The 134,725-nt window shown below is 68.5% G+C and overlaps 4 protein-coding genes across 4 annotated transcripts; 3 read left to right on the top strand and 1 right to left on the bottom strand.

The window, feature by feature from the left end:
• Positions 1–6,663: 6,663 nt before the first annotated feature.
• On the bottom strand, positions 6,664–32,430 carry LOC138844265 (uncharacterized). Its single transcript, XM_089307567.1, has 4 exons — positions 32,386–32,430; positions 20,744–28,863; positions 9,297–9,428; positions 6,664–9,161 (listed from the first exon to the last, which is right to left on the bottom strand). Exons 1-2 carry the CDS (start codon positions 32,428–32,430, stop codon positions 27,910–27,912), a joined length of 999 nt encoding a protein of 332 aa, XP_089163693.1. The 3' UTR covers positions 6,664–9,161; positions 9,297–9,428; positions 20,744–27,909.
• Positions 32,431–57,493: 25,063 nt separating this feature from the next.
• On the top strand, positions 57,494–59,763 carry LOC138844264 (uncharacterized). Its single transcript, XM_089306929.1, has 2 exons — positions 57,494–57,740; positions 57,924–59,763. Exon 2 carries the CDS (start codon positions 58,691–58,693, stop codon positions 59,168–59,170), a length of 480 nt encoding a protein of 159 aa, XP_089163055.1. The 5' UTR covers positions 57,494–57,740; positions 57,924–58,690; the 3' UTR covers positions 59,171–59,763.
• A 9,411-nt stretch (positions 59,764–69,174) lies between these two features.
• SLCO4A1 (solute carrier organic anion transporter family member 4A1) lies at positions 69,175–88,625 on the top strand. The gene is made up of 12 exons (XM_089306928.1): positions 69,175–69,320; positions 77,224–78,063; positions 78,997–79,087; positions 80,095–80,216; positions 81,849–81,960; positions 84,079–84,233; positions 84,944–85,139; positions 85,247–85,412; positions 85,506–85,678; positions 85,787–85,851; positions 86,064–86,212; positions 88,145–88,625. Exons 2-12 carry the CDS (start codon positions 77,271–77,273, stop codon positions 88,379–88,381), a joined length of 2,259 nt encoding a protein of 752 aa, XP_089163054.1. The 5' UTR covers positions 69,175–69,320; positions 77,224–77,270; the 3' UTR covers positions 88,382–88,625.
• Positions 88,626–99,975: 11,350 nt separating this feature from the next.
• Positions 99,976–128,983, top strand: NTSR1 (neurotensin receptor 1). Its single transcript, XM_051829424.3, has 4 exons — positions 99,976–101,035; positions 123,772–123,973; positions 125,196–125,286; positions 126,029–128,983. Exons 1-4 carry the CDS (start codon positions 100,331–100,333, stop codon positions 126,276–126,278), a joined length of 1,248 nt encoding a protein of 415 aa, XP_051685384.3. The 5' UTR covers positions 99,976–100,330; the 3' UTR covers positions 126,279–128,983.
• The last annotated feature ends 5,742 nt before the right edge of the window (positions 128,984–134,725 follow it).

Below are 134,725 nucleotides of genomic sequence, written 5' to 3'. Positions count from 1 at the left end.
AGCGGCTGACCCAGCCCGCGCCCCCCGCCGTGGCGACCCTGGCGCTCCAGCTGGTGTGGCCATCTCGTCTGGTGTCTTTGCTGCGGCCGGGAGGCCCAGGGCTGGAGAGGAATTCCCAGGTCCTGCCGGGAAAGACACCATCCCTCTGTGACATCGCTGCTTCCGAGCCGGCAGCTTGGGTGGGAGGTGGTCCGGGGGCCAGAGGTCGCACAGGGAGTGGTGGGTGGGCTGTGGGTGCAGGGGGCTTCCAGGATGAGGCTCCCCACCCCAGGACCCCCGCCAGGCGGTGTGGGAGCTGGGATGTGGTTCGCGTCCCAGTGTCCGGTCCCCGTTCTGAGGCTGGGGAGGGAAGGAGGCCAGGGTCTGCCGGGGACTCTGGGTCCAGAGGCCCAGTCTGGGCCTGACCTTTCCCGTGCCTCAGTTTCCCTGCCCCTTGAGCTCTGTGGTGTGGCTGGTGGGGTGGGCGTCGCCATCCCCGTAACCAGGGCCTGGGGAGGCCGGCGGGCGGTGGGGGGACAGCCAGGGCCTCTGTGGGGTGCAGGGACACTACACCTGGCTCTGTTAGGTTAAAAAATGCTTGGTGATGTCGCGAGGAAAATGGAGATAATGGCACGGCACAGCCACCCAGCTCCGGCCTCGCCACAGCCCTCGGCAGGCCCCAGCCCCCTCCCTCTGGGCTCCGGCCCCCCGCCCTCTCCATGGTGCTGGTGTAGGCGTGGGGCCGTCCCCTTGGCCGGCAGGTGTGGAGAGCATTGTGTCCCCTGTCCTCACCGAGAGCAGAGGGGCCCCTACCCCAGGCAGTGGGGGGTGGGGGGTCACTTCTTCCTGACCCTGCAGGGTCCTGAACACAGACGCCTAGGACCGGGCAGTGGCTCTTGTCCCAGAGGCCGGCTTGGGGTGTGTGTGGTGGGGGGAGCACCGAGACGCCCCGGCCGCCCCCCCACTGTGTGGGAGCAGTCCTCTGGGCGGGCCTGGGGCGGGGACAGCACCTTCCCTCACAGAGTGGGTGTCAAGGCCCCAGCTCGGGGGGGCCCGTGACGACCCCGTGCCCAGCTCCGGCATTTGCTCAGCGCGGCTGGGGCCGGGGACTGAGCAGCGGCCGGGCCGGACCAGGGGCCTGAGGCTGCGTTGCCTTGCTGGGTTGTCACGCGCGGCCAGCGCCCGGTGGACTTGAGTCTGTGCATTTGCCCCTGGGGACCCCATGCAGGAGGGTCCCACTCAACCTAAAACTTCTATTTTAAAATATTTTAATTTATTTATTTCAGAGAGACAGCAAGCCCCCGTTCGCTGGTTCAATCCCCGTGACAGCCTGTGCTGGGCTAGGCTGAGGCCAGGAGCTGCGAGCCCCCCGCCGTGGGTGCAGGCGCCCACCTGTGCCAGTCTGTGTCAGCAGGAAGTCTGAGTCGGGAGCCAGAGCCAGGGACTGAACCCGGACGCGCCCGTGTCGGCAGGGGGCGCTGAACCGCCAGGCTGAATGCCTGCCCCCAAAGCTGGGATTTGTTTTTCTTTTTTCTTTCTTTTTTTAAAGATTTATTTATTTATTTGAAAGTCAGAGTTACACAGAGAGAAGGAGAGGCAGAGAGAGAGAGAGAGAGAGAGAGAGAGGTCTTCCATCCGCTGGTTCACTCCCCAGTTGGCTGCAATGGCCAGAGCTGCGCCGATCTGAAGCCAGGAGCCAGGAGCTTCTTCCAGGTCTCCCACGCGGGTACAGGGCCCAAGGACTTGGGCATCCTCCACTGCTTTCCCAGGCCACAGCAGAGAGCTGGATCGGAAGTGGGGCAGCTGGGTCTCGAACCGGCGCCCGTGTGGGATGCCAGCACTGCAGGCGGCGCCTTCACCCGCTGCGCCACAGCGCCGGCCCCTGGGGTTTGTCTTTCTCACCGCACTCCCGGCGGGGTGGACGCGGCACAGGCCTCCGGGCCTCACGGACACCGCTTCAAGCTGGAGCCAGTGCTCGCAGAGAGGCGGGGGCTGACGACCCCCGGGGAGACAGGCGGAGGCTTCCTGCCCAGCAGGCAGCTCTGGACCCACCCTGGTCTCGGACCCCTGCTGGGGGCGGAGCAAGCTTTGGGATCTGGGTCGTGTGGGCTGGGCAGCGGCCGTGTAACCCGATTTCCCTGGGGCCCTTGGCCTCTTGCCAGCCCCTCACTGTTGGGCTGGACTTGGGCTGTGTCCTGGGCACCGGTGTGGGGACGTTGTGCCTAGGAAGCCCCTCTGTGCCCCAGGGGCTGCAGTTCCCTGTGTGGGCTTTGGGGCTTGCCTTTCCTTTCTGGAAGGGTCCGTGTGCACAGGGCCAGAGGGGCTCAGGCCAAGCCAGGCAGCTGCGGGGTGTGCAGGCCCCTAAGGCCCCAGAGCAGAGAGCAGAGCGGGCACTAGCGGGGCCAGTGACAGCGGCCAGCCCAGCCCCGCCCTTCCGTGGCTCCTGCAGCGGGGAGAAGTCTGAGGGCTCGTCCCTGGTGACGGCACTGACCAGCGTTTGTCTCCTCGTCCTGCAGGGACCCCCTCTGTCCAGGCCACTTTGTCCCCAGGCTGGACCCAAGGCTGGTGAGCAGGGCGGGAGGGGGCTCACAGCTGCCTCCAATCCCCTACGGTGGCCGGACATGGGCCCGCATCACACACCGTGGACGGCCCAGGGCCGTGGGGTGTGAGCGCTGAGGCTCAAGGGGGCAGTGCGGCCTGTGGGGCTGGGGCCGGGCAGCTGCCCACCGGGGACCAGGGCCTCTCGGGGCCCTGGGGCGTCAGAGACTTGAACGCGCGCGTCTAGGACAACTTCTGGCCCCCAGCTCAGGTCCGGGCTCGTCACACGGAGGCTCCCCACAGCGGTGGGGGATGGAGGCAGGAACGAGTGGGTGGGGGCAGCGCGAGCCTGGAAGTCAGCCGCCCTGACAGGTGCTGGGCCTCTGACCAGGGCCTGCTGACCAGGGCCTGTCCCCGCAGGGGCGCGCGCAGCAGGCCTGACAGGTGCCCGACAGCTGACCATCCTACGGGGGTGGGGAAGAGTGTGGTCCCCCTCCCCCGTGGAGGTGCCCTGGCACCCTGGCCCCACGGGGCCTAGCGGTTTCTTGAGGGGGCGGGGCCAGGTTGTCCCGGTCGGGTCCCTCAAGTGAACTACGGCCCCGGTGACCGCCAGCCATGACCACAAGCCTGATCTTTAGGGGTGGGGTCCCCAGGCCCTTCCTCCCCCACCCCCAAACAGAGCCCTGGGGAGGGCTCCTGCCCACCCCCCCTTGATGGTGTCCTGCCGTGGAGAGCGAGACCCTGTCCCAGCTCCGCAATCCCACTCTGACCCTGCCCGGTCACAAGGGCCCCTCCCCCCACACTGCTTGCACACTTGCGCCCCCTCAGGGCTGCCCTGCTGCCTGCCACGCCCTGTAGAGCAGAGGCCCAGATGTTCACAGCTCCCTGGGCCCCCGGCCAGCGAGGTCTCAGGACTGTGAGATGTGGGTGTCCTGCAGGGCCACCCCAGCCTGGCACAGGAAGCCGGGCCAGGGCAGCTGTTGGCCCAGCTGTCAGGAAGAGGACTTTGTGGCCTGCCCTCACGGCTCTGTCCCCTCTTCCCTCGAGGCCCGCCAACGCCAGGGCAGGAGCTGCCTCCACTGCGGTGCCCCAAGGTGGTCCCCCAGTGGTACCATGGGGCCCACGTGTCCGTGCCCGGCTCTGAGCATGGCCCACGCTCCCACGCTACAAGCCTCTGGGGAGGGCAGAGCTGCCTCGGGCTCTCCCACTCCACTGGGCTGGCGGGGTAGCCCGTCCTGTGTCCCATGTCCCCTGCCCACTCGAGGGACCGTGTGTTATCTCTGTTCCTGGTGGCCCTGGGTGACATCAAACCTCCAAGAGTAATTGTGGATGACGCCCTGGGTGGGGAGAGGGAGCCTTGGGCGGCAGGGCAGGGGCACACGATGCCCAGAGTCCCTCCAGAGCCTGGGTGAGCGTCCAGGCGTCCAGGACTGGGTCACACCCAGGGGTTCTCCAAATCCACTCTAGTCCGGGCACAGGAGCAGAGGGAGGAGGCGTGCTGGCCCCCGTCCCTCTCTGGGGACAGAGCAGGCACCCGCACTCAGGACAGGATGCTCTGGCCTCGGCTTCGGCCACCGGTCCCTTCCCAGAGCCTACTGGACGCGCTGGGTGCCTGCCCTGGGGCAGACCCACCCTGCGGGACCACGGGGCTCGGGCACCGTTCTGGGCGGGGCTGCTGTGGTTCAGGCGCGGCCAAGCTGGGAGCCTGGAGCTGAGGGGGGTCGGGGAGAGGCTGTTGGGGAGCTGCCCAGGCGCCACCTGCCGCAGCAGCTCAAGGGTCCTGCGAGAGCCGCTCTGGTCCATGCCCGGCAGGTGCCGGCGGGGGCGGGGGGGGGGTGCTGAATCACTGACGGGAGTGTGGCTGCTGGCCCTCCACCCGCCTTGTGTGGTGTGTGCGGCCCAAGCTCGGGACACTCCTGGGTGACCAGCCTGGGTCCTTCACTCACTCATCCACCTGACGAATCCCCAGAGGGCACCTGCCCCGAGCAGGTGCTGCTGGTCTCCCGGGAGACCATGGTAAGAAAATCCTGCCCCTTTGCAGCCCACCGGGGCCACAGGACCACGCAGATGAACACGGCCAGGCGAGCCCCAGGGCACTAAAGGACCCTCAGAGGAGGAAGTGGCCGAGTCTGGGCCAGGAGGCTTCCTGGAGGAAGAGACTGGCCCCCCGAGCTCCTGGCCCCTGCCCCTCGGGGAGCCTCCGTCGGGGGTCTTTGGTTTGTGGGCAGTCCCCGTCCAGCTATGAAGCTGGGATGGCCCACGCGCCCCCTCCCCATGACCGTACGTGCTGGCTTCTGGGCCTGGACGCCGGCTCGGGAGTGGCCACCGATGGGCCTGCTGTGGACACAGTCCCAGAGGCGTGAGCCCATGAGCCAGTGCTCTTGGGGCTGGAAGGGGCGGTGCCGAGATTCCGGGGCACAAAACCCCAGCCATGCCCGGGGTGCCTGCTGCCCAGCCCCTGGTGTCCATGACAGCCACAGAGCCTGCGCTGTGGCCGCCCCGGCCCTGGTGGACACGAGGAAGGCCCCAGCTGTGGCCGAGGTGGGCGTTTCCAGGGACTCCCAGTCCTTCCTCCCTGAGCTTGGAGGAAGAGGAGGGGGAGGGCAGGGGTCCCCAGCTCCTTCTAGGACGGAGGCCCCGGAGCTTAGGGGCTTGCCTGGGGGCGCCTGCTCCTCCGGGACGCCCTGGAGCCGGGGAGGCCTCACCACTGCTTCCCCGGGCACTCGTGGTGCTGAGCGGGTGGAGCACAGTTCCCTGGGGGCCCGGCCGAGGCTTGGCCTCTCTGGGGCCTTGTTGGGGGCCGGGCTGGGCACTCGCACGGGCGGGGGTCTCTCTGCAGCCCAAGGCCAGCCCCACCCTGGGAACTCTGCCTGCTCCACGGCCTCGCCTCTGCTCACCACGCCGACCAGCCCCAGGCAGCTGGTTCTGCGTGTGCCAGCGGCACCGTGCTCCGAGCTGCCAGGGGGGGCTGGAGGGGCGGCGCTACGCCAGCCCTGGCCCCCGCAGCCCCTCCCACAGCCCACCTGGATGCTGAGCATCGGGCAGCCCCCCGGGGCGGGGGGGGGGTCTTTCCTCCCCCTCTCTGGCCTGCAAACCTGTGCCCACTTGACAGCAGAATGTGGTGGCGGTGGTGGGGGTGGGTTTGGGGGTGGGGGTGTGGGTGGGGGTGGCGGCAGCGGCGGCGGCGGAGGGGGGTGTGGGGGTGGGATTTTCTGATTTTCAGGTCATAGTAGGCTCTAGCTTCTAAAAAGATTTGTTTATTTACTAGAAACTCAGAGAGATCGAGAGGAGTGTGAGCCAACGCCCGGCCGTGGGGGCCCTCAGGGATGGACCGGTCACCACACATGGTCATTGTCGCAAGGCCAGGCTCTCCTGGGTCACTCGGTGCTGCCGACTCAGGCGCAGCGACCCTCGCGTGTGCCCACAGGGCGTCCCCCACGACAGTTCCAAGGCCTCAAAACCCCTGCGCCCCGCCCGCCTCTCCCCCTCCCTCCCCACGCTCACCCCCGCCCCGCACAACCTTTCCCCTGCTGAGCGATGTCCCCCGTCCGTCCGTCCGTCTGTCCCCCACCTGCTGAAGGGCACCGTGGGGGGGGGCAGGGGCTGGACTGCAGGGCCCTGCTGCTCGGCCGAGTCCTGGGGACACCTGCGCCCAGACAGCGGGAACGGCCTCGCGGTCCACCGGGCAGCGCAGGCCTCGCTGGCGGGGACTTGGGCTCCTGAAGCCCCTCCTGGACCCTTTCCCTGGGTGCCCGGATGAAAAATGCCGCTCTGAGTCCCACGGGACCCCCACCCACCCACCCGAGGCCGAGCTGGGAGGGGGGCTGCTCCAGGGCCGCCCAGGGAGAGAGGTAGGGGCCCTCCTGTGCCTGCCCGCACCCCCCACTGCCTCTGTCCCCCCCCTCCTCCCCGCTGGGCCGTGCTGCCCTTCAGGTCCGGCCGAGCCTGCGGCCGGAGAGCTGGGCAGCTGGGCAGGCGGTTCCTTTCAGCCACGAAGTGACCAAAGCTTGCTGTGAGCAGCTGTGGACCCCTCTCTCCTTGGTGAGGCCGAGATCCCAAAACAGGACACAGCCCCCCCCCCCAGGAGCCTTCCTGCTCCTCGGTGAGTTATTTCGTCATCACTTAGAGCGTGCCATTAAAAACAGCTCAGATTTTTTTTTTATTTTTTGACAGGCAGAGTGGACAGTGAGAGAGAGAGAGAGAAAGGTCTTCCTTTTGCTGTTGGTTCACCCTCCAATGGCCGCCATGGCCAGTGCACCGCGCTGATCCGATGGGAGAAGCCAGGTGCTTCTCCTGGTCTCCCATGGGGTGCAGGGCCCAAGCACTTGGGCATCCTCCACTGCACTCCCGGGCCACAGCAGAGAGCTGGCCCGGAAGAGGGGCAACCAGGACAGAATCCGGTGCCCCGACCAGGACTAGAACTCGGTGTGCCAGTGCCGCAGGCAGAGGATTAGCCTATTGAGCCGCGGCACCGACCAACAGCTCGGAGATTTTAAAGAGTATTAGAAATGGCTTCTGCTGTCCGCACACGGGAGCCACCACACCGCGCCCAGCCGCCCCTCCCCCAGGCTCGCCCCAGGGGGAGGGGCTTCCTAGGGTTCTCGGCCCAGGGCAGAGGGGAGGAGCGATCTGCAGCCTCCGTGTGGCTTTACTTTCGGTGAGACGCGGCTCCCTGCTCGGTGGCCGAGAGGCGGTTACACCAGAACTGGGCGGAGACGTGGGATCAGGTGAAGCTTCCACGTGGCGGCCCCCATCCCAGATGTGGGGACCCGACGGGGATCTCCTCCGGCAACAGAGGCTCCTTACTGGACACCGCCGTGGCCACTGCTCCCTCAGGACGCTGCAGGACCAGGAAGCGGGCAAGGCTCAGCTTCGGCGGTGACCGGTGTCCCGCCGGGGCCAGGGAAGGGTCAGCTCCAGCAATGACCGGTGTCCCGCCGGGGCCGGGGAAGGCTCAGCTTCGGGGGTGACCGGTGTCCCGCCAGGGCAGAGGAAGGCTCAGCTTCGGCAGCGACCGGTGTCCCGCCGGGGCCGGGGAAGGCTCAGCTTTGGCGGCGACCGGTGTCCCGCCGGGGCCAGGGAAGGCTCAGCTTCGGCGGTGACCGGTGTCCCGCGGGGCCGGGGAAGGGTCAGCTCCGGCAATGACCGGTGTCCCGCCGGGGCCGGGGAAGGCTCAGCTTCGGCGGTGACCGGTGTCCCACGGGGCCGGGGAAGGGTCAGCTCCGGCAATGACCGGTGTCCCGCCGGGGCCGGGGAAGGCTCAGCTTGGCCGGTCTCCTGCCAGGGCCGGGATGGCCCCATCTTGTAGGTGGAGCAGGGACCCCAGACAAGAGCCCACCGAGCCACGATTGCATGAAAACAGAGAGGTGTGTGTCCTCTTAACTAGGGTCAGGCCCTGGCGGTGCCCAGGCAGCCCCCAGCCTCCCCTCCAGAGCCCCTAACCCACAGCGCAGCCCCATCCTCACGTGGGGCACTTGGGGCTGCCTTGCTGCCCGCCCTCAGCCACACAGGGGCCTGCTGGGGGGAGGACACCAGGTTGTTCGGGGAACTTGGGGCAGGGGTGGGTGCCGGGTGCCTCCACCTGCAGGCCCCCCGCCCTCTGCGGGGAAGTCTTGAGTCTCACTGGTGCCCCCGCGAGCCTGGCCAGCCCGGCCTCTCCTGCTCCCGGCTGCTTTCCTGCGCTTCGGGCAGGGGGCGCAGGGCCCGAGGGAAGGGACAGCCCCAGCAGCCCTGCCCCGGCCGGACGGCACAGGAAGCAGGTCGGACCCTGACGCCCAGGCCGGGCGGGCGCTGGCACCGGTCAGAGCCTTGACCCCAGCGGCTTCTCTGCAGCCCCTCCCCCGCTGCAGCGCTGTCCCCGCCCGGGCTGCCCGGAAGCCAGCGTCAGGTGAGAAGGTGAGACAGCCCTGGGCCTGTTTTGGAGCAATTTTAGATTAATAGCAGAGTTACCCGTGTGCCTCCAATAAACTTAAAACAATAACAACAACGAAGAAAAAACTCAAACAGCCCGTTTTGTAGCAGTCTCAGAAAAGCTGAGCAGAGGCGCAGAGACGGGACGTGGGACCTGTTGGCGGGCCGCCCCCAGGGTGGTGCCCCGGCCACAGCCGACGAGCCTGCACCGTCACCGCGTGCACCGTGGACACGGGGTCGCCCTTGCCGTTCATCCTGGGGGGCCGTGTCCGGTCACAGCGTCCCACCAGCAGCCTCACCAGCTGAAGTCCCGGTGCTGCACCTGTGTGCCCCCAGGCAGCCGCGGCTTCCCGTCTCGGGAGCTCGACCTCTTCCAGGATGGCGCTGGGTCAGAGTGGGGAGGCTCTCACCGGTCCCCTCCTGGCGCGCTGGCTCCTCCCCCTGTAGCCCTGAGCTGTGTCCCACGTCTGGACCGCCGAGGCTCCTGTGTCCACTCCCCCCTGAAGGGCACCTGGGTGCTGCTGGGGCAGCGGCTGCAAGCCGGCCAGCATGTGGCCGTGACTTTGCCATAGCGATGCCGGGCTCCAACCTCACGTTGCAGCTCTGGCTCCTGCGGTGCCGTCCTCACCCCAGAACCTCGGGGTGGGGGGGCTTCACTGGAGACGGGGTCCCTGCCGACACCGTCAGGACGAGGTTGAGCTGGAGCAGGAGGGCTCTGACCAGGGGCCGGGGTCCTGTGGAAAGGGGAGATTGTGGCACAGGCACGCACACGGGAGCGACCACGTGAAGACCGAGGCGGAAGTCGGGGCGGCCTCTGCACCCCCAGGGACGCCAGGAGCGGGGAGGGGCCGGGCACCAGACACCTTTACCTCCGCCTTCCGACCACGGCGTGTGCTGTTTGAGCCGCCCAGGCCAGCTGCTCCCACGGAGGTCCCAGGACATCACCCCCGCCCTGGCACCTGTTGGAGCCACACTGGCCGCCGCCACCAGCCCCGAGCGCCCTGGAGGGAAGCCCCGGTGTGAGCCGGTTTGCAGCCAAGGACCTGGCAGAGCCGCCTCCCGGGGCCGTCACCCAGCACCCGCTCGGCACGGGCTCCCGAGGGGCTCCCCGGGGTCTGGAGCTGCCGCGCCCCAGCCTTGCTGCCTGTGGGTGCTTCTGCAGGGAAAGTGATATCGGAACATTGGGGCACCACTTATGCCACTGTGTGTTCATTAATAAGTCCCCAATATCAATGAGCCCCTGTGGGTTCTTGCCCAATATTCAGAGCAGAATTCTGAGTACCGGCGCAAACAAACAGGGCAGCGTGAGGAGCGTCAAGCTTTTTACTCAGTGAGAGATGCACAGGGCGCTCGCCCTGCCTAAGGGAGGGAAGTGTGGATTCTCTCCGAGCGCCGGGAGCCCCGGGAGGAGCGCGCAGGCCGGGAGGCCCGGAGCCGGCGGCCCGGAGGCCTCGCATCCTGCAGGCCCGGGCAGCTCAGAGCTCAGGCCTGCCAGGGTAAAAGGCAAAAAAAAGAAGAAAGCGGGGGCTGGGCCCACTGTGTCCCAGGCCTTTAATCCACTTCCACAGGGGAGTGGCTAATAGTCTGATTGGCAGGTGGGCACAGGCGTGGCCAGGTAGGGGCCCGAGGCCTCCCAGCTCACAGACCTGATCCTGTCTCTCCCTACAGCAAAGGCAGCTCCCACCCCTGTGCCTCCAACCAGCCGCGTCTCCAAGCCCCGTCCGCCCCGCGCGCCCCCGCGGCCGCAGCCCCTCCTGGGGTGACCTTGGCCCTGGGAAATCCCTTTGTGACATGAAAACGAATTACGTCTCCGAGCAGGGTCAGGCCCCAGTGCGTTGGAGATGCTGGACAGGCGCTCCGCCCACCTCGGCACTCCTGGGGGATGGGGGTCTAGAGCCCAGGGACAGGGACGGGACTCTCTGGGGGTCACCTGGGGCCTGCAGTTCCTGCCCAGGCCTCAGTCAGGTGGGAAGCAGGTGGCCAGGTGGCCACAGCCCCGAGGGTCGCGGGGCCCCAACCCCAGCCTCCCCCAGCCTCATCTCCATCCCCGCCCCACCCAGGCCACCACGAAGCCCCTGGTTCCTGTCTGTGTCACTCTTCCCTCTGGAAACTTCCGGGGGGTCCCTGGAGGGGTCTCTGGCCAGCCTGCAGCCCATGTGATGCCCGGGCCACGGGCCGGCCCTGGGGCCTCCGGAGGGAGGCGGGCAGGCCTGGGCCTGGGCCCACCTTGGGGTGAGGGAGGGGAGGATTCGGAGCACCCCCAGGGAGGCCGCGGCCCCGCACACCGGAGGAGTGGCACCACTGGAGATGTCCGCGGTGCGTCTCCTCTTTGCGTCCCCGCTTGATGGAACCAACCCGCAGCGTGCTCTCGGGCTCGGCCCACGGGAGCCCACCTGTCCCACAGGCACCTGAGTGTGCAGGCGAGGGAACTGGGGGGGGCATCGTGCTCCGGGAGCCGCTGTGAGAAGGGGGCAGGGCTGGCTCCAGGGCCGGCATCCTGGCTCGGGGGGGGCCTGGACCCCGAGGAGGAAAGACCCCAGGTGCCAGGCTCCATCCTGCTGGCCCCCATGGAGCGCTGGGGACACCCCATCGCCCCCTTCCTCCCTGCTCGCCCTCTGGCCCCAGGGCCCAGCCCCCGCTCTGGGAGGCGCCCACGCCAGAGGCCACCTGCTGCTGAAAGACCTGAATCCAGTTAGCCTGCAGCTGCGGCCGCTCCAGGCTTCACCGACAGCTGGGCCGTGTGGTCAGTGCCAAGCTTTCTGCCCGCTGCTCTGGGGGCGTGGGAGGGGCACACAGCAAGCGCTCAATACGTGCTGGCTGTATGGAGGGCGCTGTCGCCACCGTCCCCAGCATCACTCAGGGCGGTCAAGTGCACGGGGTGGGGCAGGGCCCCCCGGGGCTGGCTCGAGCCCTCTGTGGCCGGGGCTTGTCCCACAGCCGGGCCTCAGCTCTGCGCCGGGGCCTGGGCCCTCTCCTGCCCATTCTCCTCCCAGAACCCTCTGCCCCCACCAAGGAGACACAGGGGCACAGAGGTAGTAGGAGCACAAAGGCCCCTCGCCCCTGAGCTCACGACCCTGCCTGCTGCGGCTGCGCCCTGTGGTGGGGGCACAGGGGCATTCTGGAAAGTTCCCCGGGGGGGCTTCAGGTCAGAACAGCCACCCGGGCCACCCCTTCCCCAGGCGGCAGGCGCCGGAAGATGGGGAGAGACACGCCCCCGACTGCGGGAGGCCGCGCCCCCAGCCACAGCCCACAGCCCCCAGTCTCAGGCTGCTCACAAGGCACAGGGTCCCTGACCTGGGAGCCACTCCCCTAGGCCCCCTGACTGTGGGAGGCCGCGCCCCCAGCCACAGCCCACAGCCCCCAGTCCCAGGCTGCTCACAAGGCACAGGTGCCCGTCCCGGGGGCTGCTCCCCGAGGCCATGGCAGGGAGGCTGATTCTGCCACAGCCGACCCCGACCTCTGCTGCCCGCGCCCCAGCTCTGCTGCCTAGCGAGGGCCGGGACAGCACCACGAGCTTGGGGGCCCGAGCAGCTCACACCCAGGCGCTTCAACCTGCCAGCCACACCCACTTCCCACCCACCCCGCCCCCAGGCGGGGATGGGCGCCCCAAGCCACATGGTCAGTAGCCCGGGCAGCCTCCCGGGCCTGGCAGCAGCTCCTGGGCTCCAGGCCTCAGTGTTCACGGCGCAGGACCAGCCGGGGCCCTTCTGTCTTGGAGTTGAAACCACTGGGGCTGGGAGCCAGCGGCAAGGGTGCCTGCTCCTCCTCACCTGGTCACCCGGCAGGTGTGCTCTCCCTCCACCCGGCAGGTGTGCTCTCCCTCCACCCGGCAGGTGTGCTCTCCCTCCACCCGGCACAGTGTGCTCTCCCACCACCCGGCACAGTGTGCTCTTCCACCACCCGGCAGGTGTGCTCTCCCTCCACCCGGCACAGTGTGCTCTCCCTCCACCCGGCACAGTGTGCTCTCCCTCCACCCGGCACAGTGTGCTCTCCCACCACCCGGCACAGTGTGCTCTCCCTCCACCCGGCACAGTGTGCTCTCCCTCCACCCGGCACAGTGTGCTCTCCCACCACCCGGCACAGTGTGCTCTCCCACCACCCGGCACAGTGTGCTCTCCCTCCACCCGGCACAGTGTGCTCTCCCTCCACCCGGCACAGTGTGCTCTCCCTCCACCCGGCACAGTGTGCTCTCCCACCTCCCGGCACAGTGTGCTCTCCCACCACCCGGCACAGTGTGCTCTCCCTCCACCCGGCACAGTGTGCTCTCCCACCACCCGGCACAGTGTGCTCTCCCTCCACCCGGCACAGTGTGCTCTCCCACCACCCGGCACAGTGTGCTCTCCCTCCACCCGGCACCGTGTGCTCTCCCACCACCCGGCACCAGAGTGCTCTTCCACCACCCGGCACAGGTGTGGACACCTGTCTCCTGTCACAGGGTGGGGTACCTGTCTCCTGTCACGGGTGTGGGCACCTGTCTCCTGTCACAGGTGTGGGGTACCTGTCTCCTGGTCACAGGTGTGGTGTACTTGTCTCCTGGTCACAGGTGTGGGGTACCTGTCTCCTGGTCACGGGTGTGGGGTACCTGTCTCCTGGTCACAGGTGTGGTGTACTTGTCTCCTGGTAACAGGTGTGGGGTACCTGTCTCTGGTCACGGGTGTGGTGTACCTGTCTCCTGGTCACAGGTGTGGTGTACCTGTCCCTGGTCACAGGTGTGGTATATTTGTCTCCTGGTCACGGGTGTGGGGTACCTGTCTCCTGGTCACAGGTGTGGTGTACTTGTCTCCTGGTAACAGGTGTGGGGTACCTGTCTCTGGTCACGGGTGTGGTGTACCTGTCTCCTGGTCACAGGTGTGGTGTACCTGTCCCTGGTCACAGGTGTGGTATATTTGTCTCCTGGTCACCGGGTGTGGGTGTACCTGTCTCCTGGTCACAGGTGTGGTGTACCTGTCTCCTGGTCACAGGTGTGGTGTACCTGTCTCCGGTCACAGGTGTGGTGTACCTGTCTCCTGTCACAGGTATGGTATACCTGTCCCTGGTCACAGGTGTGGTATATTTGTCATCTGGTCACCGGGTGTGGGTGTACCTGTCTCCTGGTCACAGGTGTGGTGGACTTGTCTCCTGTCACAGGTGTGGTCACAGGTGTGGTGTACCTGTCTCCTGGTCACAGGTGTGGTGTACCTGTCTCCTGGTCACAGGTGTGGTGGACTTGTCTCCTGTCACAGGTGTGGTGTACCTGTCTCCTGGTCACAGGTGTGGTGTACCTGTCCCTGGTCACAGGTGTGGTATATTTGTCATCTGGTCACCGGGTGTGGGTGTACCTGTCTCCTGGTCACAGGTGTGGTGGACTTGTCTCCTGTCACAGGTGTGGTCACAGGTGTGGTGTACCTGTCTCTTGGTTACAGGGCACAGGTGTGTTCTAAGGGCTGCTTCAGATGGGTTTGTTCCTAGGTCCAATGAAAAAGCCCTACTTGATGGTGGGTGTTGGGGGCTGGGGGCTTGGACACCTGGGAGGGGTCAGGCTTGGTTGGTGTGGGGCAGGGGTGGGAGGGGAGACCCGGGCCCACTTGATGCAGATGCAGGAAGACACCATGGGGGTAGGCATGGGGGTATGGTGGGTGGGTATGGGGGCGGGTATGGGGGCAGGTATCGTGGGCTGGTATGGGGGTGGGTATGGGGGGTGGGTATGGTAGGCGGGCATGGTGGGCGGATATGGTGGGTGGGTATGGGGGGTGGATATGGTAGGCGGGCATGGGGGGTGGGTATGGTGGGTGGGCATGAGGGGCAGGTATGGGGGGTGGGTATGGTGGGCGGGTATGAGGGTGGGTATGGTGGGTGGGTATGGGGGCGGGTATGGGGGCGGGTGTCATGGGCAGGTATGGGGGCGGGTATGGTGGGCTAGCATGGGGGGGTGGGTATGGGGGGTGGGTATGGGGGGTGGGTATGGTGGGCTAACATGGGGGGTGGGTATGGGGGGTGGGCATGGGGGCGGCCTTGGGGGGAGGCCATGGGGGGTGGGTATGGGGGGTGGGTATGGTGGGCTAACATGGGGGGTGGGTATGGGGGGTGGGTATGGTGGGCTAACATGGGGGGTGGGTATGGGGGGGCGGGGAGGGACAAGGCTCTTTTTTCTGCTTCTAGAACCTGTGAGTTTCTCCTTAGGGATCTCTGGGAGGTGGGGCTGGGCCTTGGGGGCTACGGGGGCCGCAGCTGGCACTTGGGTGACTTGGTTTCTCTCCTGCCCCCTCCTCAGGGAGCGGCCCCCAGGGAGGACTTGAGGGAGCAGGGGTCCGGCCTGGGAAAGCAGACAGGCAGGGAAGGAAGAGCCGGGGCCCCAGGAGCCAAGGTGCCCCCCCCCAGTACTGCGCAGGCCCTGGGGTCTGACAGCTCAGTGCGGTTCAGTGGGGGAGAGGAGGGGCAGGGGTCTCCTGAAGCTTGTCTTCTGGACCCTCGTGCCGGGCCACCCCTCCCCACTGGAGGGGGTCGCTGGGCTCAGCTGCTCAGACGGAGGTCAGGGCCGTGAGCACCCTCTTTCCTAAAAGGGAGAGTGACCCCGCTGGGCCTGGGCCCTGACCAGCTCCCTGGAAGGGCCATTCTGGGCCAGCTCGACAGGTGCCCAGCGTGGGGAGTGAGTCCCCGCTGAGGTCAACCTCCCAAAGCGTCCTGGCTGGGCCTCGGGGCCACCTCCACCCCCAGCTGTGCCGGAGGAGCCGGGGGCTGGCCACTGACCAGTGTTGGGCTGGCCGAGGGCTGCGCGGATCCCGGCGCCGATCTCACCCAGGCAGTGGGGGTGGCCGAGAGCCCTCCCCTGCTTTCCCAGGAAACCTGGCTCTGACACGGAGGAGGAGGGTGCCGTCACCTCCAGGGGGCCCTCTGCCCTCCTGGCTCTCACCTCGTCCCCGGGGACTGCTGCTTCCAAGCTGGGGAGCAGCAGGCAGTGTGGGCCGGCGCCCGGGTCCCGCAGGCCAGGCCCGGCCGCGAGCCCTCCCCTGGTGCCCGGCGTGGCCTCAGCAAGAGCACAGAGGTGCAGGCAGCCAGGACCTGTCCCAGAGGGGCTGCGGCGGCCTCAGCCCAGGGCCACTCCCCCTCCCCCGCTTCCCCAGGGCCACGGGCGGCTTCCCCAGCCCCGAGCCCCCCAGACCCCAGCCACACGCCTCCGCCTTCCCCACCTGTGTGGGTGGAGCCCTTGGGCCTGGGGGCGGCCCTGGTGCAGCGCCAGGTCCCCCAGTCAACAGAAGCCCCGGGCAGGCCGCAGGACGAGGCCTGCGCCAGTCTTGGGGTCAGCAGTGGACAGAGGAGACGCGGCTTCTGGCGCACGGTGGCCTCTGCAATGACGTCACCAGGCTTCCACTGACCGGACGGTAACACAGCTCAGCACCGCGAGTGCCAAGTGCCGCGGCCCAGCGGCCTCACAGGCCTGGCCAAGGTCACTCCAGGAGCTCAGAGGAGCCGCTGGGCTGAGCCAGGCCCAGCGGTCCCTGGAGGGGGGTCGCTCTGGGGCCTGGGCACAGGGCGGGGGACAGGCGGCTGCCTGGCTCTGGGAATGCGGCCTCACCAGGCAGTGGTCCCTGTGTGGGTCAGCTGAGTGACAGTCGCATCCCCAAGGCCAGGTGAGCTCAGCTCAGGGTGGTGTGGGGGGGCCTGAGGGGGAGGGGCGGGGGGGGGCGTTCCACAGGCTTCCCGGGGCTTTTAGTGTCCAAAATGGGAGGGGAAAAAGAGGGCCACAGGCGTGCCTGGGGGGAGCTGCCCCGGCAGGGGTCAGGGGCAGGGCAGGAAGGCACTTGGGCTCTCCCCATGGGGGCGGGAGGTGGGAGGGAGCCCCTGACTGGGTGACCCTCAGACCAGGCCTTCCAGGCACGGCCACGCCCCCCCCTCCCCGCTCACCACCAAGGGACACCTCCAACCAGAGGGCCCGGTGCAGGCTCGGAATCCGCCTCAGCCTGGAGCCCAGGGGCCAGGAGGAGGCTGGAGGGTGCAGGACGTGAGTGACCCCGGCGTCCCTGGGGCAGATTCGCGGCCTCACCGGGCCGGGGCTCGGCACAGTCTCGCCGGGCTGACGTCACGGCATCGGCCGAGGTCGGCGTCCTCTGCTCCGGTGCTCGCTGGACTGTGGTCCCTGCTTCCCGGGGCTGGGCGCTGGGCCGGCTCCCCCAGCCTTGTTCCCTCTGATCAGGTCTGGGGGTGCTGCCCCCACCGCTGGGGAGGGGCTGCACAGGGCATGTGCTCCAGGGCCAGGGGCTGGGGGCTCTGCTCTTCCCAGGCTACTAAAGGAAGCTTGGAAAGCCCATGGGAGGGGCCCCCGAGACGCCCGGGTGGAGGTGGACCGGGGAGGTTCCCAGGCGGCCACTGCACCCCCGGTGGCTTCGCTGTCTTTGAGGTGGGGGTGGCCGCTGTGCCCTCTGGGTGCAGCAGCTGCTCCGGCCCCAGACGGCAGCCCTCGGCGGCAGCGTTCCCAGCCCAAGCTCCTGGCAAAGGCGTCCCTGGCCGAGCCTGGGCCCTCAGCAAGCCCCAGACCCAGGGACGGCGCCAGCAGCGAGGTGCAGACACCTGCCAGGCCCACGGTTCCTGGGGGCCCCTGACCTCCTCCCAGGGCGACGCTGGCTTCAGGCAGGGGGGGCTGTCAATCAAGCAGCTCGGAGCCGGGGCGGTCAGGGGCTCCGCCGTCTGGGACGCAGGCTGGATGGAGGCCCTGCCTCCTGGGCCCAGCCAGTGACCCCCGGAGCGCTCCAGGTCCGCACAGGGGGCCTTTCCCAGCGTGGGCTCTGGGTGCTCCGGGGTTGGACGTTGGCTGGAGTCCCAGCTGCTCTGATTCTGACCCAGCTCCCTGGCAACGCGCCGGAAGGCAGCAGGCCCCCGCCACTCACACGGGAGACCCAGATGGAGCTCCAGGCTCCTGGCCTCAGCCTGGCCCTGTCCTGGCTGTTGTGGCCAACTGGGGGATGAACCAGTGGCTAGATCTCCCTCTCTCTCCCCCCCGCCCCGCTCCCCTACACGTCCCTGGTCCCTCACCAGATCAGAGCAGGGGTTAAGGAGACAGTGAGGTGGGCACTCTGTGGGTTGCAGCCCTGGAGGACTTCCTGGACGGAGTGGCCCTGCTGGAGGACACAACCTAAGCAGAGGCCTGGAGGCAGAAGAGAGTGAACCACGGTGGGGTGAGCGGGAGCAGGCAGGTCTGGATGCGGGAGCCATGGGGGCTCAGCTGAGCTGGGACTCAGCAGGGGGCTGTGGGGGTGGGGTGGGCTATGGTGCCGCAGGGCAGCTGCAAGGGGCACCAGGGACATGGACGGTGACAAAGTGTCCCCACTGAGCAGCTTTGCGGAGGGTGCGGCTGTGGCCTGGGAGGGAGGGCAGAGGGGCAGGGGGGCGACCCCCACGGGCGTCTGTGTCATCGACGCAGGAGGGGCTAGGCATCCTGAGCCCGGCCCGCCCCCCGCTGGCCCTGGCTGTGCTGCCCAAGGCCACCTCTTTCCCACTGAGCCCCAAGCTCTGGGCGTGCAGCGTGCAGCCCCGGGCCGGCTGGAAAGTGACCTCGAGGGGCTCCCGCCTGCACCCCCACCCCCACCGCGTGTCCTGGGGGCCGCCTCCCCCGGGCCAGCAGCGCCTCCCACTGCAATGCGGTTTTACACGCGCAGCACATTTCTTAAAACCCAGCCTGAGCCTCGGGCCACGCGGATCCCGCCCCCTGCCCTGCCCAGCCCTGCGGGAGGCCAACCGTGCCCAGGGCCGGGGCCCGGGTTTCTTCCTTCCTGGAGCGGGGTCCACGCCTCCTCCACCTGCCCACGTGCTTCTGCAGGGGCTGGCAGACCTGGGGAGGCCCTGTCTGCTCCCTATCCTGCCGTTGTGCCCTCGTCCCCCGCAGGGCCAGCCGTGGAGGGTGTGGTCCCCAGATGGCCGTGGGGGGTCCCCACTAACTCACAGGACCGTGGGAGGTCCCGTGGTCCCTGCTCCTTCACTGACTCCCCAGAATGGGGCTGAAAGGGGACGCCCCGCCCTGGGCAGCCCCCCGAGCCCAGGGCGCGCTCACAGCAGGCTGGGCTGTGAACAGGCGGGTGCTGACTCAAGCTACCGGGTAGCCTGGGCTGGGGGCTGCAGGTGGGGCTGGGGACGAGGCCCCCAGGGAGACACCTGCCAGGCCAGCCATCTGCAAAGCTGTCCCCGGTCTGGAAAGCAAACTTGTCTCTGCTGACCTCGTGGCTGGGCAGAGCGTCTTCTGCGTGAGCTGTCGGTGTCCCCGCACGGCCAGGGCTCCGTGGCGGCAGAGGCTGAGGTCTGGCAGCTCACAGGGTCGTGGTCAGCCCTCTCGTGGTGGGCGTGGCTGGTGCCCATGGGCGTTTCACACAAGCCCCGCCCCCTGGGATGCAGCACAGGCTGGTGGGGTGGGCAGGCCGCAGGCCCTGCTGGACCTCGCGGTGCAGTCTGCTGGACACGGGGACTTCGCTTGGAGGAGCAGCCTCGGGTCTGCGGCCGGCCGGGAGGAGGAGAATCCGGGCCACGACCTGCGTTTGGTGCTGGGCGGAGCCCTGGAGGCGTCAGTAGCAGCTGGCGGGCGGTTCACGGCCACACGCTGCGCTCCTGGCTGGGGTCTAGGCCCCTGCTCCGCCCTGCCTGAGGACCCAATGCCCTCTGCCCCACCCAGGCCAGGCCGGCAGAGGGGCAGCCGGGGCACAGCCACTGGAAGCTGGGCCCAGGGTGTCCTCCTGTGGCCCCAAGCCCTTCCAAGCCCTTCACCCCATCCCCAGCTCAGCTCTCCCCAGGGGTGGCTACTCAGAGATGGACAGCTCGGGAGAGGCGCCTGCCTGCCCCGGCTCTGCCCCACACAGCTGGGCCCTAAAGGCACTGGGGTTCTGGAAGTCGGGAGTCAGAAGCCCAGAGGTGGGCAGTCGGGTTTCCTCGGCTTTTCCAGTCCCGGGGTGGCCGCAGCCCTGGGCTCACGGCCCCTCCCTCTGTGCCTGGCCCTCCCGCCTGCCCCGCCCCGCACCTCTCCAGGCAGCCCCATGTCTGAGCCCCATCTGCGAAGGCCCTGGTGCGTGGACGCGACAGCAGCCCACGTGCTGGGGGTGCGGGGAGGCCACCCCCGCCCACCACACAGGGAACGTTCGGGCAGCAGGGGGCCTGGGGTGGACTTGGGGGCCCTGGAAGGCGGTGAGGCCGGACTCCGAGGCAGAGGGAGGTGAAGCTATGCGGACACCGCCTGGCTCCCCGTGCTCCCATCCCCCGGCGCGGGGCCGCCCCCACCCGAGACCCTCATCTGTCTCCCGATGTTTCAGGTGGGCCGAGCCCTGCCGCACATGGTCATCCCTGTCCGGCTTCCGCCCGCAGGGCCCGCGGTCTCCGTGCCTCACGTCCGGCCCGCGTGGTCTGCGGTGGCCCCGTCCCGACCCGCCCGTCCCACAGAGCTGGCCCCGCCCTGACTGCGCCCACCTCCCTGGCTTGGAGCAGGACCACAGCCTCATCCGCAGCCTGAAGCTGAACGCGCATCGGCAAGGCTCCCGCCCCACCCCCGCCACACCGGCGGTCGGCGGCCAGCGGATGGCTCGGTCGGTTGCCTGTTGGCTCGGGCGACTCAGCAGTCCGTCCCCCAGGGGCTCCTCTGGGCAGCAGAGACAGTGAGACCTGGAGGGCTATGGCCAGGTCCCCCGTGGGGCCCTCCCCTGATGGCCAACGCAGCCCCACAGGCAGCCGCTCTGAGAGCCCACGGACCGCCGGCCAGCAGCCCAGGCCCTCGGCGCCGCTTCACCACGGAGGCCCTGGAGCCCAGGGCTCTGCCTCCACCGGACTGACGCCCCCAGGGCAGCCTTGTGACAAAGCCCCCTCCCCGTGGGGCTCCATCGCAGACCCCTGGCTGAGGCTTCCCTCAGGGACCCAGACCCTCGACTGACCCCCATCAGAAGTGTCAGAGAGCAGTGGCCTCTGTGGAGGGAGGTGACCTTTGGTGGCCATGGGCGGCCTGCATGTGCTGCTGTGGCCCAGAGGGAGGCCGGGACCAGGAGCAGGGTCCTCCCAGACCCCAGGACGCGGCGCCCCACGGCCGGAGCCTCTGGAAGCCCCCTCCCCTCTTGCTGTCTCCTCGCACTCTCGCTCTGCGACAGAAGCCCTCGGCGTACAGGGCCACGGGGCCTGCCCTGCTCGGCTCCTGCCAGCACCGTACTGTGATCCCCAACCCCCCCCCCCCTTCCAAGCTCCCCTTGGACCCCGCTCAGCCGCTCCAGGGAGAGCCCAGCTCCAGGTGGGGACAGGACGAGGGTTCCGGCCCTCCACCTGCCACCGTCTGGGTCTGCGCCGGGAGTGACTACAGCGCGCTAAGCCTCAGCTTGCTCACCTGCAAAATGGGTCTGCGAGGACTCCCCGGCCTCCACACCACGTCCAGGGCCTCCGTGCCACGTCCCTGCGCTGCTCTGCCTGGAGAAGCCAGGGTCCTGCCCCCAGGCGTCCACCCTACTGGCGCTTCTTCCCCTCTCGGCCCCATCTGCTGTGCCGGAGAACCCAGAGCAGACGCTCCCCCCACCGCCACCTCCCTGCCCCGGGCCTCCCCCACGCAGCCCTGCCCTCCCCTCAGGGCCACGGGGATTCTGCCACGCCTGGCTCAGCTCCCTTACCCGCCTGCAGCCCAGCCCCGGGCCATCCGTCCACCTTGCTGTCCCCACCCCTGCTGCCTATGCTCTGCCCTCCCCAGGCCTGGGCCCCCTCACCCCAGCTCCCCTGGGCCCCGGCCCTCACCCTCCCCGACCAGCGCCCGCCTGCACTGTCCCTCCTCCACACGTGGCCCCCAAGACTGAAGTTAATTAAAGTTAAGTTGAAGGCTCAGGTGTGTGTGAGGACACCCTTGGGTGGGCCGGGCTGTCCCATGGGGCGAGTGGTGGCGCAGCCACGCTGTGGGGGCTTGCTCCTCCCACACATCACCTGCCAGGTGTCACCTGGATGGGGATGGGGGGAGGGGCTGGGCCTGGTCCACACCACCCCAACCCCTGGAGTCTCCCTCAGGCAGGGGCGGTGCTTAGCCACCAGGGCCAGGAAGGGGAGGCAGGGCTGCCCGCCCCACCGTGGCCCAGGCAGCTCTGGGACGCAGCCCCGGTCCCCGTGAGCGCCTGGGAGCCCCAGTCCCCTCCCCCCCAGGCAGGGCCCGCGCAGACCCACCTCTCGGGGCGGCGCTGGGCTCACAGAAGCCTGTGGGATGCCGGGCACACCTGTGACTGGCTTCATCCTGGGACCCTGGGGCCCCGGGGACCCCACCCTCACCTGTGCCCCTTGACTGCTGGCGGGCGACTGACCCAGGCATCTGCATCGTCACTGCCTGGCACCCCGTCCCCTCCTCCTTGGCTGCCGGTCCCCGGGCTGTGATCGGCGGGACCCTCTGTCGCCGGGACCCCCACAGAGCCAGCCCTGCGTCCCCGTCCCCACCTCACCTCCTGGGAGGTGGGTGTGGCTTGCTCACAGGGGTCCCCTAGAGAGAGGCACGGGCGAGCCCCCCGTTTCCCGTCCTGGCTGTGAGGGAGGTGGGAGGTTGTTAGGGAGGTGATTTTTAGACAGGAGCCCCCACACCTGCTCCTGGTCCTGTGGGAGGTGCCCCCTCTATCCCTGCAACCTCACACCCCCTAGCACTGGGTGCGGACCCCCGAGAGGACGAGCTGTGGGGTCGGTGGGGTGACCCCAGGGCCCCACACTCAGTCCTCGGAGGACTGTTCGCTGTCAGGCCGTGCCCCGTCATTGAGGTGTGAGCAGGCGGGGGACCCAGGGTCTCCCCGCCACACACGCAGAGCTACAGGGCCTTGCCCACCATCCAAGGTCACCTGAGGGTCGGCTTGGGGGGCTCAGGAAACCCAGTCCACCTGGTCACCACCTGACCTGGCTCCAGATTCTGGACAGGCCGTGGAGGGGGCTGGGTGGCCGGGCCAGGCCCCGTCCCCTGGAGGCGGCAGGCGTCCCCTCCCTCTGGCCCGCACCCTGGAGCTGCTCGGTCTCCCCAGGGCACCCCCAGGATCCGGCCGGCTGGCGGGGCTCAGAGGCCGCTCTCTGTGCTGGGCTGGGCTAAAAATAGCGGGGGATCACAGGGCAGGGACAGCCGGCGCGGGGCTGTCGGAGCAGCCGGCCGGCCGCCCGTCAATGGCGCTGGCGCTCCCATGCGCGCGGTGGCCGGGCCAGGGCGGCCCAGCTGACAGGCTATTTTTTCTCCTGCTTGACTAAATATGGTCAGGGAGCACGGCCCGAGGGGGGCCACTTGGCCAGGCCGCGTGTTTGGGATGCTTGGCCGAGTATATAAGACGCGGCAAAGGTGAGGCGCTCCTGATCCGAGGGGGCCCCACGCCCGCCCGCTCGCCGGGCCTCCCCTCCCCTCCCCCGCCGGCCTGCGCGCGGCTCGCGCGGCACCGGTCTCCGGCCGCGTCCTGTGGGAGCCGCGCGCCCGCCCCGGGGGCTTCCCTTTTGTTCCACGCTGACCTCTACCTGGTGCCGACCGGCAGGGGTGCAGGAGCTCGAGGGGTGCCCGGGGCTGCCTCTCGCAACTCTGCATCGGCACCTCCTGGCGCTCGCTCGCTCTCCCTCGCTCGCTCTCTCCTCCCTCCCTCTCCCTCCCTCCCTCTCCCTCCTGCTAGGTCTGCACTGCTGCTGGAGGGCTGGGGGAAGGGCAGGGGTGCGGAGAGGGGGGGCTGGTGTCTTCTCTCTCCTGCACCCCCGTGCAGCTGCATTGGGAGCTCCGGCCTGCCCCCCCGCCACCCCACCCCCCTGCATTTGCGATTGGCTCTGGGAGGAGGTGGCTGGCGCTGCCGCTGCTGCAGCATCTCCCGGGAGCCCCGACCCTGCGCCCGCCACCGCCACTGCTGTCACCAGCCCAGCCCGAGGGGCGCGGTGAGCCCGCTCCGCCCGCCCGCTCCGCCCGCCCCGGACGGCCCCTGCACACTTGCCCTGCGCTGCGGCGGGGGTGTGCCCGCCAGCCAGGTGGGTGCTCTGGGTGCCGGCGCCGCGTGGCTCCAGCGGGGGGTGCCTTGGAGTTGGCTCCTGGCTCGCGCCGGCATCGTCCACATTTGAAAAGCTGCAGCGCCAGCAGCCAGCAGGGCCGGCAGGCGCGTCCGGCTGGGCTGCGGAAACTTTGTCGTGCAGGCATCTTGCGAGGAAGCGGCCTCCCCGGGATGCTCGGCTGGAACAGGGTGGGCGGGGGCCGCAGGCCGGTGGGGGCGCGGGGGCTGGGGGAGGGCTGGGTGCACCTGCTCAGGGCAGCTGAACTTACCGCGGAACTTGCAGCTCTGAGCACTGCGGTGCTGGCCAGGCAGAGCGTCCTGAGCCGGGCGGGACCCTAGACGTCTGCAGGCTCTCAGCCCCTGTTATGGTGGGGAGGGGGCCTGGGGGGCACACGTGGGCGGAGGCTAGGGGCTTCCTGGGAGAGAAGCTCCGTGGTCTGGCTTTGTGCGGGTCCCAGGGAGAGTGTGACTCCCACACGGCTTCTCCTCTGGGCTGGCACTGGGGTGCCCGGGTGGCACCGGTCATGTCCAAGGAGCCCCCAGACGAGGCCCAGGGCACCGGCGCCAGCTCTGCTCTCCCAGGGCGCTGCTGGGAGGGGCTTGGGGCCGGGTTTCCATCCGGATGGGAAACTTTGGAAAGTGATCATGATTCCTTCGTGACGGGGCAGAGCTCACACGGGCTCGAGCAGGGTCTGGGGGGGACTCTCCCGCCCCCATGGCCCCCGCTCTCCCCTTCATCCCCATGTGAGTGTCTGGGGGCAGGGGCTTGAGGGTCCCAGCCACTGAGGTCCCACGTCAGGGGCCGGAGGTTACCCCTCTGCCCTCCAGGCTCTCGGGGACTTGTTCCCAGGGCAGACGGGAGCTGGGAGGGGTTGGGGGCTGGGTGCCGTGTCCCCTCCTGAGTGACAGCAGCCAGAGGCCCCGGCGCCGAGACCCCTCACAGCCAGGGGCCCTCTGCAGAGGGGGCCTCCCAGAGCCCTGATCCCTGCCTCCCCCGAAACTTCAGCCCAGACCCAGCCCAGGCAGGACGGATGAGCTCAGCGCTGTGGGAACGCAGCCCTGCCAGGGACGGGCGTCGGGACACCCTCTGGGCTGCTCCCTCTCGGGGACCGGCTGGCTGCCCGCGAGGAGGGCAGCGGGGTCATTCGGGCCTCGTCCTGCTGACGAGGGAGAACTGGAAGTCCTGTCAGGTCCCGGGCCTGCCCTCCGGCCCCGTGCCAGCATCGGCTCCCAGCCATGGCAGCGCCAGGGCCCGGCTGACCTGGCGCTCAGCAGGCCCTCGGGGTGCGTGGCTCTCTGGCTCCTGGGCACCAGCAATGATGCCTCCTTGCAGACTGCAGCACCGCACCTGCCGGTCTCACGCTGGGCGACGGCGCGGCCTACGTCCCCTGCGGCCGAGGGGGCCGTGCCCTCGCTGTCCTGTTGCCCGGCACCCTTTCTCCCTGCACCCCCTGGCTTCTCAGCGGGCAGTCGAAGTTGGGGGGAGGAAGGCACCCCCGTTCCTCCGGGCACAGCTGGACTCTAGGTGCAGTGTAGCATGGCGCATCCGGCCGGGATCCTGAGCCTTGGCCCAGGCGCTCGTTAGGGGCCGGCGAGCGCCGGGCAGGTCGCCACCAGGGAGCAGCCCCCTCTGCCTGCACATTCGTATTGAGCAGGGGTCGGTGCGAGCGTGAAAGGCCTGGCTGCCCGGGTGCCAGAGCTGAGCGTTCACCCCTGGGTGCCCGCCCAGGCCCTGTCTCCCGCTCCTACCTCCGTAGAGGCACCGAGCCCTCCCCTGACTCCCGATCTGGGAGGCAGAATTGAGCAGGGGCCTGCCCCGGAAGCCGTCACCCGCCCAGGTAAGCACCCCCGCTGGCTTCCGAGGTCTCTTGGCCCCACCTGCCCCGGCAGGGAGCAGGGGTCCCCCAGCTCTCGGGGAGAAGAGGCGGCTGCCCCTGCTGGGGTGTGACGCCCCGGTGGGCCGCGGCCTGTGTCACCCCCGCTGAGCTGGGACAGAGGGACAGTGTGGACGAGGCTCGGACGCTGCTCCTGGCCGTCTGGGATTTGGGTGGAGGGCACATCGCTCAGCTGGGGGGAGGGGTCCTACATGGCTTCGTCTTTGCCTTGAGACTTTCCGGAGCACACCATCTGCTCCTGCCTCCTCGCTGGGCTGTGGGGAGACTCAGAGAGGGACGCCGAGGCCAGCGGGACCTGGGGTCCCCAGGGTAGACCAGGCAGGCTGAGGGGAGGAGGGAAGGCAGCCCGGGGACGTGGGGAGGGCTCCAGGGTGGAGGCCGGGCTGGGGATGCCGCTGACTCTGAGCTGCCTCCTGGGCTCGGGGGCCGGGTGCTCAGAGCGCGCACTGAACCCCTGCTTGGGAAACATACTTCTTTATATGCCCATATGGACCTGGTACGCTATGGAATGTAAAGAAGTATGTATTCCAGGCCGGGCACTCTCTCGCCGGACTGAGGGGCGTCTGCGCCGTGGGGGCCGCGGGGGCACGGGCAGACGGGCTGAGCCGGGCGAGGCCGGGGCCGCCGTGTCCCTGCTGGCATTGTCTGACTCTGCCTGTGTCAGCAGGTGGAAGTGCTCATCAGACATTAAATATTCAGCGTGCTGACTGCGGCAGAGGGCGCGGCCCTCCAGCAGGCGTGGGGTCCCACCCGGGGCGGGGGGCCAGGGCCCTCACTTCCTGCCACCTAGCAGAGGTCGGCAGCGGCAGAGAGGGCCGTGCCCGGTGCAGACTGGGAGAGCGGCAGCTCCGTGCGCCCTGTGTGCCAGGGGCCCTGCCGGGGGAAGGCAGGGGAGAGTGCCCGGCTGGCCCGGGCTCTGCTCCTCACTGGGGCACCACTAGCCTAGGGGCTGCCTCTGCCCCTCCCCCGAAGCCCTCAGCGCCTCGGCCCCTGCCCGACTCCCGCGCTGTGCCACCACCCTGGCACAGCGTTCCTCTCCCTCGCACTGAATCTGCCTCTCGTGTGTTCGGCACGCGGGCAGCCGGGTTAGGTGACCAGGACCCCCGCGTCTGTCCTTGGCTGGGCTGCCGTCCCCCAGCCCTGAGGACAAAGTCTGAGTCTCTTCTTCGCCGCTGGTCTTTTGTGGGACAAAATGTGTGTGTGTGGGGGGGGGGTCTGGGGGCCGCTAGCAGGGGCTGGGCCGCCCTGGAGGGGTCAGCCTGGCTGCGGCTTTGCCTCTGGTCTCAGAGTGGAGGCTGATTGCCCAGGGGCCGGCTTTGTCCCCGAGGGTCATCTCTGCGTTGGCTGTGGTCCCTGGTCCTGCTGCTCTTCCCACCCTCGCCCTGACCTTCGGTGGAGTGGGGGTGGGGCAGAGAGGACCCCCCTCAGCCGCCTCAAGCTCTGGGTGGATGTCCCTGGGCAGGCTGGGGCGCCGGTCTGCACCCCGGGTGTGAGTTGAGAACAAGGGGCAGGGCGCACTGAGCTGGGAGCCGACTTCTCCAAGCTCTGGCCCCGCCCCCCCGCGGCGGGCGTGGCAGCTGGGGAGGCGCTGCGTTGTCGTCGTTGGGCTGCGCTCTCCTTTCAGCCCCGAGCCCAGAGGGGTCAGAGCCCCCCCTCCCCAAGGTCATCCCGCTCTGCTCACTGCCAGCTCCGGCCACAGGGAGGGAAGTCGCGGGCCGGCGGTGGCGCCGAGTTTCCCCAGCTGGTCTGGGGCGCATTAGCGCGTTATTGCAGGATGTGGTGTTTGCATAAAAGCATCAGTGGCACCGGGTCTGAGCAAGACCACGCGTCCACAGCGAGCGCGCCCATCACCCGGCCGCCCAGCTCTGAACCGAGCCCGAGGGCCCCCCGGGGCGCCTGCTGCCTCCAGGGCACTGGGACCGGGCCTGGCCTCCTGTGCTGTCTGCAGGGAGCACCGGGAAGGGCTCAGAGCCGCCGTGCGCGGCTTCCCCGACTTCCTTCTGTGGGGTCTTGGGCCTGGGGTGCTGACTGCGCCGCCCCTGATGCTGCACGGGGCTGGTGACTCTTAGGGGGCAGGGGCTGGGCTTGGGGCTGAGAGGAGGCAGCCAGGACCCTTGCTCTGAGCTCTGGAGGAGGGGCGGCTGCTGGGTTCCCCGAACGCCCTGGACACTTGGGGTCCTGCGGTGGGTTCCATGGTGCCCGAGACTCAGCGGCCCTAGTGTCTGGCTCCCAATGGGGCTTCTGCCTGTGGGTGAGACCCCCGCTGAGGGAGGCGTGGGGCTGGCAGGAGCAGAAGGGGTCCTCGCTGAGGGTCAGGAGGCTCGCAAACAGCGCCCTCACTGCAGCGCCGCCTGGGGATTCTGGCGTAGCGGGCGGTGTGTCAGCCATCTCGTTTAAAAGCCTTGACCCTGGCCTTGAAGGATGGACCGCGGTTGGCCAGCAGGGCAGGGAGCTCACTTGCATTGCAAATCCCCCGCCCCCAAATGCCCCAAATCTGAGGGGACCTGAGCAATCTTTAGGGCTGGGGCAGGGAAGGGCTTGCTGAGTGGGCGGGGCCATGTTCGTGTAAAGGGGAACCCGGCACTCACAGCCTCTGCTGACTCAGCAGTGCCAGCACGGCCGGGTGCGGGGCCTGGTGCTCACCGTGGCGCTGCTCCCGCCTCTGATGCCCGCGGGCAGGGCGCTGCTCCTGGGGGCGGCCGGGGGCTCTGAGATGGACTCAGTGGCTTTGCAAGGGGCCCCAGCCTCTCCCCTCTGTCCGGAGCCCGGATGCATCGCACCTGGGGGGAGGCCGGCGTGATCTTCCAGAAGAGAAGCTCCCCCAGCCCCGTCTGCTCCTCCCCGGAGCCCAGGGCCCAGCTGGCCAGAGAGTGGGCCTCTGGGAGGGCCCTGGAGGGGAGGCCTCGGGTGCTGGGAGGGCCTGGGGAGGGAGGGGCGGCGGTGCAGAGCTGTGTGTGCTGCAGTGCAGCGGCCGATGCAGCCTGTGCGGGGCCGCGTCCCAAGGGCAGGGACGGAGGCTGGCAGGGCTGGGCTCCCGCACAGTGGCCGCCGCCGGGTGCAAGCGCAGGTTTTCCAAGGCACCGCGGAGTCGCGGGCGGGTCTGCTCCGCAGGGTGGGCTGCCCAGCTGGGGGAGGGGCGGGTGCCCCTGATGGGGAGGGGCCTCCCAGGCCTCCTTCGCGACCCGGTGAGGGACGAAGGGCAGCACGCCCCTCTGCAGGAGCACAGAGAGGCCAGTGCCCCGGGCCAGGGCGTGGCTCCCCCAGAGTCTGAGGCCCCCTCCCCAGGGACCCCAACCCCTGGCTTGGGCGGGGAGCGGCCGCTCCTCAGCCGGGCGGGGTTGGCGTGCATGCGCACGCGTGAGGTCGGCTTCGGGGACAAGCAGGACAAGGACCAGAGTATTTTTAACAGCGGGGAGTGGAGAAGGCAGCTGTCCCCGAGCCTGTCCTGCGGGGGCTCGGAGGGGACCTGGCAAGGCTGAAGGGCACCCAGGACAGATGTGCGCGCGGGGCCTCGTCCCCGGCAGGCCCGGGTGCCCTCGCCATGCCCAGATATGGCCAGGGGGCTGCCCGCTGGCCTCGCGGTATAAATAGTTCTGTGCTCAGCTGCCCCACGGAGGACTGAGCTCCGATGACTCCGGGGCAGGAGGCCCAGGAGCCACCCTCAGATCTGCCCGCCGTGGGGCTCGGGGCCCAGTCGCCACATGTCCCCGTCTCGCCCCTTCCCGGGCGGCCAGCAAGTGGGATCCGGCCACAGGCGTCGTCCCCTCCCAAGGGCAAGGCAGGGCCTTTGCCGCTGAGGGGGCAAGAGAGGCCCAAGACGCCAAGCCCAGGGCGCCCGACTCGGGGCTCAGCCCCACTGCAGGCCGAGGCTGGCCCGAGACAGCCCTGCCTCCTCTGTCCCCGGCCACGGCTGCCGGCACCGCGCAGGGGCCTCTCGGCACCCAGAGCCACGTTGCGTCAGTCCCTCCTGGAGGCCCAAGAAGTGAATCTCTCGTGGTGGCACGCGGGCTGTGGAGTGCGGGTCCCTAAGAGAGGGCACACAGGCCCGTCCAAGGCCACTCCCCCAGGCCGAAGGCGGACAGCAAGCTCCCCGCGACGCCTGAGCCCGGGGAGCCCTCCCCAAGCCGGAGAGGCCCCAAGCTGCACGCACGGCCACCCCGGCCTCCCCCCCCCCGCTTCCTCTGGTGCCTTCCTGAGCCCTGGGCCCCTCTGCAGGTGGCCGGGGTGCAGGGGCAGCAGGGAGGGGCTCCCCCAGACCCGCGGGCAGCCCCCGGGGCCGTGGGCCGGCCCTCGCCCTAGCTGAGGGGTCTCAGCAGAGCAGCTTCCTTTCTGGGAATAGCGAAGGAAGCCACCTCTGCCAGGCCCCGCCTGGAGAGCGAGACCCGGAAATCTCCCGCAGAGAAGGGCCAAGCAAGCGTGCCCCGCCCCGGCACCCGCCCCGGCCCCCGGCCCGGCCCCGTGGAGGCGACTTCTCCCCCGGGGGCTCCGTCAGGCCCCAGGCTCTTCTGTCGACAAGTTTACTAGAAACACCTTTTCCGGGGAAGGGGGAAAAGTTGTGGACCTGAGCCGGTGGGCCCCGCTCGCCGCACGCGGGGGTGGGGGTCGTTCCCCAGTGAGGCCCCCAGGAGGCGCCCGCGAGGCGGCCCCAAGGGGCTGCTGACGCCCACTGGCAAACGGTCTTCTGTGCCATCTCCTTTAAAAGTTAACCAAAATCTGGATAAAAACAAACTGCGTGGAGCCCGAGCGCTGACGGTGACGGTGACGCTGTTGCATGGAGACACGTCAGGGCGCTGGTGTTTCCGTCGTAAATGCCCCAGCACAACTGACAGCTGGGCTGCGCTGGTGGCGCCCCGGGGCAGCGGGGGGCACTGCCCCTGCCGCCCCTCCTCCCAGCTGTGTTCGCGAGGGCGGGGTGGGGGGCCCGGCCAGCTCGGCGAGAACCGTGGTATGGGTGTGGCTGTGCCCTGCGTGCTGTCCTTGAGCCCAAGGTGTTCACTGCTGCGTTTCTCGGGGGACACCGGTCACAGCGTCCACTGTGCTGGGGCCGGGGACGCCTCCCCTTGGCGGGGTCTGTGCGTCCTGGGAGGGGCTGAGGGCGTGAATGGGGAGGTGCTGCCCTGCAGGGGGCCGGACCGAGGTCCCCAGCCGAGCCGTGCTGAGTCAGGCAGTGTCGGTGACCGATGCCACCCGCACTTCTTGCAGGAGGGACCAAGGCTCATCCCGGCGTGGTGTGCAGTGCTCGGGAGCCCAAGGTCACCACACGAAGGTCAGACCTGGGCCACTGGGAGCACCCTGGGTCCACGGCTTGTCCACCGTTCCCAAAATCCAGGCGACTGTGCTGCCTCCACGCCAGGGTCCAGCCCGGGACCCTGAGGCTCTGACCAAACAGGAGGGCTTCTCGGATGAGGCCCCGTGCTCCCCCTAGTGGGCCCTTCGGGGCAAGGCTGGGGGCGGGCCCTGAGCTGCCCGCAGCAGGTGGGTCTGGGGCGGGGCTTCCCTGGCGCTAACTAATTGGACGCACCCTGCGATTCCATAGCGGCTCATTTCCTATCGATCCTGGCGGTGTTCTCGTGTTCTCGGCAGTGAGTGCCCGCGCCCAGCACCGGCTGCTGGCGAAAGTGCTGAGCGCACTCCCGGTGGGGCGACTCCGTCGGCAGCTGCTTTCAAGCCCCTCTGATTGTTTGGTTCATAAAACGCGCCGACAGGAGCAGCTGCAGCCCCGTGCTCTTTAGCACCCTGGTAAAAAGGGCGGCACAAGGAACCCGGGGGTTCTCCGGGAAGCCGCGCCTGGGTGCAGCCGGACACGCGGTGAGTTCGGCAGTGCGCTCGCCCCCTCCCCGCCTCCCAGGCCCTGCACCAGGGCCCTGGGGCACCGGGAGAGCAGCCGGCCTCCCTCCCTGCCTGACGGCACATGTCCCCAAATGGGGGTGGGGGATGGGGCAGGCATTTCTCTCTCTGTGCTGAGCCCAGGTAGGGGCTGGACAGGGGAGGCCTTGCTGGCTCCCGAGTGAGCCCCTGGTGACCCTGGGGCTCAGGTGACACATGACTGGGCAGCGGTGTTGAGGGGCGGCTGGGCCCGTGCTGGGAGGTGAGGTAGGGTGGGCTGTGCATCGTGGTTTGCAAGGAGGTGAGTGCCAGGGTCTGCAGATCCAGCGGGGGTCTCCAGAGGGTGGGCTCCACAAAGCACCGGCCTCTGAGCCCTGGGTCACAGGGTGGGATGCCGCATCTCAGCCTTTGTCTGGGAGAGCAGGAATGCTGGGAGACACCCAGGAGCCTCTGGGACCACACGGGGAGGCCTAGTGGGACTGGGGGAGGGGCACAGAAGTGCCTGCCATGTGGAGGGGACCAGACAGGGGGCTGGAGCTGCCCAGTGTCAGGGCCTGGCTTGCGTGGGCTGAGCCGTGGATGTGGCCCCTGGCACCTCAAACATCGGCCACACAGCCAGGGACGCCGGGGGACTGTCTGGAGGCCAGCAGGACGGCAGAGGTTGGCTGCACAGGCAAAGATCGGTGCGTTTGGGGGAAATTCCTGCAGACGCCCCCCCCCCCCCCGCATTTACATGACAGGCAGGCAGCACACCAGGGGACGGGACCACGTCCTGGGCAGGACGAAGTTGCTGCTCTGAGGCCGGGCCGGGGGTGCCACGCTGAGGGACAGTGCCGGGGCTGGAGCAGAGGGCTCGGGGCCAACCCAGTGCTGTCAGACTCCCTGCCCCGTCACAGAGAGCGTGGCGGCCGTGCCTGGGTGACCAGGGGCCTGGGGTGGGGGAGCTGTCCCGGGACGCAGGGCTGGGCAGCGTGGCGCCGGCCTCTGTGGCTCCCGGAGGGCCCAGGGTGCCCTGCAGCGCAGCACAGATCCTTCTAGAAGGCCAGGTCACAGGGGTGTGGGGCTCAGCAGCTCCCAGAGGCGCCTGGGTGTGGGCACAGGCCTGAGGGCCTGTGCTGCCGTGCCTGGGAGGTTGGGGACAGGCCCGGGGCTGCACACATAGTGACCCCCATGCACCCAGGCTGTGGAGCGCCCCCCCCCCCCCCCGGCTCCTGCTCCCAGAGAGCCAGCGGCCTGGGAAGGAACTCGCCTGTCCACGTCACGAGGCGTCAGAGCGAGCGGGGTCACACCTGGGCCAGGCCGTGCGGGTCCCCCGTCTCACCGCCCCCTACCATGGCAAGTGGGGGTCGCTGGGACAATCTGGCCCCTGCCCTCCCAGAGGCACCCACACAGCAGCGGGGCCACCACCTGCCAAGGCCACGGCTGGTGGACAGGGCAGGGCCCACGGCTGTGCTGCCTGGCCGAGGGGTGAGTGAGGGCTAAGCCTGCAGGGCTCACTGAGGCCCCAGGGTCTTGGCTGTACCCCAGGCCCCAGGCCCGCGACAGGGCAGAGGCAATGGTGTGCAGGGGTGGGGTCTTGGGATTGCAGGAGACAGAGCAGGGGCGCTAGTGGCCGGGCAGCACCCCAGACGCCTGGAGGTCCCTGCACCGGCGCGTGCCTGGGTGTGTGGGGCTGTGTGTGACAGGTGTGCGTCCTGGCCTGGTGACTCCCCGAGAGCCCCACACGGGGCGGAGCCGCTGCTCCGCGGACGTCGCCACCCCGTGGACCAGGAGCCAAATGCTTTGCTGAAGCTGGTAAAATGGAACCAAATCGACTCTGCAATGGATTTGGTCCCCTTCAACCAGCTGTAGCTGTGCATTGACTGCACCGCGGCCTGGCTGGAACACGCAGCGAGGACCCAGGAGGCGGCGCCGCGACACTGGACACGGCCGGAGGTGGTGGCAGAGCTGTGCTCCTGCCCCGTCCCCCCCGTCCCCCCCCCGCCAGCTTTCCGTGAAAATAAACGACTTCTTCACGCCAGAGCTTCGACTGACCGAGTGTTCCCTGGGGCCGCCCACGCCCTCCTCTGAGCCCCAGGCCAAGGACGGGGCCGGGGCCTGCGGCTGGGGTGCGCGTCACGTCTCACTAGTGCTCTGAGGCACATCACGGCGTTGGCACTGGGCAAGGCTGGGGCTGGGCCTCTCTCTAGACCACGTGGCACGGGCTGGGCGGGTGGGGGGACCCCGCTGGGCTGTGGCTGGGAGGACTGTGGGGCCTTTCTGGTGAAGGCCGGGACCCCAGAAGCCAGGCCACCGTGGGCAGGCTGCCGTGGGCGCACCGCGGGCTGGGGAGCGGGACCCTGATGAGACCCCTTCCTGGGCAGGGCCTGGCATCGAGGGGCTCAGGGCAGCTGGTGGGCAGAGCTCTGGCCCGGTGGGTCCACCGGGTGACTGCCAGCCGGGGGGGCGGGTATCAGCGCTGGAGTGAGCCCTGACTTTTGCCCATAGCAGCAGATAGGGGGCGCCTCAGCTCAAGGCCGGGTCCAGGGGCGGGGGAAGAAGCCAGGCGGGCAGTGGGCACCTCTGTAGATGGACACAGCGGCCCCCGCCTCCGAGCCCTGGGCTCTGCCTGATTCCAACACAGGGCTAGCATCGCCGAGCACGGGTGGGCACAGGAGGCCAGAGGCTGCAGGGGTCCCCCGAGGCCGGGCGGGGAGAGGTGCCCTCCAGCCACAGGTTCCCCGGCCGGGCTCAGCTGCCCCCTCCACTCACCCCTCTCCGTGTGGAGGGCAGGACGGCCTGCCCTTGGGGTTCTGGCCTCTTGGGGGCCCCTCTGCAGAGTCAGCCATGTGTGTCCCACCACGTCTGGCAGAAGCAACACAGACTCTGTCCCCACCCCCAGGTCGTCCACAGGCAACACCTTTCCAGGGTGTGTGGGGTGCGGGAAGGGAGGGCCCCTCCCGGAGGGGAGACTTTGGGAACCCTTCCACGACTGAGGGTGTGTCGAGGCCAGGGTTGCCAGGTCTGGCCCTCCCACGGCCAACTTGGGCGAGGAGCCCCCCGACCTGGGCGAGGAGCCCCAAGACCCAGGGGGCCTCCCCCGCCCCCGTCTGTAGGAACCCGACCTCCTCACGTGACCTCTGCCCCCAACGGAGGCGCTGGCTCCTACCCCTGAGCAGTTGGTCAATCGGCTCCTCCGTGGAGTGGCAGCTCACACCCTGCCCAAACGGTAGCAACAGGCAGCCCGGGAAAGCCAGGGCGGTGGCGGGAAGCTGCCCCTCCTCCCCCGGGCCCTGAGCCCCGCGTGTGCCTCACGGCCTGTGTGACGCTGGCGGGCAGGCCCAAGCCCAGCAGATGCCCCAGGCTGGCCCGGGGAGCCCAGTGTGCGAGTGGCCCAGGCCAGGCTCTGCCCACGGTGGGGCTCTCCCTGCCCTGGGCCTCCAGGCTCCCTGTAAATCAGAGGCCCCCTTGGGGGGACATCAGCTCCCGTGTGGGGTCCCTGGAGAGAACCCCTCTGCAGGCCTTGCCAGCCCCAGGAGGGGCCACGTCCAGCCCCCTGTAGTGACATGGGTGAACTGTGCACACCGGGCAGGCACGGGGCGGGCACTGGGCGGGCACGGGGCGGGCACTGGGCGGGCAGCAGCTGGAGGGCTGCCCCCGGCTGTGGAGAGGCCTCATTGTTGGGCCGGGAGGGTCCAGGACGACTTTGTCCACAGACACTGGAATTTGAATTCCGTGGAACTTCCCCAGGCGGGAGCGGGAGACGCCCTCCTCCTTTCCGGGTTTCCGTGATGGCTGCAGGGGCAGCCCCGCCCTCCTCTCCCCGGGAGCCGGAACACAGACTCGGGGTCAGGCCTGGGGCTGCAGCCGGCGCCCTGGTGGACCAGCAGGTGACAGGCGCCTCCCTATCCCTGGGGCTCCTCCAAGAGGCGGCCAGGCCCGGAGCCCCTTCCGTGGCCTGGAGGCCTGCGGCCGCCCCGACCTGGAGCCCCTTCCGTGGCCTGGAGGCCTGCGGCCGCCCCGGCCTGGCCAGCCCAGCTGGGGACTGTCTGGCCGCTGTTCTTGGGGCTACAGGTTTGCTGTGCACTGAGCCACATGGCCCCCCCCCGGTTACATCAGGGGGCTCCTGGGGGGAGGGGCCGTCAGGAGCAGGGCCGTGCTGGGGCAGAGCCTTGGTCCAGGGGTTCTGGCCCTGTCTTCTCGCCGAGGGCGGTGGGGGTCCGAGTGGCCACTGCCATGGGGCTGCGGGTCACAGCCTCGTGCAGAGGTGGCTGCTGGGACGGAGCTGCGGGTCCCGGGCAGCGTAAGGCGGGGCTGGTGAGGACGCAGAGCCCCGGTGCGGGGCCTGGGAACATGGGTCCTCCCTCACCCAGCACTCGGGGAGCCCCGGGAGCAGTGATGCTGAGCTGCACCCCTCCAGCCTGTGGGGCCCCCAGCCGCCGCACACCCTGCCCCCTGGTGCACCTTGCTCACACCCCCAGAGCAAACCCAGGTGAGGACCCCCCTCCGAGGCTCCCCGGGCCCACAGTCGCTGTCGCCTCCTCCTCCATGCTCTCGGCTGCAGCGCTCAGGGGTGACCAGGGTCCTTGCGGAATCTCCCGCCTCCCCTGGCCTTGGCGGGGTGGGAGTGTGTGGGGGGCTGGAGCAGGGGGCAGAGCTGTGCGCACCTCGCCGGCTGCAGGAGGCCGCGCTCCGCACAAAGGGGCACAAACCAGGTCAGGGCCACCCTGGGAGGCCAGAGCCCTGCAGTTTGGAGTCTCCCCTCCTCCTTCGTTCCTCCTCCCACCGCAGAGCCTGCAGGCAGGGGGCCCTTCCTGGGTCAGGAGCCGCTGCTCCCCGCCCCCGTCCTGGGTGCCCCCGGGCTGGGCCCTCGAGCAACATCCTCCAAGGGCCGAGGGCGGGCGGTCCTGAGACCTGTGGGGGACACCCCCAGCCGGCCACTCTGCCGCACCTGCCCCTCCCCCTGAGGGCCCCTTGCTCAGGTCCCTGTGCCTGCGCCCCCTCGGGCCCCCGACTCCTGTCCTCAGCCTCTCGTTGGCCGCCGTATGCTGGGCTGTGGGTCACCCCTCACCCCGTGTGCCTGGCCAGGGAGGAGTCCAGGGGACCCAGGGCCAGGTGGCCAGGCCTCTGCAAGCCTCACAGGGGCTGTGGAGAAGGCAGAGCGTCCGCATCAGGACTTCACCCCTGCCCTGCGATTCCCCAGCGGGCAGCTCCGCGCCCCCGCCTCCTCCCTCCCGCACCCACCTTCCTCGGGCGGGGGCTCCGGCCCCGCCTCCCTGGCCCTTCTTTCCCACCTGTGAAGTGGGAAGTGCTCGAGACCCCCGTGTTAGCGAAAAGGAGAGGCTTCCTCTCCCCTTCCCCGCTGTCCTCGCAGTCAGCCGGTGCTGACCTGGGGGGGGGGGGGCGGCGCCGGGATGGCGGATGGGCCCGGGCTCCCGGCTCCTGAGGTTTAACCCCCAGGGCCCTGGGCCCCTCCCCCAGACACAGAGGAGCTGCCCCCCCCTTCACGCCCACGGGGCATCCTCACCCCCCCCACTTGTGCTGCGGGGTGGGGGGGCAGCTCATCAGGCTTCATCCCAGCTCCCGGCACTGCAGGCGGGGAGAACACGCACACATGGTGCACACGCAGCAGTCCTCACACGGGCACGCGTGTGCACAGTGCATGGTGCACACACACACATGAACACATGCACACGATGCACACACAGCAGTCCTCACATGGGAACGCGTGTGCACAGTGCATGGTGCACACACACACATGAACACATGCACATGGTGCACACACAGCAGTCCTCACACGGGCACGTGTGTGTACAGTGAATGGTGCACACACACATGAACAGATGCAAAGGATGCACACGCAGCAGTCCTCACACGGGCACGCGTGTGTGCAATGCACAGTGCACACGCGGACACCATGCCGCAGGTCTAGGTCACCCCCCTGTAGGATGTCTGCCCAATTCACGCTCAGTGCAAGGTGGAACAGCGATGCCCCTCGGCTGTCCCCGCTGGAGACGGATTGGGGGCCGCGTGGGGGCTTCTGGGTGAAGTTTCCTCGTCTCCCGCACCCACGGGTGGTCCGCACAACTACATGAGTGATCTACACCTCCACGGCGAGAGCTCTGCCGACCCGTGGGCCGATCCGCCGCCTCTTCGTGCTGGCCACGGCCCCGTCACGCACAGAAACACCAAGTCAGTAGCCAGCTGCGCTCTCAGAACGAGCGCGGAGCAGCTCCCGGACTTTCGCTTCTCCTGACCTCTGTGGGCTGGAGGTCCCGGGCTGGCTGGGGCAGAGTCTGGGGAGCCCCCAGCCCACTCCTCGCCCCTCAGGGGGGCCGCTCCCCTCCAGCCTGGCTGTGCTGGCTGCCTTCGCCCTCGCCCGCTGTCCGCCTTGGTCCTCGTTTGGCCCCTGCCCTGCGGTGAGGCCAGCTCCGTCTCAGAGGGTCCGGGCCGAGCCCCAGGCACGCGGCCTCCCCGGCTGCCTTGGACAAGGCTCACCCCACCAACAGCAGCTCCCCTGGGACAAGGTCTCAGAGCAGCCCCTTCCTGGGCCATGCTTCCAGCTCCCCTTTTCCACACCCCGCCTGCCGCTCAGGGCGTCCTGGGGAGTGGCCGTGGCGTGGGGGCGGAACACGCTGGAAGACTCCCCCTTGGGTCAGACACGAGGAGCTGGGTGGAGGTCAAGGCGGGGCCGTTCACGGCTGAGGGGCTGGCAGGGGCTGGGGTCCCCTCAGAACGGGCTCTGGCGAGGTCGCCAAGGACACAGAAGTGTCTTGAGGACCCCAGGAGAGGGTGGCAGGACAGGCAGTGCATTTGTGTCCCCTGTGGCGCACGAGGGCTGGTGGTGACACCACACTTTGTCCCCAAGCACAACAGCACTGTGCCCTGACCCGGCGCTCACCGGGGGAGCTACTTGGGAGCGGCCCCAGGAGCAGGGGCTGCCAGGGACCCCAGGGCTGTGCGCCTCCCACGTGACTCATGCCCAGACCTGCACACGCTGCACACCCACCCTCAGGGCTCAGCTGAGGTGAAAGACAAAACCAGACTTCCTTGGGACCGCACCCCGGGGAGAAGCCGCCAAGGCACAGGCTCCCGGCCTGTCTGTACCACTCCGTGGGCCTCCGAGGCGGCGGCTCCTCTGCTGTGAACCGGCCAAGGGGAGCCCAGGAGCCAGGATGAGCTCCTGCAGTGGGGGTGGGGCTTCCGCCCGCGGTCCTCCCAGCCCAGGAACTGCAAGGCCCAGGCAGCCGAGCCCGAGCGGGGCCTGGCGGTTCTGCGGGTGGCCTCTGTCAGGACAGCCGCATCACTCACGCTGGCGGCTGTGCTCCTGGCTGCGAAGGGGACTCAGGAAATGCAAATGGAGGCCACGTGCCGCAGCCCGCCGGCCGCCAGGACGCCCGGTCTGTGTCCCCAAGCGTGACTTGGCAACTCTGTGCTGCCCAAACGCTTGCAGGAAATCGGCTGTCGAGGGCACGTGTGGTCAGCCCTCGGGGAGCTGACCGCTACCAGGAGGAGATTTGCCGTCTGCAGTCCCAGGTCCACGGGGGCGGGAGGGTGTTCGCAGTGTTAGTGGGGATGAGGCTCTGCCAAGTCCCTCCTGGAGCCACGAGCTCAGCCCGCAGGGGCCCCCGGGAGCCAGGCTGCCCATCTCTGGCCACACAGCTCTCAGGGCTCGGTGGGACCAAGCGTTCTGGGGACACGCTCTGCACAGAGCAGCTGCAACCAGGCTTTCTCCCAGGACAGCTGGGTTTGGGCGCCACTGGCCTGGCCAGCAGCACCGAGGGGCTGAGCCAGACAGCGGAGGTGGGTCCCCGTGTCTCAGCCGGCCGTGCACACCGCACTCTCACAGCCCGGGGCGTCTCTGGGCTGTCTGTGGGGACCGAGGCAGGATGTCCGCAGACAGCCTGCCTGCTTTCAGCACCAGGGACAGCGGCTGGTCTCGGACTGGGGTCTGGGCTGGCTGGGGCAGGGCACAGCTGCTTCCAAGAGGAGCGGAGCTTTCTGCCTCTCTCCTGCCGACGAGGGGGTGGTGTAACCCCTGGAGGGGTCCACATTCTCCTGGATTTGCCACAGCTCCAGGGGCTTTGGGCCAAGTTTCCCGACAAGAATGACCAAAGCAGATCCAGCTTTGGGGCCTTCTCTGGGCACTCCCTGCTCCCCGTGGGCAGCAGCGTGGGGCTCTAGCACGGCCACGGCTGGCGAGGGCCGCTCGGTGCTGGAGCTGGGGAGCAGCCGCCTGAGGACACGGCTCTCAGCCGTGAGGCCACCGCGGAGCATCCAGGCCGCTCCGCGACCGCAGCCCAGGTGCCGAGAGCACTCGCGGAAGCCTCAAAGCCCAGGCCCTGGCCCTGCGTCTCAGGGGTTGGATCCGCTTCAGTGTCCGGCACTGGGCTCGCGGGGTGTCAGGCCCGGTGACCACGGAGCTGCTGGAGGGGCAGGGAGGGGGCAGTCACCCTGTGAGGGGCAGGGAGGGGGCGGTCGCCCTGTGAGGGGCAGGGAGGGGGCGGTCGCCCTGTGAGGGGCAGGGAGGGGGCGGTCGCCCTGTGAGGGGCAGGGAGGGGGCGGTCACCCTGTGAGGGGCAGGGAGGGGGCGGTCACCCTGTGTGGGGCAGGGAGGGGGCGGTCACTCTGTGTGGGGCAGGGAGGGGGCGGTCACCCTGTGAGGGGCAGGGAGGGGGCGGTCACCCTGTGTGGGGCAGGGAGGGGGCGGTCGCCCTGTGAGGGGCAGGGAGGGGGCAGTCGCCCTGTGAGGGGCAGGGAGGGGGCAGTCGCCCTGTGAGGGGCAGGGAGGGGGCAGTCACACTGTGTGGGGCAGGGAGGGGGCAGTCACTCTGTGAGGGGCAGGGAGGGGGCAGTCACTCTGTGTGGGGCAGGGAGGGGGCAGTCACTCTGTGAGGGGCAGGGAGGGGGCAGTCACTCTGTGTGGGGCAGGGAGGGGGCGGTCACTCTGTGAGGGGCAGGGAGGGGGCGGTCACTCTGTGAGGGGCAGGGAGGGGGCGGTCGCCCTGTGAGGGGCAGGGAGGGGGCGGTCGCCCTGTGTGGGGCAGGGAGGGGGCGGTCGCCCTGTGTGGGGCAGGGAGGGGGCGGTCGCCCTGTGTGGGGCAGGGAGGGGGCGGTCACTCTGTGAGGGGCAGGGAGGGGGCGGTCACTCTGTGAGGGGCAGGGAGGGGGCGGTCACTCTGTGAGGGGCAGGGAGGGGGCGGTCGCCCTGTGAGGGGCAGGGAGGGGGCGGTCGCCCTGTGAGGGGCAGGGAGGGGGCGGTCGCCCTGTGAGGGGCAGGGAGGGGGCGGTCGCCCTGTGAGGGGCAGGGAGGGGGCGGTCGCTCTGTGAGGGGCAGGGAGGGGGCGGTCGCTCTGTGAGGGGCAGGGAGGGGGCGGTCGCTCTGTGAGGGGCAGGGAGGGGGCGGTCGCCCTGTGAGGGGCAGGGAGGGGGCGGTCGCCCTGTGAGGGGCAGGGAGGGGGCGGTCGCCCTGTGAGGGGCAGGGAGGGGGCGGTCGCCCTGTGAGGGGCAGGGAGGGGGCGGTCGCCCTGTGAGGGGCAGGGAGGGGGCGGTCGCCCTGTGAGGGGCAGGGAGGGGGCGGTCGCCCTGTGAGGGGCAGGGAGGGGGCGGTCGCCCTGTGAGGGGCAGGGAGGGGGCGGTCGCTCTGTGAGGGGCAGGGAGGGGGGGGTCGCCCTGTGTGGGGCAGGGAGGGGGCGGTCACTCTGTGAGGGGCAGGGAGGGGGCGGTCGCCCTGTGAGGGGCAGGGAGGGGGCGGTCGCTCTGTGAGGGGCAGGGAGGGGGCGGTCGCCCTGTGAGGGGCAGGGAGGGGGCAGTTGCTCTGTGAGGGGCAGGGAGGGGGCGGTCGCTCTGTGAGGGGCAGGGAGGGGGCGGTCGCCCTGTGAGGGGCAGGGAGGGGGCAGTCGCTCTGTGAGGGGCAGGGAGGGGGCGGTCACTCTGTGTGGGGCAGGGAGGGGGCGGTCGCTCTGTGAGGGGCAGGGAGGGGGCAGTCGCCCTGTGAGGGGCAGGGAGGGGGCAGTTGCTCTGTGTGGGGCAGGGAGGGGGCAGTCGCCCTGTGAGGGCAGGGAGGGGGCGGTCACTCTGTGAGGGGCAGGGAGGGGCTCGGCTACATCTGGCACCTGCTCCCTGGGGCACGGGGGGTGGACAAAGGAGAGGGCTGGGTGTCAGGGGTGTCCGGGTCTCCGTGCCTGCAGTGGCCCCCAGACCACACGCCACGTGCCCTGGCTGGGGTCGCCCAAGGCCCCTTCCCCGTGAAGATGGCCGAGCCGCCACTTCTGCTGGACAGCGCCCAGCTCTCGGCTCCGGCTGCCTGTGCTGTGCACCCCCTCACCAGGGCCTGGGGTCTGCTTCTGTTGTGAAGAGGCCCCAAGCCCCTCAAATGTCCAGTGCCCCCTCCCATCCTCACCACAGTCCAGAGCGGGGGGCTGGGGGACTGGGGGCCCCTCGCTGAAGCCCAGGTGGTGCCGAGGACTGAGACAGGTTGGGCAGCCGGGGCCGAGCTGGGCTTTGGGTCCAGCATGGAGTGGCCTCTCCAGGTCAAGGAGCTCCGGTGGGGTCACCAGGGCTGCTGGGTTCAGAGCTGAGAGCAGGCGGGGCCCCAGGACAGGGGGTGGGGCATCATCACCCTGCCCCCTGGGGAGGCTCGGACCCTGCTCCTCCCAGGGCACAGAGGAGGAGGCAGGGGAGGCGGAGCGGGTCACCCTGCAGGGAAGCGAGGGCCGGGGTTCACGCCTGGCCCCAGGCTCCAGTCCACGCTGGGGTCTGCTCACCACAGCCACTTCTGCCAGCAGCGAGGGCCCAGAGCACCGCCGGTGCCAGGGTTCTGGGGCCAGTGGGACCTTGGTGCAGTCTCCCAACCCTGTCCCTCAGGTGTGGACCACGGGGACCGGCTCCCCTGGACGCCCACCTGAGACCACTGGGCACTGAGAGGGCCTGGCAGCTGGGTAGCGGGCAGTGCCCCGGGGCAGTCTGAGGGCAGGGAGGGAGGCCTCGGACAGGGAACACACGCCACCCGGAGCTGAGTGCCGGGGAGAGCCAGCCGGGCGAGAGCACAGCCAGGACCGGGCGTGCCCACGTGCCAGGCCCCCCTGTGCAGGAGCCACAGCAGAGCCGCTGGCCCTGAACCCGACCCTGGCCCTGAGCTCTTCCCGCAGCCCGGGCCTGGAGAGTGCCCTCTCCATGTGGGAGGAGAGCCCGCAGCTGCCCAGGGGACCAGACGGCAGGTGGGCAGCGCCCCAGCCACAGTGGAGGCGCCCAGAGGCAGGGGAGCGCGGAGCTCAGGGAGGCAGACCCCAGACCTGGGCGCCCCTCACAGCACGGAGGGGCTCAGCCTCACCTGGCTCAGCGTCTGCACGGAGCCCCTCCCCCATGTGTCCGCGGGACCCTCCTGCCAGTGGCCCGCATCCGGGAGGGGCCGGCTCCCCGGGGGATGAGGGGCTAAGTGGGGGGACAAGCAGGGGGAGGCGAGGCATCCATCTGAGGTCTTGGGGGGGTGGCCCTGTGCCGTGGCCACTGGGCAGGCAGGCACACTACCTTTTTAACACAATATTTTATTTATTATTTTTGAAATAACAAGTTTTTAAACATTTATTTATTTATTTGAAAGGCAGAAAGAGAGAGAGAGAGAGAGAGCGATCCTCCATCCACTGGTTCACTCCCGACGGCAGCGATGGCCAGGGCTGGGCCAGGCGCCGCCTCCAGGCCTCCCCGTGGGTGCCGGGGCCGCAGCCCTTGACCTGTGCTGGCGGGAGCTGGAGGGGAGCAGAACAGCTGCGTTTTGAACCCCGAGTTCTGGCAGGAGATGCTGGCGCCGCCGTGGCCGCTTCACCAGGGCCCCGCCCAGCCCCCGCAGCTGGCCCCAAACTTCGGGGGAGTGGGCTGCTCAGCAGACCCAAGTCCGAGGGTCCGGGCCGTGTGGGGAGGGCCCTCTTACTCGTCCCCCGGAGTGCTTGGGCTGGCGCAGGCCTGGGGGTGGGGGTCCTCCTCTCGGCAGGAGCCGGCACCAGAAGCCCGCAGGGACCCAGCTCAGGGCAGGGGGCTCTGGGTGAACAAGCCCGAGAGGACACGGGAAGAAACACCCAGGCCGAGGCTGGGGGCAAGGAGGCTGACCCAGGCCCACAGCCCCCGGAAGCAAACCAGCCAAAGCCCGATCCTGGCCTCCAGCGCGCCCTGGCGTAAAACACGGCCATGCAGCACACGCACACACACGTGTGGACACGGCACACGGCTCACCTATGTGCACCTGCAGACACACGCGCCCCAGAGCGAACCCGCAACTGTCTTTTCCAGGCCCCTGGGCGGTGCTGTCTGATAAAGCTGAAACCAAGCCGACAGCGGAGCCCGCCATACCCTGGCTCTCTGCTGCCTGTCGGCCTCTGCCGGCTCACGGTGGAGTTTGGGGATCGACACGGGACTGGATGGAGCCAGGCACAGCCAGGACACAGTGCACGTGGCGGCACTGAGCCGGCCCAAGAACAGCAGGCAGCAGTGGGCAGGAGGCGGCTTTGGGGGCCGGAGGCGGAGCCGGCTCTGCAGCCTGGTGATCTAAGGGCACCGGTGGGCCGGGCCTCTGTCCAGGACACCGCTCACCCCGCCTGTCCTGCCAGGGCTGGCCCTGTGCGGCCCAGTGAATCATTCGGCCAGACAGGCGGTGAGCGGGCGGCCCCAGGCCAAGGGCACCCAGGACACAGTGGAGGCAGCCAAGGCAGGAGCATCCAGGTTCTTCCCCAGGCTCCCCCAGGAGTGGAGGGGTCTGCTGCCTCCTGAGCCCCCGCTTGCTCCCCGCGAGTCCTGGCTCTGGGGCATCAGACACCACACAAGCCCCTCGGCAGCCCCCAGCCCCACCCTGGAGCCGGAGCCAGGGCGGGGGCTGGGGCGGTGCTGAAGCGTGAAATGGGACTCCGGGTTCCCGGGATCTCCAAGCTCCCAGCGCCCTCAGGTGAAGCCAGGTTTGGCTGAGGGAGACCCTCTGGGGTGGGGGTGGGGCACAGCCCTGCGGACAGGGTCTCCCGCGGCCGCACAGGCAGGCTCTTTCCTCTTCAGGCAACTGAGATGTTGGGGGTGAGGGCGCCCTGGGGACGGGCGACTCCTCATGCCCCTCGTGCTCCTGGCCAGCACGCAGCAGGATAGCCCTGTGCAGCGGCGGTGGGGCTCGAGGCCAGCCCAGCTGGAGTAGCGCCCCCAGAAGCCCCGCTCTGTGGCCCGAGGACAGGGAGTATTGGAAGCCATAAGCTGAGAGCCTCAGGGGACGCTGGCTGCCGTCGGGGGCCAGCGAGGTCCGGGGACAGTGCTGCCCGCACTTGAGCCGTGTCCTGGGGAGCCTGGACAGCACCCTAAGCATGTGTGGCCTCAAAGGCGCCCTTGGCACCCATGCAGCTGGCTGCGCTGGGGCCACCTGCACTGACCCGGCCAGCACCGGCCTTCCCCGGGTGCAACTGTCCGGGTCATGGGGCACCTGTTGCCTGGAAACTGTGGTCCGTGGGTCTCGTGTGTGGTCTCTGGAGAGGACCCCAGGCCCCTGCACAGCCGAGACTCAGGGTCCTGTCCTGGGGTGAGGGGAGCTCCTGACCGAGGCCTGCGGCACTGTCCTTGTCCTTCCTGCTGGCGTCACCGGGACACCGTCGGGGCACCATCAGGCTCCATTGCACTGGGCCGGGGGACGCTGCCAGCCAGGAGCAGGTGGAGGCGTTGCTGGGCTTCCGTGTCCGACCCCGATCCCCGGGTGCTCAGGGCCCCAGGCTGGGCCGGACTGACCTGGACGTGCGGGGTGGAGCCTACCTGGGCGGGGGTACAGACGAGGGCTGGGCCCTGAAACAGGCTCAGGTCACGCCTCAGGGCTCGCGCCGAAGCGTGGGGCCCACGGAGACCCCAGGAACAGGGAGAGGGGCCAGCCCCGCCCCGCTGGGGAGCCCAGGGCCTGCGCTGGGCCCGTTCCGCACTCCAGCTCCAGCAGGGAGCCAGGGGACGTGCACGGAGCCCGGGGCCAGCAGTGAAGGTCAAGGCAGGACGCAGACGGGAACAAGTCAGGTCAGAAGATGAAGCAGAACCTTCCGCCTCCGAGACGCTGTTCTGAGGCCGGCGCTGGGCGCAGCCGGCTGAGCCACGGCTGGTGAGGCCAGCGTCCCGTCTCAGAGCACCAGTTCCAGTCCCGGCTGCTCCACTTCCCACCCAGCTCCCTGCTGGCAGCCTGGGAGGCCATGGGAGGTGGCCCCAGTGCCTGGGAGACCTGGAGGGAGTTCCTGGCTCCTGGCTTCGGCCTGGCCCAGCCCCAGCCATTGCACACTTGGAATGAACCTGCGGCTGGGGGATCCTTGTCTCTCCCATTCTCTCCGTCACTCTTTCAAGTTAATACAGTTGATCTTAATGAGAAGATGCCGCCCCACTGCCCCCGCCTCTGCCCCTGACGGGCAGCCTGCGGCCATCGGCGCCATTTTCGAGTCTGAAATGCGTTGTTTTCCTTAGCTGCTTCCAAAGCGCTTCCTTCGGATTCCTGCGTTTCTAGGCCGTTCCCGTTCTCTGCGCTTCTGGGAGGTTCGAATCTTCCTCTCCCCAGACCTGGGACGCCTCCCGACGCCTTTTCTGCCACAGCCTCTGCTGTCTCTGGAGCCCAGTGCGCTGGACGGACAGACGGCGTTGCCCGGCCTGGTCGCGGGGCTGCTCCTGCTCCTCTGGCCGTCTGGTCTGCAGCCCCTGCTCTCTGCGGCCGTCGCGAGTTCCCCACTCTCCCTCTCAAACTCTTCGCTACTGACATTTGTCCGCAACGTTCTTAGGCCAGATGTTGTATTTTCAGGTCTGAAACATGCGTTTGCTCATTTCTTGCACTTCCTCCGTCTCCTCTGTATTTCCAGCGGGTGTGCACACGTGCGTTTCCAGCGGGTGTGCACACGTGTGTGTATTTCCAGCGGGTGTGCACACGTGCGTGTGTTTCCAGCAGGTGTGCACACGTGCGTGTGTTTGCAGCAGGTGTGCACACGTGTGTGCATTCCAGCGGGTTGCGTGTGTGTGCATTGGCAGCAGGTGTGCGCACGTGTGTATTTGCAACAAGTGTGTGCAGTGAGTGTGCAAGCGTGTGCATTTCCAGCGAGTGTGCACGCGTGTGCATTTCACAGATGGCGGCTGTGGGAGCGCCTGGCCCCGGCCCGCACGAGGGCACCGCCTGTCCCTGGAACGGCCGCGCCTGCGCACTCTGTTGGTCTCGCTCAGCCTGAGCGCTGTGCAGGGAGGACCCCGGGCTGTGCTCCGTTCTCGCAGGGGCGTCACCTTGCTCAGCCCTTGCGGTGGCCCAGTCGGTCCTCCAGGCCTTGAGGGGTGGAGCCTGGCCCGCGGGCGGGCCCTGTGCACGGAGTCACGCGCGCACACTCGGGTGGTCCCTAGGCCGCTCTCTGCACCCAGGCTGTGGCCTGGAGGACCCCTCCCCTGGGAGTCCCCGTCAGCGGCACAGCCCCGGGGAAATACCAGAACCGGAACCAGAGCGCTGGTGCCCCGCATTCTCCGGGTGTCCGCGTGCTGCGCCAGCTGCTTACCTGCCCGCCTGGTCAGGTCTGGGTCTCCTCTGCCGGTCGGGCGGGGCCATCGCGGCTTCTGCTGCTGAGCATGCGCGGTGCCAGGGTTCTGGGGCGCGCACCGCCTCCCCGGTCCCCGGGAGGGTTTCCCGGCAGAGACCCCGAGGACTCACAGGGTGGTGGGGCCGCCGGGCCTTGTCGCAGGCAGCTGGGCAGTGGGCAGCTCCCTGGGGTCCCTGCCCAGCCCTGTCCTCTGTGTGGCAGGGGAGACGGACGCGTGTGCCAGGCCATGGACCGATGCCACCTCCTCCTTCCTGGTGCGGGTGGCGCTGACATCTGCGGACTCAGCCACCAAGGGAGCCGCTGCCCCCACCCCCGGGGCCTGGAGCAGAGGGGTGGTGGGAGGACCCCAGGCCACAGCGTCCACCTGCCGTCCTGCGAGGTGCACCTGCCTTCGACACAGGGGAGAGGGAGCAGAGTGGGCGCCTGCGGCCGTCCGGCTGCCCGGGCTGGCAGAGTCCTCGGCCCTCGGCGGGGAGGGGGCTGAGTGACGGCTGGGAGGATGAGCTCAGAGGCGGCGGCGGGATGGTGACTCAGTGGAGGGGAAAGACGGGAAGTGCAGCTGCCCCGGCGACTGGCGGGAAGGGGCGCGAGCCGCACGCCCGTGACAGCTTAATGGCCTTGGTGAAGCATCCTCTGAACGTGCCGGGCCGGAGAGGCTCGAGCCAAGACGGCCCGGCCTCGGGGGACAGCGGGCAGCCGGGAAGGCGGCCATGTTCTCTGCGATGCCCCGCCCCTCAGGGCCCTCCCAGGAGCCCCCACGGGCACCCAGGTCACGCCCCGTCCCTCCAGGTCGGGCGCCCCTTGAGGTCCGGGAAGAGCTTCGTGCCTTTCTCCGGAGAGCCCAGCCCAGGTCTCTGGGCAGCCAGAGCCGTGGGCATGGAGGGCCCCGCCCTGCAGCCCCAGCCCGACTCCTCGCCGGCCCCTGCTCCTCCGTGCCCCGGGTCCCCCCACTCTGAGTCCCCACCTGCCAGGGAGCTGCAGCCCGCTTCACCGATGCCCGCGGCCCAGGGGCCAAGCACGCCTGCACACTCCCCTGGCCTGGCCCCACAGCCCGTGCTGCAGGGGCCTGAGGCACGCGGGGTCTCTGCAGCCCCTGCACTGAGCACTGGGGTGGGCTATGTCCTCCTCAGGACCCCAGGCCCGAAGGCCACAGGGTGCAGCCCCGGGCTGCGTTAGAGGGGAGTTGCAGCTCGGGCTGGAGAAGGCACCTGTGTCCCGCGGCACCTCCCGTGTGGTGGCAGCTTTGGCTCGGTGGGATTCTTTTCTTTTAAAATTTTATTTGAAAGACAGTGACAGAGGGTGAGGGAGAGGGAGGGAGAGGGGGAGGGAGAGGAGGAGGGGAGGGAGAGGAGAGGGTGAGGGAGAGGGAGGGGGAGGGGGAGGGAGAGGAGGAGGGGAGGGAGAGGAGAGGGTGAGGGAGAGGGAGGGGGAGGGGGAGGGAGAGGAGGAGGGGAGGGAGAGGAGAGGGGGAGGGGAGAGTGAGGGGGAGGGGAGGGAGAAGAGGAGGGGAGGGGGGGAGAGGGGGAGGGTGAGAGGGAGGGGGAGGGGAGGGAGAAGAGGAGGGGAGGGGGGGAGAGATCTTGCATCTGCTGGCTTACTCCCCAAACGGCCTCAATGGCTGGGGCTGGGCCAAACCAAAACGAAGACCTTGGAGCTCCATCCGGGTCTCCCACGTGGGGGCAGGGCCCAAGGACCTGGGCTGTCCTCCTCTGCTCCCCAGGCCATCGGCCGGGAGCTGGGTCAGAAGCAGAGCAGCAGGGACTCGAATTAGCACTCGCACCGGATGCTGGCGCTGCAGGAGGCAGGTAACCCCTGTCCTGGGGTTTGCCCTGGGACACCGCCCACCATGGTGCCCTCTGGCCACAGCAGTAACTGAACCAGGCGTCCCAGGGAAACACAGACTTTTCCATGTTCAGGAGTCGCAGGGGCAGCACCTGCTCCTGGCACCTGCTCCCCCAGGAAAGCCGCCTTACCCGGCAGGCAGAGCGGCGCCGCTGTCACTCGTGAGCAAGGGGCAGGCACTTGCGGGGACACCTCTGTTTTAGTACTGATCAGGCCCCGCCTGGATTGGACGCACCGGACGCTCTGCTCGGAGAGAAAGAGACCTCTGGATGGGGAGGGGAGGGAAGAGGAGAGCTGGGGACGGAGGGGAGAGGCGGCCAGAGCTATCAGAAAAGCCCTTGTTGGAGAACACAGCTTGAAAACAGCAAACAGCAGCAAAGCTCCACAGCCCACATTCCGGGGCGGTGGGGGTGGGGACGCCGCCAGGCTCTGCTCTCCCCGGGGACCTGCCCCTGACCCTGCGCTGGGAAGCCCTGGGCTGGGGGCCAGCGGAGCACTCTGGCCACGGAGGCTGCCCATCTCCTCGCTGCGAATTTCATTAGCAGTTTTACTCAGCTGGCTGGCAGGGCCCCAGCTCGGCCGCCGGCATCCCCGGCTGGGGGACATGCAGCACCCCGCCCTGCTACGCCGTGAGGGGACCCCGAGGGCTCTGCACCCCCAGGCGTGCACCGCTTCAGATATCAACGTCCCCGTGCACAGACAGAGCCAGCCCCTGCTCTGCCCGCCCCCACCCCACCCCGCCTGCAGGCCTCCGCGCTGCCCCCCTGCCCTGAGCCGGCCGCCAAGCCCCTCCCACGAGGGCCCTGTGGCCATCACCGCCCAGTCCAGGGGAATTCTAGGTAATCTGGTTGCATGCCAGGGAAGCGGCACACTGCCGCCTCCTAACACGCGCGTCGGACAGATGGGAGGGGCCTCGCAGAGCCCGCTGCAGCACCAGCCTTGTCCCCGTGCCAAAGGGGACTTTGATCCCACTGTGCTGCGGCCCCGCCCACCAACAGGACCTGTTCCAAACAAAGACGTCAGGGCCAGGCAGCAAAGCCCACTGCGCAGGGGCACCAAGGCCGCACCAGGCAGAGTCCCGGGCTGGGCTGGGACAGCCTTTCGGGCGCCTCGGGGCCACCCACTCCTCTGGGGCGGCTTAAGCCGAGCGTGGAGCTCCGGGCCAGCAGGGAGAGGGCGTCTCCTGCGACATGTGTCGGGGACCCCTCGCCCCCTCTCCTGGTTTTGCCCAGGTCTCTGGTCCTGCCCCGGTGCAGCCCCCGTGTTTTGGGCAAGGCTGACGGGCCCCTGTGAGAGGTTCCGGGTCAGGCGGTGGCACACAGGTGAGGTCAAGCGGAACCAGTTCCCAGAGGGCCGAGAGCCGAGCAGGAGTCTCCTCCTGCTCCCCCGACGTGGCCTGGAGCCGGGCGTGGGGGCCTGTGGGCTTCGAGGACTGCGGCGTCCAGGGAGGCCATGCCTGAGCAGCCATGTGGGGTCAGGGACCCCCGGGGACCCCGGCGCGGCCTGGCAGTGAGAAGCCAGGGCAGGGGTGGGCTCACGTCTGTGCCTTCCTCGGGACACGGAGCACCCGCCGTGACCCCGGCCCTGGCCGAGTCCTGGGGCCCTGGAGCCCCGAGGTGCAGCAGGGAGGGGCTCAGCCCAGCCAGGGCGGGAACGTGATGCACACAGGCGCCGGCTCCCGAAGGAGGGGCCTGGGTGGATACAGAGCTCGGGGCTCCTGTCCTGCCACGGCAGCGTGGCCAGGGGTCCCCGAGACCCAGTGCAGGCACCAGTGGAAGCAGGGCACCAGGGGGAGTCACAGGAGAGAGAATCGTCCCAGGGAGCAGCAGGCGCAATAGAAGGGAGAGAGGGAGGGAGGGAGGGAGGGAGGGAGATGGGGGGAGGGAGGGAGGGAGGGAGAGAGGGAGAGAGGGAGGGAGGGAGGGAGGGAGATGGGGGGAGGGGCTCTGTGTGGCCGAGGGCCCGGCTTGCCGGGCGTGTGTCTGCCTCTGTCCGTCCCGAGCCGCGTGTGTGGGGTGTGAACGCTGCACACACTGCCCCCCCACAATGCGCACCTGCTGTCTGCGTGTGCGGCACGCGTGTTGGTGGGGCGGCTCACCCTGCACGAGTGTTCACGTGTGTGTGGTCTGTGTAACGCGTGTCCATGATGCCAGCGAGCTCACTGGACCCTCGTGTGCTGTTGCTGCCCCTGCGCACGCTGGGAGCCAGCAGCCACAGTTTCCCGTGCTACACTGCTTGCTCTCGGGCCAGGGTCCTCCTGGGGAGGGGGGCAGGAATGGGGGGTCTGTCCTTTCCCGTGCTGGACCTGTCTGTGCCGGCACAGGCCGCCCCTTCCCTGCCCGTCCTGCCCGCAGGGTCGGGGGGTGTAGGGGGCCTGGAAGTGCTGACTGCAGCTTTGGTGGTAGGTGGGCTCCTTGTTGGCTCGGGGAAGCCCCACGTGTCCCCCAGCTGTGGGGCAGGAGTAGAGGCACTGTCCCTCGGGCTCCGCGTGACAGATGGGTGTCGCTTTTGGGAAAGGACGGGAAGAAAACACGTCTCAGTGAGAACACGTGTCCCCCTGCTCCCCTGCGCTGCCCCCGTCTCATGGTCCCCTTCGCTCAGGAGCTGGGAGTCCTGGGTTCACCCGCGAGGACTAAGGTCGCTTCCCCCCGCAGCTGCAGGAGGAGCCCCCGTCGGCCCCTGAGCAGCCCGAGCTCCAGTTTCGACAGAAGCAAGACCACGACCGCCAGGGGCCTCAGCTCTGCTGCTCTGGGTCCCTGGGTTCAGGCACAAATGGACCAAGGGGCAGAGGCCAGGGCAGGGGGCAGTGCGCGCCCACCCCCACCGCCAGCCAAGGACGAGGTCCAGGCTGCGCTGGCCACCGCGGACCACAGGCACAGGCACAGGCACAGGTGAATCCACCCGCACCTGTGCACCTGGGACCCTGCAGGTAGACACAGTCCATTCCCCGCACCCCAGTGTCCCTCTGGCAGCTCACTGTGCGGTCACCCGAGGCTCTGGCTTCAGTGCCGGCACCTGCCTCCCTCCAGCGGCGGCAGGCTCTGGGCTCAGCGGGCCGCGGACGCCCTCTCCTGGCCCAGAGATGCATTGCCAGGGAGGCACGGGGACCGGAGCACACCCCATGGGCACGGCCCAGAAGGCCAGCAGGGAGGGACTCGGGGGGCTCGCGGGCCTCAGCACCTCAGGAAGCAGAACAAGCCCCCCAGGGCCTCGCCGTTGGGGTCTCTGCGCCGCCCGGAGCCAGAAGCTGCAGAATCCACCCCCACCTTCACGCGGGGAAACCAAGGACCCCGGAGCAGAAGCCTGGGCAAGGGCGGGGTCTGGCGCCCGAGGCAGGGGTAGGGCTGGGCCACACCGAGGCACCTGCTCAAGACTGGACCCACTGGCATCGGGTGAGGGCTGGGCCCTGGGGCCGTTTCCATGGCAGCAGGCTGGGTGTGGACACCATCAGGCCCCGCCCTCGAGGACCCACAGAGCTGGCCCTCAGAGCCCCAGGGACAAGTGACGCCTGCAGGTTCCAGGGCTGCCGGCGACCCCTGGACAGCTCACCAAGGCCCAGGAGGCTGCCCCTGGAGGGGCGTCCCTGGCCACAGAACACGCCGGAAGGGCTGGCCCCTTCAGTGCTGTGGGAGCGCCAGCGTGGCGTCCCCCGGGGCACGTGACTCCAGGACCCCGACTCCAGCAGGATCGCTGACCACCCCAGCCCCGCCTCCAGCCTGGGCAAGCAGGGCGGGGCAGAGAGGGCCAGCTTGGCCTTCAGGGGCCTCTGCCTTGGCTGCCCAGGACGGCCCCCTGGGGAGCTACCCCAGAGGGCGGCCTCAGCCGAGCCCCAGCCTCAGCTCACTCAGAAGCTGCCTCCCACGCGGGGATCCCCAGGGAACACGTGCTGTGCTTCGTGGGCTCCGTGACCTTTGCCCCCTGCCCCCGCGTTATTTGAAAGACAGAGAGATCATCCATCACTCCCCAAATGCCCACAACAACCCGTGCTGGGCCAGGCCAAAGCCAGGAGCCAGGGACTCCATCGGGCTCCCCACGGCCGTCCCTGGAACGCAGCCTGCACGGGCCCCCCCCAGGACCGCGAGGCTGCCTGTCCCCTGGTGGAGTCCAGCCAGACCCCAGGCCAGACCTGGTTGGGTTTCCGTGGGAGCAGGTGGAGGCCCCACCCCCTCCTGGGCAGCAGGACAAGCGCAGGGTGGCCTGGACAATGCCTGAGCGGTCTCCACAGGGGTCCTACAGGCTGGGTGGGGCCCTGCGCGCCCTTTGTCCTGGGGGGCTGCCGAGGGGCGTGGGGAAGTTACCGCCCATGTTACCGCCCAGCGTCTGGGGGCAGGGGCGGGGCCACCTGCAGGCCCGGCCTGGCCCACCTGCCGGGCCCTGGCCCCCAGCAGTGGGGAGCAGGAGCCCACCTGAGCGCCTGCAGGGTCTGGTCATCCCGGATCGCAGCCTCTCTGCGGTGCCGAAATCCACAAGGCAGAGCAGTCTGTCCGCGGGCAGGCGCCGGGACCAGCTGAGCGTTCTTTTAAAGAGCGGGTTGCTAAGGGCGGCCGTCCCTGTCAGGGGACGCGGGTTCGATTCCTAGCGCTTGGTCCTGACTGTGGTTCCAGAGAATTCAGACCCTGGGGGGCAGCAGGTGATGGCGTCCCTGCCCCCCACGTGGGAGACCTGCTGAGTTCCTGGCTCCTGGCTCTAGGCCAGCCTGGCCCCAGCTATTGCGGGCATTTGGGAGAGTGAACCAGTAGGTGGGAGATACCTCCCCATCCCCCCTCACAGACAGACACTGCCCCGCAGTCCTGGGCGAGCTGTGGAATGGGTGAGGGGACGCCGTCCGGGAGAGGGTCCCAGGTAACCAAGCGGCAGGAGCACGAGAGGTCGCTGTCCCGGGCTGGGTCTCCGGCTTTGTGGCAGCAGGGTCAGGGAAGTGAGATGGCCGGCCGGGCCCCGTCCCAGAGCCCACCAGGGTCTATGTGGAGGACAAGTGTGGGCCATGGTGTGGGCCGCGGGGCGTGGTGCACCGTGCTGGCAGCCAGACACCAGGGGCCCATGGCGGTGGGAAGCCGAGGCAGGGTGCAGGGCTGCTGCTGGTCACAGGGCTCTCCTGGGGCTGGGACTGTCGGGACCTGGATCTGCTGAGGGTGACACAGCGTGGACGGCCGCCTGCCACGGAATCGTGCGGCTGAACGTGGTTGCCCGGAAGCTCTCTGCTCGGAACGAGAGGAGGAAACCAGTTCATCACCTCTGACTGGGTGAGGTCTGACCTCCAAGCTGAGGGCAGACGGCGGCTGGGGGCTGGGCCTGGGGCGGGGGGGGGGGCTGGGGCAGGGCTGGGCTGGGGCAGGGCGGGGGGGCTTGGGGCAGGGCCGGGCTGGGCAGGGCTGGGGGCTGGGCGGGGGGGGGGGCTCAGGCAGGGCTGGGGGCTAGGGCAGGGCTGGGGGCTGGGCTGGGGCAGGTGGGAGGGGGTGGGGGGGCTGGGGCAGGGCTGGGGCTGGGGCAGGCGCAGCAGAGGCTGGGCTGGGGCCGACCCCTGAACAGAGCTCGCCGCAGGCGTGTGGCTGCAGAACTACGGTTGTGTTTTTAGATTTTTGCCTACACGAAAGGCAAGAGAGAAATCCCCCGTCCGCTGGTTCACTCCCCAGATGCCCATGGAGGCAAGGCTGGGCCAGGCCAAAGCCAGGAGCAGGGGCCAGGAGCCCAGGCTGGGTGCCCCACGTGGGTGGCAGGGACCCAAGTACTTGAGCCATCGCTGGAAGCCGAGTCGGGATGGGGTCAGGTTGGGGCTGAGACACAACCCCAGAGTCCCCACGGGTGCGCTGGTCACTGCCCAGGGTAGGGGGTGCGCTGGCTGCTGCCCGGGGTGGGGGGTGTGCTGGCCGCTGCCCGGGGTGGGGGGTGCGCTGGCTGCTGCCCGGGGCGGGGGTGCGCTGGCCGCTGCCCGGGGTGGGGGGTACGCTGGCTGCTGCCCGGGGTAGGGGGTGTGCTGGCCGCTGCCCAGGGTGGGGGGTGCGCTGGCCGCTGCCCGGGGTAGGGGGTGCACTGGCCGTTCCCTGCGGTAGGGGGTGCGCTGAGATGCTGAGGCCCCTGGTGCTAGAACTGTGGAATTGGCTGGGGGGCCCAGGGGCCAGCGCTCCCAGGACGGGGCCGTGCGTGTCCCCGCGTGGGAATTTTCCGCCCGCCTCTGGACATGACTCAGCCCTGCGGGGAAGGCCCGGCGGTGCTGGGGGCGAGAGGAAGGGGTGGCGGCCACGGTTTGTCGCCGGAGTAGGACTTTTCCACTGCGGCCTGGCCGGGCTCAGCTTCCCCAAGCGAGGCTTCCGCTGGGCCCCCAAGGCCTCCCCCCGGCCCCTGGAGGACCGCACCGCCCGCACCCAGGCCGGCCGTTCTTTCCCGGGGAAAGCGATAGCTCCTGCAGCATTCCTGTGACGTCACCCAGAGGCCCCGTGACCCTGTGACCCAGTGCACCTGCTGCTTCCCGAGCTGGGTGGGGACCCGGGTGGGGCAGGGTCTTGGCCTCTGGCGGGACCAGGCCCGGAGCAGGAGCCAATCACGCTTGCTCCTGGGGCCCCCTCAGCCCCTCCCCCCCCCCGTGAATGCCCCCGGTGGAGGTACGGGGTTGCCTGCCCTTCACACTGCCCTTCCTGCCCAGGCAGCGGCCTTCCAGAAGGTTCTGCAGGCGGTAGGCTCAGGCCACGTGGCCCAGGTGCCCAGGGTGGGGCCACCTTCCCAGACCAGCAGGAGAGCAGCCCCCCAAGGGTCCCTGGGGAACCGCCCCGGGACTGCCACCCAGGCCGCCCTGCCCCACTCAGGGACCAGCGTCCTGCTCACAGCTGTGGCCATGCTGTGCTGGGGCCTCCTCCTCCACAGACACGTGTGCACTCACACTCCCACACTCAGCCCTCCACAGATGCACACACGTGTGCACTCACACTCTTAAACACACACTCCTCCAGACACGGATGCATTAAAACCTCCAGTTTCCTGGAAGAAAAAAAAAAAAGCCCACAGCTCCAGAGTGGCTCTGATACAAGACAAGGGAGCCACACAGCCAATCACGCGTGTTCCTGGGGCCACACTGGTGATCACGCGTGTTCTGGGGCCACACAGCCAATCACGCGTGTTCTGGGGCCACACAGCCAATCACGGGTGCTCCTGGGCCACACAGCCAATCACGCGTGTTCCTGGGGCCACACAGCCAATCACGCGTGTTCTGGGACAGGAAAGTCAGCAGGTGGAATCGTTTTGATCTCTTATGTAAACGCAATGCAGTAGAACCACAGCTGCCTCCCCGACACGTAACTGACACGGGGTCAGCTCACGCCCCTTCCTCACCTGTTTCCACGTCTGTAGCCCATCAACACCGCCGCGCGTTTTCGTCAGAAATCCTGGGTCGTGCTGAGATTTTGTAAAACAGCACTGCAGGCAGCCTCCTGGGGTCACGGCTGGTGCCATCGCGCTCTGCAGGACCAGGAAGGGCTGCGGTCAGAGGCACCGAGGGACCAGCTGGGCTCGGCCACGCGCGGAACTCCACACCTGCAGACCAGGGAGCCGCAGGACCCCAGGACTCCCTCGGGGGGGCCTGCTTGCCTGCTGCAGTCCAGGCTGCCCCAACCAGAGTGGACCCCAAATCTTCCGCCAGCACCCTGTTGGAGTCCGCCAAGCCGAGGCTGCCTGACCAAGGCATCTCCAAGTCGCTGCCGCCCCAGGCTAAGCTCCTGCCTGTTGCCTGGATGCCCCACCCTCACCCACCCACACCTGGGGAGTGGGGGAAGGGCACAGGTCAGCCCCCCAGCCTCTCATACCCTAGAATAATGGCCTAGAGGGGCCTGTGAGCCCCAGCCCCACCCAGGGCCTTTGCTCCTTCCAGGTGTGTGCACAGGGCTCCTTTGGGCCACAGGGCCTTTGCACAGGTGTTCAGATGCCCCATGGTCACCTGGGCCATGTCTGCTCATCCGGGGTCTCAGCTCAGAGCTGTCTTCTCGGGGAAGCCCCCAGACCCGTCAAGGCCAGGGTGAACTTCCGAGCACTCAGCCTGGCAGCACCAGTAAGGAGTCAGGGGCCGGACACAGCAGAGCGAGTGAATCCACAAAGCCCAGAAATCCAGCGACGGCCGCGCCTCCAGTGGTCATCCCCACCGGGAGGGGGCGGTGCTGGCCCAGGCCGTGGTGGCCAGGGTCCCCGGCTCCCATTCCCGCCCCTGGGGGATGAAGCTGAGGCCTGTGGGGCCCCTGTGTGTCCTCGGAGGCGCCGATGCCCGCGCCCTCTTGCCCCGCTGTGCTGTGCCCCCGGTCGCTGTCTGAGAGGGTGAGGGTCCTTGCCCGTGTGGGCCGCGGTGGACACCAGACTGGCTCGCGGTGCATCCTGGGCCAGGTCGGCCTCGGCAGAGACCTCAGGGGTGGGGGAAGCCAGGCTGAGAGGGGTGGGCGGTCCAGGGACAGACACCGTGCGTGTGTGCGTGTGTATGCGTGTGTGCGTGCATGCATGTGTGTGTGTCTGGGGGTGGGACTCAGTGAGACGCCGTGGCCAGGCCGTGGCGGGACAGATTCCGAGCTGCGAGGTCACGGCCATGGGCGGCGTCTCCTGTGCAGGCTGCGGCGGTGGCGGCACCAAGCCGACTGGCAGCTTAGCGGGTTCTGCAGCGTTTTAACCGGGAGTGACCTGCGCAGTGATGTCCCCGGTACGGACCTGGCTGGCAGGTGCTTTGCCGAGGAGCGGGGGCTGGGCTTTCTGGAAGGGTCCGTGCGGCTGGAGCGCACACGGCCGTGGCACACGCAGGAGGACAGGCTCCGCGGCAGGCGGAGGGGACTCCCGGCCCCGGCTTCTCCGGGCGGGCTGGGGCCGCCCCGGAAGCTCCCCGGGCTTCCTGGCTGTACTTTTCCGAGTTGAAACTTTCCTCTCGGGCAGGAAGGACATCCAGGCCTGGCAGCTCGGCCAGAAACAAGCACTTCGCTCACAGAGGTCATCGTGGGCGTGGCGTGGGCGTGGGCGGGAGCAGGAGTGGGAGGGTGGGCAGAAGACAGCTCCCGGGCCGGCAGGGACACACGGAGGGTCGGGGGTGTGTGTGCTGGGGTCCGGGCCCCCCACCTTTCGGGTCAGGTGCATGTCTGGCCACACAGGAGCAGTGCAGACGAGGCGCGGAACATTCCAGAAGAGGCCCCCAGGCGGGGACGCAGGCTGTGGCGCCCAGAGGAAGAGACGGCCATGCCGCCCAGGAGACACTGCAGGCCCGGACGAGGCCGCCTGGGCTCCCCAGGACCACAGTGGTTGTGCAGGTGGGCGTGGCCACAGCCTCCCTGGCCTGAACCCCAGAAGAAGCCAGGCCCCGGGGACGCGGTGGGGGCCGCCAGGGGTGCAGTTCCCTGACCGCTCTGAGCCGCTCTGGCCAGCCCCTCCCCCAGCGCTCTGGGCGGGTGTGTGCAGGGAGTTTCTGAGGGAAGTTCTCCATTGTTACCCAGATGCGTCACGTCACCGGCAGAACCGGGAAGCCACGACCACACTTCTGCCAGCTGGAGAGAGAACCGGTGTGACCCTGGGTCTGCGCGCGAAGGGCTGCGGCCCCGCCTCCCAGGGATGACCCCAGCCCGCCCTCCATCCACCAGGCCCTGGCTAAGTTCTCTGAATGAGGGGCGGGCAGGCAGCCTGGGGGGGGGGCTGCTTCCGGAACCACCCATGTGGGGCCCCCCCCTGCTCTCTTGCTGGGAGCCCAGGCCAGGAAACCTCCTGCGAGGCTTTGCGAGCTCTCTGTCCTCTCCGTTGCCTGGACTCCCCCCCCCAACTCGCTAACTGCCCCCGGGGCGGGGCGTGGAGCAGGGGCAGGGCAGGGCGGGGGTGTCCCCTCCCCCGTCACAGCTGGAGGAGCTGGCGGAGCTGCCAGGCCCAGCGGAATTCCCGGTGTCTTCATCCATTCCCTTTTTTTTTTTTTTTCCAAAAAAATCTTTTATTTAAGGAGCATGAGTGTCGTAAGCACAACTTCAGGAGTACGGCCACTCTGCCAGCCTCCTCCTGCTCCTCCGGTTCTCCACTCAGGTTCACTTCACCCACAGAAGTAAAGGAAAGATGTCCCAGGAAAGACTTCAGTTTCATCCGTTCTTTCAAAAGCTGACGTGGCCCAGACCAGGGCCCCGCGGCCCCGCTGCAGCAGGCAGGATCCTCGCTGGGCCCAGAAAGTCGTTCCGAGGAGAGGAGCCGAGGTGTGCGGGCCAGCAGGAGGAAAGCGCCACAGATGCTCGTCACGGTCACAGCTACCACCACCAGCACCACCCTGGTCACCACCGTCACCACCATCACCATCAACACCACCACCATCAACACCACCATCACCACCAGCACCACCCTGGTCACCACCGTCACCACCATCACCACCAGCATCACCACCATCACCACCCTGGTCACCACCAGCACCACCGTCACCCTGGTCACCACCGTCACCCTGGTCACCACCATCACCACCATCACCATCAACACCACCACCATCAACACCACCATCACCACCAGCACCACCCTGGTCACCACCAGCACCACCGTCACCATCACCACTATCACCACCAGCATCACCACCATCTGCAGGGCCTTAGTCCACCCGAACGAGGGAAGGCAAGTGCGCCGCTCGCCCGTGGCCCAGCCCCCGACCCCGGAGACGGAGGCAGCGGGGAGCCGAGTCAAACAGGAGCTGCATCATTACTGCGCAGTTAGCCTCGTTTAAAGCAAAAGCTACTGGGAGAGGAAGAGAAACCAACAAGTCGTTTCAAAGGTTCACACGCGCTGTGTGTGACTGGCACACCGCCTGTGCCCAATCAAGTTTCCTTGTAAACACCTCGCCCGTCTAACTTCCTCTCGCCCATCCTCTTGTCCGGCGCTGCGTGGATGGCGTCCGCCTCCCCATCGTCCTCCCCGTAGGGCTCGCTGGAGAAGAGGCTGCCGCTGGACTCGCGTGGCGCCTCCGGGGACCGGGGCGCTGTCTCCGCCTTCATGGCTGAAGAGACCGGGCCGCCCTCTCCAGGACCGGTCCCGCTACCTCCCCACGAGGCGTGCCATGGCCGCCCTCATACCCCGCAGTCACCACCATCACCACCATCACCATCACCATCATCACCATCACCACCATCACCACCACCACCACCACCACCACCAGTTTCCCAGATGACAGCCCTCCTTCCATGTCGGGGGTGGGGGAGGTGAACTGTGCCCTGGATGCTAGGTGATCCAAGGACAGCGGGCAGGGGTCTGGGCTCTCCAAGTCCTCCACTCCCTGCAGAGCGACCTCGGCAGCTCGCCTTCACCCCTTCGCCGCGCCGGCCCCCCTCGGCCCACGCTGCAGGTGGAGTGCCTCTGAGCAGCCTCGGGCCCCCAAAAACACTTACACCCGGGTCACACGCCGCCGAGGGGCCGCGCGCCCAGACTGAGCTCCGGTCGAGAGTGGACTCGTTGGGGGTCCTCTCCGCTGGCCCCGCCCGGTGGCCACCGCCCACAGCACCTGCAGCCGGGACGATGGCGCTCCGCAGCCTGCCCCCTTGGGGGGGGGGTGCCCAGCTCCGCAGTGCAGGGCGGAGGTGGCGGTGGCGGCACGGCAGGGGCCCAGGCAGTGGGCACTGGGGCCCCCTAGGCCACCGCTCAAAGGGCGCCAGCTCCAGGCCCAGACCCAACGCGGGGGGTCCGTCTGGAGCCTTGAGCTTGCACAGGCCCATGAGGGTGTCGAAGGCGAAAAGCAGCACCAGGAACAGCGCGATGCAAGTGTGGCACCGCCACCGGGCCATGGCCGCGCCGCCCTCCCCAGGGCCGGTCCAGCTACCTCCCCACGAGGCGTGCCATGGCCGCCCTCATACCCCGCAATCACCACCATCACCCTCATCACCATCCTCATCACCCTCACCATCATCACCCTCACCATTGTCATCACCCTCACCACTATCATCACCATCACCATCATCACCATCCTCATCACCATCACCATCATCACCATCACCACCATCACCATCATCACCCTCACCATCACAATCATCACCACCCTCATCCTCATCACCATCACCACGCGGCCGTCAGTTTGCCTACAAAGCAAACGAGGGTCTCGACTCCGTGCAAAGACTTTACTGCTCCCAGCTCCGCCCCAGGTGGCCGGCAGGGACGCTGCTGCGGCGTCCCCAGGAGCGAGCCGAGACGGAGGGTAACACGCGCTGCAGGCCGTTTGGGAGCCAAGTGCTAGGGGCTACGAGGAAAGCACTCATGAACACTCTTGGGAGTTCTCCATTTCCCTTATGGACAAACCGGCTGTGAGTCACCACCACGAGGTGCTGGGCTAGCCAGGCCCGCGGCGGCCCCCGCCTTCCTCAGCCAAGCGTGAAACCTGTCATGTGGAACACCTCCCAGCAGCCTGCTGGGTGCTGGGGCCCCAGCAAGGCCAGGGTGCAGGCGCAGGTGCCACTCAAACTCCGGCGGGGTGCAGGGGAGCCCCCAGAGGCGTGGAGCTCACCCCAGGCCTCCCCTGGCCCTTCCTGCTCCATCCTGGCCACACCGGCCACCTCTGCCTCTCCCCCGGGCCATGCACCTGCTGCTCCCCAATGCCAGCTGCCCTTGGAGTGCTGGGCTCCCTCTGCCTCTCTCTCTGCCTCAACGGCCCCACCCAGGAGAGGGGGGGCCCCCACCGCACGCCCTCTGTTACAGTTGCCACCTCACACCACTGCTGGAGCCTGGAGTGGGCTGGCTTGTCCGTGTGTTTCTTGTCTGCCTGCTCCATGTTCTGAGTTCTGGAGAAGCCCACTCCCAGAGCCCAGGGCCCAGCCCACCACTGCTGTGGTGGAGGAGGTGGGCCTGCGGGGTCCCCAGGCCCACTGGCCCTACAGCGTGGTCCAGCAGCTCCCAGCAGCCCTAGGTCAGCGTCCTCGCTCACATCCCGTGGAAGCTGAAGACCCCGCAGCTCAGAGAAGCCGAGAAACCTGCCCAAGGCCCCTCGGGGGCACCCGGCCCAGGGCCAGCGGGAGCCTGACTCCCAGGGGCCGAGCACCACACAAGTGCCCACCGCACCGCAGGGCGCTCCAGGAAGGAGGCGCAGCTCAAGTGACGACGCCCACGCGGTTTCAGGAGCAAGCCAGCTCACTCAGACAACGTGGCGGGGAGTCGTGCGGCCGCTACCCTCCTGCCCCTGCTACCCCACAGTCATCAGCTGGCCACCCTGGCCCTGGCCTCCACGGCCCTCTCCGGAATGTGTGGACACTCCCTGCTCCAGGCCCGGCCACTCAGCCTCATGCCGTGGCGGGGTCCTTGCTCGGCGGCGTGGGCGTTCCCGCTCCCGGCCGTCCCACAGTGCCCCCACTGGGACAGCTGCCCATGCCTGTGCCCAGGCTCCTGCGCGCCGGGCCTGCCCGCCTTTCCTGCGGGACCGTGTGCTCAGCTCCGGAGCAGCCGCCAGACTCCCCCCATGGGGGTGCCCTCTGCGTCCCGTGTGCTGTTATTTAGGTCATGGTTCTGCGTGTACAGAAACACGGTCTCGCACAGGCCTCCGTGGCCACCACTCTGAGCTCGCAGCCCACAGGTGTCCGGGACACTCGCAGCCGTCACCGCCATCCGCCTCCAGAACTCTGCCTCTGCAGACAGACAGCCCAAACTCTGTCCCCACTGAACCCCAAGTCCCCGTGCCCCACCCAGGCCCTGACAGCCACTGCTCTACCCTCTGCCCTGTGGTCACCACTGCCCCAAGGAGCCCACACTGGGGCTGGGGGACAGGCTCACTCCTCGGCGGAATGCCGGACAGTTCACCAAGAGGGAGGTGCCGGCACCTCCACCCTTCGCAAGTCCAAGTGACGATGTTCTGTCTACCCGTTCGTGCCTCCGTGGGCACCTGTGTTGAGTGTGGGGCACAAACATCTCAGCACAGCCCCCCCCCCCATGCCAGGAGCCGGGAACCAGATGGAGAGTCCATGCACTCCTTCCGGGAGGGAAACCAGCATCCCACATGGGCACCGGTTCAAGCCCCGGCTGCTCCACTTCTGATCCAGCTCCCTGCTGTGGCCTGGGAAAGCAGCAGAGCATTGATGGCCCAGGTGCTGGGGCCCTGCACCCGCCTGGGACCTGGAGGAAGCTCCCGGCTCCCGGCTGCAGCCTGGCCCAGCCCCTGCACTACAGCTACCAAGGGAGTGAACCAGCAAATGGAAGACCCCTCTCTCTCTCTCTAACTCTGCCTTTCAAATAAATAAATAAATCTCTACAAAGAAATGGCAAATGACCTCAACAAGCATTTCCCAAAAGAAAACCAGTGAACACAGAGTTCACGGGAAAACACCAGCACCGCGCAGCAGCAGGGAAATGCAAATCCAAACCACAGGCGCCAGCGCTGGCACCGGGGAGGAGGAGAGAGAGCAGAGACAGGCGCTGGCGAGGCTGCCGGACGCAAATCAGCACAGCCATTACGGAAAACGGCGGTGGAGGTTCCTCGAGAAGTTAAAAATGGAACTGCCACCCACCAGCAGACAGGGTGCGGAGACTGCGCTAAGACCCTGTGACGCCGTGGGCGCGCCCCCAGGGGAGGAAGCCAGGGACGGGGAGGGGCTCACTGGAGCAGAGCAGGGGCTGGGAGGGCGGCAGGTGCTGGCAGCCTGGGCCCCAGAGAGTTCTGGGTCTGAGCCTCGATGCCGGCTCACCATGGGTGTTCCGTGCTGTCACTCAAATGCAGCCCAGGGGGCGGGAGGCAGGAGGCGGGCTCACCAGCCAGGTCTCAACACACACTAGTTACATTGTATCACTAATTCAAAACCAAAGAAGTCCCCCTCCCCTGCCCACAACCCGGGGGGCAGGGGAGGGGGTGGGGAAGGCCGAGGTCTTCCTGTATTGGACCTGGAGACACGGTGGATGGACAGATGGACGGATGGGCGGGGCCCTGGCATGCTGACGCCTGGCTGAGGCTTTTCGGCCCAGACCCTGCCATGCACGGGATGCCAGCAGGTGCCGGAGGCAAACAGACCAAGCACCTTGGGAGCTTGCAGGCTGGGGGTCCCACGAGGCCGGCAGGGTGGCTTCCAGCCCAAGGGACCAACGGGAGCCTAGTGCCCCGGCCAGCTGCACGGGCGCCGGCCCGGGGGGGGACGTGGCTGGAGCAGTGAAGCCCAGCACAGGCAGGGGCCACCCCCATCTCCCTGGAGCTCCTGGAGAATATGCCCCCTTCTCCCCCCACCTCCTAAAGCCCCTGGAGTTGCAGCAGAGGGGAGGGCCTCCTCCGCCACCTGCTCCCCTGAGCCCCTCATCCATGCCCCTCCTTGTCGGGTGCTGTCACCAACCACACAGGCTCCCTCCCAGGCGTGGCCTGGCCCCTGGCTCCACCCCATCCACACCCCGTCCAGTCTCCGCCCATGTGCAGACCCCGCAACCCGCCCAGCTCCAGCCAGGCTCCCTGCACGTCCCCCGGCCCCGGTGTCATGTCCGCCGGAGGATGCTGCCCCTCCTGAAGGCCTCCGCCCTGCCTCCCGTGCCCGCTGTCCGAGCCCGCGGGGCCGGGCACCTGCGTGATTTCGCCTTTCGGTGGCGATGCAGTGGTTCCCGGAGGCTGTGCCAGGTCCCTCGCCCACTCCCTGCTGCTACGGCTTTGCCGCTGCATCCAAGAACGTCCCGGAGACGCTAAAGGGCAAATGCATGGGAACCAGGGAGCCGGCCATGCGGCCCCACAGCACCGTGGCTGTGGCTGGCAGCGTGAGAACGGACATCACGGGCCCAGACGGGGGGAAAAGGGCAGACCCGGGGAAAAGGGAACGGGAAGTGGCCGTGGCGTTGCTCACGCGGCCCTGCGTGACCTCCATCCCTCCAGGTTTGTCGCCGATGCAGTTACAGCATCGCTTTTGCCATGAATACAGTTCCTGGGGCAGCAGGAGGCAGAGGAAGACAAAGCAGAGCCAGGAAGCACCAGCCAGCCGGTGCCGTGGGAGACGCTGGGCCGGGGGGCGGCGGCCGGCCTGGCCCAGTCCCGCCGAGACCCTTAGGTGGGGCAGGGAGGAGCCCGGGTGTGGGCACCACGTGGTGCGTGGACTGAGGGCGCAGGCAGAAGCGCAGGCCCAGTCTGCCGTCTCGTGGGTGGCTCTTTATTTATTAGGTGCCGGAGGCGTGCCAGTCTGCATCAGCCGGGCACGGCCAGGAGCTGCCGGAGGCTGATATCCTACACAAACACTCGAGGGCGGCCCTGGGCCCGTGTTGGCGCCTCGGCTGGGTGGGGCGGGACAGCCTCTCGGGAGGGTAGGCAGAGGTCTCGTGGCCGGCGTGGGAAGGACAGGGTGAGGCACGGCCTTGTCCACGGGCCTGAGGTGCGGTCCTTGCCCGGGGCCACTCGGGCAGCCACCGGCAGGCTTGGCCGCTGTGTGCACACCAGGCCTGGGCGAGTGTGGCCAGAGGCCAGCAGACCAGCAGGACCACAGTGGGCACCGGCGTGGGGGCCTGAGCCTTGGGGAAGTGCGCGGCTCCGGATGGTTCCAGCAGTCTCCGGAGCCCCCGGCAAGAGTCTGTGTTGGAACTCGGGGCCCTGAGTGAGCCAGGGGCTCCCGGGAGGGCGCTCTGTTGACGGTGACGTGGTCTGGGGTGGTCCTGGGGCGCGAGCTGGCAGCCTGCTGCGGGTCTCTGAGGGTGGGACCTGGGAGACGCCTGGCCAGGACACAGAGCCACGGACGCCAAGGGAGAACACGGCCCAGGCTGCTGATGCAGTGCGCACAGGGGCAGACGGCGGGCAGGCAGGGCGGCTGGGCGGGGCGGCTGGGAGTGCCCGGGGTGGGATGGGGTGAGCGTGGGCCGCCAAGGACAAAGGCAGGCGGGGGCCCAGACCGGGAGTGCTCAGGCGGATGCGGCCTCAGCTGCTCGGCTCTGCTGCTGCACGGGGGCCATCTGGGAGGATCTGGGGGAGCGAGGCAGCCATGGCGCCGCACTGGCCCCGGCCCCAGCCAGAAGAGGGCGCCGGGGAGGGGCTGGGCAGGCGGCAGCAGCCAGAGGGCCCATGCCTGCAGATGGACCAACCCCCAGGGCTCAAGAAGCCCAGCAGTTCAGTAAATCCCCGGTGGACGTCCACGCCTGGGGTTTAAACAGAACATCAGGCCCTCAAGGAGCCATGCGCTGGGGACAATGGAAGCTCCAGTCCCCCAGGGGGAGGGGCCCAGCTCGCCTGCTGGCGCAGGGGTCTTGGGAGGCCTTGCACAACCTGGTTCACGCCTGCACACTCATGGCAGCGTGCCAACTCCCAGCAAACGGCACTGCTCCCGACACTGAAGGCCCCGGACGCAGCGGGCAGCAGGCGCTTCCCAGAGAGCAGGCCGGGACGGCAGGGCTCTGTCACCTGGATCCCCACGCTGCTCTCCAGTAGCTCGACCGTGCTGGCCCGAGGACACAGCCAGAGGCTCGGCACACGGCCAGGGGCTCGGCACACGGCCAGGGGCTCGGCACACGGCCGGCCAGGGAGCTCTGCACATGGCCAGGGGGCTCTGCACACGGCCAGGGGGCTCTGCACACGGATGACCAGGGGCTCTGCACATGACCAGGGAGCTCTGCACATGGCCAGGGGGCTCTGCACACGGCCAGGGGGCTCTGCACACGGATGACCAGGGGCTCTGCACATGACCAGGGAGCTCTGCACATGGCCAGGGGGCTCTGCACACGGCCAGGGGGCTCTGCACACGGATGACCAGGGGCTCTGCACATGACCAGGGGCTCTGCACATGGCCAGGGAGCTCTGCACACGGCCAGGGGCTCGGCACACGGATGGCCAGGGGGCTCTGCACACGGCCAGGGGCTCGGCACACGGATGGCCAGGGGCTCGGCACACGGATGGCCAGGGGCTCTGCACACGGCCAGGGAGCTCTGCACACGGCCAGGGGGCTCTGCACACGGATGGCCAGGGGGCTCTGCACACAGATGGCCAGGGGCTCGGCACACGGATGGCCAGGGGCTCTGCACACGGCCAGGGAGCTCTGCACACGGCCAGGGGGCTCTGCACACGGATGGCCAGGGGGCTCGGCACACGGATGGCCAGGGGGCTCTGCACACAGCCAGGGGCTCTGCACATGGCCAGGGGCTCTGCACACGGCCAGGGGGCTCGGTACATTCTGACGTTGACTGAGGACACTGAGATCAGTTGACAGCCACGTCTCCTGCCGTTACAGGAGGAAATTCTCTGGAAAAACAAGGCTGAGCTGAGAGCGTGTCCCAGGAGGTGCCGTGGCCCCGAGACACAGAGTGAGGACACAGGGACGCCTGCTGCCCAGAGCCGTCACCAGGGCCCATCGGCGAGCAGGTCCTGCAGAACGGGCCCAGGGTGGCCAAGCCTCAGTCCACACGAGGTGACCACTCACGTGGGGACTCGCTGGGCACCCAGCAGGCAACTGAGGCTCAAGGCGGCCATGGCTCCCAGGGGCTCCCGCTGCCCACAGCCTCTCCGCCTGACAATCCACGCCCACGAGGTCCGCCCCCCACAAGCTTGGAGGACCGTGGGCTGGGTGTTTCCCCTAAGATCACTCCGACCTCCTGCTGTCTGCACGTCGGGGCTGACCCTGGCCGTGATTCCTCACCCTAACAGGGCACTGGACGGAGAGAAGCCCCCCACCCACGCTCCGTGACCGAGACCCCCTCCCTCCTCAGCAGAATCCTCTCTCTGATGCAAAATGGTGGCATCATAGCTTCAAGTAGATTGTTAAAAATTCTCCACTGCCTGTGAATTAGCTCCTAACTTGTTTTCTCTTTAATTTTTTTATTTTCATTTACTTGAAAGGCAGAGAGAGAGAGAGAGAGAGAGAGAGCAGTTCTATTAGCTGGTTCATCCCCAGCCAGGCCACAGCCAGGAGCCTGGAACTCCGTCCTCGTCTCCCACGTGGGTGGCAGGGGCCCAAGCACTTGGTCATCATTTGCTGCCTGCCCGGGCGTTGGCCGGGAGCAGGATGGGAGGTGGAGCAGCCACTCGGATATGGGACACGGGAGCCTTAAGTGGCAAGTTAGCCACTGGACCACACTGCCCGCCCCTAACTTTTGCATCATTTCCAAGGCTCGGGATCAGTGAGGCGGAAATGACCATTGTCAACGCTGAAGGAGCAGGCACAGAGCAGTGTCCAGTGCTTCCGTTAACACATAGGCAAATGCACCGACAGAGGCTGCAACAGGATGGCACGGGAACAGACCGGCGGAGGCGCCAGCCGTGGTGCCGGTTCACCCTCGCTTGGATCCCCAGGCCACTTCCTGCTCCTTCTCCGCTCTGGGACAAATCGTGCGCAGCGGGCAGGAGCCGGGAAGCCGGCAGCCGGCAGGCAGGGGTGTGGCCGAGCAGCTTCCCCGTGTCCAACCTCTGAGATGACGTCAGAGCGCGGGAATTTCCCTTCCGCACCCCGGGGGGGGGCCCAGCGCGCCGCCGGGCACCCGCAGGACCGAAGGGGAGCCTGGCCTGTCTTCTTCTTTCATTTTCTCTTAATTACTTCCTCTCCCAAAAGAGCCCCGCGGCTGGGGGGGGGGGTTCAGAATGTTCTAGGGCGCATAATCAGGCTTCGCTGCGCCGCGCGGCTGACCTCTGCGGCCCCGCCCCCGCCCTCCCGAGCCCTGCGCAGCAAGCCTGGCGGGCCAGCGGGTCCCCGCCCTGGAGCAGGCCCCAACTGCACCCCAGATCCCTGGTCCCCCGAAGCCGCATGCAAGCTGCACGCAGGGTGCGGTCTGGGCCGGGGTCTCAGGACACACAGGGGCGCCCGGGGTCCCCCGAGGCCTGAGTTCTGCAGGGATGCACCGGGATCCTCAGCTGAGTCCCCGGGAAGCATGAAGGTTCTCGGGGCTGCCCTCCAGCAGTGGACACAGCTGTCCACTTAATAACGCCGGCCTCGGCCGAAGGGGAACCCCGAGGACGCTGCTGCTCGGCTGTCACTCAGGCGACCGGAGCCCCTTTAGCCCGCCCCCTGCGGGGAGGAAGGACGCCCTCCTCCTCCCCGCGCGCCCCTACGCCCCAGGAAGAGGTCAGGCCCCCGCCTGCGCACCGCCAGCCCCGGCGGGAGATCACACACCCACGCCTGACTAGGGTGAACTTCCCTTAAACGTAGTCACCGCCACGAAAGGGAAAAGCGGCTAACACTCGGCCTCAACACCTGCGCTCCCCCCGGAGCGGGGTCCACAGCCCTCTGCGGAGGCTCCCGGCACCCCCATTTTAGGATGAGAAGACTGACGCGCGGAGGGGCCGAGCAAGGCCACAGGAGCAGGGAACGTGTCGGGGCTCCGCGCCTGGGACCTCAGCGGCACGGAGGATGTTCCACGGGAAAAAAGGCCACAGCTGGGCCCCGGCCGCCCCCAGCCAAGGACGCAGCCTCCCCGCGAGCCCCGGGCACGTCCCTGACCCGACCCTGGGCTGGACCTGAGACCCATCCCGGCGGCCGCCGCTCCCGGCTTCCCGGACCCGGCGCAGGCCTTCCCGGAGGGCACGCGGCGGGACCCCGCGGCCCCGCCCCACCCGCCCGCGACTCCTCTCCCACGGCTCGGGGCGACGACCTCACCGACCTCACCGCAGCACCCGATGCGGCGCCCCGGGGCCTGGGCAGGGAACCAGCGGCGGAGAGCGCCGGCCCCGCCGGCTCCGGGGATGCGGTCGCGTCGCCGCCCCGCGCCTTCGCGCCTCCCGCCGGGTATCCTCTGCCGCGCCCGCTCGGTCGCTCCCGCCCCAGCCCCGCCCCGCGCGCGCGCTCAGCCGTCACCTGGGCGGGCTCAGCCCGGACGGCGCCGCCATTGGCCACAGGAGGTGAGGCCAGGGGCCTGGGCGGCCGCCGAGCCCCGCCCGCCTCTCTGCAGCGATGAATGAAGCGTGGGTGGGCAGCGCGCGGCGCTCAGAGCGTGGAGTGGAGCGCGCGGACGGCGCTTGGGGACGGTGCCTGGGAACGGTGAGCGCGCGGGGAGCTGGGCGCGGAGGAGCGGGGCGCCGAGGGGCAGGGGAGTCGGGCGCGGCCCAGGTGCGCCCAGCGCCCGCCTGCTGACGTCAGGAGCCGGCAGGTGCCAGTGGACGTGGAGCTGGGCCAGCGGGAGCGAGGTGGCGCCAGGACAGGCGCGGTGGGGGCCGTCTGCGCGGCAGGAGGCCCGGGCACCGGCCGTGCGCCCCTCGCCCCTCCGCGGGCCAGCGGCGCCCCCAAAGTAAAGGGGGCGGATTGTTCGGCTCCTCGATGCCACCTCGCCAGGCTGGAAGAGCCGGGGAGCAAGAAGGAGGGCGGAGGGAAGGGGATGTAGCGAGCGGCTGCTGGCCCGCGGAGCGCGCTGGAGCTGCCGGCGCTGCAGGGGCGCGCGGGTCTCGCACCTGCGGCGGATGCGGCCGTGGGGCGGGGCCCGGGGAGCGCTGTGCGCCCAAGTTTCCCGCGGCAGGGCCGGCTGTATTCGCGCCTGTAGAGCTCCAGACACCTTGGGGAGCCGAGGGCGGGCGCGCCGGGCCGTTCCTTGCCACGAGGACCCTGGCCGCGACCCTCTCCCCGGGTGCACGGCTCAGAACCGCGGCCGGGGGCGGAGCGGAAGCCCGGGAGGGGCGAGGGGCACCCCGTCCACAAGGGTGCTGGTCGCGACCGCGTCGGCTGGGCCCCGCTGACTCCGCACAGGGAGACCCAAGGCGGACGTGGGAGAAGCCCACTCGGGCATTTCCAGAGAAGAGCCCAACAGTTCCCCGCCCCGCGGCCGGGGCGGCCCTGGCGCGGTGTGCGGGCCTCGCTGGGGCTGTCCTGGGACTCTGCCCGCGCGGGCCCTGTTCCTGGATGCGTTGGGGCCGCAGTACTTTTCCACACGGCGGGGCTGGCTCTTGGTTCGCTTCCCCTGGGCTGAGCTTTGGACTTGGTCACCTCTGTCCCACCGGGCAGGGCTCTGGGGGTTCCCCGCGGGCTGGGCCAGATGCACCTCAGGGTAGAGGGTGCCTGGGGTGAGCGGCTACCTCTGTGGGGCTGGTTGTGGTGACGGCGACAGCTCGGGCGCTCACCTCGGCGCCTCAAGGCATCTTACAGACCCGTAGGCAGGCAGGTTAAGGGTTGGCCAGTGAGAGGTGGGGAGGTTGGAATCCGGGCTTGTCTGACCCCAGGTGGGCTCTGTTCCTAAGGGGTCGCATGGGAGGGGTCCAGGTAAGGGGACAACAGCCCACACAGAGAGGTCCTCCAGCAGGGAGCGTTTCCCAGGTGCTGCCGAGAGGAGGCGGGGCGGTGGCCTCAGGGTAGGACCCTGGTGCCAATCGGGAGCCAACTGGCCCTGCCGGCCCTGCCCGGGCACTGGTCCTGCTCTCCTGCGGGGCCAGGCCAGCAGGTGCTGCCAGGAAAATTCTTCCTGGGGCTGCTCCCCTCCTAGGTGGCTGCGGGGCTCTCTGGGCGTGACCCACAAAGCTGGCGCTGGGCAAGTCCCAACCAGGTCCCTCCCTACCTGGTGGTGAGGTCGCTGCCCCCCCCAGGGGGACCCGGTGGCCTGGGGAACGGGGGGCTGTTCCAACCTCACTAAAGCAGCTGAGCCCCCGGGGACTGAGCAGTGAGGGGGCCCCCACGGCTGCAGCTCGGGGTCCGGGTCTGTGACATCAGCCAGCACAGGCTGTCCCAGCCCAGCAGGAAGCCAGAGCCTGGGCTGGGAGGCTCCGAGAGCAGCAATGCCTCCGGGGTCAGCAGCAGGGGCCGTGCAAATTGAGTGGACTCGAACCGGAGCAGGCCAGGCCCTGACCGCTCCCCTGTGGGCCCAGCACAGAGGGTGCAGGAGGAGCCCCGGGGTCCCAGGCTCAGCTGGCAGACAGCAGGGTGCAGGGGCGGGGCGCCCAGCAGCTGGAGCAGCCACACCTGGCACACTCCTGCTTCTCTCCCGAGCCAGGTAAGCTGCCCGTTCCCACGGATGGGCGGTCCCTGCGCCTGGCCACCACACGGATGGGCGGTCCCTCAGCCTGGCCACCACACGGAAGCGCGGTCCCTGAGCCTGGCCACCACACAGATGTGCGGTCCCTCAGCCTGGCCACCACACGGATGCGCGGTCCCTCAGCCTGGCCACCACGCCTGTCCTGGGGCTCCCTGCTGCTTGTCTGGGCTGGTGTGGTCTTGCTGGGTGTGCGCGCTCACAGCGGGGGTGGACCCCAGTTCTTGGCCTCTGCAGGTGACTGGACAGGTGCTCGGGACGGCCCCCTCGAGGCGGGAGGAGGCCCTGGTGGCACGTGTGCCAGGGATCTGTGTGGCCTGGAGCACCTTGCTGCCAGCAGAGGACCCAGGTGTGTCCTCCGCGGTCCCTGCAGAGGCAGTGGCCGGGGCCGGCACTGGGCCTTCTGGTCCAGGGGCTCCTCCTTCTCTGCTGGCCCCTGCTCGGCCCTCGGCCCACTGCCCTGCCGAGCTGGGGCCCCGCCTTTCCTGTAGCAGCCCCAGTGCCGCCCCCCCCACCAGCGATGCAGGACTGGACTCTCGGACGTAGTTGAGTGGGTGCTGTTGCCAACCACCTGCCGTTTGCAAAAGCCACGCTGAGCAGCCCAGAGACAGGACCAGGCCGGGGGGCAGGGGTGGGACATCAGAGCCAGACACCCACGGGGCTTCCACCCGGGGCCTGAGCACCCCGTCACCCTCATAGGTCTTCCTTTCTTGGTGGCATTTGACCTGGCGAGCTGTGGGGCTGCCTGAGGCAGTGCCCTCGGGCCAGACCAGAGAGGCCTGGGAGCGGCGGGGCAGAGCGGGCGTTCTGCTGCACCTCCAGCTCCCGCGTTGGCATCCGTGCCCTGGGACACCCTGCGGGCCCCGTGTAGCGTGGCCTGTGAGGCCATCTGGACGTACTGGGCCAGCCGAGCCAGGCGCATCCCTCGGCTGGACAGCGCCTGTCCCCAGAGCTCTCCAGGTACCTGTAGGCTCCCAGGGCGCTGGCTGCCCCACAGAGACGGGGGTGGGGGCAGAGGCAGGGCAGGGGCGGGCGCCGATGCTGATTCTGTGCTGCTGTAGGGGGCTGGTCCGTTCCCTCCTCTCCTCCCGTGACATCCGTGACATCCGCCGGCTGCAGTGGGGAAGCTGAGGCTGGGGGCAGGGGCAGGCCCTGCCTGGGTTGCACAGGCGCACCTGCCTGGGCCGCCCCACCCCCATCCTGTTTCTGGAGTCCACGCTCCCAGGGCACAGCAGGGTTCCAGCTGCGTGGGCGGAGCACTGCGGGTTGGAAGCTTGCACACGCCCCCTCTGCTCACTATCCCGATGCGGGGGGGGGGGGCGGACATGGGTGGGACACCCAAGGGGGGCAGCGGGGAGCCCCTGGGAGACGGGTCTTTCTGGCGCCAGCCCTGGTGCCCTGGGTCCCCGGCGCTCACACGGCCCTTCCGCGCTGGCCTCCACGCTGGTGGCTGGCTCTGGCTCCCTCACCTGCGCCTGGTCACCAGGGATGCAAATCGGGCTTCACCCGGCGCCACGGCGCTGCCACTCCCAGCCATCCCCCGCCTCGCGGCTGCTGTGTGAATGCCCTTGGGCCTCATCTTAAAGAGGTAAAAGCTGGCCGGGCGCTGCGGCTCACTAGGCTAATCCTCTGCCTGTGGCGCCAGCACCCCGGGTTCTAGTCCCGGTTGGGGCACCGGATTCTGTCCCGGTTGCCCCTCTTCCAGGCCAGCCCTCTGCTGTGGCCCAGGAGGGCAGTGGAGGATGGCCCAAGTGCTTGGGCCCTGCACCCCATGGGAGACCAGGAGAAGCACCTGGCTCCTGCCATCGGGTCGGCGCAGCGCCGGCCGTAGCGGCCATTTGGGGGGGTTGAACCAACGGAAGGAAGATCTTTCTGTCTCTCTCTCACTGTCTAACTCTGCCTGTCAAAAATAAATTAAAAAAAAAAAAAAAGAGGTAAAAGCTGTCTGCCCCGCACCTGTCGGAGAGGAGACTCCTGGTGAGTCTAGCAGGTGGCAGAAGGGTCTCACGGTCACGGGGCTGAGCTGGAGGTAGGAGGGGCCGCTTTTCAGCTAAGGGAGTGGGCCTGGGGGCTCAGGCCATGGCTGGAGCTCAGGCAGGTGGGGTTGGCTTTGGCTGGTGGCCCCGCAGAGCCCAGGACATGGCAGGAGCCCAGAGACAGACAAGTGAAATGTGTGGCTCCGCCCCACCGCTGGTTCACGTGGGTTCACCAGCCCAGCCTGGGAGCCCCCAGTGTGGAAACGGCACTGCCCACCCCTGCCGGCTCCCAGCCTCCCTGAGGACGGGTGCTTGGCCGGAGCCGCCGAAGCTGACCTTCCCACGGGGCGGAGAATTCTGCTGCCCGAGCTCCTGCCTTCCCCGCTCACTCTGTGCCCTGAGCCAAGGCGCAGTCCTGCAGGAGCCAAGTGCCTGGAGGGCAAGGGCTTCGGGGGCCGCTGCCCAGGCCCCCGGGTGGTGGTGGCCCTCCAGGTGTCACCGTGGTCTCAGATGGGGACAGAAGTGCTCGCGAACGTGTGCACACGCACGCTCTCCCCGCTGACGCCCCAGGCTCCAGGACAGGCATCTTCTTCCCTGCTAATCGCCTTGGCCTAATCTGCAGGCCGGGCCCTGGCCCCATTCCTGCCCCCCCAGGTGTGGGCGGAGCCAGCAGGGATTAAGCCCCCCCCCCCCATGGCCCATGCTGGGCGGCTCGGCTCTCCTTGCTCACGCCGGGAATGGCGTCTGCGCTCTCCTCGGGCTGAGGACGTCGGCCGAGCCCCCAGGCCAGCCTCTGCCCCAGCTGAGCTGCAGGGCCGGGCGGGAGCCCAGAGGTGAGCCTGGCAGGCTTGGGGGGCCGGGCCGGGGGTGGGCTCAGCTTCAGGCTTCTGTGTGCATGGGCGTGGGCTTGATACCGACCTGCCCGTTACTATTTCCATGTTAATAAGAGAATTCGGAGTACTGGCTCAATAGACCAGGAAAGGTTTAAGCTTTTTATTCAGTGAGAGTAACGCACAGGAGAGGGAAGTCTGGACCTGCACAGAGCAGAGAAGGCCAAAGCTGCGTGCGGCAGGCGGAGAGCAGGCGGCCCGGAGGCCACGCCCCGAAGGCGCAGGGCAGCGAGCGTCCATCATAGTGAAAAGGGGTAAAAGGGCGGGCCCACCGTGTTTCAGGCCTCGTATCCACTTCCAAAGGGGCGTGGTCACGTAGCCTGATTGGCAGGTGGGCACACAAGTGTGGTCAGGTGGGGGCATGCGAGCACACAGGGGCGTGGTGAAGGCGTGGCCATCCAGTGCACAGATCTAATCAGTGTCCTGTCTGCCTGCCCGCACCAGGCTGAGGGACAGAGCCCGTGGGCAGCTCTCCGAGGCTTCTCCGCCGAAGCCAGGCTCCTAGGGCCCTGGTGACCGGGACGGCTGTGTCTCTGTGTCTCTGATTCCCGGCCACGGGCGTCCTGCAGGGGGTCGTACGTGACAGCGGAGGGCTCCTCCGGGGCGGGGACGGTTTCCTGGGGCCGTCCCTGAACCCCGGCGCCCGCAGAGGCCTCGCACCGTGGGCGTTGGTGCTGGTGTGGAAGGAGAGCCGGGCCCATCACCTACGGCATCAGAGTCTGCAGGCGGGGACGCCCCCGGAGTTCTGTGGAGAGGGCGGTTCGGGTGGGGTGCCCAGGGTCTGAGCCTGGGGTGCTGCCGGGAGCTAGGGCAGCCCTGGAGCCAGCCAGGGTGTGGCCTCCTCCGCCCTGTCCCCACCCAGCCCTGTGGCGCAGTCACCAGGCCCCGCCCATGACTCAGGTCCACACCAGCAGCACCCAGGCTCAGCTCGCCTGCTTCTGCGCTGATCTGCGGGCACTGCCCAGCCGCACATCGACCGCCCCCTGCACGTGGCCAGCGTGGCCCAGGGGAGTCCCGTGGCCCTTTGAGGGACGTCTCAGGAAGGGGCAGATCCTTGGGACGTGACCTGGGCTCGGGCTGCCTGGTGCCCCCTGTGCCCCTCTGGGGGACTTGGGGACGTGCCCATGTGTCACGTGGCCCCTTTGCCGGGGTGAGGCTCTGTCAGTCGCTGCTGCCGCTGGGTTACCAGGGCACCGCCAGGCACTTTTTTTGTCAATTCCAGTTCCAAATGGAGAGAAGCCACGGGCACCCACGTGTGTACACACGCACACGCGTGCACACATACTCGTGCACACACACAGGGTTCCAGAGAGTTCCCGGTCCAGCTGCAGCATCTGTGCCCTCCGAGGGGCTGGCCCAGGGCTCTGCCCACCGCTGCCCTCGAGGGGCTGAGACCCAGGAAGGGAAGGCAGCGCGGGGGCCCCGATGCGGGTCAGCGGTCACGGCCTGGCCCACCGCCGCGAGGGCAGGCACGAGGTGCCCTTCGGGCCGAGCTGTCGGCTGCAGCTGTCTCAGAAGCAGGCAGGTCCCAGAAGGAGCACGGTTCCCGGGGACCGAGACAGAGGGGCTGGCTGTGCCTGCCGAGGCTGCCGATGTGGCTGCCGTGGCTACAGTGCCCGCCCCCCACGTCTCGCTGTGCCGTGTGCTCAGCCCAGACCCCCTTATGTCAGGCCAAGATGGACATGGACACTGGCCGCCACTTCCTGGAACGGTGCTCTCCCCGCCACTCAAAGGCGCACTGGCCAGACCTTGGCGCTGGAGCCTCATCCGTAATAGACTCGGGCGCTTCCTGTGGCAGGTGCAGGAACCTGGGTCCTTCCTCCTGGCCCTGAGCGCCCGGCGTCACACCTGCTGGCTCGGCTGAGGCGGGACGATGCCAGGTGGCCCCGCTGTGGCCAACCCCCACCCCGAGTCGCTGCTGGTGGGGCCCAGAGCCCTTGAGAAGGGTCTCCCAGCCCTGCGGGGCGCCCAGTGCTGGGGCAGTCCCCGGGCTGCGTCGCCTGAGGGGCAGATCGCACACTGGTGGAAGGCAGGCAGTCGCCCCCGGTGGCCCGGCCGGCCTGCAGGGGGCAGGGACGCCAGTTCGCCGGCCGGCGTGTAGCCGGATCTAACCGGGCAGTGCAGGCGCAGGAGGCTTTCGTATTTGTCAGAGCTTCGCGTTCAGCCGGAGCTGTGGACGGCTCTGCCCTGCGGGCCTCCTCTCGGACGAGGCCACTGCTGATGGCCAGTGTCAAGCACCTGGCCTCCTCTGCGCCCTGTGTGGCCCCCGAGGCCGGGCCCCCTGGGTGCAGCAGGTGCACGAGGTGACGGCAGCACGGTCCTCGGCGTTGCAGGTCACTCACGTAGGACACCCCCAGGTGGCTCTGAGGACCTCCCTCCCTGCAGCAAGGCTGGCCCACGCTGCCCCCTGCACGCAGCCCTTAGGTCCCGCCCCAACCCAGGACAAGTGTCACGCGTGTCCACATGACACAAGTATGTGTCCCTATGCCTGTGTCTGAATGTGCATGTGTGTGGTGGACTGAGAAGGCCATGCCTCTGGCCTGCTTTCACCGAACTCCCTGTGTCCTTGTGAGCCTGGAGAGCGTGGTGGCTGTCCTGGGGCCAGCAGAGGGAGGCCTGGGCGGGGCCACACTGAGCCCCAGGGACGGGGGAGCTGTGGCTGAGGGCCCCAGCAGGTGCAGCATGGGTGAGGACAGGGTGAGGATGCGGCTGAAGGGGAACAGCCCCAGCCGTGAGCTAGGGTGAGAGGGTGGCCCCGGCGGGCCGCTGGGACGAGGAGGGCTGTCCCACTGGGCCCTGAGCTACAGGTGTCCCCTGGCTCTCAAAACAAACCAAACCACAGCTGGCTGAAGTCTGGTTGCCTGCAGAGGCCCTGCCCCTGGCCCCGCCCCAGTCCTCGCCTGCCATGCAGAGAGCGGTCAGAGAGAGACAGAGGCCCCCGGCCCTGAGCACGAGGGGGAGCAGGGACCCCCACCCCGCCGGCCACCCCTTTGCCGTTTGTCCCCCAGGGGTCAGGTCCCGGGGCGGAGAGACCCACGTTTGCTAACCAGAAATTCTTCTCACAGAGAGAAGCAAACGGGCTCCGTCGCCACCACGCCACCGCATCCCAGCGATGCCCCAGCACTCCATGGGGGACACGCCCTTCGACCCCAGGTCTCAGCTCCTCCTCCTCAGCCCCTCCACAGCCCTGGACCAGGAAAGCGGGCTTGACCCCCTGCCGCCCAGCAGGGTGCCCTGCCCGGGCGCGGCCCAGAGCCCCCTGGCGTGCAGCAGCCAGCCGCCGTGCCAGCTGCCCGCCCAGAAGCCCGGCGGCCAGGCGGCCCGCGAGGTGCGGTACGAGTCGGCGGGGCCGCGGGCCACGGCCTGCGGGTGGTGGGCCTTCACGCCCGGGTGCCTGCAGGTGTTCAACACGCCCCAGGGCTTCCTGCTGTTCCTGTGCGCCGCCGCCTTCCTGCAGGGCATGACCGTCAACGGCTTCGTCAACACCGTCATCACCTCCGTGGAGCGCCGCTTCGACCTGCACAGCTACCAGAGCGGCCTCATCGCCAGCTCCTACGACATCGCCTCCTGCCTCTGCCTCACCTTCGTCGGCTACTTCGGGGGCCAGGGCCACAAGCCGCGCTGGCTGGGCTGGGGCGTGCTGCTCATGGGCGCCGGCTCGCTGGTGTTCGCGCTGCCCCACTTCACCGCCGGCCGCTACGAGGCGCGGGTCGCTGAGGGAGCCGGCGCCTGCCCCTCCAACCGGAGCGTGGCCTGCGCCGACCGCACCTCGGGCCTGTCCAGCTACCGTCTGGTCTTCATGCTGGGCCAGTTCCTGCACGGCATGGGGGCCACGCCCCTCTACACACTGGGCGTCACCTACCTGGACGAGAATGTCAAGTCCAGCCACTCGCCCATCTACATCGGTGAGCGGGGCGCCGAGGGGCGGGGGAGGGCTGTGAGCGGCGGGGATGGCGCTGGCCGAGCCAGGACGGCAGCCTGAGCGGCGTGAGGCCTGCTCACCCCGGCCCCACATTGCACGCACCCCTCATCCACGTGGGCCCACAGGCAAGCGGTGGGTTTGGCTGAGCACCGGGGAAGAAGGTGACGCGGCCTGTTTGATGAGGACCCCCGCCAAAGGGCCCCCCAGCCACTGTGCCTGGAACCATAGCACAACCCCCACATTCAAGGTCTGGACGCGGGGCTGTGCCAGGTCAGCCAGCTGCGCAGCCCCAGTGCCCCTGGGAGGTCAGGGTCTGTGTGGATAAGTGACAGGGGACCGTCCTGGCCACGCCGGGCGGGGAACACACGGAAGGGCTGGGCAGAGTCCCCCGAGGCTGGAGTCGGCAGGTGCAAGACCACCGAGCTGGCCACCCAGCTCCAGCCCTGGGTGTCGGGCGGCCCTGCAGCCACTCCCCGCTGCCCCCTGCCCGCTCTCCAGGTGGCCTCTGCACGGCCACTTAGAAACCTCGGGACGGCACGGGAGTACCTGGCCACACTTCCGTGGCCCAGCCAGACTCGCGGGGCTGACGCTGGCTTCCTGGGTCACCCAGCACAGACGGCATTGGCCCGGCCGTCACTCCCGGGGGCTATGGCACGTCTGCCAGCCCTTCGGGCTCCTCAGGGCTGTGGCTCAAGCCCGGCCCAGGCCTTCCCCTGCGGGCCCAGCTCCCTCCGGGACCGCTCGGCTCAGCGGGGTCTCTGCCCTTTCCCGAGGGAGGGCCCCCTTGGCTTTGGGGGAACTTTCTGAGCCCAGCTTCCAAGACCGACTGCCTCACAGGACCCCGGGACAGGGCGGGGAGGGGCTGTCGGGGGCCCCGGGGGCCACGCAGTCCCCAACGCCCGCGTTTGCCTCCCAGCCGTCTTCTACACCGCGGCCATCCTCGGCCCCGCCGCTGGCTACCTGATGGGCGGAGCACTGCTGACCATCTACACGGACGTGGGCCAGCGGTGAGTGCCCCCCTGGGAGGGCCCACGGGCCCCTGAGAGGTGGCTCCGGGCGGGCAGGGTCCAGTCAGAGGTGGTCCTGGACGTGGGGGCTCTTGGCCCTGCTGAGCGGGCTGCAGGGCAGGTGGACGCTGGCCCAGGCCCTGGTGCTCAAGGCCCGGCTCTGATGCCCTGGGAGAGCCAGGTGGCTGCTCCGGCTGCCAGCTCAGATTCCTCCGTCTCCTGCGTTTCCTTGTGTCTTCCGTTTGTGTGAGAGTGTGTAGGAATTGTAGCAGGAGAGGGAGAGAGCCGGACGGGGTGGGGGGAGGGGAAGAGAGGAGAGAGGGGGAAGGAAACCCTGGGGGCTCTGGCCTGGGCTCCCTGCCTCCTGCTGGCCCCACCCCTCTGCTCCCCTAGAATGGGTCTGGGAGGCATGGGGTGTGGGGAGGGGGGTGCGGGGAGGCCCCTGGTGCAGGGAGGGGGGAGGCGCGGGGTGCGGGGAGGCCCCTGGTGTGGGGAGGGGGAGGCACGGGGTGCGGGGAGGGGGGTGCGGGGAGGCCCCTGGTGCAGGGAGGGGGGAGGCGCGGGGTGCGGGGAGGGGGGTGCGGGGAGGGGGGTGCGGGGAGGCCCCTGGTGTGGGGAGCAGGGAGGTGCGGGGTACAGGGAGGCCCATGCAGGTGCATGCAGGGAGGCGCGGGGTGCGGGGAGGGGAGGGGGAGTGGCTGCCGTCTTCCTCTCCAGCTCGCTTACCTTGAAGCTGCCGGTGCGGCATGGGGGGCTCCTGGCTGCTCCAGCTGAGCCGCTGCCCCCAGGATTCAGGAGGCCGGGGGCGCCCTCTGCCACCCCTGCCCCGACAACACCGCATGGCCAGAGCCCGCTGAGGTCTCGCCCGAGGGCCGGAAGGGCTGGGGTCTGGGGCCTGTGTGCAGAGGGAGCCTGGAGGCCTGCTTGGAGGAAGAGTCAGCGGCCCAGCACGTGTACTGTGGAGGGCAGGGGTGGGCTGGCCACTGACCAGTGCACTGCCCCTGCAGGACGGAGCTGAGCACCGCCAGCCCCCACTGGGTCGGCGCCTGGTGGATCGGCTTCCTGGGCTCCGGAGTGGCCGCTGTCCTCATCGCCATCCCCATCCTCGCCTACCCCAGGCAGCTGCCAGGTGGGCCCCAGACAGGACCCCGCCCCCAGCCTGAGCAGACAGGACCCCGCCCCCAGCCTGAGCAGACAGACCCCGCCCCCCAGCCTGAGCAGACAGGACCCCGCCCCCAGCCTGAGCAGACAGGACCCCGCCCCCCAGCCTGAGCAGACAGGACCCCGCCCCCAGCCTGAGCAGACAGGACCCCGCCCCCAGCCTGAGCAGACAGGACCCCGCCCCCAGCCTGAGCAGACAGGACCCCGCCCCCCAGCCTGAGCAGACAGACCCCGCCCCCAGCCTGAGCAGACAGGACCCCGCCCCCAGCCTGAGCAGACAGGACCCCCACTCCCTCACCCCCACCCCTCAGAGCGAGGGAGCCACAGCCACCGCCCCCTGCCCTCCCGTCCCCTGTTCCCGCCCCCTGCCCTCCCGTCCCCTGTTCCCGCCCCCTGCTCTCCCGTCACTTCCACCCCGTGGGGCAGAATCTGCTCCTCGCCTTGCCGTCGGGCTGGGGCAGGCAGGCCTGGCCGGCTGTGGGCGCCGTCCCACACCCCTGGGCCAACAGCGGGCTTCTCCCAGCTGGCTCCCGCCCATCCCCCTCCTGCTGCTCCCCCCAGGCTTCTGTCACTGCCCTTTGTTCCCAGATGCTGGAGGGTGCAGGGTGGAGGGTGCAGGGTGGCGGGTGCAGGGTCGAGGGTGGCGGGTGCAGGGTGGAGGGTGGCGGGTGCAGGGTGGAGGGTGCAGGGTGGCGGGTGCAGGGTGGAGGGTGGCGGGTGCAGGGTGGAGGGTGGCGGGTGCAGGGTGGCGGGTGCAGGGTGGCGGGTGGAGGGTGGCGGGTGGAGGGTGGCAGGTGCAGGGTGGAGGGTGCAGGGTGGCGGGTGCAGGGTGGCGGGTGCAGGGTGGAGGGTGGCGGGTGGAGGGTGGCGGGTGCAGGGTGGAGGGTGCAGGGTGGCGGGTGCAGGGTCGAGGGTGGCGGGTGGAGGGTGGCGGGTGCAGGGTGGAGGGTGCAGGGTGGCGGGTGCAGGGTCGAGGGTGGCGGGTGCAGGGTGGAGGGTGGTGGGTGGAGGGTGCAGGGTGGCGGGTGCAGGGTGGAGGGTGCAGGGTGGCGGGTGCAGGGTGGCGGGTGGAGGGTGGCAGGTGCAGGGTGGCGGGTGCAGGGTGGAGGGTGGCGGGTGCAGGGTGGAGGGTGGAGGGTGGCGGGTGCAGGGTGGCGGGTGGAGGGTGGCAGGTGCAGGGTGGAGGGTGCAGGGTGGCGGGTGCAGGGTGGAGGGTGGCGGGTGCAGGGTGGAGGGTGGCGGGTGCAGGGTGGTGGGTGGAGGGTGGCGGGTGCAGGGTGGAGGGTGGCGGGTGCAGGGTGGCGGGTGCAGGGTGGAGGGTGGAGGGTGGCGGGTGCAGGGTGGAGGGTGGCGGGTGCAGGGTGGAGGGTGGCAGGTGCAGGGTGGAGGGTGCAGGGTGGCGGGTGCAGGGTGGAGGGTTCAGGGTGGCGGGTGCAGGGTGGAGGGTGGCAGGTGCAGGGTGGCGGGTGGAGGGTGGCGGGTGGCGGGTGCAGGGTGGCGGGTGCAGGGTGGCGGGTGGCGGGTGCAGGGTGGCGGGTGCAGGGTGGCGGGGCCGGGCCCCCAGAGCCGCGGCTGCCGCTGACTCCTCCTTGTCTCTCAGGCTCCCAGCGCTACGTGGTCATGCGGGCAGCAGAAACACACCGGCTGGGAGACGGCGGCCCCAAGGCCACCAGCAGCCCTGACTTCGGGAGGACCGTCAGGGACCTGCCCCTGTAAGGACCTGGGTGCCCAGGGAGGCGGGGCGGGGTTGCCTGCGTGTGTGCACAAGACCCGCTGAGGGCCCCAGATGGAGTCAGTGTGCCCCCCACGAACCCAGGAACCTCTGCATAGCAGCCCCAAGGGGCTCGGGCCAAGCTGCCCAGTGCCCAGGGACAACCCGGGGGCCAGGAGGGGCCAGGCGGGGGGGCCAGGAGGGGCCATCCAGGACCATCCAGGGACCGGGTAGGGACAGCAGCCGCTGTGCAGGGCCCCGGCTGTCCTGGCACCTGCCGGCCTGAGGTTTCCTGCGGGCCTGGGTGCTGCAGGGTCCCCAGCAGGGTCTCAGGGACCCTGATACCCTTCCTGGGAGCCCCCTCGAGCAGCCTGGGACCTGCTGCCGTCCCGCTGAGCGTGGCCTGGACCTCCGCCCGGGAGCTCCAAGTGCTGCCGCCTCCATGCCCCGCCTCCCCCACCCGCCCGTCTGGCCCGGCTTTCCCAAGCCCACGGCCTGCCAGGCTCCCCCTGGCCTTCCTGGCTTCACTCACAGAGCAAGGGCCGGAAGTCCTGAGCCCCTGGGCCTCACGGGCCACGTGGGGCCTGCGGGCTCCTGGAATGCGGCCCCCCCTCCTCACCCCGCAGGGCACCCAGCAGGATGTCCTGGCGAGGGAGGGGCTCGGCCCACCGCAGAGGGGGTGTGACCCCTGACCCCTGCGGCCCAGGGGCTGGGGGGCTCGCACACAGAGCTGCTCAGGGCTGAGTGAGGCCGCCGGGCTCCGGGCGAGGTGTGCACAGTGGGAGCCCCAAGGCAGGGGGACCCCGGCCCCGGCTGAGTTCCCTGACCTGGTTGATGAGGGTAAGCGAGTCCTGGCCCGGTGCCCACCCTCAGAGCCCCGGCTGGGGCCGACAAAGCCTGCATCCCACAGAGGCCACCACACCCTCGCGGGAGCCTGGCCAAGCTCCCCCCGGCACCGGGCCCCACACCCCAGCATGTGCACGTCCTTGGCCGTGCTGCGGCGGTCCGCGGTTGGCCGGAGGGACAAAGGCGGGGCTCGGCCGGGACCCCGCTGGTGTCCATGAAGCCGGAGCGGCTCCTTCTCTAAGCAGCTGCCCCTCCGGCCACTGCTGGCCCCCAGACAGCTGCACCACACACACTCGCCCGTCAGAACGGGGGCTGTTGGCCCAGGTCCTCTGCGTGAGGAGCGTTTGAGTGACAAGCACCGGGAGTTGTCACAGCCATCTGGAGAGCTGGCAGGGGCGGGAGCATGGCTCTCCTGCCGGGGACGGGGTGACTCAAAGGGTTCCCGCCCTGGGGGGTGCCTCCCGGGCGACACGCGGCAGGCAGGGGTGCGGCCCCTCAGGATCCGTGGTCTCCAGTGGGGAGGGGAGCAGCGGGCAGCACGGCCTGGGGGTTTCCCTTCGCCGGCTGCTGTGGCTCTGTGGCCACTGCTGGTTCTGTGGCCTCCACGTAGCGTGGTCTCTGACGTGGGAGCAGTGACAGCGACCCTCCCCCCGGTCCCCTCTCAGCTCACGTGGGCACCGATGTGGAGATGGGTTCTGTCAGGCTCCGGTCTCTGTGCCAACCCCCAGGGAGTCTGGTCAGGGCCACCCCGGGATGTGGGGGGGGCCTGAGGCTGTCCTCCCCCGGGGCCAGTGGCGCACAGGTCCCCCGGCGCTCAGAGGGTCCCAGGCCAGACTTGCGGGCGGAGCAGCAGGCTGCCCAGGGGGCCCTACAGCCCTCCGGTGGCCACGTGCAAACCACGAGGAGGGAGCCAGCCTCGCCCGCCTGGGGGCTCCCGGGAGGGCCCTCCAGCCAACCTGTGGCCCAGTCCCTGGATGTGGCGCCCACCCCTTCCCCAGGCAGCTCTCTCCCGCCGCCCGTCTCGGTCACCGGGGCCTGCCCCCGTCCGAGGCTGGAACGAGGCCCGGCGCGGTGCTGAGGCCCTGCCCCTCCGCGGCCCTCGGTTCCCTGGCCGCCGGGGCCGCCCCTTGCACCCCTTCTGTTTTCTCTGGAGCCTGCAGGGCGCTCCTCGCCGCCCCGTCCCGCCCCTCCCCGCTGGGCCTCGAGCTGCGGCTTCCGCGCGCCCCGGCCCGCGCTGACCCTCCGTCTCTGCGCCCCCCCCCCCCCCGTCCAGTTCCATCTGGCTGCTGCTGAGGAACCCTGTGTTCGTCCTGCTGTGCCTGGCGGGGGCCACGGAGGCCACGCTCATCACCGGCATGTCCACGTTCGGGCCCAAGTTCTTTGAGGCCCAGTTCAGCCTGAGTGCCTCGGAGGCCGCCACCTTGTTCGGTGAGGAAGCGGAATCGTGCGGTCTCTGCGGTGCCAGGGGCCGTGGCGAACCGAGACGGGGCGCGAGGTGGGGGGCAGATGTGGGCTGGGCTGGCAGGGAGGGCCTGGCGGGCCGAGAGGTGGCGGCGCGTGGGCAGTGCTGACCACAGCCTGCTGGCCCTGGGGAAGGCCAGTGGTCCCCCAGGGGGAGGAAAGGGGTGGGGCCTGGGCCCAGAGGCCGGCTGGCCCCGCAGGGTCTGTGGGGTTGGGGGCCCCCTCAGACCCCCTCGCTCCACCAGTGTCCACTGCACCTGCTGTGTGCCAATCACACGCTTGGTGGGAGGTGCCAGGTGGGCAAGGTTGGCCAGGGGCGGGTGGAGCTGTGTCACCCCAGACACCCCTCCTGGCCTTCCCCCACCGTCCCAGGGCCCCCCCTTCCTCAGCCCCTCTCGCTGGCAGACCCCCACCCCACTCTTGCAGGTCTCAGTCCCAGGACCTGTGGGACTCCCCTTGGGGGGCCCTCCTCCCCCCATGCCCCACCCTGCGCACCTGTTAGCGTGAGGGCCCCGTCCCCGCTGCCGACTCCACGTGGCACAGGCTTCTGTGGACAATCCCCGCCACGCTTGGCCTTGGTGGGCGGGGGCGCGAGGCTGCCCGGGAGGAGGGACGGTGGGTGCCGGGCTCCCGCCCCCGCCCCCGCAGGCCTCGCCTCAGTTTCCCGCCTCCCGCAGGGTTCCTGGTGGTGCCGGCGGGCGGCGGCGGCACGTTCCTGGGTGGCTTCTTCGTGAACAGGTTCAGGCTGCGGGGCTCGGGCGTGGTCAGGCTCTGCCTGCTCTGCGCCCTCACCAGCCTGCTGGCCACCCTGGTCTTCCTCACGCACTGCCCCCACGCGCCCGTGGCGGGGCTGCCGGCCGCCCACGACGGCAGGTGAGGCGCCTGTGTGCACTGCCCGGCGGGCGGGCGGGGGCCGGGCCGGGCAGCTCCCTGCCTGCCAGGCGCCGGTCTCCATTCCTGACCCCTGCCGCTCCCCCCAGCCCGCTGCCCGGAGGCCGCCCGACGCCCGCCGCGGCCTGCAACGCCTCCTGCGGCTGCGGGCCCCAGCACTACAGCCCCGTGTGCGGCTCCGACGGCCTCACCTACTACTCCCCCTGCCACGCGGGCTGCCCCGCAGCCACCGAGCCGGGCCCCGACGGCCAGCAGGTGAGCATGGCGCTGCCCGCTGCCCCCGCTCGTGCGCCGGGCCCTGGGGCCCCGCCCCTTCCGCCTGTGACCGGCGCTGTGGCTGGCCCTCAGGTGCACCGAGGCTGTATCTGTGTCGCTCACAACCTGTCCTCGGGCCTGGGCCACGCGACCGCGGGGAAGTGCGCTGCGCCGTGCCGGGCCAGGCCCCTGCTGCTGGTGTTCGTGTTCGTTGTCATTGTCTTCACCTTCCTCAGCAGCATCCCCGCGCTGACCGCCACGCTACGGTAAGCCCGGCCGGGCTCAGGACCGCTGACCTCTGGCCCCGAGCCGCCACCAGGGGGCGCGGTGATGCGGCCGCGCCCCGTGGGGGCTGACGCTGTTTCCCGGTGCAGGTGTGTCCATGAGCGGCAGAGATCCTTTGCGCTTGGAATCCAGTGGATCCTCGTTAGAACACTAGGTACTGTGCCCTGCGCCGGGGCCCCCAGCCCGCGTCCCACCCATCATCCCCTCACTGTCCACTAGAGGGCGCCATTGCCATTCACTTGCCCAGAGGCTTTGTGCCAAAGTCCCCTGCCCCCGCCCAGGGCCGAGACCCCAGAGAAAGGGACGTGGGGTGCCGGGTCCCTCGCCCCGCAGCGGTGGGCACTGAGCACGCCCCTCTCTCCACAGGGGGCATCCCAGGGCCCATCGCGTTCGGCTGGGTGATGGACAAGGCGTGCCTGCTCTGGCAGGACCAGTGTGGCCAGCAGGGCTCCTGCTTTGTGTACCAGAACGCGGCCATGAGCCGCTCCATGCTTGGCGTGGGGCTCACGTACAAGGTGGGCCTGGCCTGCGGCGGCGGCCCTGGGGCAGCTCCCAGCTGCCACCTCCTCGCAGCCGGTCTCTGGGACTGAAGCTGCAGGCGGAGGGGGGCGGGGGGCCCGGGCAGACTGTGGGGCGCCCTGGCCAGGCCCCCACAGCTCCTGCTCCTGGGGCGGCCTGCACAGCTTGGAGAGGAAACAGCCCCTTCCATTTGCTTCCGGGGCCGCATCCTCTGTCAGCCGTGCACCCCGAAGCCCCTGGGGTTTCCCAGCCCGAGCCCCAGCCCTCCAGCCGCTAGGGACCTCCGGCGGTGACCGGTGCCTGGGCTGCCCGGGCGGAGGCCCCATGTCTGCTTTGGCTTTCTCTTCCCGTAGAGGAGAGAGCACAAAAGCTTCAGAACACACTGAGATCCCAGGGTTCCGAGGATTCCAGGCCAGCTCGGGGTTGGGGTGTCAGCCTGCAGGGGCCAGGGGGAGCTTCCGGAAGGGGGCAGCTTCGAGCCAGAGGTCACCAGAGCCTCTCCTGGGGTCAGCATAGAACAGCCGCGCAGGGCCTGGGGTGGAGCTCCAGACCAGATTCTGCCCCGCATCCGTGTCCCTGCTGGGGAGCCCACACCCCGCTATTCTGCCCCGCATCCGTGTCCCTGCTGGGGAGCCCGCACCCCGCGATTCTGCCCCGCATCCGTGTCCCTGCTGGGGAGCCCACGCCCGCATGGGGCTAGTTCCCAAAGCCCTGCAAGTGCTGATTGTCCTGTGCCCCATCTGCCAGTCCACTCTCCGAATGCCCACTGGGTCCCTCCCCAGATGGCCGCAACAGCCAGGGCTGGGCCAGTCTAAAGCCAGGAGCCTGGAGCTCCTCCCGGGTCTCCCACGTGGGCTGCAGGGACCCAAGCACTTAGGCCACCGCTGGCTATCTCCCAGGTGCATTGTCCGGGCCCTTGGATGGGCTGTGGCTGTCCCGGGGTGACTCGGCTGCAGGGCCACAGACCGGGTGCCAGCAGGACCTGGCAGCGTCCCCTCCAGAAGTCCCGCGTGGCCTTTGCTGCTCCCTGAGTCCCCACACAGCCAGGCCCCCCCACACGCCCACCCTGGGGCCCAGGGAGACGCTCCAGGAAGCGCGCTGGGTTCTGCCCGGTGTCCTCGCTCCCTGCGTACCGCGGCCGGCCTGGTGGCGTCCGCGAGGCCTGCTGTGGCCGGCAGCCTGGGCGGCCTCTCCGCGTCACATTTCTCTGCCTTCCACACAGCAGAGGCCGACCCCCGGGGTCTGCATGCTCTCCAGGTGCCGTGGGCTTGGCGCCTTCCAGGGCCTTGTCTGGCTCTGGGCAGCAGTGGGCCCAGGATGCCCCTGCCATGCCCCCACCCACCCCAGGCCTCCTGTCCCAGGCCCCCCCCCCGGAAAGGTGCCCAGCACCTGAGGGCCCACCCAAGTCCAGGGGCCCCACCCTGAGTCCAGAGGCCCCACCCTGAGTCCAGGGGCCCCACCCGAGTCCAGGGGCCCCAACCGAGTCCAGAGGCCCCACCCCGAGTCCAGGGCCCCACCCCGAGTCCAGGGGCCGCACCCCGAGTCCAGAGGCCCCACCCCGAGTCCAGAGGCCCCACCCCAAGTCCAGGGCCCCACCCCGAGTCCAGGGGCCGCACCCTGAGTCCAGGGGCCCCACCCCGAGTCCAGGGGCCCCACCCTGAGTCCAAGGGCCCCACCCCGAGTCCAGAGGCCTCACCCCGAGTCCAGGGACCCCACCCCGAGTCCAGGGGCCCAATTACATCCACAGAGACCTGGCCACATCGGGGGGTGGGGCGAGGGCAGGGGCTCCCCTGCTCCCGGCTCCACCTGTGCCCCTGTGGGAGCTGGCCCCCTGGGAAAGGTGTACAGGCCTGGGGGAGGGTGGGCCGGCCGGAAGGGGCTGCGGGGTGGGCCGGGCTCCCCTCCCAGCGCTCCCCCTTCCTCCGCAGGTGCTGGGCTTCATCTTCTTCGCCAGTGCTTGCTACCTGTACAAGCCCCCCCCAGGGTCTCCGGATGGCCCAGAGGCCTCCCTGCCCAGCCAGTCCTCGGCCTCCGACAGCCCCGCCGCCCCCGCCTCCGCCTCCGCGGTGCCCCAGGAGCTTCCGGACGCCGGCCACAGCACCCAGGACCCACGGGAGGCCCCACATTGGATTCTGAGGCCCACGGTTGCGATGGAGACACAGTGAGGGGGTGCCTGGGCACGTGCCCGGCTCGGCGCAGAGCTGAAGGAGCCCAAGGCCCCCGGGACAGCAGGACGCTGGGTCGTCCCCCGCCCCCGGGGCTGGCAGCTCTGGAGGGGCCGTGTCGTGCCGGAGGCGTGCTCCCAGGACGTGTCCTGCCGGCCGCGGAAGGGCACGCAGCAGTGGCCGTGGGCCATGTGGCCAGTGAGGCCCTGCAGCGCCCGATTGTAAATAGAATTTCGTATTTAAAGCTCACAGCCTGGACCGCGTGGTTATTGCTGTAGTCGTGCAGAGTTGCTGGCTTCCCCATCCTGGGTGCGGTTTCTCGCGTGGGCCCCACAGGCGGCAGCCACTGCCGTGGTCCAGGGTCCCCCGGGGCCACCCCTTCCCCTTTGCCTGTCACAGCCCACGGGCGACCCGGGCTCCATCGCTGCAGGCTGCGGTATGGGACGATGTGGCTGGACACAGCCGTGGGCACGGGAGACGGCTGCTGGTACAGCCACACACGTCAGCAGGTTAAAGCCCCGGCCTGCAGGGCCAGCGTCCCACACGGGCGCCAGTTCGACTTGGCTGCTCCACTCCCGATGCAGCTCCCTGCTGTGGCCTGGGAAAGCAGTGGACATGGCCCAAGTGCTTGTGCCCCTGCTGCCCACGTCGGAGACCTAGAAGAAGCTCCTGGCTTCTAGCTGGGGAGGGAGGGAGTTGCTGTAGCTGGGGGTGGGGGCTGTGTGAGCCCCCCTGGGCCCCAAGAGGAGCGGGGAGGGGGCGGACAGGGCAGGTCCTGCTTAGCTTGGCGGTGCCTGGCAATGGCTCAGCCTCCACACAGCCCAGGCACCACCAGATGGCTCCAGCAGGGCACGGGAGCTCATAAAGAACGCCCCGGGGCCGGCGCTGTGGCGCAGCGCGTGGACCTCCACCCGCAGTGCTGGCACACGACACGGGCGCTGGCTCTGTCCCGGCTGCTCCACTTCCCGTCCAGCTCTCTGCTCTGGCCTGGGAAAGCAGAAGATGGCCCAAGTCCTTGGGCCCCTGCACCCACGGGGGAAGACCCAGAGGAAGCTCCTGGCTCCTGGCTTCGGATTGACAGCTCCAGCCATTGCAGCCATTTGGGGAGTGAACCAGCAGGGGTGTGTGTGTGTGTGTGTGTGTGTGTGTGTGTGTGTGTCTACCTCTGTAATTCTTTCAAATAAATAAAATAAGTCTTAAAAAAAATGCCTAGCCATGGGAGCTCCCGACACGGCGATGCCACAGAGACCCTCTCGGGGAGAGCCGGCCTTGGGACTCAGCCGTCCAGGGCCAGGGTCCTCCTGGGAGCTGGTGACCAACGCCAGGCTTCTGCCCCCACACCCAGCCGCCTGGACGGGTCTGTAGGAGCCTAAGGAAACACACACAGAAACACTCCACAGGACGCAAACGCACACGATGCCAGCGTGTGCGCCCAGTGCGTCTCCCTGCTTCTCGGAGGGCAAAGAGCTGTGTGGACAGGCTGGGGACGGGGCCGCTGCGGGAGAGGCCTGGGCAGCCCAGCTCTGGGACTCCACGCCCGCAGCCTCCGCCCAGACACCCAGCCCAGGGACGAGGTTCCCTCTGCGGCCACCAGGGGGCGGGCAAGTCCACCTGAGGCGTGACCTCGCAGACCCACTGACCCCACAGAGGCTCTGCTGGGCTGACTCCTGGCCAGGGCACCAGGAGGACGCTGCACCTGCTGCCCTGGGGTGGGGGCCCCAGCAGGGCCCCTGCCCAGGGAGGGCAGGCACGGGCTGAGCTGCACCGCGGGCAGGAAGACAGCAGGCAGGAGCTGGGGTGGGGCCGGCAGGGCCGAGCCCCAGGACAGCACTGACGGCAGAGGCCACCCCGCCCTGGGGAGCTCTCAGTCCACACCTCCCCGCACCGTGTCCTCCAGACCACGACAGCTCAGGGCCCCAGATCCGCTGTCTGTCCAGGGCTCTGAGGACGGAACCTGGCCGCCCAGGGGCTCGATGGCAGCCAGCTGGTCATCCAGGTCCTGGCAGAGGCCCCTCCTGGTCTGAGTCGAGGCCAGGGGTCCCGGCAGCATCCACTGCTGAGGGCACACAGGGTGGGCTGTGGGGGGCGGCGCCAGGCGTGAGAATCTGCCCTGGGCTCTGTTTCCGCCAGCGGTACTGGCTGAAGTATTGAGTGACAGCTGATTGGCGACCGCCGGCTCCATGGTCACCACATGTGTGTGTTTAATTCACAGCCTGACCGCTGATTCCACGTCCAGTACGGCAGCTGCTGGAGTGGCGTGCCAATGGGGGCCAGCACTGGAGCTGCTCGTCCGGGGGGGGGTCCCAGACAGCAGACCTGGGGGCCCTGGGGGTCAAACCTTTCGTGCCTCAGTTTCCCACCCTCTAACAGGGGGCTCTCTGGGTTGATGGGGCCAGGGTGGTTGGGTTATCGTAAGGCAGTGTGCAAGCCAGCACCATCCTCAGCCAGCGTTCGCCGGCGCCCACCGGGCCACCCCGCCCCTCCCCAGAGCTTCAGGTCAGCCCAGAGCCTCTGCCCCGGGCCAGCGTTTCTGGGGTTTGGGCGTCTCCAGGGAGGGTCTCGGGCACCTGCACACTTGCCCCCCCACTGCCAGCGGGAGGTCCACGCCCCACAGGTCCGAGTCCACGTGAGTAAGGCAAGCAGCTCACAGCCACCGCGTGCAGGTGGCTGATGAAGAGGCTCCGCCGCGGGGCCTCCACTCCTGCCACAGCCCCGTGGGGCCCTGCCTCTCCCCGGCCCGCGCGCCTGGGCCCACGCGGGGGTGCAGTGGAGGGGCCACCCTGCCCCCACCCTGTGGGCGGGGCCGGGCCCCTGCTGGCTCGGTCCTTGTTTTGTTCTCGGAGAAACAGCCTGTGCCTCTCCCCTAATTGGATTTCGCTGAGGCCGTGACGGACGCGGACGCCGGTCTCCGCTCGCGGACGGGGAGCCGCCCAGCTCCTCCCGGCTCCCTCCCGGGGCGGAAAGAGCGAGACAGGAAGCAGGCGGGCCCAGGCCCCAGGTTCCGCACCTCAACCCGGGGAAGGTGCCAGGTGCTCTCTCCAAAATCCTGGCTGTGTGACAACCAAGCAGGAAGTGAGGCGGGGCTTCTGCAGGCCCCGCCTCCTCCCAGCACACCTGCCAGGCCTCTCCCAGGGTGGGGCCGAGAAAGTCCCCCCCAGCAGCAGGGGAGGGAGCCCTGCAGGGTGGTGGGGCTGCCTGAGCTGCCCCTGGGGAACTGGGCAGGGCGTCCCCCCTGCCCCTAGAAGGGCTCAGCTTCAGAGGAGCCCTCTCTGCCCCCCCAGCCACTGAGTGTGGGACAAGTGACCGAGGGACAAGTGCCGCGCTCAGCACAGCGCTGGATCCCCTCCCAAGCCCCACTGGCCACTGAGCTTCTGTCCTGGAGTCGGGGGGAAGGGCTGACGGCCTGCGGCGGGGGTGGGGGGCGGTTTCTGGCCCCAGCCTCCGCCCAGCGCCCCTCCCTGCCCACATCACTCCAAGGCAGATTCTCACAAAGCACCGAGAGAAGGGCCCGGGCTGCGGCCATCACTCACCTCCGTCTCCCACAGCCGGGAGGGAGACGGGTGCGCCCAGGGCAGCAGCTGGGCCGGGGAAGTTCCATCACTACCTTCTACCCTGGGCCTGCCCTGGCTCCGCCCCACAGCGCTGCCCAGGCCTTGGAGAGACCGATACCAGGTGCCCACGCGGGACCCGGGTGGGGGGACCCTGGGTAGAGGCCCGGGGAGGGGTCAGCCTGCAAAGGGGAGTGAAAGAAACACAGGGGGACCACGTGGGGGGGGCAGTACCACTGGTGGAGGCTGGAGTGGGGTGGGTGGAGCCTGGGGCTGAGGGCTGCCCATGCTGGATGTCCAGTGTGCACAGTGACAGCAGCCGAGGGCAAGGACGACCCAGGAGACGCAGCTGAGTCCTCTGCGCTTGGTCGAACTGTGCCACGTGGCCCCCGCCCTCTCCCAGAACCACGTATCCATCTTGTCCCCTACCACAGCCCCCAGGAGGGCGTCCAGGTGGCCAGGCCCTCGCGTGTCCTGCGACATGAGCCCCTGTGTTGACCCTGAACCACCCGGGGTCTGCGCTAACCACGGCCCCTGTGACGGGAGCCCTGGCCACGTGATGGCAGCTGGGCCTCTGGGACAGACCCCAGCAAGCCCAGGGCCCCAGGCTGGGCTGTCTGGGGAGTCAGTGCCATCCGCAGGCTGCTGGGGAAGACCCTGGAGGCAGTGAGGGGTGGCTCGCACCCAGTCTGCTGCGCCCCCGCCCGTGCCCTGCTTGTCCCCCCCGGACGCAGCTGCTGAGGGCACAGTGACCCTTCCCGAGTCGCGAGCAGTAGGGCCTGGGCCTCTGGACCACGTGTGGGGGCCGTGGCCGAGGAGGCCCTATCCGCCTTGCTGTCCGAGGGTCTGGGCTGCTGGCCAAGCAGGGGTCACCCACGGTGCTCGGGACCTAGGGCAGGACCAGTTGGCGGGGGCAGAGGACTAATGCCTGGCCGGCCATCAGCACCACGGAGGACCCAGCTGGCCCTGGCCGGATCCAAGAGGATGAGACCAGCGTCGTGGCCTGTGGGTCCCTGCCTGGCACCTCCAGCCCAGGGCGCGAGTGGGGCAGGGAACAGAAACACGGACCCAGTCAGGAGCCGCCGGGGCCATCCTCGGCCTGCACAGAGCCTGGGGGCGGCCGCCCGGCCCAGCGCCTGCCGGCGAGCAGCACTTTTTAGGGAGCGTTTCGATGCTGTGTTCAGAGAAAACGCGTGCCCATCAGGTGCCCCAGCCGTGGCCTCTGAGCCCTGCTGCACTGACAGGGCTGGATCCGGGGGTGTCCAGAGGGAGAGGGACAGGCTGGAACGGCCCACTGCACACAGGGTGGGGGCGGGAAGGCTGGGGAGCCCCCACACCCCTGTTTCCCTGCCCACAGGCACTGTCCCCCAGGCGAGGTGTCCAGCGTCTGGGGCGTTGCCAGCCCGCGGCGGGTGTGTGTCTCCGAGGCCCCGAGAGCCGCGGGCCGTCCATCTCTCGGGAAGCGACAGCGGCCGGATGCGCGCCCCGGGCTCCAAGCCGCCTGTGTGCGCAGACACGTTCGCAAATTGCTGCGTTTACCAAGGCACAAGCTCCCGGCTTCCTGGGGTGCGAGCAGGCACAACACGGCCTCTTGTTTTTCTCAAACTGCACAGCGGAATGGTCTGTCCCCCTGGGCTACGTGTGCCGTGCGTGCTGTCTTTTCTGGGAGCAAATCCCAAGGAGAAAAAGCCTTCTCCCTGGGGACCGGGAGTGAGGGACCCTCTTCCGGTGTGGGGCGGGGGAGGGGCCTCACAGCAAGGAGTGTCATTCCCGCAGGTGGCCCCGCCCACCAAAGCTGGGACTGTGCGTGGGGCCAAGGGAGGAGGGAGGTGGCCGCCTGACAGCTGGGGGGGGGGCTGTCCCTCTCCCCAGGTGGCCGGGTTCTTCCCGCCCAGGCAATGGCTGAAGGGCCCCCAGAAGCCGCAGGTGCAAGACACAGGGCTTTTATTACAGCAAGCAAATGGCTCAGAGCCTCCCCAGGGCCACTCCGTGAGGCCCCCCAGGCAGCCCAGCACCCCGAGTTTAATCTGCACTGGAAATCTATAGCCCTGTGGCTCAGGTTCGTGGCCGCCTGCGGTGCCAGCATCCCAGAGTCCTGGCTGCTCCACTTCCGACCCAGCTCCCTGCTGTGGCCTGGGAAAGCCGGCGAGGAAGGCGCAAGTGCTTGGGCCCTGCACCCACGTGGGAGACCTGGAGGAAGCGCCTGGCTCCTGGCTTCAGCCTGGCCCAGCCCGGGGCCATCACAGCCATTTAGGGGAGTGAAGCGGCGGATGGAAGATCTCTCTCTGTAACTTTACCTTTCAAATAAATAAAGAAATAGCTCTTTTTAAAATGTATCACGGCCGGCGCCGCGGCTCATTAGGCTAATCCTCCGCCTAGCGGCGCCGGCACACCGGGTTCTAGTCCCGGTTGGGGCGCCGGATTCTGTCCCGGTTGCCCCTCTTCCAGGCCAGCTCTCTGCTGTGGCCAGGGAGTGCAGTGGAGGATGGCCCAGGTGCTTGGGCCCTGCACCCCATGGGAGACCAGGAAAAGCACCTGGCTCCTGGCTCCTGCCATCGGATCAGCGCGGTGCGCTGGCCGCAGCGCGCTGGCCGCGGCGGCCATTGGAGGGTGAACCAACGGCAAAAGGAAGACCTTTCTCTCTGTCTCTCTCTCTCACTGTCCACTCTAACTGTTAAAAAAAATAAATAAAAAATAAATAAATAAATAAATAAAATGTATCACTACCTTCTTAGAGAGGGAGGGAGCCTGTGCCGTCCTGGGGACTGCGTCGGGGGCTCCCCGAGTGGTGAGCGCCCCCCGTTGGCCCAGACCAGCACCACGGCCCTCCCCTCCCGCTGCGCTGGGCCTGGGCTGCTCTTTCAAGCCTCAGCGAGGGCGCCGCTGACCTAGCTGCTTTCCAAGCACACGTTTTTAAGAAGGAAAAGAGTTTTAGCTTTTCCGAATTTTCCTTCTTGCTGTTTTCCCGGGACCCTAGCTATGCCCAGCCTCACACCCGCGCGGGTCCTGAGAGCTGAGCCCCTCTGTCCGCCCCTGCCCTTGCCCCGGCCTCGACCGGCGCCAGCTCTGTCCCTCCTCCGGCTGCACCCTCTCCCCTGTGGACGCAAACCCCTCAGGTCTTCCCTGTCTGTCCCCTCCTGCACGCCCCCTCCCCCGGCTCCTGCCCACCTAACGCTCCCTCCTGAGTGCCCGGAAGGCCCAGGCCCCGCCTGTCACCTGGCTCAGGCTGCACCGGCAGTGCTGGGGGAGGGGCGGTGGCTGGGCAGTGGGAGACCAAGGAGCCCCACCAGCCAGCCACGGCCCCGCCCTGGAGCGGGACCTGAGGCCTCCAGCCAGCTGCCCGCCCAGCCACCCCCCCCCCAGGTGTCCAACAGCTGCAGCCACCTGGGCCTCGGCCGCCTCTGTCCTGTCCCGGGCTGACCCCGTCCCCCGGAAGCAGCTCTGTCCTCACCCACACGGATCGGCCTGAGAAGCCGACCATGGCCTGCTCCCCAGCAACCCCGCCACTGACCCCATCAGCGACCCCATCAGCAACAGTTCTGCCCGCACCCAGCCTGGCTACCTCTGCCCACGAGGTCCCGGCACGTGGCTGGGCCTTGAAGCCTCATGGCTGAGCCTCCAGGGTCAGGCGGGACCAGGCCGGGCTGGGTCAGGCAGGGTCGGGCAGGGTCGAGCAGGGCTGGGCATGGCTGGGCAGCATTGGGCAGGGTTAGGCGGGGCTGGGCAGGGCTGGGCAGGGCTGGGCAGGGTCAGTGGTGTCAGGTAGAGCCAGGCAGGGTCAGGCAGGGCCAGGCAGGGTCAGGCTGGCTCCGGCAGGGCCAGGCAGGGCCAGGCAGGGTCAGGGTGGCTCGGGCAGGGTTGGGAGGGGCCAGGCAGGGCGGGCAGGGTGTCCTGCTGGGTAGGGGAGGGTCACTGCAGGGCCCGGGTCTGAGGAGCAGGAAGGGGACATCCCACCTGGTTGTGCAGCCCTGGCCGCCAGCACACCTAAGGCTCGGGCTCACCAAAGGCCACGCGCTTTGTGGGCGGCAAAGCCAAGAATGGAAGCCGCTGGGCAGGACCCCAGATCCGAGCTTCTGGCCAGGTGGAGCAGACCCAGCTGAGCGGGGGTGGGGGCTCCTGCAGGGAGCCTGAGTCGGCAAAAAGCCGCAGCAGTGGGCGGGGCCACAAGGTCGCTCCTCCCTCCCCTCAGCGCCCATGGGGTCCCAGCAGGGCCCATGGACTTGGGAGGAGCCCACCCCTCCTGGGAGCCCAGCGAGTGTGGGAGGGCTCGCACACACACGCACACACACACACAATGTGTGACCAGCAGACAGCCGTGCACAGGACTTGGGGGGCACCAACACCAGGGGGGCACGAGGCTGGGCAGGAGGAGCAGCCGGCACCCCAGGGGACCCCTGCAGACAGCACCAGAGACGGGCAGGCCCAGGGATCTCAGCTCAGGGCGTGTGCCCTCGGGCAGGGGGCAGGACAGATGCCCGAGACCGTTTGGTGGTCAAGCCCAGGCCTGTGTGACTCAGACCACGGGCAGAGGCAGCCTGGAGGCGAGGCGGGGTCTGAACAGTCAGGGTTCTGGGCACTGTGGCCCCAGGTGACTGGGGCTTTGGAAGGAGAAACGAGAACGTCTTAGGGGAGACTTGGTGAGGGTGGGGGAGTCAGGAGAGCAAACCCCGGAATCTCTGGGCGGATTCGGGTGTGCAAGGAGCCAAGCACGCGCCCCAGCCAGCCGCCGCCCTGCGGTGCTTGGAACCGAGAGACCCCAGTTCCCAGGTCTCTGAACTTTCCAGTTTCAAAACCTGCGCCTCCCCCTGCCACCCACACCCACGATGGTCGCTCCCACCTCGCCAGGCCGGCAAAGGGCCTCCGGGTGTCAGCATCGGCCAGACCCCACAGACGCTGGGGGCCGCTCACTCTCCAGCCTCAGCCGAGCGCACAGGAGGCCGCAGCGACGTCCCAGGAGCCCAAGCCGCACACAGCGGAGGCACTGACCTCGGCGAGGCGTGGAGACAGCCGTGGTCACTCACGCCGGGGACCTGGCACGAGCCGTGCTGACTCTCACAGCCGAGGACCGAGGCTCAGCCGCTCGCTCTGCCTTCCCGGAGCCCAGAGTCGGGGCGCGGAGGACAGGGCTCGAAGCCACCCCTCCCCCCGCCCCGGTGGAAGCCACGGCCTCAGCCTCTTCCCAGTCTTCCCGGTGGACACAGCCCACGGCTCGGGAGCTGGCCGAGGGCCAAGGAGGGGCCTGGGCGCGGATGCTGAGGCCCGACAGGTCTGGAACGCCGCCCAGGGCTCCACCAGCGGCCCTGGCGACGCCAGGTGTCCGGGCTGGCAGGCGGCTCCGCCAGCACGTGCGCATGTGTTGCTCTATTTTTAACAATCCCCTTGGAGCGCCATACGTCCCGGAACGGGCGCCATTCCACGCCGCTAAGCTGTGCACGCGGTGTGTCACACAGCCCGGCGTCGCCCCTCACCCACCTGTAGCCTCGCAGCGAGCCAGCGCCTGCCAATCACGCGCGCAGTGAACGCGGCAGGCAGCGCCGGGCGCTGAAGTGGCCTCGTTCCGAGTTTAAGTCTTCACACCTCAGAAGCAGGGCAGGAGCGCTGCTGGGTGCGTCCTGGCTCCCCCGCTTCCTGCTCCCGGCTAACGGGGGGGGGGGGCAGCAGTGAGGGCCCAGTGCTTGGGCCCCGGTGGGGGGGGGGGGCTGGCTGGCGTCCCAGCCACCTGGGGAGTGGACCAGCGGATGGAAGCCCGCTTGCTCGCTCTCTCGCTCTCTCTCTCTCGCTAGCTCTCTCGCTCTCTCTCTCAGGTCTTTGGAAGAACGCCGAGTGAGCAGCTCTCTGGCACTCCTGCCCGGGAAGCCCTGGGCTCAGCGGACAGGACGCAGGTTCCTGCGGGCGCCCCCAGCCGGGCCCCAACCCACCAGGTGCCGCCTGTGTCCCAGGCAGCAGCAAACGGGGTGTCCACTCAGGCACCCCTTCTCGGTGGGTCTTCCGATGCGACTTCGGCTCTGGGCAGATACCTGCTCTCTGGGTAAGAGCACACGGCCGAGGGGAGCCATCCCCCCCACAGGCTGGCTGCCCTCAGCCCACACCCCGCCGGGCCCCAGAAACACAGAGGGCCCTGGCCAGCAGACGCACACGGACACGGCCGTCTCCCCCCCCACACACACACACACAGGCGGTGTCAGTCCCCAGGGCTCGCTGCCAGACCTGGAGCAGCTCACGGCGCGATGCCCACTCCCCAGAGCCCGCGCCCCCAGGGCTGGGCCAGGCGTCAGGGTGCAGGGCCGGATGCGGCCTGGCCACCAGTGTGTCCGGGCTGCCGCGCAGCCACACAGCAGAAGGCTCCGGCTCCCCGGCACAGAGCAGCCAAGCCATGGCTCTCGGCGAGCCCGCATGGGGACCCTCCACCCACCCTGCGCAGAGCAAAGCCTTCCTAGGTGGTTAAAGCAAACGCCTTTCACAATATTTGTGCTAAGTTGCCTTTTATGTTCCTAAGCTCCGAGGCCGCCTCAGAGAGACACCCAGAAGCCCAGCTTAGCCGAAAGGTCAGGGTGTGCAAACCAAACAGCGTGCCGGGGCAGCCGTGGAGACGGTGGCGTGCCGGGGCGGCCGTGGAGACAGTGGCGTGCCGGGGCCTCTCCCTGCCCTCCTCTTGGGCTCTGCACACAGGTGCCCAGGCGGCCCGGCCCACGGTCAGGGGTGGCCACGGGAGCCACGAGGGCATGAGCAGTGGTAGTGGGCTCCGTTCAGCACCACCACGTCCCGGGTCAAGGACACGCGGGGCCCAGTCCCAGGCCTGCTCACTTCCTGTGTCTCCCGGACAGCGAGTCCAGGGTACCCTGGCGGGGACCTGGGGGCAGCTTGTGGGACTCGAGGCGCGCCCTCCCACCCAAGGCTGAGCTCAGCCCCTTCAGTGCCGCCCACTCCCCGAGGCCCCCGGAGAGCAGCCCTGCCGGGGGAGCACCGCTCTCGGCTTCTCCCACCCCACAGCTGACGACGGGGCACAGAGAAGCTCAAACACTCCCCAGGCCAGGGCCGCAGGGCCAAGATGCAAACCACCTCTGCCAGCCTCTGGAGTCTGCGCTGGCGTTTAGCAAAAGGGCCGTTTGTGCTTCCTTTGAAGGCTACGTTTTCAAGTATTCGTTGCTGTGTGCTAAGACTCCCTGATGAGGCCGCCGGGGGTCCAGGTGAAAGGCAAGCCCAAGGCAGGCGGAAGACAACAAGATGGCTGTCAGCCCCTGGCCCCCTCCCCTGCAGCCAGACTGACCCCAGCACAGCCGGTGCAGCGTCTGGGGCTGTGACCCCTGGGCGCTTCCTCCTGCCCTCACCCCTGCAGCGGGCGTCTCCCAGGGTCCGCTGTGGGGAGGGCGGCTGTGCCCCTGCGCAGCTCACGGCCGGGGAGCAGGCGCACACCCGGCCCCCTCGGGCCAGCGGCTGGCAGGACACGGAGCCCGAGGGCCGCGGCAGAGCCAGCACCACCTCCAAGTCAGGCTGCCCCTGCCAACCCCGCGGGACCCGGCCCTGAGGGTGCCCCATCCCCACGCCTGCTTGCTTCTGCTTCCCCTCCCCCACCCCACCCCGGCTTAGTGGCACTGGAGCCCCCTAGGCGCTCAGCTTCTGCCCCTCCTCCACCGTGGGCACCAGGAGAGGGGCGGCCGCCAGCTGCGTAGCGCCCCATGCGCGCCAGCGGGAAGCCGTCTCCTTCCTCTGCCCTCGCTGAGCTGGAGACAGGAGGGCACAGCTCCCTTTCCAGTGCTAGAAGTTGGAGAGACCCGGGAAGGGAGGCTGTGCACCCAGGGGGAGGGCGCTGGGCAGACTCAGCGCCCCAAGGCCCAGCTGCAGCCCCCACGCCTGACCTGGGTTCCCGGGGTCGCTCTCGAGGGCCCTGACGGCCTCTAAGAGTGCGCGGCGGGGGGCGGGGTGGGGGAGGCGGCGACCACCAGCCTGCGCTGGGGCGGGGCGGGGACCGCGGCTGGGGCCGCCTCTCGCCCCCGCCCACGCTGCTAGGCGCGGCCGCGCGGCGCCGGCTCGGTGGAAGCGCGCAGAGCCGAGAGGGCGCGGGCGCGGCGGGGCGCGAGGGAGGAGAGCGGGAGCGGGAGAGGCGAGCGCGCCGGGCAGCCGTGCGTGCGCTCTGCTCGCCGCCACCTGCTTGTCCGCGAAGCCCGAGCCCAGGACCAGCGCAGAGCCCAGAGGGAGCGTGGAGAATCGTGGGGTCTAGAGCCGGGGGCGCAGCCCGGAGCCCGGGTGGGCGTGAGCCGAGTTCCTCGGGGCGGCGCTTCCTGGCCAGACGGCACCCCGCTAGCCGGCCTCCCGCGCCCCCCGCCAGGGCTCCTTCTCATCCCTCCCCGCCTGGACTTCCAGCCCAGGGGCGCGGGACAGAGCCGCGGACCCGGCGCGCACCATGCGTCTCAACAGCTCCGCGCCGAGCGCTGCGGGCGCCGACCTCTTCCCGCGTCCGCAGGTGGGGCTGGACGCCGCGCTCCTGGCCCCGGGCTCGGGCAACCGCTCGGCCAACGCGTCGGAGCTCGCGCTGGCGGCGCCGGGCAGCCCCCTGGACGTGAACACCGACATCTACTCCAAGGTGCTGGTGACGGTCGTGTACCTGGCGCTGTTCGCGGTGGGCACGGTGGGCAACGCCGTGACGGCGTTCACGCTGGCGCGCCGGAAGCCGCTGCAGAGCCTGCAGAGCACCGTGCACTACCACCTGGGCAGCCTGGCGCTGTCCGACCTGCTCATCCTGCTGCTGGCCATGCCCGTGGAGCTGTACAACTTCATCTGGGTGCACCACCCCTGGGCCTTCGGCGACGCCGGCTGCCGGGGCTACTACTTCCTGCGCGATGCCTGCACCTACGCCACGGCCCTCAACGTGGCCAGCCTCAGCGTCGAGCGCTACCTGGCCATGTGCCACCCCTTCAAGGCCAAGACCCTCATGTCCCGCAGCCGCACCAAGAAGTTCATCAGCGCCATCTGGCTGGCCTCGGCGCTGCTGGCCGTGCCCATGCTGTTCACCATGGGCCAGCAGAACCGGGGCGCTGACCGCCAGCACCCCGGCAGCCTGGTGTGCACCCCCATCGTGGACACCGCCACCGTCAAGGTCGTCATCCAGGTGAGCAGCCTGTGGGGGGGGGGCGCTCCAGGCGGGGGTCTCTCCGGGGGAAGCCTGGACTCTGCCCCCAGGGGTCTTCCAGCCGCGAGGGGGCTGCGGAAGTCCACTCCCTGGAGGCTGGCGAGGACGGGCCGCCTGGGTAGCAGCCCGAGCCCTCTCCCCACCTCGCCCCGCGGAGCAGCCGGGCCTCGGCCCCGCTCCCCATCCCCACCCCATCAGCTCTACCGAGGGTGGCTGGACTTGGTCAGTGTCCGCCCTGGGCTCATGGGTGGGCCTCGGGTGGCCCTGAAGCAGTCCCTGGGGCCATATAAGGCCACGGTCTCGTCCAGCAGCTTCTCAAAGGCCTTGTGCCCTGGCAGGGGCTCTGCAGCCCCCCCCCCAGCAGCGGCACCCCCAGGCCGGCTTCCTCCGCGTCCCCTGGCTGCCCTGCCCAGCCCAGACTTGAGTCAGAGCTGAGCCTGACATCTTCTTGGGTTGGGTCTTACTCCAGCCTCAGTTTTCCTATCTGTAAAATGGGATGATGGCAGCATTCACCCTAGGTGGTAGTGCTCACGAGAACTCGTGGGACGTGTCTGCAGGTGCCTGGCACACAGAAACACCTGCTGGTGCTGCCGTCGCTGCCGACGGCAGCGGTGATGTCCCTGTTGGGACGATGGTAAGGCACCTGGATGTGTGTGGGGGGGTGGGGTCTTGCAGCCTGGAGGTGGGGGCTCACTGGCCTCCGTACAGCGCGGCAGGTCTCAGTGTGTGGCCCCGTGTGGGGCTGGGCAGTTCAGAGGGCAGGCAGCCTCTCAGAGGCCCAGCTCTGGCCCCGGTGCCACTAGGAACTGGGTGGCGGAGGACACGTGGGGTGCCCATGGCTTCCGGCGGGATGTCCCGTCTTTCCTTCGGCCGGCCCACAGGGGGCGCTGCCTGCATGAGCCCCTGCAGAGCTCAGGTGTCCCGGGCGCTGTGTGGCTTAGGGCCCGGGTGGTCAGTGGCCTGAAGGAGTGCAGCAGGTGGCAGAGAGCAGAGGCCCGGGTGGGGGAGCGTCTGGCTCACGTCCGACTGAGGCGGGGGCTGGCCCGGCACGGCCACCAGCTCTGCCCTCAGGGGCTCGGCGGGTGCCGCCCAGGCTCCAGCCCAGCCCTTGGACGCTCACTGACCCTGTATGGGCCCCGTTTACCTGGTCACTGAGTGCCTGAGCAGGAGCCAGGCTTGGAGGCCTGGAGGACTGTCCACGCATGTGCCCACGTGTACACGTGAGTGACGGGGTCTTCTGTCCACACCTCACCCTTTCCTTCAACCACGCCAAGGTGTCTGTGCCCCCAAGGCCACAGCTGGACCTCGACTACCCACTACCCCTACCCGTGCCCTGGGTGCCGTTGTCAGCCCCCGGGCAGCCTGGGGCTTCCAGCTCACTGCCCCAAGGCCGGCGGGGCCATTTGCACGCGGGGAGGTTCCCGGAGAGCAGGGGTGCTAGGCTGGGCGTCCCCGCCCGAGTCTGCCACCAGCCGCCAGCGGTCTTTGCTGTTCCGGCCCTGAGCGGCCCGGCCGCCCTGCCTCTCCCTTTTGTTCTGAGAGGTGCCCCCGCTGGGTGTGGCCCCTCACTGCAGGCAGGGTGAGCCCCGATCCGTGCAGGTGGAGCCGGCGAGCAGCTGGAGGGCCCGGCATGTCCCCCCGGACGGCTCCTGCCCCGGGGTCCTCGCCAGGGCTGAGTGCAGTTGGCTCGGGCGACGGCTGCCGCATGCCTTCCCCTGTGGGAAGCAGGAGCCGTGGGAGAGCAGGGGCGAGTGTCCGTGCAGACGGTGCTTTCTAGAAAACAACAGCCAAGCGAGGTGGGGGCTCCGTGCAGAAACCCACCCCACCCCCGCCCCGTGCCTGCTCGCCAGGGGAGCCCGGGGCACACCCCGCTGCCGCGCTGAGGCTGATGGGGGCGCGGTTCCCACTGCCGCCCCCGTCACAGCCCCAGGGCAGTCTCAGAGAAAAGGAACGGACCTGGGATCTGGCGGGGCCCTGCGTGCAGCCCCCACTCACCACCCCCCACTCACCGGTCACCACCCCACCCACCACCACCACCCACTACAGGGGCAGGGGTCCCCGTGAGGGTGCAGCCCCCACTCACCACCCAGACACAGGGGCAGGGGTCCCCGTGAGGGTGTGGCCCCCACCACCACCACCCACTCACCGGTCACCACCCCACCCACCACCACCACCCACTACAGGGGCAGGGGTCCCCGTGAAGGTGCAGCCCCACTCACCAGCCACCCAGACACAGGGGCAGGAATCCTCGTGAGGGTACAGACCCCACTCACCACCCAGACACGGGGGCAGGGGTCCCCATGAGGGTGTGACCCCCACTCACCACCCAGACACAGGGGCAGGGGTCCCCGTGAGGGTGTGACCCCCACTCACCACCCAGACATAGGGGAAGGGGTCCCCGTGAGGGTGTGGCCCCCACTCACTAGCCACCCGGGCTCAGGGGCAGGGGTCCCCATGAGGGTGTGACCCCCACTCACCACCCAGACACAGGGGCAGGGGTCCCCGTGAGGGTGTGGCCCCCACTCACCAGCCACCCGGGCTCAGGGGCAGGGGTCCCCGTGAGGGTGCAGCAGCAAATCCAGGCGGTGAGGAGCACCCCAGACACACCCCCCATTTCCAGAGAGCAGGAGGAGGGGGAGCCCAGGCACCCACCCCTCCTTGTACCGAGAAACAGGGAGAAAGTGCCGAGTCCGCAGAGAGCGCGCCGGCTGGGCGCTTGGTTGGCTGTGGGCTCGCGCTCGGCCTCAACCCGCTGCTGTGGGCGGGCTCTCCCCGGGGTTCGGGTCTCCCCGGGGTGCACGCGGTGGTGTCTGTGGTCAGGTGACCCAGGGTTGGCCAAGGGTCAGTGGCCGTGGGAGTCAGCAGGGACGGCTCGGGGCAGGGGTGTTCGCACTTCATAATTGAGGCGTTTTTCAAGCTCTGTGTCGAAGCCCGAGATTCGGCTGTGGGATCTCCGTTCAGACTGTGGACGGCGGTTACAAAGGGGCAGCGTGAAGGAGGGCGGGGACCCCGCCTGGCTTCCGGCCGGGTGGGCCCTCGTCCCCACACAGAGTGGACTCAGCCTGCTGGGGCGAGGTGGACACAGCCGGGGCGGGTGTGGGACAGACGGGGCAGTATCCCTGCCCGGATACGGGGCACGGAGCAGAGGGGCAGGCCAGCCGCGTGTGCCCACGCTGCAGATGGGCAGGCGTCAGGGCTGTGCTGGCCGCAGGCTGTGGCGTCCTGAGCATGCATTGTCTGCAGCAGCCAAGCAAGTCTTGGGGCCACACCACGGCAGTGGGGGTGCAGCCACCGTGCTCCCCGGGCAGGCGCCCTCCCCGAGCTGTGGCCTCCTGGGCTCGGGGAGCAGCCAGGAGCTCCTGCTGGTGTTGGAGCTTGGAGCCTGGCGCCACTCCTCAGCCGGCCCCCCGACGGGCAGGAGAGCAGAGACTGGCATGGCCAGCCCCTGGGCCCTCGCCGGACAGCCGGGCGGGCAGCGGAGGCAGAGGCTGTGGAGACCGCCTGAGAGGGCGTGTCCAGCTGTCCACACACGCAGCCGCCCCGGCGGAGCTGGTCCTGAGGGTGTGGCTGGCGGCATCAAGCTCTCACCGTGGGACCGTCCCCACCACCCCCCCATCCCGAGAGCCTCTGGTCTCCAAGGGCAGGAGCTCTGGGTCCAGCGGGTGACCCTGCCCCCCGCCTTCACTCCCCCATCCTCCCCCGACCTGGAATCGGAGCTTCTAACCCGGGGTCATGAACGTGCAGGGGCCAGGGGCCCACCCCACGCTGAGGGAAAGAGGCCTTGGATGCTGCCGGCTCCTCTGGAAAAGGCGGAGCCAGAGACGGGAAGTGGACGGCTGCAGGGCTGGCCGCCGAGGGGCCCTAGTGACAGCCGGGTGACAAAAATGCCCGGATCATGGTGGTAGGGAAGCCGCAGCACACACTAAGATCAGGGTGGACTCCATGTGTGCCCACTGGGGTGGACTCGGTGTGTGTGTGCGCTAGGGGTGGACTCCATGTGTGCCCACTAGGGGTGGACTCGGCGTGTGTGTGCGCTAGGGGTGGACTCCATGTGTGCCCACTAGGGGTGGACTCGGCGTGTGTGTCCACTAGGGGTGGACTCGGCGTGTGTGCACTAGGGGTGGACTCGGTGTGTGTGCACTAGGGGTGGACTCGGCGTGTGTGTCCACTAGGGGTGGACTCAGCGTGTGTGTGCACTAGGGGTGGACTCAGTGTGTGTGCACTAGGGGTGGACTCGGCGTGTGTGTCCACTAGGGGTGGACTCAGCGTGTGTGTGCACTAGGGGTGGACTCAGTGTGTGTGCACTAGGGGTGGACTCGGCGTGTGTGTCCACTAGGGGTGGACTCAGCGTGTGTGTGCACTAGGGGTGGACTCAGTGTGTGTGCACTAGGGGTGGACTCGGCGTGTGTGTGCACTAGGGGTGGACTCGGCGTGTGTGCACTAGGGGTGGACTCGGCGTGTGCCCACTAGGGGTGGACTCGGCGTGTGCCCACTAGGGGTGGACTCAGCGTGTGTGCACTAGGGGTGGACTCGGTGTGTGTGCACTAGGGGTGGACTCGGCGTGTGTGTCCACTAGGGGTGGACTCAGCGTGTGCCCACTAGGGTGGACTCAGCGTGTGCCCACTAGGGGTGGACTCGGCGTGTGTGTCCACTAGGGGTGGACTCCATGTGTGTGCACTAGGGGTGGACTCAGCGTGTGTGCACTAGGGGTGGACTCGGCGTGTGTCCACTAGGGGTGGACTCGGCGTGTGTGCACTAGGGGTGGACTCGGTGTGTGTGCCCACTAGGGGTGGACTCGGCATGTGTGCACTAGGGGTGGACTCAGCGTGTGTGCACTAGGGGTGGACTCAGCGTGTGCCCACTAGGGGTGGACTCGGCGTGTGTGTCCACTAGGGGTGGACTCGGCGTGTGTGTCCACTAGGGGTGGACTCAGCGTGTGCCCACTAGGGGTGGACTCGGCGTGTGTGCACTAGGGGTGGACTCGGCGTGTGTGCACTAGGGGTGGACTCGGTGTGTGTGCACTAGGGGTGGACTCCACGTGTGCCCACTAGGGGTGGACTCGGCGTGTGTGCACTAGGGGTGGACTCGGCGTGTGTGCACTAGGGGTGGACTCCACGTGTGCCCACTAGGGGTGGACTCGGCGTGTGTGCACTAGGGGTGGACTCGGTGTGTGTGCACTAGGGGTGGACTCCACGTGTGCCCACTAGGGGTGGACTCGGCGTGTGTGCACTAGGGGTGGACTCGGCGTGTGTGCACTAGGGTGGACTCGGCGTGTGTGTGCACTAGGGTGGACTCGGCGTGTGTCCTCTGTCCCAGCAGAGTTACTTCTTCCTCCAGGAGCATTAGCATCCCTTCTGGGCTGGGTGTTGGGCGTGGCCGTTACCGCACTGCCTGGGCCCCCCACAGCCCCCCACAGCTGTGGCACCCGGGTTTGCCTTCCTGGCCCTCCCTGGACCTCCCTGACCCTCCCTGACCCTCCCTGGCCCCACCTGCAGGTGGCAGTGATGGTGCAGGTACCTGGGTCCCTGCCTCCCCAGGGGTGACCCGGATGGAGCTCCTGGGTGAACCAGTAGATGGGCTCGCTCTCTGTATCTGTGTGTCTCTGCTCGTCCCCTCTAAAATAAGTGAGAATAACATTTTAAAGTTTTAATTATGAAATGACACCTCTGGTGGCCCCTCTGCTGTCCCTCTGTCCCAGCCTGTCCTGTCCACAGACCCCGGGCCCACACTGCTGAGGGCCACTCCTGGCTCTTGGCAGTGGTCTCCATCATCACTCAGCCTACAGACCCCGTTCTGTGGCCCTGTAGGTCCCCGTGTGAGATCCAGTGACCCCAGGACAGGTGTGGGGTCTCTGTGACCCCAGGACAGGTGCGGGGTGTCTGTGTGACCCCAAGACAGGTGCGGGGTGTCTGTGTGACCCCAGGACAGGTGCGGGGTCTCTGTGTGACCTCAGGACAGGTGCAGGGTGTCTGTGTGACCCCAGGACAGGTGCGGGGTCTCTGTGTGACCCCAGGACAGGTGCGGGGTCTCTGTGTGACCTCAGGACAGGTGCAGGGGTCTCTGTGTGGCCCCAGGACAGGTGTGGGGTCTCTGTGACCCCAGGACAGGTGCAGGGGTCTCTGTGTGGCCCCAGGACAGGTGTGGGGTCTCTGTGACCCCAGGACAGGTGTGGGGGTCTCTGTGTGGCCCCAGGACAGGTGTGGGGTCTCTGTGTGGCCCCAGGACAGGTGTGGGGGTCTCTGTGTGGCCCCAGGACAGGTGCGGGGTCTCTGTGTGACCCCAGGACAGGTGCGGGGTCTCTATGTGACCCCAGGACAGGTGCGGGGGTCTCTGTCTGGCCCCAGGACAGGTGCGGGGTCTCTCTGGCCCCAGGACAGGGGCGGGGTCGTCTTTCCCTCTGAGGTCCCTGAGTTCTGGGCTCGGGGGTCTTCTTAGTCCCTGTCTCACGTCCTCAGTTCCCTTTGTAGACGGGTGTCCCTGCGTCCGTGGTGTGCGTGCCCACGGGATCAGAGCCCGCCGCCCGACGCGCCACTCCCCACAGGCTCACCTCCTGTCCCATCCCCACTTCTCTGCACATGCAGGAATTCTTCTCCTGCACTGAGCATTGTGAGCGGCACCCGAGAAGCTGGCCTGCTGTCTTCCTCGGAGGACGAAGGCTGGTGTCTGCTCCCGCCTCACTCGGCAGGCCCCGGGGTCCGGTTTCAGGCTTAGCTGGGGGTCTCGAGGGCCCTGCGGCAGGGCAGGACATGGCCCTGGTCTCTGCCCTAAGGGCACCTGGTGCGTGTGTCTTTTTTTTTTTTTTTTTTTTAAGATTTATTCGAAAGAGTTACAGAGAGGCAGAGGCAGAGAGAGCGAGGTCTTCCTTCCGCTGGTTCACTCCCCAGATGGCTGCAATGGCCGGAGCTGCGCCAATCCGAAGCCAGGGGCCAGGAGCCTCCTCCAGGTCTCCCATGCAGGTTCAGGGGCCCAAGCACCTGGGCCATCTTCTTCTGCCTTCCCAGGCCATAGCAGAGAGCTGGATTGGAAGTGGAGCATTCGGGACTCAAACCAATGTCCATATGGGATGCCGGCACTGCAGGCGGCGGCTTTACCCGCTGCACCCAGCGCGTGTGTCTGTTTCAGTTCCATTTATGCCTCTTTATTTGAAAGCCGGAGAGAGAGACAGAGTTCTCCCTCCTGCTGGCTCAGATGCCTGCAACAGCTGGCGTCGGGCCAGGCAGAAGCCAGGAGCTGGGCACTCTGTCCGAGTCTCCCACATGCGTGGCAAGGGCCCTAGTACTTGAGCCACCACGGCCGCCTCCCAGGGTGTACCTGAGCAGGAGGCTCGAGGGGAACCGGAGCCGGGACTCAAACCCAGGCCCTCTGCCGGGGGACGCGGGCGTCCCGAGCAGCGGCTGCACCCACGCGCCACGACGCCTGCCCAGATGTGTCACTCCTGGCTCGGCCCAGCGCAGGTGCCTTCCCCTAAGCCCTTTTCACCATCTGGGTCTGGGCTCACAGCTTGGCCAACCCGGGAGAACCCTGGACAGCTCCTGAGGAAGCCTCCCCACCCCCACCCCTAACACCGCCACTGTGCGGGCCTCAGATCCCTGCTGGGCTCCGAACCAGGCCCTGCCCAGGTCCCTGCTGCTGCCGTCTCCAGGTCGGAGCTGGCCCCAGGCAGGGATGAGGCCAGAGCCCCCCAGGAGTCTCGCCTTGGTCCTCCCCGGGCTCGACGACGTGTGTGCCCACGGCCGCCTGGTGCCCCACGCGCACTTCTGCGGCTGTTTGTGTCGGGAGAGCTGGAGCAGCACCCGTGAAAGCCATTGTGGATGTTAGACACGGTCGGCTTTCAAAAATATCCAAGGCGGCTTAAGATGAAAGCTGCTGTCTCCCAGGAATTATTGAAACAATGTTGCAAAGAATACAAAACAAAGGAGTGGGTTATCCAGCACCGCTGGCGGCTCAGTCAGTCTCGCCCCAGGCTTATGAAAACCTGCCCCGTTGTTTGGACTTAGCATTTTTAGCCCAAGGTCTGCTAAAGGTGAATTTATTGTAAATTTCAATAACTCTCCCTGGACATATTTAAAGGTTAAGCATATTCTTCAGCGTTTTGTGTCCCTGTAACTCAGAGCGGTTCCTGTGCAGGACCCAGTGTGTCGGGCGGGGGTCCTGGGGGGAGCCCAGCCTGTCTGGTTCAGGTTATCCGGGAGCCGCGCTGGCCCCCAGCCAGGTCCAGGACGTCTGTGAATCCGCTCTGGGCCGAGCGCCCGACAGGATGTGCACAGTAGGAAGTGGCCATCAGGGACGTATTTATTGCCTGGGGCGGAGGGGGAAGCTATCCCACCTGGCCGTGACTGCTGGGGCCTCCGCCCCCTGCCCCAGGACCCCCAGACTCGGCCACAGGGAAGGCAGGAGCCCGAGCCCAGGGGCCCCTCTCGGACGCAGCAGCCGGAAGCGCCCCTTGTCCACTGCACTCAGTACAGGGAGCTCCAGAGCGAGGCCGCTGTGCCTCCCCCTCCAGCGGGGGGCCCCAGAAATGTGGGGTTTCCTTAAAACTGGCTTCGGTTGAGCGGGTTCACTCCCTGGGGGTCTCCTGGGGAAATCAGGTTGGCACAGAGCGAGGCGAGGAGGGAAGGGACAGACCAAGAGCCCCAGGAAGGGGCCTGGCAGCGCCGTGTCCACGTGGCACAGCTGTGTTGTGGGAGCGGGGAAGGCGGGGCCGCCCCCCGGGCCTGGCACAAAGGCGGGGGTCTCAGACGCTGCCCCTTGCCGAGGCGGGGCTGCTCAGGGGACCCGAGCCACCGGGAGCCCGGGCCAGGCTGGGAGGACAGCCCTGTGACCTCGCACTGGGCAGCTGCTCCGACGCGGGGCGGGGACCTGGGGTCAGGACGGGGACCGCAGGCTGCGGGGAGCGGCGCTGGGAGCAGAGGCGCCAGACTGCGGCACCGGAGGCAGTAACTGCAGGGCTGGGGCCGGCGCTGACACCGGCTTCCTGGGATGTTTCTCTGACAGCCTGTTTGAAAAGGAGCCGTCGCCCGTATTAAAAACACCGGCGTGTGTGTGGGATCCGCCGCCAGCCACGCAGGAGGCTGCCTCGGGGGCCGCCAGGGCGGGGCCGTGCCGCCTGCCGAGAGCACCGCCTGCCGGGGAGGGCCTGCGGGGCCCCAGGGGGCTGTGCGGGGCTCGAGCTGGGCAGCTGAAGGTGTCACCAACTGGCTCTCCCGAGGCGCAGGGCCGCGTGGCCTCCTTCCCCGTCCAGCTCCCTCTGAGGGCTGCCCCCTGACACTTGCCAGTTACTCGCCGGGGGCCACCCAGCGAGGACGGTCTCCCCGGGAATCATTGTACCATCAGAGATGCTGTTCCCAAGCCAGGCCCTGGGGGCCGCCTGGCACCCCACTGAGCAGGCGTCCATGAGAGACAAGAGTGGGGGAGGGGCAGGGTGGGCCCGAGACCTCGCAGTGGTGGGGGTGGGCAGGGCTCAGGGTGGCCTAGATCCCTCTCCACACCTAATGCCCCTTTGGTGACCGTGGAGCAGGGACACTGGCTGCTTCCCTCTGTCCTCTCCGCCTTCTCTGTTCCATCAGCAGACTGAGGTGCTGAGCCCCGCTGGCCATCCATGGCCCCTGGTGTGGCAGAGAGGGTGGGGGAGGGACAGAGAGGCCGGGAGGCGGCTGCGGCAGTCGTCACCCCCACACACACACACAGCTGCCTCTGACTCTTTTTTTTTAAGATTTATTTATTTATTTGAAAGACAGAGAGAGGAGAGAGAGGGAGAGAGATCATTCCTCCACTAGTTGACTCCCCAGATGGCCGCAATGGCTGGAGCTGAGCCGATCTGAAGCCAGGAGCCAGGAGTTTCTTCTAGGTGCAGGAGTCCAGCACCTGGGCCATCCCCCACTGCTTTCCCAGGCCACAGCTGAGAGCTGGATCGGAAGTGGAGCAGTCGGGACTTGAACTGGCACCCATGTGGGATGCTGGCACTGTAGGCGGTGGCTTTACCTGCTGCACCACAGTGCCTGCCCCCTCCCCTGTCCCACCTGTCCATACCTGGTCAGCAACTCCTTGCAAAAATGCCCTTCCCACGGCTATGAAAGTGTGCCAGCCAGCTCGTGCCATGGCCCGTCCAGCAGTGTGACAAGCCCAAAGTCGAGTGCAGATGGACGTGGGGACAACATGGGGTGGGCGGGACGGGGGACGGCCAGTGGAGGGGCAGCCCCAGCAGGAGGGTGCGGTGGTGGCCGATGCTCAGGTCCACGCCTGCCCTGAGCCTGGGTCTGTGGGGTGCTGGGAGGGCCGAGCAGCCTCGTCACAACAGGAGTCAGCGCCTGCTCTGGGCTCAGTCGTGGCCCAGGCTCGGGTGTGCCCACCCCAGAAGGATGTGGCAGAGGTGGGGGCTCTCAGGGGCTCCATCTCACAGCCCCGGCCCCTGCTCCGGGTTCCCCAAGACCAAGGATCCACGCCAGGCCCTGCCCTGGGGTTGACTGGAGTAGAAGTGGAATAGAAGGTGTGGCCCAGCCTGCCCTCGGGCCTGGGACCTTCATTGTCCCTGTCCATCTGGGCGCAGGCCCCTGGCAGCCCCGGGCCGTGTACTCAGGAGCTGGGAGCCAGTCCCAGCCCTGGGATGACCCAGGTGGGATGCTGGGGTTGCAGGCGGTGGCTGTGCCCGCCACGCCCCCGTGCCAGCCGCTCGGTTGTACAAGTCATGGCCTTGCCATGGTCACTCGCTAGTTCCAGAAGCTCAGCAAGGTTTGCTGTTTTCTACAGTCGGGTCATCTGCAAGGTTCCCTTTTGCATCCAGAAAGCTCGCCTTTTACCTGGTCTTGTCTTACCGGCCGGGACTGGCCCTGTGAGCATGCAGAGCCGTGGTGCTGGGCGCGCCCGGCCTTGTGGCCCACTTACACCGGAACCATCCGAGTCTGGCTGTTGGGAATGCAGTGGGTTACTGGTGTTCTCCCAGGCTGAGAGATTGTCAGGACACTGCTGGGTTGGTCACTTGCTCTCCAGCCCTGTTGGTGTGGCCATGTGCTTTCTCGTCCTTGGCCCGAGGGTGTGCTGGGTCAGGACGGGGGTGTGCTGGGTCATGGAGGGGGTGTGCTGGGTCACGGTGGGGGTGTGCTGGGTCACGGCAGGGGTGTGCTGGGTCAGGACGGGGGTGTGCTGGGTCATGGAGGGGGTGTGCTGGGTCACGGTGGGGGTGTGCTGGGTCACGGCGGGGGTGTGCTGGGTCACCGCCTGTCAGCCCTGGCGGTCGTGGGCGTGGTTCTTCCCCGTTGCCTTCACCCATGTCCACTGCTGCAGAAGACAGGGTCATCTGCATGAGTGGCGGTGTCTTTAGCTCCTGGCTCTGGAGGCTGGGGAGTGGACCTCAGGGGCCAGGGCCTCCCTGGGGAATGGGCATTGGGGGACTGGGCCTGGCCAGGACATCCCTGGGGAGTGGACACGGGACCAGGTCTGGCCAGGGCACCCCTGGGGAGTGGACACTGGAGACCGTGTCTGGCCAGAGCATCCCTGGGGAGTGGGCATTGGGGGGCTGGGCCTGGCCAGGGCGTCCCTGGGGAGTGGACACGGGACTGGGTCTGGCCAGGGCCTTCCTGATGCATCATGGCTGGCAGGAGGCATCAGACGGTGCAGGAGAGAGACGCAGCAGGAGGGGACCGGACGGCTCTCATGATGGTGACGTCGGTCAGTTCCTGGACGCCTCTGGTCAGTCCCCGCCCCCGAGCTGTTCCACTGAGGATTTGGTTTCCAATGGTGAGCCTGGGGGTCACCTGACAGCCTCAGCACACGTGTCGTGGGCTTGATTTGCGCGTGTTTTGCTGAGAGTTTGCCTAGGCACGCATGTTGGAGACTGACAGCTGCTGTCTGGTTTGGGTGCGAGCCGTGCTGGCCTCCCAGACTGAATTCCTGGGGGTCTCTCTGCTCCGCCTTCCAGAAGGGACCTCAGACCTGTGAAGCCCGCGCAGTCTGTGGCCTCCTCTTCTGGAAGGTTCCATTTCGTTCTGAGGGCTAATCCCGGTCTGGTTGTCTGCTGCCCAGTGCAGTGTCCCCCAGTCCCCTGAGTTACCCCTCTGTGGACCTGGGGCTGCTCCAGGAGTTTCTTTGCTGGAGATTTGCCCCCCCACTGTCCACCTGCCCGCCTGTCCACCTGCCCACCTGCCTGCCTGCCCCTGTCCACCTGTTCACCTGCCCAGCTGTCCACCTGCCCCCGTCCACCTGCCCGCCTGTCCACCTGCCCGCCTGCCCCCTGTCCATCTGTTCACCTGCCCGCCTGTCCACCTGACCCCCGTCCACCTGCCCACCTGCCCCCCCGTCCACCTGTCCACCTGCCCACCTGCCCACCTGTCTCTCTCCGTCCCTGTCACTCACGGCAGAGGCCTGACCAAGTTTGCTGATCTTGTCAAACAGCCCTTGGCTCTGCTGACCGTCTGTCGCTCTCCTGTTCCACTGCAGTTCAGGGAGCCGCTGGGTGGCCACAGGGAGGCTGACCTGCCCCTCGCGGCCAGGGGTACTCGGCCCAAGGAGGACCCTGCCTGCCCAGCAGCCGCCCGGTCTTCTGTCTGCCGTGGGCACGAGTTCCCAGGGAAGGCGAGGGCACCAGCCTGGTGTCCGGCTGCCCAGGGCCTGCACCCAGCAGCCTCACCGTGAGGCCCAGAACCTGCTTCTGTCACCCAGGGAATCGGCTTGGCTGGGACGCCTTTTCCTGAGCCCTGTAGGGGCTGAGTGGCGGGGCTAGTGCTCACTGCCCAGGTGCTCAGTCCCCCAGTGCTCAGTCCTCTAGTGCTCAGTCCTCTGTGCTCAGTCCCCCAGTGCTCAGTCCCCTGTGCTCAGTCCCCCAGTGCTCACTGCCCAGGTGCTCAGTCCTCCAGTGCTCCCTCCTCTGTGCTCAGTCCCCCAGTGCTCAGTCCCCCAGTGCTCAGTCCTCCAATGCTCACTCCCCTGTGCTCAGTCCCCCAGTGCTCACTGCCCAGGTGCTCAGTCCCCCAGTGCTCACTCCTCTGTGCTCAGTCCCCCAGTGCTCAGTCCCCCAGTGCTCACTCCCCTGTGCTCAGTCCTCCAGTGCTCAGTCCCCCTGTACGCAGTATCCAAACGCCAGTCTCCTGTGCTCAGTCCCCCTGTACTCAGTGTCCAAGTGCTCAGTCCCCCAGTGCTCACTCCTCTGTGCTCAGTCCCCCAGTGCTCAGTCCCCAAGTGCTCAGTCTCCTGTACTCAGTCCCCCAGTGCTCAGTCCTCCAGTGCTCAGTCCCCTGTGCTCAGTCTCCTGTACTCAGTCCCTGAGTGCTCATTCCTCTGTGCTCAGTCCTCCAGTGCTCACTCCCCTGTGCTCAGTCCCCCAGTGCTCAGTCCCCCTGTGCTCAGTCCCCCAGTGCTCAGTCCCCCAGTGCTCACTCCCCAGTGCTCAGTCCTCCAGTACTAACTCCCCCAATGCTCAGTCCCCCAGTGCTCAGTCTCCTGTGCTCACTCCCCTGTGCTCAGTCCTCCAGTGCTCACTCCCCTGTGCTCAGTCCCCCAGTGCTCAGTCCCCCTGTGCTCAGTCCCCCAGTGCTCACTCCCCAGTGCTCACTGCCCAGGTGTTCAGTCCCCAGTGCTCAGTCCCCCTGTACTCAGTGTCCAAGCGCTCAGTCTCCTGTGCTCACTCCCCTGTGCTCAGTCCCCCAGTGCTCACTCCCCTGTGCTCACTCCCCTGTGCTCAGTCCCCCTGTACTCGGTCCCCCTGTACTCAGTGTCCCAAGAGCTCAGTCTCCTGTACTCAGTCCCCTGTGCTCAGTCCCCCAGTTACAGTCCCTGAGTGCTCAGTCCCCTGTGCTCAGTCTCCTGTACTCAGTTCCCGAGTGCTCATTCCTCTGTGCTCAGTCCCTCTATGCTCAGCCCCCTGTCTCAGTCCCCCAGTGCTCATTCCCTGAGTGCTCAGTCCCCCAGTGCTCAGTCCCCAAGTGCTCATTCCTCTGTGCTCAGTCCCTCTATGCTCAGCCCCCTGTGCTCACTCCCCTTTACTCAGTCCCCCAGTGCTCACTCCCCTGTGCTCAGTCCCCCAGTGCTCAGTCCCCCTGTACTCAGTGTCCAAGCGCTCAGTCTCCTGTGCTCACTCCCCTGTGCTCAGTCCCCCAGTGCTCAGTCCTCCAGTGCTCACTCCTCTGTGCTCAGTCCCCCAGTGCTCAGTCCCCCTGTACTCAGTCCCCAAGTGCTCAGTCCCCTGTGCTCACTGCCCAGGTGTTCAGTCCCCAGTGCTCAGTCCCCCAGTGCTCAGTCCCCAAGTGCTCATTCCTCTGTGCTCAGTCCCTCTATGCTCAGCCCCCGTGCTCACTCCCCTGTGCTCAGTCCCCCAGTGCTCAGTCCCCCTGTACTCAGTGTCCAAGCGCTCAGTCTCCTGTGCTCACTCCCCTGTGCTCAGTCCCCCAGTGCTCAGTCCTCCAGTGCTCACTCCTCTGTGCTCAGTCCCCCTGTACTCAGTCCCCAAGTGCTCAGTCCCCTGTGCTCACTGCCCAGGTGTTCAGTCCCCAGTGCTCAGTCCCCCTGTACTCAGTGTCCAAGCGCTCAGTCTCCTGTGCTCAGTCCCCCAGTGCTCGGTCCCCTGTGCTCAGTCTCCTGTACTCAGTCCCCTGTACTCAGTCCCCGAGTGCTCATTCCTCTGTGCTCAGTCCCTCTATGCTCAGCCCCCTGTGCTCAGTCCCAAGCACTTGGCCATCCTCTGCTGCTTTCCCAGGAGCATTAGCAGGGAGCTGGATCAGCAGTGGAACGGCTGGGACTTGAACCCGCGCCTTTAGGGCTGCCTAACCCACTGCACTACAGCGCTGGCGGCACAATGGAAACATTTCAGCTCGGCGCCAGCTGTCTCAGACCCATCACGGCTGCGTCCGTTTCTGTGGGATTGGCCGCTACACGCCCCTCCCCACCCAGGAAGCACCTGTGTGTGGCTCGCGGCGTAGGCTTCCCGGGAGCTCTGACGGGGTGAGCAGACTCTGGGCAGCCCTGGGGCAGCGCTGGGCAGCCAGAGAGGAGCCCCGCTGCCTCCTGCCTGCTCTGCCCAGGCCTGGGCAGGGCTTGGGGCAGTGCAGGGCCCACCTGGCCTGGCCTCCCCGGCCCCTGCATGGAGGCAGCGGCAGGCACGCGAGGTGCTGCCCGGAAGGTGAGCCTGTCCCCGCTTGTTCCCCAGACACCCCGGCATCCCGCCAGCCCCACTCTCGGAAGAGCACACGGCAGTGCAGGCGAGGACAGGGCGGCGTGAGTGGCTCCTGTGCTGTCCTCAGAGCCAGTGGCACTGGGCTGCAGGACCTGTGTGCCTGTCACCAAGACACGGCTGGCCTGTCTGTGGGACTCGGAGACTCCCAGGCACCTGTCAGCGAGCTGCAGGGCCTGGCGGGGCGCGCCGCCCTCACAGGAGCTGTGAGTTCGGGCTCAGCGGTCCCGCGGCCCCGCTGGCTCCCGCTGGGTCCAGGATGGTCCCTCGGCACTGCCCCTGTCCAGGCCCCTCTCTGCAGGGGCGCTCCAGGGAGAGAGCCCTCGCCCTCCAGTGCACCTGGCCACGGGCCGCCCTGCGGGAGGAGAGGCCGGCGTGCGTGCAGGGGCGTGTCCAGTTGTGGAGCAACCCTCCACCAGCACGGGCTGACCAGGTCCCCGGGTGGTCTTGTTCATGGTCAGCCCTGTGTGACCCGTGGCCTCTCAGTCTAGGCCAGGATGACCCCCTCAGAGCAGGCTGCCGTGAGGACCTGGACTACCCCTCTAGGTTTCTGGGCTGGGTAGGGGGGGTGAGGGCGCCGCAGCGGGGAGCAGCTGGACGGTCGTCCCCTCGCAGCCGAGGGACGTGGCATGGGACGCGGGGGTCCCTGAGTGGACGGCAGGGCTGCAATTTGAGCCAGAGCCCCGCTGAGCTCCAGAGTGTGGGCGGAGCCACAGCAGAACGTTCCGGATGCTGCTCCCCACCAGGGGGAGGCCAGCGGCTGGGGGGTGGGGGGAGCCTGGCCGGAGCTGCCCTGTGGTGCGACTGCCGAGCTTGAGGAGGGGCGCAAGTGAGGACCAGGCCTGGGCGCCCGGAGCTCGGCTGCCCCTGCGGCTCTGCCGGCTCGGATGCCAGTTCCCGGCCAGCCTGCAGGCAGCAGAAGACACGGGGGCCCGGGTGCTGCTGCGGCCGCCTTGGAGCCCCGGCCGGCAGGGTGGCAGGGACGCAGTGTCCAGTTGAGACGAGCGATGGCCGAGGGCGCTCCGGTCCTCCCTCAGTTTACCCACTGGCTCCCGTGTCCTGTGCTCTGAGGCACGGTCTGAACGGGGCAGCGCAGGGTCCTGCTGTGGTTTCTGGGGGGCCCTGGCTCGTGACAGCAGCCGTTCGGGGCTGACGCCTGGGCTCACCTGGTCCAGTGCCCAGGGGCAGGCTGGCTGGGGCATAAAGTGTCCTGAGTGTTGGCTCAGTTGGGCGAGCCCCTCCCCCATGCAGGGCGCTGGGGGAACCTGAGCCCCTGCCAGTCCCGCTCCCTCCCTTGGGCTCCCCAAAGCTGCCTCCGGTGCTGTGTCCCCGTAATCAGCCCTAATCCTGTTGACTGCACCGGGATGCTGGCCAGCGGAGTGGGCAGCTGTGCCAGTGGACGGCAGTTAGGGGCAGGGTATTTGCTGAGCTGCCCACACAATCACACGGCAAGAAAACGCTGGAAATTGTGGGGCTGGAGTCCCAGCCGCTGCGGGCCAGGAGAGCGGGGAACAGGTGCGGGGCCACAGGCGAGGGCCTCCCCCATACATCCGGCGGCAACGGCTACCCACGCTCCCCTCTGCTGCGCCACCTGACATGCTCAGGGGTCCTGCGGGTGCCTGCCGGGCCCCGGCAGCCTCACGGGGGCCCCCTCACGTGCTCATTGCTGAGGGTTTGCACAAACTCCCTGGGGAGCCACAGCCTGCGTCTTCAGGAACCCAACTTCTCCCGGCCTGAAGCTGAGGAGTTGGCTGCGTGGTTTGGCTTCTGTCGAGGGCTCAGGCTTGGGCACCAAACTCTGTGCTGAGTGAGTTGGCTCCACTTTTAATCCTTCAGAGCCAGATCAGTGCCCTGCACGCAGGAGAAATGTGAACAAGAGGCTCCTGGCGTGGCGTGGCCAGTACCAGCCAGTGCCAGCCAGCTCCAGCCAGCTGGGACGGGCTGGGAGCCTGCGTGATCAGACCCTTCCACAAGGAAAGACAGGGCTGCTGGGCCCTGGTTCCTTCCCAGAAGTAAAGCCAGGCCACTCAGGTTCCTTCCTGCTGGACTGCCGGGCACCGAGGCCAGGCCCCGGCGTCAGAGCCCACGCCACCTGCTCCCTGCGCCGCACCGCCGCCTGTCCGTGCCAGGAGCTTCAGAGCCTGGTTCACAGCTGCATGGATCTGACTCCCAAATGGGCTTTGTAGCTGGCGGCTACTTGAAAACATGGCCAGCTGACCTTCAGCCCACAGCCGCAGCGGCCTTGCACAGGTGGCTCGTCTGTTCTCGAGTGGTGCTGGGATGCTGTGACCACCAGCACCCAGCTGCCACACGCAGCACGGGGAGGCCCCTCCCCCAGGCTGCCACGCCCCACCCTGCCGTGCACAGCCAGGAGACGGCCTTGCGCTCCCATCCTGAGTCCGGCGGTCACCTGCCCAGGTGGAGGAGGGCGGTGATGCCCAGGAGGTTGTCTCCCTAATCGGGTTGCTAGGGGCCTCCAGCAGCCGGGCTGGCGCCAGTCTGCAGAGCAGCGTGGCCAGGGTGCAGCACCCGCTCTGCCAAGTTCGCGCTCAGACGGCAGCCTCTGTGGCTCCAGCAGTCGGAAGGGGGATCAGCAGCTGGTCCCCCGCCCAGGACCACAGCGGGCAGAGACAGCCCCAACGCCTCCCTCCTGCCCACGCCACGGCTCTTCCAGGGGGACCAGGTGCTGTCCGTGGTGCTGAACCCGCGGCTCCCTGGGCCCTGGCAATCTCCCGGCCTCTCCCAGGATCTAGAACCGGACAGCAGCACAGGGCTCAGGGCAGAGAGCACAAAGGAGAGAGGAAAGCCCAGTCCGAGGGGTCACCGTGGAGTCGCAGCGCTGGGACCCGACGTCCCCCAGGCAGGTGGGGGAGGCCAAGGACCCTGCACCTGGCTGACCCACCTGTCCTGGGCTGTGCACTAGCCCGAGATGCAGGGAGCCAGGGCTCAGGCTGGGTCAGACCCTGGGGCTCGTGGCTGTGCCTGGACTTGTGAGTGAGTGTCCCTGCTGTGGCTACCTCGCAGACTGGACACCTGCTGGGGCTGCCCACCAGGCAGAGCCCTGGGCTTGCTGCTGTTACGCCTGTCATCACAGGGAGTGGAAATTAGAGGGACTCCAAGCATCCTTCTTTTTCAAAGATTTATTTATTTATTTAAAAGCCAGAGTTTAGAGAGAGATCCTCCATCTGCTGGTTCACCCCCCAAAGTAGCCACAGCGGCTGGAGCTGCACCGACCCGGAGCCAGGAGCCAGGAGCTTCCTCCAGGTCTCCCACGAGGGCACAGAGGCCCAAAACTCAGGCATCTTCTGCTGCTTTTCAGGCCACAGCAGGGAGCTGGACGGGAAGTGGAGCAGCCGGGACAGAGCCAGCCCCGTGTCGTGTGCCGGCACTGCGGGTGGAGGCTCCACCCACTGCGCCACAGCACCGGCCCCCGGGCGTTCTTCATGAGCTCCAGTGCCCTGCTGGAGCCATCTGGTGGTGCCTGGGCTGTGTGGAGGCTGAGCCATTGCCAGGCACCGCCAAGCTAAGCAGGACCTGCCCTGTCCGCCCCCCCCCCACTCCTCTGGACCTCAGGGGGTTCCCACGCCCCCCCAGCTGGAGGCATCTTCCTCTCCCCATCCTCCACCCACCAGCTCAGAAGGGCAGGCGGTCGCTGCCTGGACACTCTTGCAGGCTCCCCCTGAGCAGGGCCTGGGCTCCCCGCTGACCGCGGCTCTCGTCACCTGGGCCAGGCGTGTCCCCGCTGGGCCGCAGATCCTGCAGCCTTCGTTTCTGGAAGCTGTGCTGAGACCGCGCCCGCTGGTCCAGCACCCCAGGTTCGGGGTGACCCAGGGCAGAGAGTGGGGCTCAGGGATAGCCTGGCACCCCCCCCCCCCGCCCGGAGCCTTCCAGAACAAGGTCGCTCCACCGACTCCTTAAGTCTGAAGTCCTCTCCTTCCCCGGCTACCCCTGCACCAGAGCCTCAGGCCCCGCACGCCCTCGGGCCTGGCTGGCCGGTGCCCCGATTCCCTGTCACCAGAGGGCCCCTGCGTGCATGTGCCGAGTCGTGGGCGTCTGAGCTGTTCCCAGGTTTTGCGGCGCCGACGACCGTGAATTGCAGGTTTAGCGTTGACTGCGTTGCTGTTCCTGGTCTGGGCCGTGGTGGAGGGAAGATGGGGAGTCGTGAGGACCCCAGGAACCTGCTGCCGTGCCGGCCTCTGCTGGGCCCGAGGGGGCTGCTTCTGTCCGGAGTCTGGGAGGTTAGAAGGGGTCTCCCCAGAGTCTGGGCGTGGCCAGGGCTGGACATCTGCTCTTGGGAGGGTCGGTAACGTGCCAGGCCAGCCTTGCTGGGCCACGCTGGGAGGGCGTACGTGCCGGCCCCTCCTGCCTCCCCTGCACCGTCCCGGGAAGCTGGCTTTGCGGCCCAGTGGGGTTGGCGAGGGAGGCCGGAGCTGTCTGTTTATCTGAACACAGTGGGGTTAATTAGGGGAAGAGTGGGATGGGTGAGAACACGGGCCAGCGGTTCAGAGGCCCGTGACCCCTCCACTGGCCAGGTGTGCTGCACCTCGCCTGTCTCCAGGTGTGCTGTGTGCCTTCCCACCTGCCCTGTCACTGTGGGGTGAGGTCGTCCAGACCCCCCGCCCAGAGGCCGGGCCCCCTCCAGCCGTCCCACACACACTTCACACTACCCCTCCCCCAGAAGATGGCACACGCCAGGGGGGCAGAGGCCATGCCCGGCCAGCAGCACCCGCAGAACAGCCCACCCACCTCCCACGCTGAAGCCCCACCCCCCACGCTGGCCTCCGTGGTCCTCCTCCACAAGGCACGAATCCCGGGTACCACTAAGCACACGCGGCACTGTGGGGCAGGCGCCGGGAGACGCCCTCCTTAGGAACCAGGGAGCTGAGACCCTTCCCAAGGTGGAGGCCACAGGTCAGGCCCAGGCTCTCCCGGTGCCCGGAGGCCCTGTGTGGCACTGCTCAGGGGTTAGCCCAGCTGCGGGGCAGGGGCAGGGGCAGGTGGGCAGCCAGAGCGGCACAGGCAGCGCGGCACAGAGCAGCCAGGAGCCCGGGTTGTCCTGTGCAGACATCACTGCCCTCCACCACGGCCCCTGCTGGGACTGAGCCCGCAACCCGGGGCTGCCCGGGGCCTGCACCCGAGGGTGTTGGTGCACTCCCCGGGCAGAGGCAGAGGCAGAGAGAGACACAGGCTCTGGGCAGCTGCACTGTGCACAGCCCCCACCCTGCAACCAGGCAGCCCTCCCTGCAGCCGGCGCTGGCCTCACCGGCCCCTCGCCGTCCCCCCGCCGTCCCCCCGCCGTCCGGCTCTCCCGCGCTCTCAGCTGCTTGCACAGCGTGTCGGGATGGTCTCGTGTCCCTCTGCATACGGAGCGACCTGGCGAGTGGCCCTCTCTGCTCCCTTTAAAGGCAGATCAGAAGGCCCCGTGGGTGCCGCTGGCTCGTGGCTCTGGGGCGCCCGCTGGCTGCCCCACGTGGCCCCGAGCTGATGAGTCCCTCAGTGTCCATCAAGGCTGCCCGGTGTGGGCAGCGAGCCAAACCCAGGCCAGTCGAGAGGCAGATGGCCTGGGCGGGCAGCAGGGAAGGCTGGACAGGTCAGTGCGCCGACCTCACGCGCCTGGCCTGGCCGCTGGGCTGCTCCTGCCGGCCGGCGGCTCAGAGGTCAGGTGTCCCCACAAGCAGAGGCCGTTGCTGAGCCCCTCAGTGCTGCCCGTCAGCCCTGTGGTCTCCCTGGAAGCCCAGCGTGGAAGCCAGCCCACCAAGGAGGAGAGAAGACGGGTAACTGGAACCCCAAAGGAGAGAGGAGACACGGCAGGTGCGGCCACAGGAGCTGGGCGGGCCGCAAACCCGCGACGGCCCGTGGCCGCGCCCCCCAGAAGGTGGGGCTGCAGCACCACCAGCCACGGCTGCCAGGCGGGGGTGGCCCAGCCACGGGCGGGCATGTGTCCTGCGTTTGTCCAATGGGCTCCTGCCCAGGCCTTTTGGGATGTGCCAGCTGGCCGACCCCAGGCAGAGAAGCCAGGAGGAGCAGGGGCCCCGAGGCCCAGCGGCCAGCCGCCAGCAGCTCCTTCCGTGGCCTGCGTGTCTGACCGGGCACCGTCTCTGGCCGCAGTTCCGTTCTTGTTGAAGTCTTCCCCTGTGCTCCCCCGCGCCCACCGGGACCCTCACCCCTCCTTTCCAGAATTTTCTCCTCTGTCCCTGATTTGCTGACTCAAGGTGTGGCCATCTGGGGGCGGGGCTGGGGCCGTCTGGGGGCGGGGCTGGGGCCGGCTCTCCCCTTAAGCTGCCTGCTGGTGGGGTCCTCTTGGCTTGCCTTGGGGGAAGGGGTGGGAAAGGGTCTGCGCTGTGCCCTGTGCCGTTCCTGAGGGGAAGCCGAGCCGCCGACACCCCCGCACGCAGCCCAGCTGCCGGCCAGCGGCCACTGTGGGTCCGCAGGGCAGCCCAGCCCCTCCAGGCTTCCTGCAGCTGAGGAAGTCGCCGCCCCCTGCGCTGGCCCCCGCTGGCCCCCGGCAGCTGCTTCGGCTGCCTGTGCTCAGCGAGGCGTGGCCTTGCAAATGTTTTGACGAGGGAAATCTCTGTTGGATACACTCGCTCTGATTAACTCCACCGGGGCTCCGGTGACTCACCGGCCAGCGGCTGCTCCCCCGAGGCTGGGCCTGGCCCTCCCCGGGCACCCCCCGGCTGCTGGGCCTCCCTCGGAGACGGAGGACACACCTGCTGCCCACCAGGGTCCCCTGAAAGACAGCATGGCCGCGCCCCTCCCCATGCACTCGGCCTCAAGGCTGGCTTGGTGCGAGTGACACGCAGAGGCGAACCCGGCTGCCTGGGGCTGCCCTGAGCCCTCCACGGCCTCCCGAGAGCCCTCCACGGCACCTTTGGAGGCCCGGCCGGTGCCGGCGCCGGCATCCCAGCCTCTGGGAGGCTGCCCTGGGTCTCCCTGCCCTGCCCCTCCCAGGGTACAGCTACCACTGACCTCTCAGGGACTGTGCCCACCGCAGGCCGAGGCCACCTGCTCTCCAGGCCACACGGCCACGCTCACGTGTGTCCAAAGGCCGGGGCCGCCCTGGGAAGGAAGTTGCCAGAGGGGCCGGGCTCAGCCACGTCTCAGCCGGGAGCTCTGGGCAAGACCCGAGCCTGCGGGGCGGGTGGGAGGCTCACCCCTGCGCAGCGCTCTGGTCAGCAGGGGGCCGGAGGTCGGCATGAATGGTGCGCGCCCAGGGTGGGAGACGCTGGCTCCGCGGTTGGTGAGACTGGCCTCAGGCACAGCTGCCACGGGCTCAGGGACCGTGTCGTGGACTCCGTGAGCCCAAAGCCTGGGTGTCCCAGGGTGCACGTTCCTCACTCTTGATACGCAGGTGAGAGGGCGGGGGTGGGGTGGAGGCAGCAGGCTGGGGGTGGGGCTTGGGGGCAGGAGTCAGGCTGGGGGTGGGGCTTGGGGGCAGGGGCAGGATCTGCTAAACCTGTGCTGATCAAACGCCCACCAGGCCCCAGGCCCTAGGCCGCAGGGCGGCAGAGGGTGGGACCTCCTGCTCCAGGCCTGACGCCCGCCCTCCTGCCCGCAGGTCAACACCTTCATGTCCTTCGTGTTCCCCATGGTGGTCATCTCCGTCCTGAACACCATCATCGCCAACAAGCTGACGGTCATGGTGCTCCAGGCGGCCGAGCAGGGCCAGGTGTGCACGGTGGGGGAGCAGCCCGGCGTGCTCGGCACCTGCATGGAGCCAGGCCGGGTCCAGGCCCTGCGGCACGGCGTCCGAGTGCTACGTACGTAACCGGGGGCTGCTGGGGCCAGCTGTGGCCAGCAGTCGGGAAAGCTCAGGATGGGGCGGCCGGGGCTAAGGCCAGGGGTGGCTCCATCTGCCCGTCCATCCTTCCACTCGCTCACTCGCACGCCGGGGCCAGGCGTTTGCTCTGAGATGGGGGTCAGCAGAGGCGGGGGCCCCGTGAGGAAGCAAACCCACCCACCAGGCACTCAGCCCGAGCTCGAAGGCGAGGCAGCCGGTCTGGCAGGCCCTAAGGCCCTGTGGTCAGCAGGCTTGGTGAAAACTGGGGCTGGGAACCTGCAGCCAGGTGAGGTGAGGGTGACCTGGGAGCGGTGGGCACCGCCTCACTCACTCCAGTGTCCACCTGGCCAAGCGTCCAGTCCCTTGTTCCCCAGCATGGCCGGGTCTCAGGCGGGACCCAGGGCCCTGTGGCCCCAGCCTTCCCCACACGTGGGGCAGAGGAGACTGGCCTGGCCAGCGATGTGGGGCAGTCCGGGCTTCCTGGCTGGAGCCCCTGGGACAGAGCGCTGGGCCAGACCCCTCCTGCCGGGGACTCTCCCAGCCCCCTCTCCCCGGCGCCCCGTGTGCAGCCACGGCTGCCGGCTGGCCCTCCACCCTGGACCGGCTCCCTGCCTCGACCTCGGGGCAGGCAGGTACAGGACGCGCAGGAAATGCCCGTTTCTGGCGAACGGCGCTGCGTCTCCTGACTCTCGGGGCTCTCACTCTTTTTCTTTGGTGCCAGCTCCACGCGGTGAAGTCCTTGTTCTCTTCCAGGGGCTCTGTCGCTCGGCTCTCACGCTGAGATCATTAACCCGCCTCTTAGCGAACTTGGGCGCGTGGCGTGGGGTGAGGGTCCAGCCCCACGCTCCACGTGTGGCCGCCCCGTTCCCCATCGCCATTCGTAGGAGACACTGCCCTTTACCCACTCCCTGGTGCCAGCACCCTTGCCAAGGTCTCCTGGCCGTGGGCAGGGCTTGCCTCCTGCTCTCTCCTCGACGTCTGGGTGCCCGTGCCGCACTGTGCCCGTGAGGGCGCCTGGCTGTAAGGCGGCTTCACGGGGTACAGATGTTGGGGGAGAAGCATCAGTGGGCTCTGACAAGGGTGCGTGGACGCCGCAGACCACGGTGGGCGGCCGGGGGCCCTGGTGATGCCCAGACCCCGCTCCTTGGGCAGGACCCCCCCTCAACCCACGTCTCCTGAGGCCACGTCTCTCTGCGTCTCAGGGGCCGTGGTCATCGCCTTTGTGGTCTGCTGGCTGCCCTACCACGTGCGGCGCCTCATGTTCTGCTACGTCTCGGACGACCAGTGGACTCCGTGAGTAGTGGGGGCTGGGCCCAGGCAGGGGCTCCCCCGCAAGCTGGCGGCAGGTGGGGGAGGGCACCGCCCAGAGCACAGTCGGGTGTGGGGAGCTGAGTCCACCCCGCGGCTGCCCCCCGTCCCCGCAAGGCTTTGAGCAAGCAGGAGAACCTGGCCAGCAGGTCCCTCAGGGCCCCGTGAGCTCTCGTCCGCACTGCCGGGCTGCCAGGGCCAGGGCAGAGGTCCGTGCTGGGGACAGCGGGAGAAGTCACGGGGGCTCCGTGGGGGCCAGCTGCCTGGCCGGGGGGTGAGACCCTGTGGAGGGCAGCAGGCCCGGAGGCCGTGGGGTGAGGCCCTTCGAGGCCCTCGGAGGCTGGGGTCCTGCACAAGATTCCAAGGATCAGTGCAGGGGCCGTGGGGCGTGGGAGCTGCGGCTTGCACTGGGCTGGGTGCAGCCAGAGCCAGGGCCCGCGAGCGTCCCAGGCAGCGTCCAGCGGGGAGGTGTGGGGCGGGGTCCCCTGGTCCTGCAGGAAGGCGTGGGGCGGGGCCTGGGCCGTGGTGCTGTGGGCGTGGTGGGGGTGGGACCTGAACCGGGGTATGGGCGTGGCCTAGCAGGGGTGTGGTATGGGGCGGGGCCTGGGTGTGGGGCGGGGTCCCCTGGTCCTGCCGGGAAGCAGGGGGCAGGGCGGGGCGTGGCAGGGGGCGGGTCTGGGCAGGGCGGGGCTGCCCCCAGGGCCCCGTCTGATGGCTGCCCCCACAGGTTCCTCTACGACTTCTACCACTACTTCTACATGCTGACCAACGCGCTCTTCTACGTCAGCTCCACCATCAACCCAGTGCTCTACAACCTCGTCTCTGCCAACTTCCGCCAGATCTTCCTGGCCACGCTGGCCTGCCTGTGTCCCCTGTGGCCACGCCGCCGGCGCAGGCCGGCCCTCTCCAGGAAGGCCAACAGCGTGTCCAGCAGCCACACCTTCTCCAGCCACGCCACCCGGGAGACGCTGTACTAGGGCCCCGCGGGGAGGGCGGGAGCCGGACGGAGGCCACCTGGGAGCCGGGGGCGGTCAGCCAGAGGCCAGCCCGGACCCTGGCGCCCGAGGCCTGCTTCTTCTCAGCTTCTCCCCGCCCGCCCCACCCCTCCCTCGTCTCCTCTTGGAAAGCCGGAAAGAAAGATGGTCCCCTCGCACCCAGAAGGCCTCTTGACGCTTGGCCAGGAGCAGCTGCTTTGTTCCCGGACTAAGGGGCGTGCGGAGGGAGGCGGTGAGCGGGGTGGTCGGGCTGGGCCACGCCTGCCTCCAGCCCAGGCCTGGCAGGCACCAGGGCCCCACCTCGCACCCAGGCCCTCGCCCAGCTGGCCTGGCCGGCTCCGCCTCCCTCCAAGGCAGGCCCAGGGAGCTCCCAGCACTCCAGGCGTAGAGAGTGCAGGGACCCCTTCCCGCCGCGACCCACAGGTGCTGGGTGCCCTGGGGGCAGCTTCTCTGTAGCCGGGAGGACCCAGTCCCTGCCCAGGAGGCCAGAGCCACCTGCTTCCTGTTCCGCTGGAGAGAGACGGTTCCTGGCCTCTGATTCGCGCCCCAGGTGCCGGCCACAGCCGAGGCTGGGCCGGGCTGAAGCCAGAAGCCAGGCGCTCCGTCCAGGCCCCCGACGTGGGTGGCAGGGACCCCAGGACTTGAGCCATCGCCTCTGCCCCCCAGGTGTGCATGAGCAGAGACTAGAGTCAGGAGCGGGTGTCCCAGGTTCTGTGCCACACTCCTGGTCACTACAGGGAGGTCTCCTGACCCCCACCCACCCCAAGGTATGGGGGCCTCTCTGGCTCGCTGCTGGCTGATGAGAATGTCAAAGGAATGAAACTCAGATGGTGGAATTCCAATCCGGGATGTGGGGACCGTGGGCAGGCAGCCCTGAGCCCTCACCCCGGACCCCTGGCCACAGCTCAGTCCCCACCTGCCCATGAGGCCAGAGTCCGGGTGCGCCCCTCCCCACCCCACAGGTCACCTGCTCCTGACCCTTGCTCCCAGCGGCCCAGGAGGGCACCAGCGGCGCCCCCACTGTTGCTAGGCAACGTGGTGGTCTGGGGAGATGAGTCTGCATTTCAGATGCATCTGGGGACGGAGAAAAACGGCCCAGCCACGAGGAGCCGAGAGCTGGCGCTTCCTGCACGGCGCGGCTTCCCCGCCCCCACCCCCTGCAATTACGATTTGAACTCCGGTTCCTATTTGAACACCATGGAAACCGTGTCCAGGCTGAGTCGACGCCAGGCAGTGACGCCAGGCAGAGAGAATGGGCGCGGAGGCGGGGAGCCACTCGTGCAGTCACACATACATGCACACGCGCGTGCAGGCTCACACATCCCAGGCAGAGAGAACGGGCCACGGAGGTGGGGAGCCCAAGGCAGGGCCGTCAGGACGGGCAAGGGAGCGGTGCAGGGTCCAAGGGAAGGACGTGCTGAGTGCCCCCCGCACGCATGTGCAGGCACACAGCACACACACTCATGCACACTCCCACACGCGTGTGAGCACATGTGCCTGCCTGCATGGGCCCCGCTCCTGGTGTCTGGGGGCCTTTGCCAGCTCTCCCTGATGAGATCACAGCACCTCGGGGAGCCCGGGAAGGCCCCAGCCAGGCTCAGAACCGGGCCCGAAGCTGACGGCCCAGTTCTGGCCCTGCCACCCCCACGTATCGGGCTACACCTGACCCCATCCGTGATGGGGACAGGAGAAGCCCCAGATGCAGGCATGCACGGGGCCTCACGCTCTGAGGGGAGGGCGGGGCCTCATGCAAGGTGGCCCCAGGTCCTCAGGCCAGCGGCCCGGCGCTCCATGGAGGCCTGACCCTAACCAGCCGCACTCCCTGAGCACGTGAGAGCAGACACCACGCATGGCCCCACACCTGGCTCTCAGCCTTGTCGGGACAGGGCAGGAGCCTCGACCACCTGCCACCGCAGGGAGGGGGCCGGCCAACTGCGGGGCGGCCAGCGCTCAGGGCAGGCTGGCGGTGCGGCCCAGAAAACCCCACGCCTGCGTCTAACGCAGAGGGTTGGAATTGCTCTGTCTCCTGTTGGCCCTGAGGAGGTTCACTTGGGGTCCCACGGGCTCCGCCCCATTGTGGGCCGCTCCTCCCTTCCCGGGATCCCGACCCCAGACCCACCTCCGGGACAGGGGAGAAACTTCCGGGACAGCATCGTGACACAGGGGCCACCGCAGCCAGGACCTGTGCGTCTGCGCCCGGCGCGGGCAGCCCTGGGGAAGAAGGGACGAGAGGAGGCCCCCGGTGCAAGTCACGTCTAAGCTGAGCCCCTGGATCAGGCCAGAGAAGACGGGCAGGGGGCGTGCCCAGCGAGAAGACGGGCAGGGGCCGTGTCAGGGGTCGGGGGGCGTGTCCCAGCCAGAAGACGGGCAGGAGAACGCCCTGGACAGGGCTCTGTTCTGATGCGGGAAAAGTCCGGGAGACAGATGTAGTTCCTGAGCTGGAGGCCACACCCACCCCAGCCCGGTAATCCTATCATCGGTCAGATGCACTCCTCCCCTGGGACCCCGGGGCCGTGCGATGTAGCCACGCCCCTTCTCCAAGCCCGGGGAGGGGCGGGGCTCCCTTCCTCTCCGCCTGGGGCCCCAGGACCGCACAGCGGGTACGAAACTGCCCTTCCCGCGCGCTCTCCCCAGGTGCCGCCCCCGGGTGTCTGTGGTCCTCACTTTCTCAATAAACCTACGCTGCATGCCGAGCCCTGCCCGTGCCTAGAGTTCTCTACGGAAAAGGAGAGCCTGGATATCAGTTCTGGCCCAGCCTAGCCCACGACAGTCCCAGGCAGAGGGAGGACCCCCCACGGGGCCCTGCACCCGGTCTCGCCCACCCTGGACCACGCCCCCACCTTCCGCAGCGCCAAGGTTGTGTGGGCGGGGCCTCGAGGGCTGGTCACTCTCGGGAGTCCTAAGGCCCAGGGCTGGACCCACGAGCTGCCACTCTCACCGGGCGTCACGCCAAGGCCACCAGCTCTGCCCTCAGGGGTTCCTCCAGCTCAGGGCCACGACCCCCACGTCTGAGGAAGCACCCACCACTGGCTGCAGCCTGGGGCGCCCTCGGCGGAGGAGCAGAGTGGACACCAGTCAGTGTCCAGTGTCCAGTGTCCTGGCAGGGGCCGACCCTCCCGGAGCTCCACCCCAGGCCCTTCAGGAACACCTTGCCCGTACGTCCAGGGGCGCAGGAGGCCCCTGCCCGTGGACCAGGCATGCACCAGCCCTGGGCGGGCGCTCTGCGTTCCTGGTCCCCTCAGGTCCCGTTACCCCCTCCCTCCACAGACGGGACGCTGGGGCTCAAAGGAGCAGCAAGCCCAGGACTCCAGGCCGGGGTGGCCACTGGGGAGGGCGTCAGAGGACCCACCACCCGCTGCAGTCCCCAGGGCCACCCCCACAGCCCTCGGCTGCCTCCCCTGGGCACTGCACTGACGGAAGAAAATACCCTCGCCCAGGCCACGACGCCTGTACCCTCAGGACGTGCACCCAGCCCAGCCCCACCTGACTGCCATGCCCCAGCCCAGTCAGCCCGAGACCCTGTGCCGTCCCCCTCTGAGTCCAGCCTGTCACTTATGAGCATTTATGCAGCACCTGCTGTGTACCCCCTTTCATGCAGCACACAGCTCAGCCCCCACCTTGGTGGGCTGCCCCCTCCCCCACCCCTTTCAACCCAGCAGGGGTCCTTGGTGCGTGGTTCTCCCATGGTGCGGGCAGCAGGCAGCCCCCTGGGGTGGGGAGACAGCCATAATTCCGCCCCCGGGGCTCTGACCACGTCCCTCTGGGGCACCAAGCCTGGCCATGCCCAGGCACCCAGCTGGGCTCCTGGCAGGGACTGGCTGGTACCCAGGGTCAGCTCCACCAGGACCGCCCCCCCATGCCCCTCATGGCTCTGGCAGTGGAGGGGGCAGGTGCGGGCTCGCCCCTTCCTGTCACCCGAGGGCCACCATGAGGTGGGACAGGGCAGCATGGTGCTCGCACACGGCCCAGCCTCTGTGAGGAGCCGTCAGCACTGAGGCCGGCCTGGCCGGGGCTGCTGACCGCCCGGCGGGGACACAGCACTGCCTTAGTGGCGACACGCGGGCCGCTCCCACCCCAGTGCCAGCCTCCGGGAGTGGCCAGGGTTGGGTCCACGTCGCCCACAGCCCGTGGCCCAGCATCCAGTGTGTGCAGTGAAGGCTCTGGCAGAATATTCCACGACATTCTCTCTGGCATCGATCACCAGGCGCTCAGAGGGGACCGGCACCTTTAGGACCCGGCCCTCAGACGCCGGGGCCCAGGGCGGCCGCGCCACCTCACCCGCCCGAGCCGGTGGACTCCGGACTCAGCAGGACGACCCAGGAGCCAAGCCTCCGGGTCCCAGCAGCCGAGCTGAGCCACAGGGGCCACCAAACCCCAGCTCCCCGGGGACGGCTCCTCCCTCGCCCTCACCCTGCTCCTCCAGGGCAGAGCCGAGCACAAGCTTGCTCCCCGCCGCCTGGGCGTGGCCATGATGCATGTGTGGTGCGTTGCACACGCGTGTGGTATGTTACATGTGTGGCATGTTGCACGAGTGTAGCGTGTTTGTGTGGCTGTTGCACTTGTGTGTGGCCTGTTGCATGGTGTGGCTGTTGCACACACGTGTGGTGTGTTGCATGTGTGTGTGTTGTGTGTGTGGCCTGGTGTGTTCACCCACAGGGTCGCTGTGAGACACACTGGTGCCCCCGAGCGCCTCTGTGAGACAGAAGCCCCAGGCGCTGGCTCTCAGCTGCTGAGCCCCGGGCAGAATCCTGGGAGGTCAGAGCTGCCCGAGGCCACCCAGCGCCCAGGGGCACCCGGGGCACCATGCACCCTTGCTTGGTTTCACTGTTTGCTGTGTGCACACTGGGGCTCCCCGCGTGCCCCGCCGGTCGCTCCCGGCACGGGCGGCCAGTGGCGGAGCAGGCCAGCCCGCTCCTGGCTGCAGGCGTCAGCTCTTTGTGAGCGCGGAGTTGGAGAGCGTTTGCCTGTGAAAGCGTGCAGTCTCCACCCACCCCGCCGCGTCCCCACCTAACAGATGGCCGAGTGCGGCGCCAGCGCGTGACGGGCGGAAGCTCCGTTGACAGCTCGTCCCCGGTGCTGTCATTCCGCCCGCCTCCCAGGTGGGCACAGCCCCAAAGCTGTGTGCTGCACACTCAGAGCTAAATGATTGTCTGACATTTAAAGCTGAAAGCAAAAGGCCCGTCCGGTGCAGTGGGGGCGTCCCTGTCCCCACAGCATCCAAGCAGGGGGACAACGGGGGCACAGCTGGGCTGGCAGCGGACGCACGAGGCCCTGAGCCCCTCCGTGGCTGCGGGCAGGCCGCGCTCTGGGGGTCAAGACCCACAGAGACCCACAGCGGGCAGAGGCTGACCCCCATCTGGGGCCCCTCCTCCTCCAGGGCCCCAGGAGGTGGGGATTTGGGATCTGAGTGGGGGGCCTCAGACTGCCCCTCCTCCGTCTTTCCTTGGGCTGTGAAACCTCCGTCCAGGCCCCCACGTCCACGTCCCCCGACTCCCTCCCCAGCTCTGGCCCAGCCCCCGCCAGGCGCCCCGCCCTCACGGCCCCGGGTGGTCTCCCCTGCTCAGCCTCAGCTCTGGTCCTGAGATGAGGGGGTCGTGGAGGAGGGTGAATGACAGCTGTCCTTCCAGGGGGAGGGGTGGGGGAGGTCGCGAATGCCGTGGAGGCCGTAGCCACTCTAGCCGGGGCGGGAGCCAGCGACCCACGGGTCTGGCTGAACCCTGGCCCCCGCCTGAGGTCCCATGTGGGGCAGCCTCAGGGCCCGAGCCAGGGATGAGAGGTGTGGTCAGGACGTGGGCACGACTACCCACTGCCGGGGTGGGCAACTGCTGTGGAAGCCCCCTGAGCTCCCCAGACCTGGCAAGGGGCACCCTGCCCACTCGGCAGCCCCTGGCCAGGCCCTGGCAAGGCTTCGTGTGCAGGGGAACCCAGGAGGCGGCTCCTGGTGGCCACAGCCCCTTCCCCAGCTCAGTGGCTGCTCTGCCTTCAGAACTCGGCTGGGGGCCTGCCATTCACGGGGGGGGGCAGCCACGTAGGTAAGGGGCCACGCCGGCACGCGGCGGCTCCTCTGAGCTCCCTGTGGCTGCTCTCCCTACCACAGCAGAGCTGGGACCACCCAGCCATCCAGGATGTGAAAGCGCTGGCCCCAGCCCATTCCAGGCCGAGTCTGCCCAGTGCTGTCCTCGGCAATCTGATGGCAGCCACAGGTGTAACTTAGAATTTTGAACAAATTCTTGTGTATTTATAAAGAATCTTCTGTCTGCTGGCTCATTGCCCCAAAGCCCACAGCAGCCGGGGCTGGGCCAGGCCGAAGCCAGGAGCCAGGTGAAAGGCAGGCCCACCACCAACACCGAACCCGGAGGGGGAAGAGGTTCCTGGCCGGGGGGGGGGGGGCCCGACGCTGCCTCCCCGTGCGCTGGGAGAACGGTCTCCTGCAGCCTTGCAGGGGTGGGGCATGGGGTGGAGCCGACGCCTGTGATTGGGCCACTCGGTCACCTGACTTCAGAAAGCCGGGCTGGGCACCCGGCCCCTCCGGTCTCCGCGTGGGTGCCGGGGGCCGCGCTCGAGCCGCTGCCTCCCAGGTGCATGTGCAGAAGCTGGCATCAGGAGAGGAGCCTGGAGTCAAACCCGGGCCCCGGACGTGGGACGTGGGATGTGGGACGTGGGACGCAGGACACGGCACAAGGGATGTGGGACATGGGACGCGGGACGCAGGCCCCAGGCCGTGGGCCGTGGGACGCGGGCCGTGGGACGCAGGACAAGGGACACGGGACGTGGGACGTGGGCCCCAGGACGTGGGATGTGGGCCCTGGACGTGGGATGTGGGCCGCAGACGTAAACAAGGAAGCTGAAACAGGTGGAGCTGACTTTAGTGAAATAGCATCACCTAACGCCCACGATGTCATCACACCCACAGAGATGCTGCAGCAAATCGCTCCTGGGGCCGGCGCTGTGGCGTAGCGGGTAAAGCCGCCACCTTTACCAGGGCCGGCATCCCACATGGCCGCCGGTTCAAGTCCCAGCTGCTCCACTTCCGATCCAACTCTCTGCTGTGGCCTGGGAAAGCAGTGGAGGATGGCCCAGGTCCTTGGGCCCCTGCACCCGCGTGGGAGACCCGGAAGAAGCTCCTGGCTCCTGGCTTCAGATGGGCGCAGCTCCAGCCATTGCGGCCGTTTGGGGAGTGACCAGTGGATGGAAAACCTCTCTTTCTCTCTCTCTCCCTCTCCCTCTGCTTTTCAAATAAATAAATCAATCTTTGGGGGGAAAAAAGACATCGCTCCTTGTCCTGCTAAGTCTTTGGACCGGGCTGCCCTGTATGTGTCCAGCGCCTCTGAATTTAGACGCGAAATCTGGCGGAACTGGCTCTGCGCTCAGAATCTGTGAGCTGCACGATTCAGAGCGAATTCATGCAGTGTTCCAAGGAACATCGGTGGCTGGAGTTTTCCAAAAACTGGATGGCGTGCCTGGGCTTTTTTTTTTTTTTTTTAAGTTTAACTCATTGAAAATACAAATTTGAAGTTCAGCTCTTCAGTCACAAAAGCCGCATTCCGCCCAGGGGTCCTGATGTGGAAGCTCTGGGAGCCGAGCCCGGCCCGGGGGCACAGGGCCAGCCCCTCTCTCCTGCCAGAGTCTCCCGACCCCCAGGGTGCCGGCCTGCACGGCCCCTGTAGGTGAACTCGGGCGCTCAGAGGTGCAGCAGAGTCCGGCCCGGTGCTGGGGAAGCGTTCCTTCCACAGGGGCCCGAGGGCACTGCCCCTCCCAGCCCAGGCCAGCCGAGGCCCCCCCCTCTGGGGTCTGGGGTCAGCAGGGTGGGGGCAGCTCCCAGGCCCATGGCGCAGGCACTGCCCTCGTGCACCAGGGAGAAACGTGGGCTCCCACCCTAAGGAGAAGCCCCCCGCGAGGCCCCCAGGCACCCACCTGCCTGCCTGGCCCGAGCCGGGGCCTCTGGGAAGCAGGGAGCCGCGCGCGGGGCCCACAGTGCCGGCTGGGCCAAAGGCGTGGGCCAGGCTTGTCCAGCTTGGCACGTGGGGGGCGCGGCAGCAGAGGGAGGAGGCTGCGGCTCGGCTGTGACCACAGGGAGTCCGGGCTCAGCCTGGTCCTGCGAGCCCTGGGTAGCACCGCAGCTCCAAGCTGTATGGCTCTGCCGTCTGCCCCGCGCGGGGAACCGGGAGGTGTCCATAGAGCCGCGGGGCAGGTGGCGATCTGTGGGCCTCCGGCCTGAAGCCCCGCCCTCTGCCCGGGAGCCCCCGCCCCTCCTCCTGTCCTGACCTCGTGCTGCGGCCTCCCTTTCCTGGCGCCAAGCACAGCATGGACGGCACTGCCCGCCCCTCGGGGGGCACCAGGCCAGGCGTGTGGGCTTTGGAGTGGACATGAGCTGGAAGCAGGTGCGGCGCCAGCGCTGCTCAGCTCCTTGTCTGGGCTGCACGGTGCCC

Source organism: Oryctolagus cuniculus, chromosome 11 (assembly GCF_051225735.1).
Source record: "Oryctolagus cuniculus isolate XC-2025 breed Fujian yellow rabbit chromosome 11, ASM5122573v1, whole genome shotgun sequence".
Taxonomy (NCBI): Eukaryota; Metazoa; Chordata; class Mammalia; order Lagomorpha; family Leporidae; genus Oryctolagus; species Oryctolagus cuniculus.
Note: the sequence above shows the minus strand (reverse complement) of the source record. Positions and strands in the feature narration are given on the sequence as shown.

Bases quoted from the DNA above. Each gene is read 5' to 3' on its own strand.
- LOC138844265 (XM_089307567.1), bottom strand. From the start codon at position 32,430: ATGGTAGGGGGCGGTGAGACGGGGGACCCGCACGGCCTGGCCCAG. The intron at 28,864-32,385 runs GTGTGACCCCGC...AGCTGAGCACAG, and splicing joins ACCCGCACGGCCTGGCCCAG to AACTATTTATACCGCGAGGC.
- LOC138844264 (XM_089306929.1), top strand. From the start codon at position 58,691: ATGCTCGTCACGGTCACAGCTACCACCACCAGCACCACCCTGGTCACC.
- SLCO4A1 (XM_089306928.1), top strand. From the start codon at position 77,271: ATGCCCCAGCACTCCATGGGGGACACGCCCTTCGACCCCAGGTCTCAG. The intron at 84,234-84,943 runs GTGAGGAAGCGG...CGCCTCCCGCAG, and splicing joins GGAGGCCGCCACCTTGTTCG to GGTTCCTGGTGGTGCCGGCG. The intron at 85,413-85,505 runs GTGAGCATGGCG...GCTGGCCCTCAG, and splicing joins CGGGCCCCGACGGCCAGCAG to GTGCACCGAGGCTGTATCTG.
- NTSR1 (XM_051829424.3), top strand. From the start codon at position 100,331: ATGCGTCTCAACAGCTCCGCGCCGAGCGCTGCGGGCGCCGACCTCTTC. The intron at 123,974-125,195 runs GTACGTAACCGG...TCTGCGTCTCAG, and splicing joins GCACGGCGTCCGAGTGCTAC to GGGCCGTGGTCATCGCCTTT. The intron at 125,287-126,028 runs GTGAGTAGTGGG...CTGCCCCCACAG, and splicing joins TCGGACGACCAGTGGACTCC to GTTCCTCTACGACTTCTACC.